The sequence below is a fragment of the Schistocerca americana genome, chromosome 3 (assembly GCF_021461395.2).
Source record: "Schistocerca americana isolate TAMUIC-IGC-003095 chromosome 3, iqSchAmer2.1, whole genome shotgun sequence".
NCBI classification, from domain to species: Eukaryota; Metazoa; Arthropoda; class Insecta; order Orthoptera; family Acrididae; genus Schistocerca; species Schistocerca americana.
In genome coordinates, this window is record NC_060121.1 from 385,531,467 (window position 1) to 385,675,645 (window position 144,179).

Below are 144,179 nucleotides of genomic sequence, written 5' to 3' on the forward strand. Positions count from 1 at the left end.
AGACGGACGGGGTTCGACAGCAGATCAGTTCCAGTCATTCCATCAGGAAGAAAGCACACGGCTCGTGTTGTCTGTAGTTCAACCATGCCTAGACGGTCAATACCGCTCTTCGATCGCGTCCGCATTGTAACTTTGTGCCAGGAAGGATTCTCAACAAGGAAAGTGTCCAGGCGTCCTGGAGTGGACCAAAGCGATGTTGTTCGGACATGGAGGAGATACAGAGAGACAGGAACTGTGGATGACATACCTCGCTCAGGCCGCCCAAGTGCTAACACTGCAGTGGATGACCGCTACCTACGGATTACGGCTCGGAGGAACACTGACAGCAAGGTCATCATGTTGAATAATGCTTTTCTTGCAGCCACAGGACGTCGTGTTACGACTCCAACTGTGCTCAATAGGCTGCATGATGCGCAACTTCACTCCCGACGTCCATGGCGAGATCCATCACTGCAACCACGACAATATGCAGCGCGGCACAGATGGGCCCAACAACATGCCGAATGGACCGAGGGTTGGCATCACGTTCTCTTTACCGATGAGTGTCGCGCATGCCTTCAACCGGACAACCCGGTCAGGCTGAACGACTTAAACACAGTGTCCAGCGAGTGCAGCAAGGTGGAGGTTCCCTGATGTTTTGGGTGGCATTATGTGGGGCCAACGTACGCCGCTGATGGTCATGGAAGGAATCATAACGGCTGTACGATACGTGAATCCCATCCTCCGACCGATACTGCAACCATATCGGCAGCATAATGGTGAGGCATTCGTCTTCTTCATGGACAAAAATTCGCGCCCCAATCGTACACATCTTGTGAATGACTTCCTTCAAGATAATGACATCGCTCGACTAGAGTGGCCAGCGTGTTCTCCAGACACGAACCCTATCGCACATGCCTGTGATAGCTTGAAAAGGGCTATTTATGGACGATGTGGCCCACCAACCACTCTGAGAGATCTACACCGAATCGCCGTTGAGGAGTGGGAGAATCTGCACCAACAGTGCCTTGATGAACTTGTGGATAGTACTCCACGACGAATACAGGCATGCAATGAAAGAGGACATGCTTCTGGGTATCAGAGGTACCGGAGTGTACAGCAGTCTCGACCACCATCTCTGAAGGTCTCACTGTATGGTGGTACAACGTACAATGTCTGGTTTTCATGAGCAATATAAAGGGCTGAAATGATGTTTATGTTGATCACTTTTCCAATTTTCTGTACAGGTTCCGGAACTCTCTGAACTGAGGTGATGCAAAACTATTTTTGATATGTGTAGTATCACCATTACACAGGTGGCTTGCACTATAGATGGAGCTATGTTCGGAGAGGGCGCGAAACTCGACAGAGCTCGCTCATGCAGTGGCTGCCTTTGCGCATGCGCCTTCGCGCCAATTTTTGGTATACAGTTACCGGCGAGAACTAGCAATCTCCAGTGCGAAACGCTCAACTGAAGATGGTTGAAATATCGTGGCAAGAAGCCGACGTCATCCTGCTGCAATCCCGAAAGTTGAAGGAACATCTGTTGATTTTGCAGGCACCGCTCTCACATGGCACCGGTGAGCAGAAAGTCGGTTAAATAATTAACATAACCGAGGATAAATCAGATGAGATCCTCAAAATATCTCTGAAATTTTGGGGGAGCACTTGCGATCACCTATGGCAAACGCTTATAATTATACACGCCGAAAAGGATATTACTCACTACAATCTATTTTATTTCATTGTCTACACTAACTGAAAGTAAGGGTCCGCGACAACTGCTCCACAGCCAATTTTGTCTGCAATTCCTACGGATACAGACCCATGTTAGCTTGTCCATTAATTATAGAATTAAAATCGCCACAACTTCTAATTGAGCCAACTAGCTTCTTCATTACTGCTATAGGCGATGCTTCTGGCGAGAAGATACTGGCGACATTACTCCCATATTCTACAAATTACGCAATTCCTCTTCAACTTGATCTCGCACAACGAAAGACACTAGACGTTCTCTACTAATCTTAAGCACTGCTTATTCACTTAACTATGTTACATAACCTAAGAACAATGAGGTGACAAAAGTCACAGGATACCTCCTAATATCGTGTCGATCCTCCTTTTGCCCAGCGTAGTGCAGAAACCCGACGTGGATTGGATTCACCTGCATCGGGCATGGATGTGTGTGATGTCCTTAGATTAGTTAGGTTTAAGTAGTTCTAAATCTAGGGAACTGATGACCTCAGCTGTCAAGTCCCGTAGTGCTTAGAGCCATTTGAACAATTCTTGGTTGGATTCAAGAAGTCGTAAGTCCCTCACAGAAATATTGAGCCATAGGAACATGAAGTCCATGAATGGCTGCTAATGGTCTCCAAGTGTCCGAACATAACCGTTCCCAGTCAACGATCGGTTCAGCTGGACCAACATCATTATGGAGCCACCACCACCTTGCATAGTGTCTTGTTAACAACTTGGGTCCATGGCGTCGTGGAATCTGCGCCATAGCCGGCCGCGGTGGTCATGCGGTTCTATTCGCTCCAGTCCGGAGCCGCGCTGCTGCTACGGTCGCAGGTTCGAATCCTGCCTCGGGCATGGATGTGTGTGATGTCCTTAGGTTAGTTAGGTTTAATTAGTTCTAAGTTCTAGGAGACTGATGACCACGGCAGTTGAGTCCCATAGTGTTCAGAGCCAAGCCAATTTGGGCCACACTCAGCCCATACCATCAGCTCATACCAACTGACAGCTGAACACATCTGGCCAGAACACGGGTTTCCTGTCGTCTAGGGTCCAACTGATGTGATAAAGAGCCAGGAGAAGAGCTGCAGCCGATGTCGTGCTTTTAGCAAAGGTACTATCGTCTACATCTACATCCATACTCCGCAACCCACCTGACGGTGTGTGGAGGTGGGTGCCTTGAGCACCTCTATCGGTGCTCCCTTCTATTCCAGTCTCGTATTGTTCGTGGAAAGAAGGATTGTCTGTATGCCTCTGTGTGGGCTCTAATCTCTCTGATTTTATCCTCATGGTCTCTTCGCGAGATATACGTAGGATGGAGCAAAATACTGCTTGACCCCTCGGTGAAGGTATGTTCTCGAAACTTTAACAAAAGCCCGTACCGAGCTACTGAGCGTCTCTCCTGCAGAGTCTTCCACTGGAGTTTATCAATCATCTCCGTAACGCTTTCGCGATTACTAAATGATCCAGTAACGAGGCGCGCTGCTCTCCGTTGGATCTTCTCTATCTCCTTTATCAACCCTATCTGGTATGGATCCCACACTGCTGAGCAGTATTCAAGCAGTGGGCGAACAAGCGTACTGTAACCTACTTCCTTTGTTTTCGGATTGCATTTCCTTAGGATTCTTCCAATGAATCTCAGTCTGGCATCTGCTTTACCGACGATCAACTTTATATGATCATTCCATTTTAAATCACTCCTAATGCGTACTCCCAGATAATTTATGGAATAACTGCTTCCAGTTGCTGACCTGCTATATTGTAGCTAAATGATATGGGATCTTTCTTTCTATGTATTCGCAGCACATTACACTTGTCTACATTGAGATTCAATTGCCATTCCCTGCACTATGCGTCAATTCGCTGCAGATCCTCCTGCATTTCAGTACAATTTTCCATTGTTACAACCTCTCGATATACCACAGCACCATCCGCAAAAAGCCTCAGTGAACTTCCTATATTATCCACAAGGTCATTTATGTATATTGTGAGTAGCAACGGTCCTACGACACTCCCCTGCGGCACACCTGAAATCACTCTTACTTCGGAAGACTTCTCTCCATTGAGAATGACATGCTGCGTTCTGTTATCTAGGAACTCTTCAATCCAATGACACAATTGGTCTGATAGTCCATGTGCTCTTACTTTGTTCATTAAACGACTGTGGGGAACTGTATCAAACGCCTTGCGGAAGTCAAGAAACACGGCATCTACCTGGGAACCCGTGTCTATGGCGCTCTGAGTCTCGTGGACGAATAGCGCGAGCTGGGTTTCACACGATCGTCTTTTTCGAAACCCATGCTGATTCCTACAGAATAGATTTCTAGTTTCCAGAAATGTCATTATACTCGAACATAATACGTGTTCCAAAATTCTACAACTGATCGACGTTAGAGATATAGGTCTATAGTTCTGCACATCTGTTCGACGTCCCTTCTTGAAAACGGGGATGACCTGTGCCCTTTTCCAATCCTTTGGAACGCAACGCTCTTCTAGAGACCTACGGTACACCGCTGCAAGAAGGGGGGCAAGTTCCTTCGCGTACTCTGTGTAAAATCGAACTGGTATCCCATCAGGTCCAGCGGCCTTTCCTCTTTTGAGCGATTTTAATTGTTTCTTTATCCCTCTGTCGTCTATTTCGATATCTACCACTTTGTCATCTGTGCGACAATCTAGAGAAGGAACTACAGTGCAGTCTTCCTCTGTGAAACAGCTTTGGAAAAAGACATTTAGTATTTCGGCCTTTAGTCTGTCATCCTCTGTTTCAGTACCATTTTGGTCGCAGAGTGTCTGGACATTTTGTTTTGATCCACCTACCGCTTTGACATAAGACCAAATTTTCTTAGGATTTTCTGCCAAGTCAGTACATAGAACTTTACTTTCGAATTCATTGAACGCCTCTCGCATGGCCCTCCTCACATTACATTTCGCTTCGCGTAATTTTTGTTGGTCTGCAAGGCGTTGGCAATGTTTATGTTTGGTGCCATAGCCCATTAACGCCAAATTTCGCCAACTGTCGTAACGCATATGTCCGTCGTACGTCTCACATTGATTTCTGTGGTTATTCCACTCAGCGTTGCGTGCTCTGTTAACAATCACAACTCTACGCAAACGCCGTTGCTCTCGGTGGTTAAGTGAAAGCCGTCGATCACTGCGTTGTTCGTGGTCAAAGGTAAAGCCTGAAATTTATTATTCTCGGCTCACTCTTGATACAGTGAATCTCCGAAATCTGAATTTCCTAATGGTTTCCGGAATGGAATGTCACCTGCACCTAGCTCCAATTCAAATTCCGCGTTCAACGTCTATTAACTCCTGTCGTGCGACTAAAATCACATCGGAAATCTTTCCACATGAACCATTTTCGTGAAACTGACAGCTCCGTCCTCTTTTATACCTTTTATACGCGACACTACTGCCTTCTGTATATATTCATATCGCTATCCCATGAATTCTGTCACCTTAGTGTGTTCATAACGTTTTAAGTTCTATAACGTTTTAAGTTCTTTGTATGCAGTCGCAATGGAAGCTAGACACATTTGATGAAAGTTCTGGAAACTATAAAACACAGAAGTGTACAAGCAGAAAACGTTAGTCGTCGTCAATAGAGTTTGCCACCAGCACGGTTAGCTACTGAGGTAATTGTTTATACTTAGCGTGGACTACGACCTGATCCGCAACGGCCGGCCAATGGTGACCGAGGGGTTCTAGGAGCTTCAGTCTGGAACCGTACGACCGCTACGGTCGCAGGTTCGAATCCTGCCTCGGGCATGGATGTGTGTGTTGTCCTTAGGTTAGGTAGGTTTAAGTAATTCTAAGTTCTACGGGACTGATGATCTCAGATGTTAAGTCCGATAGTGCTCAGAGCGATTTGAACCATTTTTTTTTATCCGCAACGAAATCGATTGTCCATTGTACTTCACCATTCTGGACTAAGAATACCATAGCTGTGGGGAGCCATTGCGGTGGCACGTGACCACCTTAATCAGAGACATGGCCTCTCCTGTGTTCACCTGAAATTCTGCCGTTGCTCCACTAATTTTTAGCCGCAGTATGAGCTTCTGCATTCTGTCCGCTACTGCTATCGGCACCAGCAAGGCAGCTTGCAACACGCTAGCGGCTTTTGTTGTCTCTTACCGGCCAAGGCAGACACTTGCTAGATGCTCCTGCCTGCGTCATACAGAACGAGGCCGACGAGACGTTCAGGCCTTGTGGCATGCGTCACAGCTCGTGACACTACAGTTCTTACGATTTCCAGCGTCCGTCTTCGGCGGGAAGTGAGTTACTGTTTGAGACGAATCTAATAATTCCTCACTGCACGTTTTAGTCACGCAAGCTCCCGATATCAAATGACAAAATTAATACTTTTAGTGGGTATGCTATACTGATTTCTTGCGGGCTCCAGCCGTAGTTGAGCGTTCGCGATATATGTCGGCCACGTCGTCTAGCGTGACGTCACAAGTTTGTTACGAAGCCCGTATTTACCGTAGGCCCGCATTCAAAAAAGGTGACCTATGGAAAGGGGCAGTGACGCAGTGATTCACTGGACCGAAATCTGGGCAAGGTTTCCTAACTTTCCCGTGACTCTTCGACAACCATGTGGAGGAATGTTTTGTATGAGTTTCCGCTCGTTTTGGAACACGCCGACAGCGAACTAAGACCTTCTGTTTTTCTGCATCCACCATCGATGAGCCAACTATAGATATAAGTGATGAATCCTGCTTCATTAGCCTACCGGACCATCAGGTCTTCGGTAAAACTGATGAAGACGTTGACTGATCGTACGACACAACGACGGCTACTGCTAAAAAGACGTCTCGTTAAATATAGCTTGCGCTGCCACTGTTACTTTGCGAGCTTTGGCAACTTGTAGCAAATCATCAGGGTTGGATCACATGACTTTAAAGCCTTTGCATTAAATGTGAACATGTATAATAACATTATGGATTAATGTATCTGCACACGATGTGCTACAGTGGTTGCAAGAAAAATCACAGTTGTGTGCTGAGCCTTGTAAGTCAGCAGCCCATATTGCGAATGTTTTCTTACGTTCCTCAACCACATTGATTAAATTTGAGCCCAGTTGCAACTATCCGGGTTTGATGACTGTAAGAGTCAGCAGAGCGCAAACATCAGAAAATCTCAAACAGCTGGCGTTCGAGAGTGGATGTGGGTTTCGTATCACTTTGTACAATTTTCACTAGGAGGCAGAAAGAGTGCTCTCTGCTGCTACAGGGTCAGTTCTGTGACTTGCTTTGGAGTGAAGGGCAAAACGACGTAAATAGACCACCAATTGTCATTTGCCTTCACGAAGCAAGTAAACGACTGAAGGGGAGCTGTTGTTCGTTTTGTGGTCATTGTAATCAGAGTCTATGTGGCTATTACAGATTCCACTGCTTGTCTTGCTGCTGCTACTGCTTTTACTGTTGGAATTCCTACTGCTTTTCTTGTTGTTGTTACTGCTGCTGCTGTTTTTGCTGTTGCAGCTGCAACTTCTACTTCCACAGCTCTATAAACTCTGGATTCATGTTTCACACTCAATGACAGCAAAGTGAGAAAATTCCTCATCGTCACGTACTCTGCCTACGTACATCACTCGTACTGCAAGTGAGGCGGAGACTACTGGAACAAACAGGCCGTTCCTGTGACCGATATTGGCAAAGTTAATGAAGTGAAAGTTTATCCAGAAGCAAGGTCCAGAGCGTAGCGAGAATCTTCGTAAACATGTGCAAAACTATCTAGAAGGTATTGAGTAAAGAAACATATACACAGCCACATTAGGTGTGGCAGCGAAGTAATGTGTGTGCGAGATATAAGACGTTCAGGGTAACATTGTTCCGAGAATTGCATTGAATTTCTTCCATTGAATACCAAAACACACATACAGGTTGGTTCAAAATGGCTCTGAGCACTATGGGACTTAACATCTGTGGTCATCAGTCCCCTAGAACTTAGAAATACTGAAACCTAACTAACCTAAGGACGCCACACACATCCATGCCCAAGGCAGGATTCGAACCTGCGACCGTAGCGGTCACGCGGTTCCAGACTGAAGCGCTTAGAACCGCACGGCCACCCCGGCCGGCAGGTTGGTTCTTGTAATATACTACTGAGATTATAGATACCTGATTGCTGAGATAGTGTTAGCATAACGGAATTTAAACGTGAGGAAAGTCCATATTTAAGACAGTTGGCTTACACCTGTAACGTAAAAAGTGTCTCATTGCTGGGAGTACCACGGATAATTAAAAGACTACATACAGGCCTTCTTTGACTATGCATGTGCGGTCCTACCACATTAGATTTAATGTAGAGCACTACCTAACGCCCAAGTGACGCGTTTTGATGACAGATTACACATTACTGTGCGGATAATATATAGTTTATGCTACAAATTTTATGTTCTCCCACAGATAGCTATTCGTTCTCTTGAACACACCCTCTGTTGTAAACAGCGCGAAAACACATGAAGAAGAAGAAAAAGATGAGAAATTGTGGTATTCTGTATATTGCAGTAGGTATAAATCTGCGAACGACACTTAACATGGGAAGTACACTAGCTGTTGTTTGATACGAGAGTTAAGGTTTTCCGTAGGCTACTATGCGTCGATGTGAAAATACTGTGATGTGGGTGCTGTCACTGTAGGGGCAGCTACACAACTTGCTTTTGGCAACCTCTCCTACTGCTGTGTATCACGCTTGAAGGGCGAAGAGTAAATACATTGACTTCATTTCCCCCATTTTGTAATTCGGGAATGCGCTTTGGTGCACGATACTCCAACGGCTGTCATTCGAAGCAATTCTTTTAAATGCCGCCGGCCGGTCTGGCAGAGCGGTTCTAGGCGCTTCAGTCTGGAACCGCGCTGCTGCTACGGTCGCAGGTTCGAATCCTGCCTCGGGCATGGATGTGTGTGATGTCCTTAGGTTAGTTAGGTTTAAGTAGTTCTAAGTCTAGGGGACTGATGACCTCAGGTGTTAAGTCCCATAGTACTCAGAGGCATTTGAACCAGTATTTTGCACACGAAGAGCCATTGCACTCGCCATATGTGGCTATGTGGAGTAGATTCACAGTCACCTTTATTCTCGGTCAGCTCCACTTTGCAGATATAATACGTTCCAGAGAACCTGTGAGGTGTACCGTGACGTGTGCACGTTATGTTGATCTCCTTGTACAGCATGTGATACCTCCTTTGAAAAAGAGTAACTGTGTAGAAACCACTGTTTTCATGCTACTGTCTCTCACCCAGTGAAAGATCTGTCTAATACAACGTTTCACAAACGTGATATCTGCAGTGGTTTTCCAGGTGCATAGCCTCACCTGATCTGAATCCATGCGACTTTTGGCTTTGAGGATATCTAAAAGAAGGCATTTACCAGGGACACGTTCGGTCTCTACCTGTTCTGATGGCCAGTATACAGGAACACGTAACTCAGATTCCACCGGAACAGCTGCGGCCAACTGCTGATCGTGTCGTTTTACGGATGCAACACCTCGTCGACGTCTTAAGTGCTCATATTGAACAAGTAGTGTAAGCGGCCGTTAACAATAAAATCAACGTTATGCCTTCTTTGACCTTTTCTGCCCCCGTCCCTTTCCAATCCATTACATATGGAAACATTTCTATACGTCTTTCTTACATTCACAGGGCCATATTTGTACCTGGTGGCAAAAATTGTGATTAATTATTTTCCAGCGTAGATCGGTTCCACATTAATTAATTAGGATGTCCATCAAGTTTCGCTAAAATAAGAAAAATACAACCCACACTGAACATCTGTGAGTAGCTACATTTTAATTATAACGGCCTGGTATTAAATGATTCGTTTAATCAGCGAGTAGCAGGAGACTTCTTAGAAATAACCACCACCTTTTTATAATAATGACCGCCAGCGGAATTTTCTCCTATGTACAGCCTGAAGTAGAATAAGAGCTGTGTGGCGACCTTAACACTCCATCGCGTGGGTAGAAGGCATCTTCGGACCAGGCAGTGGGAAATCGCATCAGCTAACAAGTCTCTGAGTTGTCTCTGCGGAAACTGTTCTAGCAAATCCATATGTATGTCAGCTGTTACCAACTTTTTTGGACAAAAAAAGAAAAGGCCATTGACTCTGTTGTGCATTAAACCCTACAACACATTCATTTTATGGGAATCCCAAACGTGATCAAAGTCAACATGCAGATTTACCGTATCCTTCATTCTCACACTGTGCTTGTTTGGTTTACCTTGTATGTGAAATGGAGCCTCGTCCGAAAAACAAATTCGTTAATAATAATGATTGCTAGTGGCGATTCGTGTCACTATCAGAGCCACAAAAGTTTTTCGACAATTTCCATCATCTGGTTGTAACGACTATCTCATCCGGATTTTATATGTAGACTTCTTCGCACTGTGGTCCTAAGAAATCTCTACTTCATGAGATGCACATCGACTACCTTTAGAAGGACGTCTATTACACAGCTGCGAAACTCTGTTCACTCATCGTACTCCGCCCTGATCGCGAAGAATCCAACACACCTCCGCTTTGTTTAAACTTCATGTGCCACGCAACCATATTCCTTCAGTCAAGCGCTTTATTCGGTACTGTCCCGTGATACACTACTGGCCATTAAAAATGCTACACCTTGAAGATGACGTGCTACAGACGCGAAATTTAACCGACAAGAAGAAGATGCTGTGATATGTAAATGATTAGCTTTTCAGAGCATTCATACAAGGTTGGCGCCAGTGTCGACACCTACAACGTGCTGACATGAGGAAATTATGCAACCGATTTCTCATACACAAACAGCAGTTGACCGGCGTTGCCTGGTGAAACGTTGTTTGATGCCTCGTGTAAGGAGGAGAAATGTGTACCATCACGTTTCCGACTTTGATAAAGGTCAGATTGTAGCCTATCGCGAATGCGGTTTATCGTATCGCGACATTGCTGCTCGCGTTGGTCGAGATCCAATGACTGTTAGCAGAACATGGAATCGGTGGATTCAGGAGGGCAATACGGAACGCCGTACTGGATCCCAACGGCCTCGTATCACTAGCAATCGAGATGACAGGAATCTTATCCGCATGGTGTAACAGATCGTGAAGCCACGTCTCGATCCCTGAGTCAACAGATGGGGACGTTTGGAACACAACAACTATCTGCATGAAGAGTTCGACGACGTTTGCAGCAGCATGGACTATCAGCTCGGAGACGATGGATGCGGTTACCTTTGACGCTGCATCACAGACAGGAGCGCCTGCGATGGTGTACTCAACGAGGAACCTGGGTGCACGAATGGCAAAACGTTATTTTTTCTGATGAATCCAGGTTCTGTTTACAGCATCATGATGGTCGCATCAGTGTTTGGCGACATCGCAGTGAACGCGCATTGGAAGCGTGTATTCGTCATCGCCCTACTGGTGTATCACCCGGCGTGATGGTATGGGGTGCCATTGGTTACACGTCTCGGTCACCTATTGTTTGCATTGACGGCACTTTGAATAGTGGACGTTACATTTCAGATGTGTTACGACCCGTGGCTCTACCTTTCATTCAATCCCTGCGAAACCCTACATTTCAGCAGGATAATGCACGACCGCATGTTGAGGTCCTGTACGGACCTTTCTGGATACAGAAAATGTTCGACTGCTGCCGTGGCCAGCACATTCTCCAGATCTCTCACCAATTGAAAACGTCTGGTCAATGGTGGCCGAGCAACTGGCTCGTCACAATACGCCAGTCACTACTCTTGATGTACTGTGGTATCGTGTTGAAGCTGCATGGGTAGCTGTACCTGTAAACGCCATCCAAGCTCTTTTTGAGTCAATGCCCAGGCGTATCAAGGCCGTTATTACGACCAGAGGTGGTTGTTCTGGGTACTGATTTCTCAGGATCTGTGGACCCAAATTACGTGAAAATGTAATCACATGTCAGTTCTAGTATAATATATCTGTCCAATTAATACCCGTTTATCATTTGAATTTCTTCTTGGTGTAGCAATTTTAATGGCCAGTAGTGTGCCACAGCTCACACTGCGACTTCTCCTCGAGTGGCACTTTTTCTGCAACAACAGTGATTGAAGTACTCTCGCTCCGCAAATAAAATTGGTGATTTACTGTTTTATTTCTCACAAATCAGAGATTATTGAAATAAAATAGACTCACCTTGTACGTTTATGATTATGAATATACCACAATGTCGATGTGTTCCACCACAGGTGTACGAAACTCTTCGAGATGATATACCATATACAGGCACAATACCGATCAAAATTCTTTGCAAAAACGTTCTCAGAGCCGTTCTGTAAGTGCATACCATACATTTCGTAAAAATCCATACACTTACTCACAGCACTCTGAATGGGAAGGCTATCACACTTTAAGTTTGATTCCACAGTATTCCACTTGATATGTGCTTTAACTGTTTTAGGGTAGTCTAGTAGCACAGGAGCTGTTTGATTGGTGAATAATGCGCCTCATTCGTTGTGTGAAATTATTAGTCTCAGTCTACGTTGAACCCTCGATCTATGCTTTTACATTGTAAGTCATAGAAAATAACAGTACCTTAATACGACAGGTATGCCATGGTATTGATAGCGCCAACAGTTGATGTATATCGCTGCGATGTGGTATAGGATAGTCTCAAATCCCTGCTGAAAGTGTTTCATAGTGTTTCTGCATTTTAGGCGGTCTGTTTATATTTCTTCTCTGTGCGAAGTTTTTGAATATACGCATTGAGGATATCAGAACTAGATGGAACAAGGCGAGGCTCTTAACATTAATTTTTGATCCTATATAGTTTTTATGGATGAAGGTTATCGCTAAAGTTCCTCTGCGTGCAGTGTGAAGTGGAATAAGCATGGCCGTCAGACGCCACATTCAGTAAGCCCTCATATAACATGGCATGTACCGGCGGCACCTCTCTCAAGTTCAAAGAGCCGTCGCGCGACGCATGCTAAAACACTACCGCTACATATGAGGCAAATGCACGTCAATGACGCGTTTTTTTAGGCTCCGGTGTTTGAATAAAGTAGCAAAATTTGTAAAAGTCAAATTGTGAAATGAATTTAGTTCTTTTGTCATTGAGAAATAGAGTAACGGTCATTGTTGGTGGTGACGAGCATTCTTCCTACTGCATCTCATACGCATCTAAAAAGAATACAATGATTTCAGAATAAAATTCGCTCCTGAAGCTTTTACCATTTACGAGCCGTAGCACTTTAACACGAACATCACTTTCGTGAGGTCTGTATCTGACAGAAGCGAGAGCAGCAAATTCGGAGTTCGGAGACAGTGGCCGGATCATACGTAATTTGCGCTTGTACAAAATAATAGCAAGTCGCTGTTAAATGATCCGCAAATAATCTCAATAGCTCGTTTTGCTTATAGCAAAATGAAATCAATGACTGAATGCAAATTGTATTTGGCACATTGCGTCTCTCTGCAATGACCTGCTGAGCTTTCGGTTGGAACTAGTTTTTCTGGAACAAATATGTCAAAATCATTATTCATGTACAACTTAATAATTGCGAGGAGTACTTTTAGCTGTAAAAGGCAACAAATATGTAAACGTAATTAATTATAAATCAAAGATATATCTACTACAGAGACACTTCTGCTTATTTAGATGAAGACAAGAGAAGTGGGGAGATTCAATTTGCCTTTTTATAAAACACATGAAAATAGAATTTCTCCCATTCGTTTCAGCCACGAGCTGATTTTTTTTAATATTGTTGATCTAATTGTACAGTCTATACGCGTTTTTTTGTGTTTCTCACAGGCAGCTTGAAAAATTTTTTTAATAAAAGAGCTCACATTCGCGTAAGAAAAATACTTTGCAATAATTCATCCACAAAAAGAGACATTCTTCGCTTAATGCTTCAATGTTAAAGCCAGGACGGTGACGCAATCGTGATCACGCACACAACAGCTGATATGAGTCAAGTCCTGACACTTGCTTAACTCTGCTTCTCATAGAGCACAGGCCTCGAATGGAGAGCAAATGATGACATTGATGTCAGTGCGATGCTGGCATAACACGTGTGTAACGCCAGTATAATGCTGGTGCGATCCCGTCTGATCGTTCAGATCATTTTGATAATTGGAATAATTTATTATAAGTGCAGAATTCAATACAAAATGGATCAAAGGGGTCCGTCCAGAGCAGAGCACAGAACGTGAATGATTCCTATTGGACCGAGATGGAGCTTGATTCCCATTGTACAACCTCCATCTCTCCTCCCTCAGTGACCTCGGCACATGTCTTCAGTGGCTTTCAATATGACACTGGCCAAAAGGTGCTAATGGATGCTGAGTCAGAGTTCTTTTTGCCAGAACGTATACTGCACCTCTTGTACTGGGGTCATCATAAACTGAGTGGTACTAAGTGAAACAAGAAAATCTTGGTAGTGGTACGGTTAAAGTCAGTTAATTGTTCATTCAGAGGTCATAAGACATTTCTATTCTTCTCCCTTAAAATTTATAAAGTGACACTTTCTTATGGGATCTATGGAACATTCTGAATGAATTAATGTTATTTGTAAATAGCTGCATTACAAATTATGTCTTCCTTCTTTCTTCTTTGTTGCAGTTAGTTCAGAATCAGAATTCCAGAGTAATTTCTTTTTCCACATTTCTTATACCTCGCACATTGTTTCTCCTGATAACGACGTCCTCCTGAGTAGTCCCCGCCCGGAGATCCCAATGGGGGACTATTTTACCCAAGAGGACGCCATCATCATTTAACCATACAGTAAAGCTGCATGCCCTCTGGAAAAATACCAGTCACCATCTCCAAGGAGGATCTACGACACTCATAAAGCCTACGAGTCTATGTGAATCTACAGCGTTTCACCTCCAAACTGTGCCGCTGTTAGCTGCTGCTCTACGGTTTGCGCTGAACCCAATATTATGGAGGTGGTGCTCTCCAATCCTACCTCAGCTGCTGCCAGACTCCTATATCGGAAGTTTGTCGTTCGATTGCGGGGCAGAGCGGCTGTTCAGCTGCTATCTGCCGCCCCTGTGAACAAACAGCTTACTGTTTGCCTCGTCTCATGTGGGCAGAAACTGCTGCTGCCATGAGCTACCTCGTCCACGATGGGTATACAGCGTGATTCTCCGCGTCTCTGCACACAATCTGTATTCGTGAAAGTGTGTGAAGTGATGTAGCAACTGGCCATCAAAATGGAAGCAGCCAGATGGACACTATCGAAAAAAGAAGCCCATACTGTCGCAGTAAGTAAAAAACTAAATTTTCATCCATATCGACACATAAACAATAGTCATAAACAATAGTCATGGCGATACATTAAAACGTGTTCCATCTTCTTGTCACAGGGTCAGCACCCAGCATAATGCTAGAGATTGTGACATAACTTCCAAAAAACCATCTGAAGATGAACCTGGAAACGTTCGAGAACCGGTTCATGGAATAATAAATAACTATTCAAAAAAGTGACTGGTTGCAGTTTTATGTATTTACATGAAAACAAACATGGTGTAGTGATTGGCGACTCCATGGAGTACTGTGTGCACAACGACCATATACGTGAAATTAGAAGGAAGGTCAGCGTTGGCAGTAATATTGATGGTTTATTGATAGCGAAATCGATTTTCAATCACATAGTGATCATCTTCAGTGCTATGGTGTACAAATTAAACTCATAGGCACTGGCATCAAGTTATGATCAGTAACCAAAGCTAGCAAACAATCACAATAACTCTATTGTGATCGTTTCTTAGCTTTGGTTACTGATCATAACTTGATACCAGTGCCTATGAGTTTAATTTGTGCACCATAGCACTGAAGATGATCACTATGTGATTGAAAATCGATTTTGCGATCAATAAACCATCAATATTACGGCCAACGCTGACCTTCCTTCAAATTTCTAAACATGCTGTAGGTAAAAAGTAATTATAGGTGGACCATTTTCAGTCTATATTTCTTTAATAAAGTCCCAAAGCTCTTTCTCTGGACATTGCAGGACTTTATGTTAATGGAGGTTAGCCTGAAACTTACGATTTCTTTTAAATTCATCGTGTACTCACCTCTGGACTACTGTGTGCACATGTCTACTTTTATTGCAACAGTATGACTAGTAGTTAGTCGTAATATATGAAATGTAGATATAGCTCGTCAAAAAGAAAACGATGTCCTGTAGGAAACTGGGTACAGGAGAGTAACAAGAAGAAAACGACATAGTTCATGAGAGGAAACCTCTGTTAACCTTGCAAGCATTATCAACATACCTAACAAATCTGCCGTGTCAGAACAATATTGATTCTAAAAGCATTACAAAATGTATACGAATGAAAATAAATTATCGTTTCATACGTATATTAAGTTAATGATGTTTGTTCTGTACAGTAAAAACATAAAAGTACGTGTATCTGCACATTTCATGTGACGAATTACTAAGCCGATACCTGAGGACACTCGGGCTACACATAAATTCACGAAGAATGTCGCCACAACACTGGTACAACATGACTGCCAAACGTCAGACGAGCTGCATTTTACAGATGATGGAGAGTCAAGTGCGCAGTTAAAATCGATCTCTGCGCTAATTTAAACGCTGAGCTTATGGACATTCACGTCCTTCTAAGTGCCCATTGTCACATCTACCTCCTGGTTTAAAGTTCGTCTAAATTAACACGTTACTAGCGAGACATATGTAGATCATGCGTCTTCCGGTGATACATGCAGGGCAATACTAACAGTTAGCACAATCTACGGCCTAGTCCTGATATCTGCAAGGTGATACGGCGTACGGCGGAGACTTCTGCCGATGATCAGAGTAGGGTCGAGGAGATGCTTGGCTTCCTTTCACACGTGCGCCTTCTTCTTTCGTATTCTTATTTCAGTCACACAAAGCTCCAGGGTCCACGGTATTACACACAGCAGGCCAAGGACGGTAAGAACCCAGATACTTGAACTAAAGCTGCCAGTCAAATCCTTTAGTTTACCTGAAAAAGAGAAACGGAATTGTATTAATGTGCTGATACCTGTGAATTGTAGTACGGAATTTAACATTTAAATTACAAGTTTTACACATTCAGAAGGCTTAAATTTGCTGTTACAAAATATGTTATAAACTATTTTGATTTAATGATTGATTGAACTATAAAAACTGAAAGAAAATTATTGAAACAACATTACATTATTTCCTGTAATAAAACTAGTGCGTAATTGTAACGCTCAATCTAAAATGGGTTTTTCTCTTTTTTTCATTTGCTTTGCTCTGCACAGTTTAATACTATTTTTGCAATTCATTTCACGTAATGTGGCAAATGCAAAAAATTATGGTGAAATCAAAGATATACAGAGTGGACACTGCGCATGACGTCATTTTACTGAAATCAACATCTAAATCACGTGACTCGGGGCTCGAAGCCGATTATGTCATTACGCATTTCTAGTGCAGAATTTACGACATTTTTTTACAGATCAAATGTTGTGTTGTTGTGCTTTTTCCTAGATGCAAAAGTAAAGACCTTCACATATGCTCAGATAAGTCTTTCTTTGTATCCTGCAGGTTAGGTATAGTGACGAAAATTTCAGTTGTTGAAATGAATTACTTTAAAAAACTTGATATTTCCATAAGTTGAAAGTTAGGACGTATGTTCGTCTGGGGATGTAAAACTTGATGAATAACTAAGCTTTTGAGATGACATATCATTAATATGTAGCTCACTACGCCAGTGTAATCCATAACCCATTACCCTATCCATTCTATATGCACTTCAGTTTTCCTCAACAATTTCACTTTTGTCTATTTCGACGCTTAGCCAAGTTTCTGTTCCACTGTTCTTAAGTCTATTTCAAACTGCGTCATTCTATTTGATGTGTTTCATCAAATTTCACAAGGAACTGAAACCTCATCTGTAAGATGTATTTCTTTGTGTCGTGAACCAAAACGTCAGGATCTTCTTGTAACGTAATTGACTCAATAGCTGAATAATATAGTAGCGAATACAGAGGCTCATTAAAGTATACAACACATGCGTTTTCTATAATCTAAAGGCTAGACGTAGACAGTCTGGCATTCCAAGATGCTGATAAGTTGATATTTAACATGTTGGTAAGTGAATGAGGTATTATTTATGTTATTGAAAAATCTAAAACGCACTTTTGCGTTCAATAATTAAGTCGTTGTTAGATATAACATAATATCATAGAATTTATGCAAAAGTATTCTTGTTCAGAATATGATTGTACACAAGAACGCCATATTAAACAACCACTGCATACATTTGAGGAATTGTTAATCCCCAAAACAAGTACCAAATGCAGAGTGAATTAATGTAAAATAATGTGCATCTATGGAAAAAACTGTATATTCCCTGAGAGTCTGTAATATTATTAATAATTGGAGGAAGTGTTAAGTAAATTACGACGCATAATAATTTATAAATTCATTTGTAAAGTGACAAATCGATTGTCACTGATTAATTATCTGATAATGAAAAATATTACATTAATTATTAAAAAGATGCCATTACTATCAAGATAGTAACTGCGAGGTCTGTCTTAGTGTCTTCGTGTCTGTCTCAAAGTCTTTGTGAAGTATTTGAGTTTTCTTAGACATAGCAATAAACCACATTTATTTTCTATAAAAAGTGTGTGATTTTACAAAATTTCCGTACCGTGGATCAACAAATGTTTTTTCCATGATAATCAAAAATTCTATCGATTTAATGTGATAACGCTGTATCTAATTTAAGAATGAGAAAATATGCAATACTTAAATAACATGATGTACACCAAAAATAGACGTGGTGCTAGTTTCTTTTCGCAGTTTCAACAGAAAATACACAATATGTAGTGTTTACTTAATTTCGATCTTCTGAATGTAGAATCAATTAATTTCAGCAGCTAGCCATTCGACAGTATAACATGGTGCAAACATAAAAATAGAAGACCCAGAACAAAGTTCTCGGATTAGAAAGGATGTAAGACAGGGCTACAGTCTTTCGCCCCTACTATTGAATCAACACGTCTAAGAAGCAAAGCCAGAAATGAAAGAAAGTTTCAGAAATGGGATTAAAATTCAGGGAGAAAGATTGTCAATGATAAGATGTGTTGATATTATTCCTATGCTCAATGAAACTGAAGAAGAAGACTTACAGAACCTACTGAATGGAATAAACAGTCAAACGAGAACAGAATGTGGATTGAGACTAAACCGAAGCAATACGAAAGCATCAGCAATAAGAGTAGCGACAAATGAAATATCTACGTTGGCGACCATGAAGCAAACGAAGTTAAGGAATTTTGCTACCTTGAAATCAAAATAATATGTGGAGGACGAAGCAAGGAGGATGTAGAGTAACACGGAGTGCGTCATTAATCAAAAGACATCTACTAGTATCAAACTTAGGGCTTAACTTCAGGAAGAAATTTCTGAGAATCTGCGTTTTGAGCACAGCATTCTGTGGGAAGTGAATGATGAACTCTGGGAAAAGCGAAAAAGAGGAGAATCGAAGCATGTGATATGTGGTATTATAGAAGAATGTTGAAAATTAAGTGGTCTGACAAGATATGGAACGTGGAGGTTCTTCACAGAATCGACGAAGAAAGGAATACATGGGAAACACTGACAAGAGGAGACAAGGATGATAGTCTATGTGTTAAGCCTCAAGGAAAACGTCCGTCGTATTTGAATCAGTTATAGAGGGAAAGACTGTAGGAGAAGACAGGGATTGGAACACATCCAACAAAGGGAGCACATGTAACTCTGAAATGAAGACTTTGGCACAAGACTGGTGATTAAAAAAAAGTAGATGATGGAGTATATCCTAAAATCTCTGGACTGGATGGAGAGTCGCCTAATCGGAAAAAAGCCTTATATGCAACCCAAACACATAAATCTACGTGTAGTTATCGTCTGAGCCTTTTAGAGAGGCCCTTCAGATATTTACCTAGGAGAGGCCCGAAGGCGACGTTGAGGAGCCCAGTGAAGACACTCTGCAGTCCGAAGGCAGCGGGGAAGCGATCCGGGCTGCACACCTCTCCCAGGACCAGTGTGAATACGCACAGGATGAAGCACTTGGAGTAGCCCAGAAGTGCCGACAGCACCATAACGGACGTGTAATCCGCGAAGAAGATGTACACTGCAAACATAGGAATACTTACTTGTTTGACTTTATTTATTTATACGTCACGTTCCATAGGACCAAATTGAGGAGCAAATCTCCAAGGTCATGGAACGTGTCAGTTCAAGAAATTACAATGTAAAAGTAGTAACAGATAAAAATAAAATGTTAATGAACCCGAAAAAGTCAAGCCATTAGTTTAACGCAATCAACAGCACAACAAGAATCAGCTTAATTTTTCAAGGAACTCCTCGACAGAACAGGAGTGACCCGGACACTCTTCAGCTTCGAAAGCGCGTGGATTACTGCTAAGATTTTTGAATTTTTGTGGTAGCTTATTGAAAATGGATACAGCAGTATACTGCACACTTTTCTGCACAAGAGTTAAGGAAGTCCGATCCAAATGCAGGTTTGATATCTGCCGAGTATTAACTGAGTGAAAGCTGCTTATTCTTTGGAAATAAGCTGATGTTGTTTACAAGAAAAGACATTGAATAATACATATATTGTCAAATATAATGTCTAAATAAGCAGACTAGTGAACAGAGGTCGACAAGATGTTCGCCAGCTTACACCACTTATTGCCCGAACCGCCCGCTTCTGAGCTAAAAATATCCTTTTAGGATGGGAAGCACTACCCCAAAATATAATAGCATATGACATAAGCGAATGAAAATAAGCAAAGTAGACTAATTATCGTGTCCAACGATCACTTACTTCAGATACCGTTCGAATAGTAAAAATGGCGGCGTTAAGTCTTTGAAGAAGATCCTAAACGCGGACTTTCCACGACAGTTTTCTTCTATCTGAACACTAAGAAATCTGAACTGTTCAGTTTCACTAATCATATGACCATTCTGAGAAATTAAGATGTTAGGTTTTGTTGAATTACATGTTAGATAGTGTAAAATCTGAGTCTTCCTGTGATTTAGCTTATGTCATGATCTGAATTGTTTGAAACTGAGCCAATGTTGCACACAACATCCATTACTACCAAGCTAATGTCATCAGCAAACAGATATATGTTCAAGTTACCCGCAATACTAGAGGACATCTCATTTATATAAATAAGGGACAGGAGTGGCCCCAACACCGATCCCTGGGGCACCCCCCATTTGACAATACCCCACTCACACCCCACATCACAGCCATTCTCAACACTGTGGATAATGACTTTTTGCTGCCTGTTGCTAAAGTAAGAGGCGAACTATCTGTGAGCTACTCCCTGTATTCTGTAATGGTCCAACTTCTGGAGCAATATTTTGTGATCAACACAATAAATATCTTAGTTAAATCAAAAAATATTTCTTGCGTTCGAAACCTTTTGTTTAGCCCATCTAGTGCCCCACAGAGAAAAGAGAATATAGCATTTTCAGTTGTTAAAGACTTCTAAAGCCTAACTGTTCATTTGATAGCAAATTGCGTGATATAAAATGATCAATTATCAGATAAATTAAGGTATAATCATTTTCAATAACTTTAGCAAACACTGATGGCATAGAAATAGGTCTAAACTTGTCTAAATTATCCTTTTCTACCTTTTTATAAAGTAGCTTTAATACTGAGCACTTTAATTGTTCAGGAAGCTGACCATTCCAAAGGAAAAATTACAAATATGGCTAAATACAGAGCTATCATGTGCAGCACAGTACTTTAATATTCTGCTAGGCACTGCATCTTATCCATGAGAGTCCTTAGTCTTAAGTGATTTAGTTATTGACTCTGTCTCCCCCTTGTCTGTATCACAGAGGAGTATTTCAGATATCAATCTCGGGAAGGCATTTGCCAAGAGAGTTATATGATTCCCTGTAGAAACTAATTTTTTATTTAATTCACCAGGAATGCTCCGAAAATGATTGTAAAATACTGTTCATATGTCTGATTTATCAGTAACAGAAACATTTTTACTACATTTTTAAGCACCTTACAGTACTGTTTGCAATGGGCTACTGCTGCTTGATTGTGACTACTTCTACTTTGGTTACAGATAAGGTATTTTAACAAATGAATGCAATGAAATAAACATTATGTCTGTATGTAGTGTACATCCAAATAACTTTTATTTAAGAGCTTTGAGTCATCAGCCTTCTGACTGGACTGATGTACCCAGGCAGGAAATGGTCTCCTGTGCCAACCTCTTCATCTCAGAGTAGGACTTGCACCCAACAGCCTCAATTATTTGCTGGATATATTACAATATGTGCCTTCTTCTACAGTTCTTACTCCCTACAGCTCTGTCAAGCACCATGGAATTTATTCCCTGATGAGTTAACTCAAGTCCTATCATTTTGTTCCTTGCTCTTTTCAGTGTTTTCCATATGTTCCTTTCTTCACGGGTTCTGCAGATAATCTCTCCATACCTTATAAGTCCACCTAATTTTCAACTTACTTCTATCCATCACATCTCAAATGCTTTTATCCCCTTCTTTTCCGACTTTCACACTGTCCATGATTCAGTACCATACAGTGCTTGAAACGTGCGTTCTTTGCAATTTATTCCTAAAATTAATGTCTGTGATTTATACTAGCAGACTTCATTTATTCAGGAATGCCCTCATTGTATATGTTGGTCTACATTGTGTGTCCACCTTCCTTTGTCTGTTATGTGTCCTTTTTTTCAGTTTACCAGAATTCCTTCACTTTGTCTACTTTGTGGTTCCCAATGTTATTGCTAAGTTAATGCCAATTTCATATCTGCTACTCCTCATTATTGTCATCTTTCTTCAGGTTACTGTCTATCAGTCTCCAGTGATCATTAGCTGTTTGTTCTATTAAGCAGTTCTTCTGCTGTGAGAATAGAAACGTCATCAATGAATCTTAGCATTGATATCATCTCACACGGAATCAGAATCTCACTCCTAAACCTTCGTTTATTTCCGTCATTGCTTCTTCAGTCTACAGGTCGAACAGTTAAGACGAAACACTACATGGATTTCTTAAACCCTTTCTAATCCGAGCACTTTGTTTTCCACAATTAGTGTCGTGTCGTAATTCTTGTGCATGTTATACATTATCCCTCTTTCCGTACAGTTCATACGTATCATTCCACCTTCTTACAGCGCTGAACGCTCTTCCCAAGTTGACAAATCCGATGAAAGTGTCTTGATGTTCTTAAATCTTGCTTCCATTATCAAGCACAGCGTCAGAAGCCTACCTCCCATACTTTTACCTTCCTACATCGAAAATCATCGTCGTTTAACTGATTGTCAGTTTTCTTCTCCATTATTCTGTATATTATTCTTGTCACACTGTCGACGCATTAGCTGTTAGTTGTGCGACAATCCTCGCTCTTATATGTCATTACTCTCTTTGCGACTGTGTATGATACTTTTCCGAAAGTCTGATGACATGTCTCCAGACTGGTAGATTCTACAAACCAACATGAGTAGTCGTTTTGTTTCCACTTCTCCCACTTACTTTTATCTTACAGCAAGTCTTCCAAACCTCAGTTAATCCCTGGCTGTAAAACTGGATACTTTATGTTTTCGATATCAACTCCCAATTCTTCTACTGTTATGTCATCAGGCAATTCCTCCCCATCGCAGAGGCTTTCAAGGTACTTTTCCCGCCTATCTGTTCTCTTCTCTGGGTTTAATGATGGAATCCCTCGTGCATTCTTAATTTTGACGTTTTCGTTTCAATTCACGGAAGTTTGTTTTGACTTTTCTCTGTGCTTAACGATGATTGACTATTTCGTTTCCTATTTCTTCCCATTTTTCCTGCAGCCATTGCGCCTTGGGCTCCTTGCACTTCGTACAAATTTCACTACTAAGTGGCTTTTGAATTATATATCGTTCTATTCCTCTCTTTTCATGCAAATTTTTTAATTTCCTTCTTCCGCTGGTCCAGTTGATTTGTTAGATTACCCAAAGTTTCCAGCAGTTATCTTCCTTGTACTCATACCTGTACGCCTTACTATCCAATACTTCGTTTCTAAGCCACAGTGAGGCTATCCATCTGGAATCTTCGCGTATCTCAAGGTATTTTTCAAGTCTGCCTCCTCCTCGAAAGACTTTTGAACACTATATTCGATAATGCCCATTCCCCTCCCCCCACCCCATGAACCACGGATCTTGCCGTTGATGGGGAGGCTTGGGTGCCTCAGCAATACAGATAGCCGTACCGTAGATGCAACCACAACGGAGGGGTATCTGTTAAGAGGCCAGACAAACGTGTGGTTCCTGAAGAGGGGCAGCAGCCTTTTCAGTAGTTGCAGGGGCAACAGTCTGGATGATTGACTGATCTGGCCTTGTAACACTAACCAAAACGGCCTTGCTGTGCTGGTACTGCCAACGGCTGAAAGCAAGGGGAAACTACAGCCGTAATTTTTCTCGAGGGCATGCAGCTTTACTGTATGGTTAAATGATGATGGCGTCCTCTTGGGTAAAATATTCCGGACGTAAAATAGTCCCCCATTCGGATCTCCGGGCGGGGACTACTCAAGAGGACGTCGTTATCAGGAGAAAGAAAACTGGCGTTCTACGGATCGGAGCGTGGAATGTCAGATCCCTTAATCGGGCAGGTAGGTTAGAAAATTTAAAAAGGGAAATGGATAGGTTAAAGTTAGATATAGTGGGAATTAGTGAAGTTCGGTGGCAGGAGAAACAAGACTTCTGGTCAGGTGACTACAGGGTTATAAACACAAAATCAAATAGGGGTAATGCAGGAGTAGGTTTAATAATGAATAAAAAAGTAGGAGTGCGGGTAAGCTACCACAAACAGCATAGTGAACGCATTATTGTGGCCAAGATAGACACGAAGCCCACGCCTACTACAGCAGTACAAGTTTGTATGCCAACTAGCTCTGCAGATGACGAAGAAATTGAAGAAATTTATGACGGAATAAAAGAAATTATTCAGATAGTGAAGGGAGACGAAAATTTAATAGTCATGGGTGACTGGAATTCGGTAGTAAGAAAAGGGAGAGAAGGAAACGTAGTAGGTGAATACGGATTGGGGGAGAGAAATGAAAGAGGAAGCCGCCTTGTAGAATTTTGCACAGAGCATAACTTAGTCATAGCTAACACTTGGTTCAAGAATCATAGAAGAAGGTTGTATACATGTAAGAATCCTGGAGATACTAGAAGGTATGAGATAGATTATATAATGGTAAGACAGAGATTTAGGAACCAGGTTTTAAATTGTAAGACATTTCCAGGGGCAGATGTGGACTCTGACCACAATCTATTGGTTATGAACTGTAGATTAAAACTGAAGAAACTACAAAAAGATGGGAATTTAAGGAGATGGAACGTGGATAAACTGACTAAACCAAAAGTTGTACAGAGTTTCAGGGAGAGCATGAGGGAACAACTGACACGAATGGTGAAAAGAAACACAGCAGAAGAAGAATGGGTAGCTTTTAGGGATGAAATAGTGAAGGCAGCAGAGGATCAAGTAGGTAAAAAGACGAGGGCTAGTAGAAATCCTTAGGTAACGGAAGATATATTGAACCTAATTGATGAAAGGAGAAAATATAAAAATGCAATTAATGAAACAGGCAAAAAGGAATACAAACGTCTCAAAAATGAGATCGACAGGAAGTGCAAAATGGCTAAGCAGGGATGGCTAGAGGACAAATGTAAGGATGTAGAGGCTTATCTCACTAGGGGTAAGATAGATACTGCCTACAGGAAAATTAGAGGCCTTTGGAGAAAAGACAACCACTTGTTTGAATATGAAGAGCTCAGATGGAAACCTAGTTCTAAGCAAAGAAGGGAAAGCAGAAAGGTTTAGGAGTATATAGAGGGTCTATACAAGGGCTATGTACTTGCGGAGAATATTATGGAAATGGAAGAGGATGTAGATGAAGATGAAAGGGGAGATATGATACTGCGTGAAGAGTTTGACAGAGCACTGAAAGACCTAAGTCGAAACAAGGGCCCGGGAGTAGACAACATTCCATTAGAACTACTGACATCTGTGACATCTGCTGAGCAAAATGTATGAGACATACGAAACGGGGGGCAGGGGGGGGGGGTTGTTTTGGGGAAGAGACCAAACAGCGAGGTCATCGGTCTCATTGGACTAGGGAACGACGGGGAGAAAATTCGGCCGTGCCCTTTCAAAGGAACCATCCCGGCATTTGCCTGGAGCGATTTAGGGAAATCACGGAAAACCTAAATCAGGATGGCCGGACGCGGGATTGAACCGTCGTCCTCCCGAATGCGAGTCCAGTGTGCTAACCACTGCGCCACCTCGTTCGGCCGACAGGCGAAATGCCCTCGGACTTCAAGAAGAATATAATAATTCCAATTCGAAAGAAAGCAGGTGTTGACAGATGTGAAAATTACCGAACTATCAGTTTAATAAGTCACGGCTGCAAAATACTAACCCGAATTCTTTACAGACGAATGGAAAAACTGGTAGAAGCCGACCTCGGAGATGATCAGTTTGGATTCCGTAGAAATATGGGAACACGTGAGACAATACTGACCCTACGACTTTTCTTATAAGCTAGATTAAGAGAAGGCAAACCTACGTTTCTAGCATTTGTAGGCTTAGAGGAGAGAAATTTGTTAACATCGAGTATAGATTTAAGTGTCAGGAAGTCGTTTCTGAAAGTATTTGTATGGAGTGTAGCCATGTATGGAAGTGAAACGTGGACGATAAATAGTTTGGACAAAAATAGAATAGAAGCTTTCGAAGTGTGGTGCTACAGAAGAATGCTGAAGATTAGATGGGTAGATCACATAACTAATGAGGAGGTATTGAATAGGATTGAGGATAAGAGGAATTTGTGGCACAACTTGACTAGAAGAAGGGATCGGTTGGTAGGACATGTTCTGAGGCATCAAGGGATCACCAATTTAGTATTGGAGGGCAGCGTGGAGGGTAAAAATCGTAGAGGGAGACCAAGAGATGAATACACTAAGGAGATTTAGAAGGATGTAGGCTGCAGTACGTACTGGGAGATGAAGAAGCTTGCACAGGATAGAGTAGCATGGAGAGCTGCATCAAACCAGTCTCAGGGCTGAATACCACAACAACAACAACATATATTTCGTGTTTTCGAAGATTTTCCTAACATGTCAAATTACCTTGCCGTGTGTTTTTTACCCATTAAAAGTTAGACTGGACAACATACGAAAAAATACGTATTGCATTATTTTGACCCTTCTACATAACCTTTATCTTGTATTCTTTTCTTTTATTTCTCTTTTTTTCCTTTAATGCCCTGTCAGGAGGAGAACTATAATGGGAAGACACGTGCGAAGAGCTACGCAAAATACAATCTATGTTAACTGAATCTTCCGTCGGTTCTTGCTAGAACAACATTATAATAAATCAAAAGCGCTAGTTTGCTTTTGTTCTACAGTATTACTTTTATTGTGTTAACCGGTTCCGGCTTACAAGGCCATCTCCAGACACTTACCAAAGAAGTTACGGTGTTTCTAAACAATAATGGAAAGAAGTTACACATCTAGGTTGTAGCAAAAACGTACAGCGAATAACATCTTTGACAGTGTGGTGGTAATGTAATGTAAAATGTAAAGGTTGAATAGTAAATAAATAAAAACCGAGTTAAAAGGGGAAAACAGGAACAGGAACAGGAAGCCCACATAAGGTTACGTTAACAAACAAAGCCAATAAAATAAAATAAAACTAATACTTCACAAAGTTACTTGAGGAGGTATAATACATGGACAGTAATACACAAACCAACTACAAGAAGAAAGAATTATCAATTTAATTACAGAATGTATCAGGAACTTAAGCAATATCAAAAAGATAAATAGAAAGGAGTAGATGCAGGAAACTGGGGGAGTGGAGGGAACATACAGTAAATGCTATCTTTGAGAGTGTGGTGGTACTGTATTTTAAAATGTACAAAAGCTGAACAATACACTAATTTGATTTTATTGGTTTTCTTTATTAATTTAAACTGTTATGTAGGTTTGTTGTTCCAGTTTTTTGTTAAAGTTTTTTCCTGTATACTTCGTTTTTATTTATTTACTGCTCAAATTTTTACTTTTTAGATTGCATTTCCAGCAACTGTCAAAGATGTTATTTGCTGCACGTTTCTGCTTCAATCTAGATGTGTAACTTCTCTTCCAGTGTAGTTTACAAACATTGTAACTTCATTAGTGACAATACTCAGTAAATGACTGAAGATGGCCTTGTAAGCCGAAAACCGGTTAACACAATAAAAGTAATACCATACAACAAACACAATGGATGTTTGATTTTAATGATATCTTCTAGCGCTACGAAGTCTATCTGAGTAGGTGCTTCGGCCATCAGGACATTATCGAATGCCTTTTATTCATCGTAGACGTTAAATTTCCTTCTATGATGCGACGAACAGATGGTATTCGAATGAAAACGACACTCTTTACGTAGACAAATTTCGTTCATTCCTTCTGACAGATAATAAATCCAAACAATTTTTTCGTACGCAGCACAGGCCATCGCAGAATGCTTATATGCACTAGAAAAATAATATTATCAAGTATCAAAGAAATTATCTCGTTACTGCTCTAATTTTAGTTGTTAGTGTCTTCTGTGTGTTTGGTATAAGACATAATAATTCTGTCAGCTGTTATAGGTCAACTCGTTCTTAAGCAGCGGTGTACCATGTCACAAAATGGCAACAATGCCTGTGAGTTGTGCATCATGAAATCGTAAGCTTTTGGTTCGCTGATATACTCACTTGTTCTGAGGAGAACAGACACAGCAGCACTGATGAGGAATAAGATTCTGTTGTTGGGGACGCAACAGGCCCCTATTACTACAAGGGTGAATCGCCCTAGCAGGTCCGCCACGCCCGCAACTGACATGCAGAATGCGGATTCCTCGCGGCTGAGGTTGTTGTGAAACAGGTACAGCGGCAGCAACGTCATGAACATCATGTCTACGAAGAAGACCAGCGACGTGCCGATCAGGACGTTAGTGAATCGGAGGTCTTGCATTAGCCGCAGATCCAACAGGTCTATAATTACTGACCACCACCTACAAAGAAAAATACACAATTTAAAAGATTTTCATAGTAAAATGTGTTTGCTGCAACAGGAGAAATATGATACTATTTCAAGAAACTTCATCCAAGTTACGGCTTATGCTTTTTGTTCACTTTTTCTTGCTAGCATTTTTTGCATACTTGGCGTAAGTTGTACAAGGTGAGAGCTAACTAGTAAAATATGTATTATTAGTAACTCGATATGCGGGAAAAAGTTGTAACGTAACAGCGCTATACGCACTTATATTCTGACGTTGTTTATCCATGTTAACAATGCCGATCTATTCTTTTTGGGAGATTGATTACTGAGCATTGCCAGTATTACTTACGTTTGAATTTATTGTTTCTACACTGTAAAGGAAACATCGTGAATATTTAATGAAACTGAATCATAACTAGGTATGTATGAACTGAAACTCTGTACGAATTAATCTTACCAGGAGAGAAAAATGCCACTATTTTCGAACTTGGTCTTCTACCACGATAAAGACTGCCACTCTTTGCACCTCCTGGCACGTAGCTTCCAGGAAGAGCATCATCAGTCACCGTGTAGCCACTGCTGAATTCAGTGAACTTCAAACAGCTGCAGTGGTCCCAAGTAGTGAAAAATCCAACAGCTGATGTTAAACTGCTTCGGGTCGAAGAATAAGGATGCGCACAAGCCATGTTAAGGCTCTGACCATAATCTGATAATACAAGGCTGCATTCAATGCAGTGGGAGTCTCATGAATTTGGTACCGTCGTACTTGTCGTGTTGAGCTTGGGTATGACTTGCTGCAGACGATCTAAAGCTGCTGCAGTCTGCTGATTGGAAGCTGCATAGAAATTTTCAGCTGTTCTAGGACAACATTACACATACTTATTTTAGTTTCGTGAAGAAGAAAAGCTGCCTTTATCTGCCTATCACATTTTAACAAGAAAATACATCTGACTTTTGTAATGTTAACATTGCAGTTATTGAGATATGTATTTTACACATATTACTTCCCATTTCTATGCTGTTTTGCAGAAAGTTTAGTTGTGACTTATAAATGTAACATCTTGCCCAGTTCGTTAAAGGAGCTGTGAAGACTTAACCCATTCAGCTTTAGTGTGGTATCTAAATCTCTGTTCGTACAAGTGTAATTAAGATTAGACTAGAAAACAACAATCAGTAACACACAAATATCAGTCAAATTTTCTTGGATGTTGTTATAAAGGAAATACTTTTACCTGTTACTACGTCATATACGATTCGAATAGAAATTACGAACTAAATTTGTCATTCTAACAGCACATCAAAGTTTTACTTATTTTTCTTATGATGGAACATATCTGGTACTGACATATGGATAGGAAGTTACTGCCTGCTTCACCATCTTGATCATTATTATAATCTAAAAGCTGTGCAACAGAGAATAGCGATAGTTAGTTGTCACTATAGTCGACATAATCATCTCCAAAGATTAAGCAACCGTTTTATATATTTAAAATAATTATTTATTGTTCGGTCTCAGTTGCAATTTTTATTAGATTTCGTGTTTTGATCATTCTGAATCATTTTCAGATATAAATATCTGAAGTGTGATTCTGAATAGACAAGACACAAGTACTTAGATCTATGGACGATCTAGAGTGATCGAACCATGTAATCTAATAAAATATATGTAAATGAGACGGAACAATAAATGAAAATTATCACAGTTGGTCACGTGGTTACATCATAAAATAAATAATTGCCCTATAACGACCGGTCAGCGATGGTATAAAAGATTTACAGGTGGAATTTCTGAAGGTGAGTTGTGCTATTTCCAGTCTATTATACGTATGGGCACTGAATTGGTTATTGTACCCAGTGTAATCTCTTGCCTGGTTAGTTATTATTTCCAATGAAGCACTCCACAAAACTAACTTGGATGAATTGCCAATTACGAACTCTCTCAGCACATGAATAATATATGTCGTTTCTAATTAGAGTGACATATGTAATTAAGAAATGGTGTGGTGAACTTAATGATAACATAACAAATGAATATATAATTATAATATATTAAATATCAATGTAATTGGGGAAATAGCACTGCAGTAGTAAAGACTAAACAAAAACAGTAAAAATGTCTTCATGAGTAAAATTTCAAGCTGCAGCATTACAGAGATACCAGTGAAAATATAAGTGGGAACATGATTCGGAAACGATGATGTGAGAAATGTAGATAGCGAACCATTAAAGGAAATTAGCAATTATAAGGAATGATTGAGGAATGCTTGCGGATTACTTGTATTAATAATTCATATTAATTGATAGGATAATTTTACTGCAGTTCAAATGATTAAAGTTCATCTATCCATACCAGTATGTTCCTGAGGAACTACAGAACTGTCTTACCGGTTGCTGCACAGTTATCATCTCACATTCTATAATTTAAGACGTTAAGTAAGTTTGGCGGACGGTTCATTTCAAAAGCGTTATCTTTCTTCACATTACAGAAATGACCACTGTGCGGGGGGATCTCTTGGAAGACTGCCGTTAAAAAGAAGTGGCGTTAGGTACCATAACAAATACGCCTCTGCAGCCGCTCGGTCACTTTTTCGCGTCTACTATCCTTAGAAAGCAGACTCACATCAGTTGGACCTATAGAGGGGAATGGGTACTGTTTTGTGCTAAATGGCACTGCTGTTGGTATTGCTATACTGCGGAGGCAAAGACTGATTACTTCTCTTTCATTTTGCTCATTTCATTCGGTTAATGGTAGTTCAGTCCCGGATCATTTACTTCATACGGACGTGATTCCATATTAGAACAGTATTGGACACCAGCCCCTGGTGTTCCGAGACGGTAGGAGTTAGTAAAAGTGATCACAAGAGTTAAATCTGAATGGTTCCCATTAATCACATTCATGCTCTCCTGGTTGCTGCACAGGTACTGATCACCACATTCAAAACCCTGGCTGTGGAATAATCATGAGGTGATATAGCTAAGATTTCCCTCGTTATTCCGATTGCACAATCTTTTGGCAACGGCAACTATCTTCCGAGCGCTTACAACACGCCGTCACTCATAGGCCAGCTGCCAGTGACTGATGCTTTCTGTAGGCGGGAACAAAGGCATAGCTGCGTTCGTTGGTCCCAGCCACAACTCCAGCGAAGGAAGTCTCCCGCCCTCCTTTGATTTACGCAGGAAAGATGATGGTCCGATAATTTTTGAAGAGACATCGTATATCTAAAGTTGTGCTTCATTTCATGTAGACAGTTGCCAACCCATTAAAAGTGTTTCTGTCAATGAGTTGCAAGCAGGAGTTGCTTTTCAGGGAAAATACCTGAAAGAGACTGCTGGTAGGGAGACAGAGTGAGTGCTTTTTCCAATCATTTTCAGTTGACGATACAATTCATCTAAGCTGCCCCTGTACAGAGCGATGGAGAGATCGCATTGTCGTCGCTAAGACTAAGGACTACGAAACCTCACGTATCCTTCCAGTGTATGAAAATGGGTTATACCTCAGGAGATCAACCAAATCTCAGGTGACGTGACTCGCACATACGAGATTTATATGGGAAGTCCGAAATACGCGAAAATACATGTCAATTTGTGCTTCAAGTTCACAGAATGTCTTAAGTAAACATCTTTATGAATATTCGCTCATCAGTTACAGTCTTTGTAGAACCTCAGTAAACATTACAAAACCTGCATTACATATAGCTCTTAGAAATTATTTTTCAGTCGTAACTTTCCTTTGCCTTTCCTTTTCACCCTTTTCTTGTTAATAGTAACAAATAAAATATATTGAGAATTGTTTCGGGTTATTTGAAATGTAAGTAACGTAAGACGTCAAAGTAAAAGAAATTTCCGCACTGGAACTCGACCCCGTGGCCTTCGTATCACCGTTCTGTGCTGTTTTCGCTGCAACAATCAGCGACTGGCAAATACGCTGCCATAAATGGCTCATACCTCGCCCGACCCGAGCCAAAAATTCTATTTTTTCTGAAAGTTTGGGAATTTGGGGCTTCTATTTCTGTCACTTTCATTTCAAGCCAAGGCCCTCAAATATCACAAATCTGGACGAAATCGGTCGGACGAGTGAACGCGGTCCCCTTGTAAGAATCCATGCCAATGGTTAATCAATATCCGCCAAAAACTACTGGTACGCAAACATCCTCATTGCCAGCACCAAGTCTCTTCAAGGCCGCAATAACATCTCTTTCTCGATACTGTTGTTAACGTAGAGTTTTTATTTCGTTTTTACTTTCCTCACAGCTATCTGCGGTCTACACTCTTTAAACGTATACATATTTCGTTTGGTGATACACCGCGTTTGTTCCTGTTGTGATAGTCTTTACTTCTAACGTCAGTGAGGCACGGCTTCAGTTATTCAGTTAAACACTCACATGTTCTTTACAACAAGCAGTCGTATTCAACCTTCTTTCTAATCGGAATCACTTTGTCAGCACTCCATGGGAGCTATGGGGAGGACAGCTGCAGAAGTCTTCACTGCTTTAAAGCATACTTCTGAGCGAAAGCTTCGGCTTCTACTGACAGCGTTGTGTAACATCGGATGAGCTTTCAACATACCGATATAAACTTACGTTCGATTCCATGCAGCAACTGGGCGGGGACAGCGAATCTAGCCAGTCTACACTACTTCGCAGACCCTTGTTGTGTGTAAAAGGAACGCGTAACTAGCCACTGTAGCTAACGTAAAACTTTGAGAAGCCACCGAAAGCGTTAAACCTACGACAGTTTACAGACTCTGATGGGAGCTCTGTCCGTTTATATAGTGAATTTGCCAGTGATGTAGCTCCACTGTTAAGCGCAATTTTCTACTGAACCATTATACTAAGAACCGTTTCCAACGCCTGGGGAAGATTCTATGATGGAAAAAGTTGGCACATACAATTATTATTTTCAGTTGACACCAAATCTATTGGACTTCGTTATATGTACACTATGTGGTCAAAAGTATCCGGACACCCACGAAAACATACGATTTTCATATTAGGTGCATTGTGATGCCACCTACTGCCAGGTACTCCAAACCAGCGACCTCAATAATCATTAGACAGAGAGCAGAATGGAGCTCTCCGCGGAAGTCACCAACTTCGAACGTTGTCAGGTGATTGGGTGTCACTTGTGTCATACGTCTGTACGTGAGATTTCCACACTCCTAAACATCCCTAGGCCCACTGTTTCCGATGTGACAGTAAAGTGGAAACATGAAGGGACATATACAGCACAAAATGGTACTGGCCGACCTCATTTGTTGACTGATAGAAACCGCCGACAGTTGAAGAGGTTCGTAATGTATAATAGGCAGACATCTATCCAAACTGCATCAGGATCCACTGCAAGTACTATGACAGGTAGGCGGGAGGTGAGGAAACTTGGATTTCAAGGTCGAACGGCCTCGCTTGGTGTAAAGAGCGTAAACATTGGACGATTGAACACTGAAAAAGCATTGTTTGAAGTGACGAATACGGTACACTAGGTGGCGATCCGATGGCAGGGTGTGGATATGGCGAATGCCCAGTGAACATCATCTGCCAGCGTGTGCAGTGCCCACAGTAAAATTCGGAGGCGGTGGTGTTATGGTGCGGTCGTGTTTTTCACAGAGGGGCTTGCACCCCTTGTTGTTTTGCGTGGCACTATCACAGCACAGGCCTACACTGATGTTTTAAGCGCTTTCTTGCTTCCAACTGTTGAAGAACAATTTGGGGATGGCGACTGCATCTTTCTACACGATCGAACAACTGTTCATAATGCACGGCCTGTGGCGGAGAGGTTACACGACAATAACATCCCTGTAATGGACTGGCCTGCACAGAGTGCTGACCTGAATCCTACAGAACACCTATGGGATGTTTTGGAACGGCGACTTCGTGCCAGGCTTCACCGACCGACATCGATACCTTTCTTCAGTGCAGCATTCCGTGAAGAATGGACTGTCATTCCCCAAGAAACCTTCCAGCACCTGATTGAACGTATGCCTGCGAGAGTGAAGTTGTCATCGAGGCTAAGGTTGGGCCAACACCATATTGAATTCCAGCATTACTGATGGAGGGCGCCACGAACTTATAAGTCATTTTCAGCCAGGTGCCTGGATACGTTTGATCACATAGTGTTTATGTACAGTAGTTCCATCCTACAAATATAATGTGTGTTAAATACCTTGTACGGCTTATTGTGTATTTTGGTGGTGGGGGTCAAGAACGTTAGTTGTACTAAGAGAAGATCTTAATTTTCGTGAAGGCTCGAAATGTCATCTTATGATGGAACATCACACTCGAAACCAAATTTGGATAACTCAGTTGTTTTATAGTTTTTGCTTTGTTTACTAAGTAATTTGATGAAGGATTGCGGATGAAGTGATTGAATTTTTTGGTGTCTATGTATGATTCTATTCTACCAATTATATATAAATATGTCTTGAAGTTGATAAAAGCAGCACAATTGAAAAAACCTTGACCACAGCATTATATTTTCTAGTTTTTCTCGTCATATTAATAGTGCTTTAGAAAAGTCTCCTGGGTTTAGTTTACGAACACCATCACTGAGAACTTGATGATATCCTTAGAAAGATTGAAATGTGTCGCAGGAGAAGTCGTTGATCCTTTTTGTTATTTTGTGAACAAAATAGTATAGGTCACGTTTTATTAAACTGTTATGATTGGTGCGCCATGATACACACCAACTGACACCACCTGTAGCAAATGTAGGCTACTGTGTTTTGGTTAACATCTTAAGAAGGCCAAACCCGGCCTAAAGCGGTAGTAAAAGCTACATAAAACCTTATCCGAACTGTTCATCATATTACAAGAAATATCCGATTTGGATAAGATATTTTAAGTTTTCGTTAGAAACTGAGTCGTTTTGGTCTCGCCCCGTGGGCTATCAGCTGCTCTACTGAAGATGAAGACTGTCCAGTGCGAATGATTGTCTCTGATCGGTTCACGTTCGCGAGAATTGAGTTAGAGCTCACGCAAAATAACGAGGCACCGGCGCTTAAACACCTTCTCGTCAACGCTGGGCGAGTCCATCCCGCTGTTCCCAAGGAAAGGCCGCGTTAGTTGACTGCCTCTAGTCGACCTACTCACTTCGAGTGTTCTAGTCGCTGTCTCTTTATGACATGGCATGGCACCAGTCTTAACGCATCACTAAAATAGGGAAAGTCCTTCATTATCGGACACGTGTGATCATACGCTATACTGTTAAATTTTTATCCGAAGAGGCAAATGCGGAAGCGAAGATTTCTTTAAAAATTGTTCTTGCAGGAACCACTGACTATTGCAGCCGCTCTATAACGCGAATAAAGCGTCGCAGCGAGTACATGTGTTGGAAAAAAATACGGAAAAACCGCGAGCGATGCATGCTTGAACATAAATGCAGACGCTACCCATCACTGCGGGTGGTGCTGTTGTATTTGACAACGAACCTGTGCAGTACCCACAATACCTTGTGCGTGTCAGTTACGGCCAGAACAGTGTTCTGTCATGTTGTGAGTGCATTACTCCGGAGCTAAGTGAATTCGAACGTGGGCAAGTTGTTGGTGCTCGTATGGTGGGGGCTTTTGTAACCAAGACAGCCGAAGTGTTTCGTGTTTCGAGAGGCACCATATCGAAGATTTATCCTGCATACAGGGAAAGCGGAAAAACATCACCCTCTTAGTCAAATCACGGATGAAAGCGTGTGTCGAGTGACGAAAAATAAGAGGACGACAGTTGCAAAATCAGTCCAGAATTGAATATCGCACTCGCGAATACTGTCAGCATCAAATCAACGCATAGGAATCTCCATAAGCGGGACACTGCAAGGTGAACTGCATTTCCAAAACCTCGCACACTGTTCCAAATGCTCGTAACACGGAAACCAAACGCAAACCAAAAAACCTGAACTAAGAAGCTACGGAATTTAGTCGGTTGACGCTTGTTGCTCATAGCTTCCAACGTCTGTTTTGTTCATCAAATAAAAAGTGTAAATGACTTCTCCTGAAACACAATGCAGCCTTTCTATAATGTGGTTTTATTTCTAATGAGAGAACCACGTTCTCGAATTTACATGTGTAATACACCGTTCCAAGCCTACGACGCAGACTGCTCGCTGACAACAGTGAAACGTGGCGGGTGTTTGGTGACGATTCAGGCAACCATATACTTCATGGCTCTGTCGTTACTCTGTAACGTCACATTACTGCCTAAGATATGCTGCTGAACAGGTATATCCTATGTTACAATATTTGTTCCCCAATGGTTAGGCTGTGTTCTAAAGAGACAGGGCCCCCTTTCCACAGTTCGCATCGCGCAGGACTGGTTATGTGATCTGAAGAATGAACTGTCACGTTTTCTCTACCCCCTAAAATCACCAGATCTCAAAATTGTTCAGCCTTTGTGGTTTATTTGGAGAGACAGATAATAGTTACCTGAAGTTGCCGTTAGTTTGCAGGAAGGACGGTGTAAGATATACTTGAAAATCATACAGGACCTGTATTTATCCATTACGAGACGACTGAAAGCTGTTTTGAATACCAACGGTTTTCCTACACCGTTTTAGGCATAGTAATATGTTGCGCGTTTGGTGTTTCCCTATTTTTGTTCATCGCCTGCACTTTTCAACGCTTCATTACACCGAAGAAGGCCACGAAAATTTTGCTTTTAGGTAGTTGAACAAACAAGATGTCAGAAGACTTACATATTATTTCTGCATGGCACATGTTTATTTTACTTTGTTGATATATTAGAAAGCCATACACACCACTATACTACATCTTTCACACCTTTTTTGTTTCACGACACTCCTTTCTGGCAGCGCACGATCGATGGGTTTTTGCTTCGTTAATAATTTGTTTATTTGATTCTTTGTCGCTGTCATACTTAGGAATTATTTGCACACTAAGGTAGTGGTTCTCAAAATGTGCGGCAGGGTGCACTGGTGCGCACTAGAACATTTCAGGGTGCTCCCTGTAATATTTTAGGAAAACATATGCCCAAATATAAAAGAACATATAGCTACTCAATTTTATTCATTTCACGTCAGGTTTAACACGGAACGAGTCCTTACGTTTCGTCGGATTATTCAGTTTGGTTAAGGAAATAAGGTGGCTTATTCTCCCTATTCGGAATGTTTGTTTAATAGTTTCTCTTGCCTTTCGTCTTGGCAGGGTAAGAGGCATTTGGGTGACACTCGTGCTTCAAGATTCTCTTACAGTTTTATACAGAGTTATTTGTTCGTATTGTGATAATGTATGTTTTTTATTGATGCAAGTTGTATTTTCTGTAGTCTGGACGCGAAATTCAAAATAAAGTGTTATTTTATCACAGTATTTGTTTCCTGTGCTGATTGCTGTCAAATATTCCTCAGAAATGTGTATGCAGTGTGCCCATAATTATTTGAGGTCATTTACATGCGTCCGAAGGTCAAAAGGTTTGAGAACCCCTGCTCTAAGGCAAGTGAAACGAGGCACAACGATGGAGTTACCCGAATGGAACGACAATCGGCAGATGTGCTGTACATTTGCAGACGAACAAATAACTGCAATTTCAGAAAAATTGTACGAGTTGTTCAAGGGAAAGAGCTTCACAAATAGAGGAAGTCAGTAACACGTTGGTCCACTTCTGACCCTTGTGCAAGGAGTTATTCGGCTTGGTATTGACTGACAGGATTGTTGGATGTCCAGCCAAATTCTGTGCAATTTGCTCGTTAGATCGTCAAAATCCCAAGCTGGTTGGAGGGCCCTGCCCACAACGCTCATATTATCAATTGGGGTGCGATTCGGCGACCTTTCTGGCCGATGTATTATTTGGCAAGAGCTTAGGTAAGCGTGTGCGGGCGGGCATTATCTTGTTCAAATATAAGACCAATATGGCTTGCCATAAAGAGCAACAAAACGGGGCGTAGAATATCGTCGACGTACCGTTGTGCTGTAAGCGTGCCGGCCGTTCGTTGTGGCCGAGCGGTTCTAGGCGCTTCAGTCCGGAACCGCTTGACTGCTACGGTCGCAGGTTCGAATCCTTCCTCGGGCATGGATGTGTGTGATGCCCTTAGGTTAGTTAGCCGGCCGAAGTGGCCGCGCGGTTCTGACGCTGCAGTCTGGAACCGCGAGACCGCTACGGTCGCAGGTTCGAATCCTGCCTCGGGCATGGATGTGTGTGATGTCCTTAGGTTAGTTAGGTTTAACTAGTTCTAAGTTCTAGGGGACTAATGACCTCAGCAGTTGAGTCCCATAGTGCTCAGAGCCATTTGAACCATTTTTTGAACCTTAGGTTAGTTAGGTTTAAGTAGTTCTAAGACTAGGGGGCTGATGACCTCAGATGTTAAGTCCCATGGTGCTTAGAGCCATTTGAAACATTTGTAAGTGTGCCACGGATGACAACCAACGAGTTCTGCTATGAAATGAAATACCATCCCTGACCATCGCTCCTGCTTGTCGGAATGTATGGCAATCCACCAGTCAGCTTGATATTCCACCTATGTCCAGTCGTCCCTGGACACGTCTTCACTGGTCATCAGGGATCGATTCGGAACGGGAACCGTCATTTAGTTCTACTGCAGTCACTGAGATTCCAGGGCGAATGTGCGGCCTTGTTGGTGTACAGGGTCAATGATAGTTGGAGCAAATGGAGCCTTGCGCTCAGCCTCCTTTCTGTGAGCCGTCCATTATCGGTCCTTGCGGTCACTGAAGCACCAGTTGCGCGTTTGATCGATGATAACGATGAATTCGGGGCTCCGACTGCCTCTCTGACCATTGCTCGGTGCTCAGGTTCTGTCGTCTGTCTAGGTCGACTACTTCCTTCTAGACTTCTCGTTCGGCCATGGTTCAAGCTTTGCTGCCAATATCGTCGAATAGTCTTAGATTGCACATTGAATTTCAAAATTTATCGAATTATTGAGTGTACTGTCATAGCTTTCTAATACAATAGTGTGCATTCTCGCGAGCTGTAGCTTACAAGTTATATGAGATAAAATTTTCTGCATAGCTTCAGCTGTTGAGCAGCACGTCCCGTACCGCACTGTCTTCGTTCATAACGGAGACCCCACTACTATTGCTGTCTCCACCACTAACACCCTGTCTGCGCAGGTGCGGGCCAAGTTAGTACGTGTACGTTCTACTATAGAGCTGGCGCTCTCAGTTGTGCAAGCAGTAGAATTTGAGGTTGGATGCTTTGTAGTAGGAAAGCACACACACACACACACACACACACACACACACACACACACACACACATACACATCTCGCTACAAAGGACAACATTGTTCAAAAAATTGATTAAAGTAAGTCTGATCCCCTGGCTTCGACCTAAGTTTTCAGTATTATTCCCTAGTTCACTATCAGGTGGATCGTGAAACTGGAAATCCTTTGCTACATATTCCTAAGTGGGAGTCCATTTGCCCTGCTCTCAGTCTACTGGGCTACTTGACTGACGAGAACACATTTCTATAATTTCTCTCACAAGTAATGTATTTAACAAAAATCAGGCGCTGTATTTGGATCGATGATATTTCAGTGAAGTAGTGATCTTTAATTTTCTTTTTCGTCCACATTTTGTTGTGTACCGGCTTCTGATAGTATGAAATTCAATGTGTTGACAGAGACATCAAAAGCCTGATTACACTTTATGGAGAACAAACTATCAGTTGCAGTAGTTGTGATTCTATGAGGGCTATTTTTTTCCAAGGACTGATCGGTTGCGAAATGGAAATCACAGTGAAAATCAAAAATATTGTATTTGAAACATTCGCCTACACCTTCTAGATAGTTTTCTACAGTTTCACCGCTCCTTCGGAGACATATACATAAGTGTGGTACCAACATTCCAAAACCCACGTCAGAGAAGGCAGCCTATGCTTTATGCCACTGATCTAGTCTCCAGCTCGCCGTCTGTGGGAAAATACTGCGATCAAAGCCAGGCATTCATGTGATCAACGAGATGAGAATCAAAGGGAGCCAAGTGCGGGCTGTGTGGTGGGTGACCAAACACTCCGTATCGAGAAATCTGCAGGAGCATCTTTGTTATTGCTGTAGTGTGCCACCCAGCATTCATGAAGAAGGACGATGCCTGATGACAACATTCCTCTTCACTTCTGAATTGCCCTTAGTAGGCGATTCTATCGAATCGCCTATTCTACTAGCTGTACGACGTCATCGGCTGACTCTCGCTTACTTCCCTGACCGCCTGCGTCATAAACATACGATATGTACTTCCTGGTTAAAAGTTCCTGCACCATTGCCGCACTTTGCTGTCATGCATGAAAGTTGCATAATGTGGGCTGCCTGAACCACTCAGCATGAAGAAATCGAATAACAGTACGCGCTTCGCATTTGGCGGGACTCTTTACTGTTTGGCACCTTTACGTGCTCTATGTACGCTCAGAAAGGGTCATCGGATTTTAACTGTGGTTTTAATTTCGCAAGCGATCGGATATTGCAAAAATAGTAGCACTCATGTAACCTATTTATCGGATGGGAATGGGAACTAGCTGGAGAGTGTTGTGGAGTTGGCTAGAAACGGTAATGAAAAGTGCAAGTTTAGAGTGTAATGGGATTTTGCGTTTTTTTTTATTCTGTGACCGTCTGAATAAACCAATATTTCTGAAATTTCACCAGCCATGTCCAGTAATATTGATCAGCCAAGTTACATTGCTCCAATGGTGTCAACTCACCTAGATTTCACAGTTTATTTAAAATTTTCTGTGTTCATTGAGCTCAAGGTACCTGCAGAGTAACTGCTGCTTAGAGATTAGTTGTTTCAGAGCATTACACTGCAATAGAGAGCAAAGTAAACTGCTTGGGAAAAAAAGTGAAGCATCCAGAACACCTGGTAAGATTTCAGTCTAACTTCATACATATGCACACCATCAGTGTGCACGTAAATGAGTGGAATTGCAATTCCCAGTCAGAGGCAGAATGACCAGCGAATTAGATTGGTGTTGTTCGTGTTTAACCTAGGTACCAGGCCTAGTAGGCTATTAAGAGGCATAAAGTGCATTAGATATTGCGTGATTACTGTGAAGTACATTGTTGTTCCAGGTACTTGCGTAGGATATCGTTATCAATACCAGGGAGGATTTAAAAGGGCCTTATTGTGGGTCTCCATTTGGTCGGATAGTTGAACCGTGCAGTGTTCAGATTTGGAAGGGGGACAGTGACCTGATACTAGTCTGCTTGGAAACGTTAGGGTGGGCATACTCGTCATCAAACTTCCGATCGACCATGTCGGAGGATCACCGTATCGTCCATCACGAACATCCTAACCCTTTCACGTCTGCGCCTGCTACCCAAGAAAAGTTCTACATTCTGTATCACCCCATACGATTAGTCAAAGGCAAGCAGTAACGGTTTAAGGAATTTCTGTTCCCTGCCTAGGTTACCGCCAACACCAAAATACAAATGACTGCGTTTGAAACGCTGCTGGTAAATGCTATCGCACTGTGTTCAGCGATGACCCGCGTTTCTGCCCTACCGTTTCCGACCTGGGGAAAGGTTGCATTGACATCATTTAGGAGAGGCACAGAGGTAATACTATTGGTGTGGGGAGCCATCAGGAATGTCTGGCACTATCGCGTTCTGGCCACATGCACACTCTGATAGGGGTCGAGAGGGTTCCCTATACTGCCGACCCTTAGATGTCGGTGAATGGCCTGTCTGCGTAAAGTAACATTTTTCAGGTGCCCAGGGAAGGTGTACAAGTGGAACAGAGAGTGTCGCCAAAACTGGGAGGTCTTAAAGGGACCCATTGTCGGTCTATTCACGCCAGTTTCAATTTCGCAGCCCCCCGTGCACATGTCACAAGTAGGTGGGAACAGAAAGGCTGAAAAAGCATAAACATTCTTTGCTGCTTTGGACCCCACTCAAACTTCTTCGAATGGTCTGAACGGTCCCCACCGCTTCCACTCTGTATACAAGAGCAAAATTGCGGTCGCTTTACACTTCAGAGGGGGAAGATCACGTGCAGTGGTGTTGCTGGTCCACGATGTCCTTAGAGAATGGCTGAATCGTTCGTGGGGTGTCAACAGTGTCAAAGGTTGTCAAAAAAAATGGCTCTGAGCACTATGGGACTCAACTGCTGAGGTCATTAGTCCCCTAGAACTTAGAACTAGTTAAACCTAACTAACCTAAGGACATCACACACATCCATGCCCGAGGCAGGATTCGAACCTGCGACCGTAGCGGTCTCGCGGTTCCAGACTGCAGCTCCAGAACCGCGCGGCCACTTCGGCCGGCGGTTGTCAAAAAAGCCGTCCTGTTGCTCATCAGAATGCGAACTGTCCTTTTCGACCGCAAAATGTGTGAAAATGACGTTCTTTATGCCACCTGTTGAGGACTTTTCGTTTAGTTCTGAACGGCAGCGTGTCTCAGATATTTTCTTGGGCCACCCACAAATAGCCCCGCGTGATTGCCACACTAGGCATCACATTCGGAGTGCGACTAACTTCCAGTCGTCTGACACGTCCACGGTGGCGTTGGAAAGAACTGTGAGAAACAGGCTGCCAATGTGATATCGTTTGCTCACCTTACAATTCACATGAACTTCGACCTCTGTCCTTGCTTTCACATCTTACTGCTTGAAGCGTCGCCGAGCCTGAAGGTGACGTTGCAGGGCACCATGTTTTTGCACCGTTACAGAGAAAGTCAAATTTTAAATATCGCATGCAATGGGAGAAAGCTAGAAGCTTTCAAATAAGTGGCCCTTTAATTATATACACAGAGTGTATGTCTCTCCTAAGAGATGTCAGGCGCATTTTGTTTCAGCAGATAGTTCGAATCAGTCCAAACAAATACAGCTCATCACGTCTTCCATGTTGCTCCCAGCGTAGGTGGAAAGTATCGGTTTGTTTCACGTTTCAAACAAATTCATTTCTTAAGTGGAAATTTACGTGCTCTTTCGACAGGGCGATATTCGTCTTATCGATGTGTGTTAACAGAGACAGTAAATCACGAGGAATAACCAGTACTCCTGCAGTGACTCCACCGCCCTGGCCCACACTGACTGCCGCCATGCAGAAGCGCTGCAGAGTCGCTGATGGAGTACTGATTATTCTTCGTGTTTTAGAGTTTCTGTTAATACATACGGATAAAACGAATAATGTACTGGACTAATTTCGCACCACTCTATCGAATGTGCACGTAAAATTGCGATTCAAAAATCGTTTTATTTGTGATGGCAAACATACAGACGTTTTACTTCGACGCAGGACATTGTATGAAAGACGAGGGGAGCACGATTTGTTTGGGCTGACTCCCACTACATCTGAAACATCAGAGAAAATGCACCTGATGACCCACAGAAGTGACACACACACACACACACACACACACACACACACACACACACACACGCACACACACACACACTATTTGAACAAAAGTATCCGGACACCTGGCTCAAAATGACTTACAAGTTCGTGGCGCCCTCCATCGGTAATGCTGGAATTCAATATGGAGTTGGCCCACCCTTATCCCTGATAACAGCTTTCACTCTCGCAGGCATGCGTTCAAACAGGTGCTGGAAGGTTTCTTAGGGGATGGCAGCCCATTCTTCACGGAGTGCTGCACTGAGCAGAGGTAACGATTTCGGTAGGTGAGGCCTGGGACGAGGTCGGCGTTCCAAAACATCTAAAAGGTGTTCTATAGGATTCTCGTCAGGACTCTGTGCCGCGCGGGATTAGCCGAGCTGTCTGGGGCGCTGCAGTCATGGACTGTGCGGCTGGTCCCGGCGGAGGTTCGAGGCCTTCCTCGGGCATAGGTGTGTGTGTTTGTCCTTAGGATAATTTAGGTTAAGTAGTGTGTAAGCTTAGGGACTGATGACCTTAGCAGTTAAGTCACATAAGATTACACACACATTTGAACATTTTTTTTTCAGGACTCCATTACAGGGATGTTACTGTCGTGTAACCACTCCGCCACATGCCGTGCATTATGAACATGCTCGATCGTGTTGGAAGATGCAATCGCCATTGCCGAATTGCTCTTCAACAGCGGGAAGCAAGAAGGTGCTTAAAAAATCAATTTAGGCCTGTGCTGTTATAGTACCACGAAGAACAAGAAGGGGTGCAAGCCTCTCCATGAAAAACATGACCACACCATAACACCACCGCATCCGAATTTTACTGTTGGCACTACACACGCTGGCAGATGACTTTCACCGGGAAGTCGCTATACCCACACCCTGCCGTCGGATCGCCACCTTGTGTACCGTGATTAATCACTCTATACAACGTTTTTCCACTGATCAATCGCCCATTGTTTACGCTCCTGGATACATGTCTGCCAATTACACATTACGACCCTCTTCAACCGTCGGCGGTCTCTGTCAGTCAACAGACGAAGTCCGACTGTACGCTTTTGTGCTGTACGTCTCCCTTCACGTTTCGACTTCACTATCACATCGGAAACAGTGGACCTAGGGATGTTTAGGAGTGTGGAAATCTTGCATACAGACGTGTGACACAAGTGACACGCAATCACCTGACAACGTTCGAAGTCGGTGAGTTCCGCGGAGAGCCCCATTCTGCTCTCTCACGATGTCTAATGATTATCGAGGTCGCTGGTTTGGAGTACCTGGCACTAGGTGGCAGCACAATGTACTTACTATGAAAAACGTATGTTTTTGGGCGTGTCCTGATACTTCTGATCAGATAGTAGAAAGGTATATCAAATATCTGTATCTGGCCCATCGAGGGATATACATACTTGTTACACGTTAAAGTGGTCTACACAGATTCTCCCAGGTACTTGACATCAATCGATTTCTAGTGTTTGTTCACCGATTCTTTAGTCAAACGTAATCTAATATTTTCTTGTGGATATACTTCTGTTGAGACTTCCGTTGATGTTAGTCTCTTATGATGGTGTCGTCAATTGATTATTGCTTCCTGACGACGTACCAATGAGAACAGAGAGCACTCTAACCTTTTGGACTGGTTCTCCGTCGTCTGCATGGCCTGTTCCGGGAAAGGGATGCTGTTGAAGCTGGCGATAGAGATGCGTGGACGCAGGACGGCGTCGCTGATCCTTGCCACGCTGCTGCTGCGCCGCCGCTCCTGCAAAAATACATCACACACACACAAGGCGCTTCAGTAGTAGCTGATTAAACTGGGGAGGTTGCGCTGCATCCAGGGTAAGGTGTCAGATTCACCTTCCCTCACGCAGGAGAGCCATGTGGTCAGATGTCTTTCCCTTTGTAGTACAATTATGAGATGTAGGGAAGCGTCCATTTCACGGCTGAGTCAAGGTTTGCCCCGAGGGGTGAATCATCTGACACACCAGAGACTCGTTACAAGCTTGCCATTATTTTGGAAATGGATGGAGACGGACGTGGAGCCGCAAGAGTAGTGCTTTCTGGTAGCACGATTGACAGTCCATGTGCCTACAAAGGATGCTATTGGTACTGCGGTTTATATGACTGAGAGTGACAGCCTTCAACAGCATATGTGTCTTGTTCTTGATATATTATGCCCTAGGTTCAGTTCTGATAGACAATAATGTCCAGTTAAGCAAGGATGAATACAGGATGATCATTGGAACATGATTCCCCCAGAATGACGAACGTACTTCCTCATCTTAAATCTTGTTGAGGATTCTTTCCTCTAAGTGTAACATGGCGTTGATGAAGCTGGTATTAGGGAAGGTCGGAGAAGGAAATACGTCGTGCTCTTTCAAACGCGCCTTCCCGGCTTTGGGCTTAATCTCTGTAAGGAAACCACGATGTAACACGCCGGGGCGTACAAATGGGTGGGGGGTACCTTAAACTGGTGGTGTCGTTCCTACTTTTCTTGACCGTGCGTCCTGTCCACACCACGTACCTGGCAATCCCGCGGCGGTCGTAATGTTCTGCTCCACACTGCTTCTAGCTTGCCTGAAATTATCTATCGAAATATGCAAGCGGGTTTAGGGGAGCCACTCAACGTTAAAACACAACTCTGTCCTATGTCTGGTATGAACATCTATATTCTGAGATGATATGGAAACCACAGGTTGCACTGTTTACAACTTTACACTCTAAATAGTAAATGTTATCCCAATTTACAATATTGATGATTAACAGTCCAAAATATCATTCGGACCAGCGTACGCGTAACCGACACGACGCGGGTGATTGTTGATGATGCGGAAGCCGAATGATCGAACGAAAGTTCTTACGCTCGTCGCACATACAGATATTTGGTAATCGTCCTCCTTGTAATGATCTAACACTGTTCGTAAAGCTAGTTTTTCAGTTCTCAGTTCTCACTTGTACGAGCGTGCGCGTAACCGTCGCGGCGCGGCTGATGGTTGATGATGCGGAACGCGATGATCGAACACACGTTCTCACGCTCGCTACAAATCATTGGCACATGATTGCACTCTTTTGTGGTAAATAGTATTACTGATTCACATTTGTTCATTCTTGGAGACCGAACACGGCACGGATGATCGATGCTATGCGATACGCAACGAGAGGATACATAAATATGTTATTAACGCCACTGCTCATTTTCAATTACTTCTTGACGCACTTTCCTCTGAACCATTTCCATATGTCATCACCTTACTGTAATAGCACTTGTAGCAACACTTAAATCTGAATACTAACAATGCTTCTACATGAAGAGCTACACACTACACAACATAACAGTACCGTTGTAAGAGGTCCGAGCAGATGTAATTTCGATGTATTGCTCACGCGCTGCCTGCGATATGTAAGGTATAAGAGAATCTCAGACCAGAGAGCAGTGTTGACTGCTGGAGGAACTGTGTAGCTGTAGCAGTAAGTTGTTGCTAGCGAGCAGTCTGGTCTGGTCTGGTGTATCGTGTTGGCTGGGCCGGTCGTGGTGCAGCGATGCCGGAGCCTGACTATTATTGTATAAGGTAAAAAAGCAGCCTCGCGCATAAGTAGTATTGTTGTCTAAAGTCCCATGTAAATGTTTTAAAAATGTCCTAATAATAATCTTCCTCATAAAAAAAATAACTTTTAACAACCATTCATTTCAATTTTAAAGAATTTGCTAATTTCTCCAATCCATGATCATCCCGATTATAGCAAAAGAAAAATCAGTTGTTTCCTTTCATAAATGACAAATCTATCGGCCAGCATTGCACAGGGCTGTGCCAGAAAAATTTATTGTAAGAGCAGATATATATGCGTTATCCGGCGACTTCATTGAGGTAAGAATTTTTCTTTTTTTTATTCAGAATGATCTTTTAGGGCCATGACGCAGCACTGCTGACGTCCAAAATTTACCAGGTTAAATTCACAGTCAACTATTGAAAAGTTACAAGTGAGCGAATATTTAATTGAGAGGTTAATTACATTGTATTATCACCAGGTTACTGAATTAATTTTTTGTTGAGACGTTACACTGAATTGAACGACATAATTATAATTTTTACTGTTGAGAAGTTCAGGAATTTTTGTGTTGTGAGGTTATGCCAAATGTGAAGGAATTCTGTGTAGAGGTTTCACCGTGTCCCGCCCTCGACTCAGTACAGACGCGGATGCCCGCAAAGATACTCCACAACTAAGCCAGACATCTGACAATACGCTTACAACGAGTAACCTAAATCTGGACTGAAGGAAGACATCGAAGCAATTCAGGTGCGGGCTGCTAGGTTTGTTACCTGTAAGTTCTAACCCCCCCCCCCCCCCCTCCTTGAACCATGGACCTACGCCGTTGGTGGGGAGGCTTGCGTGCCTCAGCGATACAGATGGCCGTACCGTAGGTGCAACCAAAACGGAGGGATATCTGTTGAGAGGCCAGACAAACGTGTGGTACCTGAAGAGGGGCAGCAGCCTTTTCAGTAGTTGCAGGTTCAACAGTCTGAATGATTGACTGATCTGGCCTTGACCACTAGCCAAAACGGCCTTGCTGTGCTGGTACTGCGAACAGCTGAAAGCAAGGGGAAACTACAGCCGTAATTTTTCTCGAGGGCATGCAGCTTTACTGTATGGTTAAATGATGATGACGTCCTCTTGGGTAAAATATTCCGGAGGTAAAATAGTCCCCCATTCGGGTCTCCGGGCAGGGATTACTCAAGAGGACGTCGTTATCAAAAATCTGGTGTTCTACGGATCAGAGCGTGGAATGTCAGATCCCTTAATCGGGCAGGCAGGTTAGAGAATTTAAAAAGGGAAATGGAGAGGTTAAATTTAGATATAGTGGGAATTAGTGAAGTTCAGCGGCAGGAGGAACAAGGCTTTTGGTCAGGTGAATACAGGGTTATAAATACAAAATCAAATACGGGTAATGCATTAGTAGTTTTAATGGTTAAAATGGCTCTGAGCACTATGGGACTGAACACCTGAGGTCATCAGTCCCTAGAACTAAGAATCTACTTAAACCTAACTAACCTAAGGACATTACACACAACCATGCCCGAGGCAGGATTCGAACCTGCGACCGTAGCGGTCGCGCGGTTCCAGACTGAAGCGCCTAGAACCGCTCGGCCACTCCGGCCGGCGTAGGTTTAGTAATGAATAAAATAATAGGAGTGCGGGTAAGCTACTACAAACAGCATAATGAACGCATTATTGTGGCCACGATAGATACGAATCAAACACCTACTATAGTAATACAAGTTTATATGCCAACTAGCTCTGCAGATGATGAAGAAATTGAAGAAATGTATGATGAGATAAAAGAAATTATTCAGGTAGTGAAGGGAGACGAAAATTTAATAGTCATGGGTGACTGGAATTCGAGAGCAGGAAAAGGGAGAGAAGGAAATATAGTAGGTGAATATGGATTGGGGGAAAGAAATGAAAGAGGAAGCCGTCTGGTAGAATTTTGCGCAGAGCATACCTTAATCATAGTTAACACTTGGTTCAAGAATCATAAAAGAAGGTTGTACACATGGAATAATCCTGGAAATAGTAGAAGGTATCAGATAGATTATATAACGGTAAGACAGAGATTTAGGAACCAGGTATTAAATTGTAAGACATTTCCAGGGGCAGATGTGGACTCTGACCACAATCTATTGGTTATGAACTGTAGATTAAAACTGAAGAAACTGCAAAAAGGTGGGAATTTAAGGAGATGGGACCTGGATAAACTGACTAAACCAGAGGTTGTACAGAGTTTGAGGGAAAGCATAAGGGAACAATTGACAGGAATGGGGGAAAGAAATACAGTAGAAGAAGAATGGGTAGTTCTGAGGGATGAAGTAGTGAAGGCACCAGAAAATCAAGTAGGTAAAAAGACAAGGGCTAGTAGAAATCCTTGGGTAACAGAAGAAATATTGAATTTAATTGATGAAAGGAGAAAATATAAAAACGCAGTAAATGAAGCAGGCAAAAAGGAATACAAACGTATCAAAAATGAGATCGATAGAAAGTGCAAAATGTCTAAGCAGGGATGGCTAGAGGACAAATGTAAGGATGTAGAGGCTTATGTCACTAGGAGTAAGATAGATACTGCCAACAGGAAAATTAAAGAGACCTTTGGAGAAAAGAGAACCACTTGTATGAATATCAAGAGCTCAGATGGAAACCCAGTTCTAAGCAAAGAAGGGAAAGCAGAAAGGTGGAAGGAGTATATAGAGGGTCTATACAAGGGCGATGTACTTGAGGACAATATTATGAAAATGGAAGAGGATGTAGATGAAGATGAAATGGGAGATATGATACTGCATGAAGAGTTTGACAGAGCACTGGAAGATATGAGTCGAAACAAGGCCCCGGGAGTAGACGACATTCCATTAGAACTACTGACGGCCTTGGAAGAGCCAGTCTTGAAAAAACTCTACCATCTGGTGAGAAAGATGTATGAGAAAAGCGAAATACCCTCAGACTTCAAGGAGAATATAATAATTCCAATCCCAAAGAAAGCAGGTGTTGACAGGTGTGAAAATTACCGAACAATCGGTTCAATAAGCCACAGCTTAAAATACTAACGCGAATTCTTTACAGACGATTGGAAAAACTAGTAGAAGCCGCCCTTGGGGAAGATCAGTTTGGATTCCGTAGAAATATTGGAACACGTGAGGCAATACTGACCTTACGACTTACGACTTATCGGCGGGGTCAGGGATTTTCTCTGCCTCGTGATGACTGGGTGTTGTGTGATGTCCTTAGGTTAGTTAGGTTTAAGTAGTTCTAAGTTCTAGGTGACTGATGACCATAGATGTTAAGTCCCATAGTGCTCAGAGACATTTCAACTATTTGACCTTACGACTTATCTTAGAAGAAAGATTAAGGAACGACTAACCTACGTTTCTAGCATTTGTAGTCTTAGAGAAATCTTTTGACAATGTTGACTGGAGTAGTCTCTTTCATATTCTAAAGGCGGCAGGGGTAAAATACAGACAGCGAAATGGTATTTACAATTTGTACAGAAACCAGTTGGCAGTTATAAGAGTCAAGGGACATGAGAGGGAAGCAGCGGTTGGGAAGGGAGTGAGACAGGGTTGTAGCCTCTCCCCGATGTTATTCAATCTGTATAATGAGCAAGCAGTAAAGGAAACAAAACAAAAATCGGAGTAGGTATTAAAATCTATGGAGAAGAAATAAAAACTTTGAGGTTCGCCGATGACGTTGTAATTCTGTCAGAGCAAAACGAGGATAATGGAATGTAGTCGAATTAAGTCGGGTGATGCTGAGGGAATTAGATTAGGAAATAAGACACTTAAAGTAGTAAAGGAGTTTTGCTATTTGGGGAGCAAAATAACTGATGATGGTTGAAGTAGAGATGATATAAAATGTAGACTGGCAATGGCAAGGAAAGCGTTTCTGAATAAGAGAAATTTGTTAACATCGAGTATAGATTTAAGTGTCAGGAAGTCGTTTCTGAAAGTATTTGTATGGAGTGTAGCCATGTACGGAAGTGAAACATGGGCGATAAATAGTTTGGACAAGAAGAGAATAGAAGCTTTCGAAATGTGGTGCTACAGAAGAATGCTGAAGATTAGATGGGTAGATCACATAACTAATCAGGAGGTATTGAATAGAATTGGGGAGAAGAGGAGTTTGTGACACAACTTGACAAGCAGAAGAGACCGGTTGGTAGGACATGTTCTGAGGCATCAAGGGATCACAAATTTAGCATTGGAGGGCAGCGTGGAGGGTAAAAATCGTAGAGGGAGACCAAGAGATGAATACACTAAGCAGATTCAGAAGGATGTAGGTTGCAGTAAGAATTGGGAGATGAAGAAGCTTGCACAGGATAGAGTAGCATGGAGAGCAGCATCAAACCAGTGTCAGGACTGAAGACCACAACAACAACAACAAGTTCGAACAACACGTCAGCGTTACGGAGATGCTTCTTGAACTCAAATGGGAATCACTGGAGGGAAGACGGCGTTCTTTTTGAGAATCATTATTGAGAAAATTTAGAGAACCGGCATTTGAAGCTGAATTCCGAACGATTCTACTACAGCCAACAAACACTGCGCGTCAGGATAACAGAAATTTGGGCTCATATGGAGGCATTTACACAACCGTTTTCCCATAGCTCTTTTTGCGAGTGGGGCAGGAAAGGAAATGACAAGTAGTGGTACACGAATCCCTCCGCCACGCACCACACGTTGGCTTGCGTATTAGGTGTAGCTGTAGACGTAGATGGATGGCCGTCCTGCCAAATACGTATCCTGTACCGAGTAAGATGGGGCAAGGGTTAGTGGACTCGCTTTCGGGAGTACTATTGTTCGAACCCTTTTCAGCCCATCCAAATTTAGGTTTTCGGTTATTACCCTAAATCGATTAAGGTATATACCGAGATAGTTCCTCTGTAAATTACGAGGGCGATATTCATCCCCTTTCTTGTCTAATATGAGATTGTACTCCGCCTCTAATGACTTCACTGGCTATGGGACATTAAACTCTAACTTTTCTTCTTTCGAATCCAGTGTCTTGCCTTTGCGTTACCTCGCTCGATTCTAGCCGGAAGGCGTGCAGCGCTAACAACACCACCATCGATGTCACTCTCCATAAATTATTTGTGCATAAATGGAAGTGCATTCAAGAGAGCAGCCATACTGACACAACCCAGGCGAGATATGTGCCGAATTTATTCCTTGTATTGGCACCACACATCCTACTGACACTTTTTGCGATACTGGAGAAACCTCATTATCACCGTCTCACCTGGGATACAGAATGTTGACAAGGAACTTCCAGAACACTAATTATCACCGTGTCACATGTTGTTTGGTGGCCGTGGAAGATTTTAAGACATTTAAGGTGCATATGACGATTTGATTCCATTGCAAAAGGATAAAAAACCTGCCCAATATGAGTCAATGTTCCGACTCTTATAACAACGTTACCAACATTACGTTAAACTACAGTTTTCTTTTCTTTCGAAGATCTCTTAAGTTATATGTAAGAGTACAAATGGCTACTGCTTGTCATATACGGGTTTGTAGTTTGTTAATTACTTCTATTCAGCCGGCTGGAAGTGGCCGTGCGGTTCTAGGCGCTGCAGTCTGGAACCACGAGACCGCTACGGTCGCAGGTTCGAATCCTGCCTCGGGCATGGATGTGTGTGATGTCCTTAGGTTAGTTAGGTTTAACTAGTTCTAAGTTCTAGGGGACTAATGACCTCAGAAGTTGAGTCCCATAGTGCTCAGAGCCATTTGAAGCATTTTTGAACTTCTATTCAAACCACCTCCATTACCGAGCTCACTAGACTTCGGAGGTAATCAGTTCGATCGTGGTAGTGGAAGAGATATTGACCGCCAGTATTTGGCCAGTAAGTGGAGGAAAGGTTCCACATCACCTGACTTTGCGCCGGTGCTCTGCGTTAAATTCCAAAACCCTGTGAAGTGTCTCAAGTACATTGTTAATGGCGATCGGCGTATCTGATTGACAGGCTAACCTCTGCGTCTCCCTTGGTGGCATTCAAGAGAGCAGACTATGCGATAACACCTGGTTTCATTCCCCCTATTGCCTCAGTCATAACACCGCAAACGCAACCCCACACTACACGAGCACTCATCAGTCATCCACATTTGACACTTCGTAATAAGCAGAGCAAGGCAACGCGAAACCACCTGCACTAGGACTTGGCCCATGACGCCAAAGCTTCATTCCCGTGTCCGTCACTTGTATTCTTTTTTTTCTTTTTTTGTTTACTTTATTTGGTCTTCATCATTATAACACTATTTAGCCACGCTTTTATTCTGAGCGTGCGGCCAACTTTGACATCTGTTCACGAAGTCCTCCGCCTTAGAGAATGGATTGATCAGGAGAAACAAGTTTCATCAGGATTTGGTAACTGTTGTCTTGTCTAATAGACTTTTTGTGGGGAAATTATGAAAGAGGCGTCTGAAAGAGATTTGTGCCCGTCTCGATTTACTGTAGGGTATTGCAGAGGATTTTCGTTACTGATGTTGCCTGTGTGAGTATCTGCATAATCCTCAAAAAGAAATGGATCGGGAAAAAATCGCTCAATAAATATACAATGAGTCTGTGGCTAACATCCCCAACTGCATAACGTCCCCCTATTATGCCTGTAGAATCCGCCGATAGTTCTAAAAACTTTCGTTTCAGTTATCAATATTTTAAAGTGGGTTGCAAAAATATTGCCTCTTAGAAGCCAGTGAACCAAAAGTGTGAAAAAATGTTATTGAAATCCTTAAAGTCGGTACTTAGGCTGTTAGGAAAGTAAGTTGAAATTGTATTTTTCAGCAGATGTATTACATTTTTATTCAGTTTCCTTCATCAGTATGTAGCCGGCCATGATTATTTCTTGTTGATCAAAGAAGGAACGATACTCAAAAAATTAATCGGGCCGTCGACCAAGAGGTCATTAGAATCGGAGCACAACCTGGAATAAGGCCATTGTAGTGAATGAAATAGGACGCTTTCATTTGAAAGGAATCGTTCCAGCACTCCCCCTGATCGATCAGCGAAACCTACAGATAGATGCCCACACAGGGCTTTGAGTCATACTCCTCCCGAACATGAGTCATTTGTGCTGACTACTGACTCATCTCACTCGGTTTCTTGTTGGTCCTGTTGTGGTCCTCAGTCCGAGGACTTGTTTGATGGAACTCACCATGCTAGTTAGCGCTGTACAAGTCGGTTCATCTCAACACACTTACTGGGACCTACATCCATTTGAACCTTCTTGGTACACTCGAACCTTGACCGCCTAGTAAAATCATTCTCTGTCCCCCGACGTCTCTCCATTACCAAATTAACAATTCTTGATGCCTCAGGATCTGTCCTATCCAACAATCATTTCTTTGCGTCAGGCTGTGTCATCAATGCCGTCTTCAGTGATTATTCTACCTATCCATCTAATCTTCAGCAGTATTCTGTAATATTTCGTTTAAAAAGTTTATACATCTTCTTGTCTGCACTGTTTATCGTCCAAATTTCACTTCCATATACGGCTACGCTCTACCCAAGAACTTTCAGAAATGGTTTACCAACATCTAAATGTAATGGTCATTTTATCCATGCTAGATCTTGTGAACTCCGCGGCCGTTAATGAATGTTGTCTACCGACCACAAATGTTTTTATATTAGAGCCATAAACAGCTTCGGGCATTCATACCCATCTTCAGATGGCTAAAGTTTCCAGTTACTTCAGTGTTTTCAAAAGCAGCTTCAGCTCCGGCAGTGTATAAGAATATTTCAGTTAAAACAAAAGCCTTGTAAACTATTTAACCTAGTGAGGCTGGGTGCGTTATTCATCACATTTAAATGTATATTCGATTCGAGATTCGCCCCTCATTCCAAAGTTAATACCAAGTACGTATCTACAAGTATGCTCGAACGACTTGTCTGGAATATCGGTAATAAAGTACATTCTGAAAATCTCATACTGTAATGGCTTAATGCCGAAATTGCAATTGCATGATAAAATACTGAAAAGAAATTGAAATTCTTTAAAAATTGTAGAAGCTGTGGACCCTTACTGCAAGAAAAAAAACTTTATTTCTTATGCCTGAAATATTAACACTTGTTCCAAATTTGTCTTCAGTTCCCTTCACTACCAGTTCAATGTAGGCAATTAATAACATGGGAGACACGCTACAAACCCGTGTCACTGACGTTTCAACTAAGTCTTCCCTTTCATGTCCTTCAACTCTTATAACCGCTTCTGGTTTCCGCACATGTCATAAATAATCGTTCACCCTTTATTTCATCCCTGATAATTTCAGAATTCCAAAGAGTATGTTCCAGTTCAAATAGACAAATGCTTTTTCTTCAATCTATCTTCTCAGACGAATCGTAAGATCAATATTGCCTCTAGTGTTCTTGCGTTTCTCTGGAACTCTAAATCATTCTCCTTCAGGATAGCGTCAACTAGTCGTATTAGTATTTTGCAACAATTAATTATTAAACTGATTGTTATTGTTCATAAACTACAGTAATCAGAGATGCGTTGTACTGATCTATTTTCGATTCACATTACTATAGAACGGATATGTGTAGCGAAATAAACAAAGTCAGTTATCCTCCCAGCAATAACATTAACACAAAATGCCCACACTGTGTTTTGGCTCTGAGCACTATGGGACTTAACCAAAAAAAATGGCTCTGAGCACTAAGGGACTTAACTTCTGAGGTCATCAGTCCCCTAGAACTTAGAACTACTTAAACCTAACTAACCTAAGGACATCACACACATCCATGCCCGAGGCAGGATTCGAACCAGCAACCGTAGCGGTCGCGCGGTTCCAGACTGTAGCGTCTAGAACCGCTCGGCCACTCCGGCCGGCGGGACTTAACACCTGAGGTCATCAATCCCCACTGGGTTTTACTAGGGAGAGTTAACGGCTTAGTCAGTTCTCTTTCCATGTTTCTTCGATTTGAGAAAGATGTACGGCTTCCTTTTTCTAGCGAAAAACCATTAGTTCAGAGTGAAGGAAGATGTTTTGCAGTGGTCTACATGGTAGCACCAACATTCGATACAGGCACGCTTAAAAAATGTGCGATTTCTTAGTGACTATACTGTCTTTGTCTGTGAGACAGCTAACGTGAAAGAAGTGTAATATTGATCGTTGTTAATTGAGGTCTATACTCTACTTTTCTGTTCATTTATGTTAACACAGTTAACAATATAGTGAGTTCTCTAGTGTTAAGCGCCGCTTAATTATAAGAGAAAGGCAAGTGTTCCTTGCGAAAAGCAAATATGGTTCCCAGTAAAAAGCTGTGTACGACGCTGAAAACTGATCAGCCGCTGTGGGCAATACATTGGCACTGTCTTAGTAGACAACGACGCTGCGAGCCAGTAGACAGTCCCAACAGCGTCATATTATAGAAACTGCCAACATTGACGCATCTGGCGATAACTACATGCTGTTCTGAAATAGCTGGTTGTAATGCGTGTGGCACATACGAATTGTTGGTCCTAATGATCAGATTATCTTTGGACATCCAACAGGCATCAGCTGCAGAGAATCTGTAGATTATTTGGTATACGAATCCAAACCATAGAGTTTGATACTACTATATATCTGATTTATTCCAAAGGCAACCGGTTTCCGTATTCCAGTGTGCCATCATCAGACCCTCAACGGTAACATAGTTGGGTTGGTTGTTTGGGGGAAGACACCAAACAGCGAGGTCATCGGTCTCATCGGATTAGCGAAGGAAGTCGGCCGTGCCCTTTCAGAGGAACCATCCCGGCATTTGCCCGAAGTGATTTAGGGAAATCATGGAACAGGTAAATCAGGATGGCCGGACCCGGGATTGAACCGTCGTCCTCCCGAATGCGGCCGGCCGGGGTGGCCGAGCGGTTCTAGGCGCTATAGTCTGGAACCGCGCAACCGCTACGGTCGCAGGTTCGAATCCTGCCTCGGGCTTGGGTGTGTGTGATGTCCTTAGGCTAGTTAGGTTTCAGCAGTTCTAAGTTCTAGGGGACTGATGACCTCAGAAGTTAAGTCCCATAGTGCTCAGAGCCATTTGAACCATTCCCGAATGCGAGTCCAGTGTGCTAACCACTGCGCCAACTCGCTCGGTGGTAACGTAGTAGCTGAGCTTATATTCCCAGAAAAAGTATCATGCAAAAGCGAACTATACGCTGGTACCGATTTTTAGTTCGCTTCTGTTTGATTTTTTGTCTGGCAGTACAAGCTCAGCCACTGTGCCACCACAGAGGGTCTTATGATCACATAATAAAATGCCATAACCGGTTGCCCCTGGAATAAGTTGGAGATGAAAATACAGCTGTTGGTTTATTTATTGATGGTTATATGTTTGCTTGTGGCTTGTTTTATATCTAAAACCGTCGATATGAACAAAAATTGGAGGTGAAATGTGATTTCATTTTCTGACTTACGGTTGTTTAAGGATAGATTCATTATAAAATGAGAGGTTATAAGAGCAATTGACTGACGTTTAATTTCTTCGACTACCAAACGAAGAATTACGAATGAAGTGATTTAAGATGTGAATAAGGTTCTAGTAGAAATGATAAGAAACAACTGTCACTTCCTAAGGAACAACTCCCAATTTTTACGAACACCCAGCTAATTATAACAAAAGGAAATGTAGAGGTCGTGACGTGTTAACTACAGCGAAGCCTGTGCATGAACGCTCCGTATTACCTTCGACAGTTCATGCAGTACGGTGTTTGCCGGAAGTTATTGTGAAACCGATTGGTGCGGTACGGCAACATGTCTACAAGACATCATTTGCTTGCTTACGAACATGGATAAGCAGCTGCGTGGCTCGTAGCCGATCGAAGTGTCTCTAGTGCGGCCAGAGTAACAGCTGCTTTCAAAAGTGTGATCTCGCGATTAAAAACGGCCGCTGAAGGTGGATATGCTATGCGAAAGCATGTCGGTGGCCGTTCACGGAACACCACACCCCAGGAGGATCGATACGTAGCCCTAGCGGAACAGATATCTCACTCCTAAGTAGATAGGTGCAGACTTTGCTACAGTTACTGTAGCCGTGTTACGGCAATTAAATCAGGCTGGTTTGTATGCTCGAAAGCCTGTTAAATGCATCCCACTTCAACGACGCCATCACCGACAAAGAGATCGGTGGTGTAACGAGCATGTTTGTTGGGGTCAGCAACAGTGGTCCAGAGTCATGTTCTCCGACGAATACTGCTTCACTGTGGCAAGTGATTCTGGCCAGCAATTAGTGTGGAAAAAGAGGGGAACACGTTACACACCGCAGAATGCTCATGAACGTTATCGGAATGGTCTTGGCGTTTTGGTGTTGGCATGCGTTATCCACGACGGCCGAACACCGTTGCATGTCTTTGACAGAGGTACCGTTACAACACAGTGGTATTGCAAGGGGAGATTATTCTGGTTTATGCCCGTCTGTTTAGGCGCGCTGTAGGTCCCGACTTCCTGTTTGTGGACGACTGTGCCCCTGAAGTGTCGGACACACAGGAAAGTGAAACTATTGAACATATGGAATGGCCTGCTTACTCCACGGACCTTAAACCTATGGAGCAAGCCTGGGACGTTCTACGCAGGCGAACACCCCCTCTCCTAACCGCACAATAGAGAGAAGTCGATCAATATCCCACAACGAATCCTCAACAACTTGGTAGGCAGCCTGCATAACAGGTGCAAAATGTGCAATTCTGACTTGAGTCAAACATGTACGTTATTTATGCCTGTTATCCTGCTTTCCCATGTGGTGAAATCTGTACCATTTTTCATAACGAGTATACCACTCTACAGCTATCACGCGCGTACAGTGTTTTACGTCGTGCCCCTGATTATTCCTGTCCAATAATGTCTCTGTTCCTTTACAGTTGTCAAGAAGTGATATGTACTATCAGTAGCTGTTTTTATCGTGTTTTATAGTTGTTTGAATTGTCCTTATAAATTATGGTATATACTGCCACAGACTGTTCCATTCTTGTCAGCCTCACAAGCTTGACCCAAACTTTTCTTCCCGTCATGTATGCCTTTTACAGAATTATTTAACACCATAGTTTTACTACTTTCTGCTTGTTTCATTTATATGTAAGTAGCAGGAAGAAAACGATGTTACACTTGCACTAGTTTTCTGTTTACACAGCATTCTATCATATATTTTCTCTAGGAAGATTAATCTGACTACGACTGCAATATGCTTAGATCAAGTATTACCTATCTACAAAAGATGTTGAACAGTGCCTGAAAATGATTGCGATTTTCTTAAATGCAATATATATATATATACATATTTAAGAAAGCTATAAAGATCAGCCACCCAGAAAATTATATATGCATTACTTTATGTTTAAATATTTTGCGGGACATAAAGTAAAATTTTCATTGCATTTCACAATGAACTGTACAATTATGAAATCCTTTACCAGTCCGCTAGGAGCTATTGATTTCTTTACGATTATACTAAGCCTTAGGACTAAGGAATCCGTAAGTAGTTACTACTTACAGCTTTAGTACTATACTGTGATTTTGGTATTTAAATTTCAAGTAAATAAAGAAATAGAAAACGGTGTGTGGCAAGGTCATTGTACTCACATTAGAATTGTTGCTTTTCTGGATAAGATCCCGTTTTTCTTCTTCTCGCTGCGTCACCAGGTCATCCGCAGGCATTCTCTCCTCTTCGTCCAGATTAATAGGGCCCTTGGAAGTCTCTTTCTGCTCCTCACTGACTTGATTGGCTTCCTCATTCACATAATCCACTCCCGCCATTTTACCAATAACTCCCTTCCTTTCTTCCCCGGCAACATGAGGTCCGGATTCCTGGTCTGCCGACTTACGATGGGTATCGGCACCCCCGTCATTCCCCTCATATCTTAAAGGTTTCATAGGGAGAGCTGCGGGTATAATCAACAGTACAAGCGCGCTGATTATAAACTGAGTGGTTCTGAAGCCGAGAGCAGCAACTAGTTTTTGTGTCATTACGGGCACTCCGACTCCTCCCACGCCTATTGCGAACTGTACGAAGCCCATGACAAAAGTCCTTTTGCGGTCGAAATATGAGTTGATTGAGGTGAAAATCGCTGGTGCGATGAGTCCAGAACCAGCACCTGCAAAAGAACGATAAATGATTTTTTCTACTGAACGAATACATTGGACGAAAACAGTAAAACACTGTTATTTAATCTAATATACACACATCGAAAAAGTCTTGCATCGCCCCAGTTCCCAGAACTCCTGAAGACAGACGTTGACAGTCCCTTTGACTGTTCAGAGATGTCACTAAACCCACCCAAAGATATAAATAACCATACACGAGCAGCAAATATTAGACGGAGGGGGTCCGACAGACGATCAGTTCAAGGCACACCACAAGGAAGGAGGTACACGGCTCGTGTTGTCTGCAGTTCAACCATACCTAGACGGTCAGTACCACGGTTCGATTGCGTCCAGATTGTTACTTTGTGCCAGGAAGGGCTCTCAACAAGGGAAGTGTCCAGGCGTTTCGTAGTGAACCAAAGCGATGTTGTTCGTACATAGAGGAGATACAGAGAGACAGGAACTGTCGATGACATGCCTCGCTCAGGCCGCCCAAGTGCTACTACTGCACTGGATGACCGCTATCTGCGGATTATGGCTCGGAGGAACGCTGACAGCAACGCCACTAAGCTGAATAATGCTTTTCGTACAGTCACAGGACGTCGTGTTACGACTCAAACTGTCCGCAAGAGGCTGCATGATGCGCAACTTCACTCCCGACGTTCATAGCGAGGTCCATCTTTGCAATCACGAAACCATGCAGCACGGCCCGACAACATGCCGAATGGATCGCTCAGGATTGGCATCACGTTCTATTCACCGATGAGTGTCGCATATGCCTTCAACCAGACAATCGTCGGAGACGTGTCTGGAGGCAACCCGGTCAGGCCGAATGCCTTAGACACACTTCCCAGAGAGTGCAGCAAGGTTTTTGGGTGGCATTATGTGGGACCGACGGAGGGCGCTGGTGGTCATGGAAGGCGCCGTAACGGCTGTACTATACGTGAATGCCATCGTCCGACCGATAATGGAACCATGTCGGCAGCGTGTTAGCGAGGCATTCGTCTTCAAGGGCGACAATTCGCGCCCCCATCGTTCACATCTTGTGAATGACTTCCTTCAGGATAACGACATCGCTCGACTAGAATGGCCAGCACGTTCTCCAGACATGAACTCTATCGAACATGCCTGGGATAGATTGAAAATGGCTGTATATGGACGATGTGGCCCACCAACCACTATGAGGAATCTACACCGAATCGCCTTTGAGGAGTTGGACAATCTGGACCAACAGTGCCTCGATGAACTTGTGGATAGTATGCCACGACAAATACAAGCATGCATCAATGAAAGAGGGCACGTGCTGCTGGGTATTAGATGTGCCAGTGCATACAGCAATCTGGACGACCACCTGTGAAGGTCTCGCTGTACGGTGCTACAACATGCAATGAGTGTTTTTCATGTGAAATATGATGTTTATGTTGATCTCTATTATAATTTTCTGTACAGGTACCAGAACTCTCGGAAACGAGGTGATGCAAAACTTCTTTTGATGTGTGTAGTATTTCACCTTCCCGAAACTGATACTAAATTTTCACACATACTGTAATAATTACAGTAAGAATCTAACAATGGCGTTACTTAGGAGAGAGAGACCGAATGCTTACTGCTGGGATGGATACTCTTGGAGTACATCTGGAATTGGAGGGGCGTCCGGGGACAGCCAGTCTGCACCAGCGCATTCTAGTGGTGTTGCCTGCAGGCGGCTACGCTATCTCACATGTTCTCCCTTTACAGGTTCACTTCTAAAATTGTCAACAAAGGTGAGCGCGAGTCACCGGGGCTTTTGGTGAACTGGGAGCTCTTATTAGTGGTACTCCTCGCCATTTTATTCACGCTTGTGCCCAAGTCGCACCCTCCTTCATCTCTTCCTGTTATCTCGCCACAGGTATACGCCGAACAGGAGGGCTGAAAAGATATAGGTACCGTTTGCTGTTTCAGCTAATGCTCAAATTTCGACGAATGGTTTTGTACGGTCCCTAGTGGTTCCAACTTGTACATGAGAGCAAAATGTGCACTCACGCTACATTCCAAAGGGTTGAGATAATGTTCAGTGGGTTTACAGCCCCATAATACCTTTAGAGAAGGGTTTAATCATCAAGGAGGTGTAAATTGTATCAAAGGTTGTCAAGAATATCGTCCTGTTGCTCATCGGCTTGTGAACTGTTGTTTTCGACTGCGAAATGCATGGGAATGAACGTCCCAGGGTAAGGAATGATTTTATTGATGCCCTGTACGAGCACTCCCTGGGGCATCCTCTTGTCTATTTTGAGCGGCGGTGAATCTGGAATATTTTCGTCGACCACTCATAAGAAAAGGGCGTTATTTCAACCCTGAGCGTCGTGGTTATGAGATCCATCACGTAGGCATCACAAGGAGGGGTGAAATGTGGGCAAGAAGACTCGGGCGTACTTTCCATAATGAACTGCGAGCACGGTTAACTACTTAGTCACCGTTATTTGCAGTGATTGTTAGTGTGCGACGTGTAATATATTTCAGCCGGGAGATATTGGTATTTCCACTCTTAATTGCTATCAGTTCGTTTGTTGCAGTGGTGATCAATTGCGAGTGCGGTCTAGTATTTAGTCACGTGGTATTTCAGAGGTCCAGAGGTAGATTATTTTTCGCAAATTGGAAGCTGTTTACAGTACCGTGTCGTAGTGATTCAATCTAATGCTTTGCGCACTCAATTTCCGTTATCCTCTCTTGCATCTCAGGCTGTTTACTGTGTTACTGGAAGGCGTATATAGAAAACTCGCATTTCTTTGATTACCAGAAATCCTGTTCACGTTCACATTCACGTACTGTAAAGCCCAAGTGGTGCATATGAACTGTTTGACTATTTGGAGTTTTCTGATTAGTGGTTCTCACGTATGCTCTCTTCAACCATTTTCGTAATTTTCGTGAGTAATCTTGAAGCACGTGTTACGCGACACCATGTTGGATACACGTGTTGCTAATATCCTCTACTGTTAATTTACTGATTATCTACGGTTCATATAATGAAGTAGTTCAGTCATGCACACTTTCTCCCATGAATTACTAATAAATATCCCACCCTCTACGTGTATAATTTTCAGGTCAGATCAAGGAGAGTTTCGTCGATGACGCCGGGACGGAGATTTGCTGTGGCGGATTTTTATAGAATGTATTTTGACGTTTACATGTAATTGCGCAGAACATAATATGAGGCATCTAGCTTTTGCAACAGCACGTTCAGATTTCTCCCTGAGCTACATCAGTACCGTATTCAATTACTTTGGTGAGATATTTATTTTCAGTGCTACATCATTCCGGTTTATTTTCAGATAAGAATATTGTGATTACATTCAAGGGGAATCAGCCCATTTCACCGTGCTTAGCTACAAGCTAACCACATTTACACTCTACATTTCTGAGAGGCATTTATAAGTGATTACACCCTCTTGGATGTTCAGTTCCACAATCTACACATATCAGTTTGACGTTGGGTGGATTTTTGTATGTGTTTGTTATTGTGATTAGTTCTTTTGCTCACTTCGCAGTCAGGTAGCATTTACAAACTGATAATTGGATCATGAACATTCATGTAACAGCACTTAGCTTCATGAACTGGGGCTTAGTCTAAATTCATTCAGTTCTAAACGCAGCGCTCAACTTACAGCATATGGTCCCAGTTCACCTCCTACATGAGAAAACCGTGTGATTATATCGTCTTCTGAATCCCTCCAACAAGTTGAGACCTATCAAAAATGGTTCAAATGGCTCTGAGCACTATGGGACTCAATATCTGAGGTCATCAGTCCCCTAGAACTTAGAACTACTTAAACCTAACTAACCAAAGGACATCACGCACATCCATGCCCGAGGCAGGATTCGAACCTGCGACCGTAGCGGTCACGCGGTTCCAGACTGAAGCACCTAGAACCACACGGCCACACCGGCCGGCTGAGACCTATCCTGTGAAGGTGAATACGGGGGCTTTCACGATGTAAGCGTTCGCTTTTCATGGCCGTTAAGTATAACGAATATCCCAACCCCAAACTGTACCGTCATGTTGGATTAATAATAAATATGTGTGGCCTGGTATATAACATGCGCATACAGCAGTATGGGATAACGTGCCACTGCTGAATTTTTGTACGGTGAGTTTTAATTAGTCCTAACATATTTAAGGATTTGATTTTATACTGTATTTAACTTTTAACCTACTACTAAGGCACTGAGTTCGTATAGCTTCTTTTTATTAGCATCCTTGAAAATAGCCTAAAACCGAAATTTTGCAGTAGTCCAACAAATAAAGAAAACAAGTGAAACTTCAGCCAGTGTCAAGGCATTTAAACAATCAACTATTAAAGTACGCGTGAGTGTGTCACACACGCATCCCGTTTCATGCCATCAGTGTCTCATATATGCCTTAATGCTCACGATGAAGGATAATCACAAAGTTCTACCATTTTTAATTTATTCAAGTGCAATGTAATATAGATAGTTACTGGGGCAATCATTGTACTTACCCATGATAACAGAACAAAGTATGAACTGCACGAGAGACGTCCCAAGTGCAATACACCCGTTTCCTAATCCGTATAGCAGTCCGCCCATCATTGCAATCTGTCTGAAGGAGAATCTCCTGAAGAGTGTGTTGCATAAGAGTCCTGAAACACGCAGAGGCAAAATATTCTTCGATTATAGATTACAAATCTGCCAAAACAAAATGCCTTTCTTGGGTGGAAGTAACCAACCCTAAAGACACAGTATATCATTGTGGTGTGGTTTACCTGAAATGAGGTGACTGCATCGTTTCGATGAAAGGTCGTCTTTTGTGCCTGATAGAAATCAATTGATTATTACAGATATGACGCAGGGTTTAACCTAATGCCCTGGTTAACGCAAGACACTTCTCAATCCGTTAAAATTTTTGTCTCTGGTAGCCGCTTCAATGAAGTAAGCAACGTTTCAGTAAACGGATTTACAGTAAATGCGAGTTAGGTCAGATCAGTGAGCACTCACACTGCTTACGTATTTCTCTCTCTCTCTGTCTCTCCCTCTTCCTCTCTCTCTCTCTCTCTCCCGCTCTTGCTCATGTAACTTATTGTTTGGTACATATTCAGATTTAACTGTAATTTCTGATACCAACAGCTTTTTATCATAATTAATACTCTGTTTTCAGTCTTTATCTGTTGTAGAAAAGACTCACTGAGTACTGAGAGCCATATTTTACTAGAAAAAGTACAAAGTGTTATTTAAGGATATGGGTAACATTGTCAAGATAATATCCCCATGCTTACGTAACAGTATGTTTCGCATGACGTCCCCACGAAATGTTATAATACCTTTGAGTTTGTTAGACAGATTACTTATTACGAACCGATACTGGAATATGCTCTTGTTAGACATAGGGAACAGAAGATCGGGTGGCGCCTGCTTCGAATATGCACTGATGGAAAAAAGGATTGAACCACCATGAAGGAGTTGTACGACATAAACAAAAGTTGGTAGGCGTGTTTCAACATCTGAAAGATTTCGCGAGAGTCGTATAAGAGCGGCACTAGTAGCGCCAATATAAAGATGCAAATCAGGTTTCTTTAAATACACGCTGTAACGGTCGTAAGCGTTATTTATCTTTGAGATTGGACGTGGTGAGTTGCTGTTAGTAAAGAATGCCTTTAAGACGATAAACAGGCCTTTATCAACACCTGACTGAGTTTTAATGAGGTCGTGTAATAATACTAAGAGAAGCTGCGTGTATCTTCTGTGATACCGAAGGAAGTCTTGGTAGGAATGTAGCTACTGTGCATGATTATTGGCAGCGGTGGTCACGGGAATGTCGCAAGCAGACCGTTCTCCAGACGACCACGAGGAACTACCCAGAGGGAAGTCCATCGTGTTCGGCAATAAGAACGCATAAAACCTTCATTTTAAGGCTGATTGTTTTCGAAAATGCCTTTTAATGAAATATAGGTGACTCCTTTTTCTCATGCATTCCTTTCGTCCTTTTTACATTTTCCTAACAAACATCTCGACTTTTTGGTAACATATTTGAAATTCAGTATTGAATTACTGGTCTTTGCATCAACATGAATCTCAACTTTTCGCTCATTTCTTTGAAAAATATAGTTGTTCAAATCAATGTTAATATATCATGTAGAATATCTTCATGATTTATATTCATTTCAGTTTGTCATCTAATGAATTCATCTTTGTATGTTAGTAAATTAAAGCGTCCCGCTGCGTTTTTCTATCTGTATGTAAAGGCCAATTTCAGGTACTACAGTGGGAACTGTGACAGGTTTTCACCAATAGACAGACTGGTTCACGAAGAAGGTTTGTGTCTATAATTTATTACCGCTACCAGCCATAGGTAATTTAGTGCTACTCTTGTAAAACCAGGGAAGGTCACTACTTAGACCCTAAATCGTATAGTAGAATTCTATACAATTAAATAAGACCTTAACTGCTGCGTTAAAGGCTTTTACATAAAAAAGTGCTCTTTAGAGGTTTTTGGATGTTACTTATTACAGTTTCGCCTGGTAGCATCCTGGCTTTGTGCATGCAAGGAGAAAGGTGACGGGGTGATGCTTGGTGCATAGGGCAGTGTAGCATGTGACGCTCCGTTACCAATACCAGAAACGTCATTCTGCTGCGTTTCGCTGAAGCGTGCACTTTCTGGATGACGTGGAACATTTAGCGTTGATTTTCATATTAGTACAGGTATGATCGAGGTACTTTAAGAATGTAGCTTTCGTTAGAGCTGCCATGAAAAAACACAGGTATGAAATCGAGAAGCAATAGCGACAGTTTGCTGAGCAGATATAAGTTTATCTAGTGTGGTGCTTGGCTTCAGATTCTAGTTGTCATGAGGTTCTTCGACTTCGTGCGGTGGCGCCAGCTGTAAGCGACTGGTTGAAGGGCGCCCGGACAGCCAGAGCAGGCAGTCTGGTGTGATCATGTCGGAATACTGTACTTGAAAACTGCAGGCTCCGGTTAGTTGATGCAGCAACGGGAAGTTAGGCGTCGTAGTCGTTGGACTCTCGGCCACGTTTTCTGAGGCACGCTGCTGGATAGCATTTCTACTGGAATCCGAATTAGCGCCCAGCATTCTACGAATTGCTGTCTAATTAGCTACGACACCTTGGAGTATTAGAGTGGGTTAAACTTCGAGGAGTGGAAATCTTTTCGATTAGTTATACGGCATTCCAAGGAGTATTAAACACATGCGGTATGTTTCTTCTGTTACCTAATGTGGCTTGTTTAATCTATACTGTGTCCTCCGGGATTGTGAATTTCTTACTCGCTGTTCTGAGGTTTCGTTTCCGAACTCGTGTGTACGGGGTTAAATAAGGAAAATTGTTCTGAGCTTGCAGACGTAACAGAGCCTCCCGTATGGCAGTGGATGTTGCTGACACAACTAGCTGAGCACTGGAGCTGAAGTTTTGAAGTTGCTACCACTGTGGGTGTTGGGCGTTGATCTTGTACGGTCCAGTTGTAAGAAGTGACATATTTACATACGTTTTACCCAAGTGCTTCCTGTATTAAATTGATTTAATATCCTGGACCACAGTCGTGGCCAGAGAGTGTGATGTTAAAATTTCATGTAATGTATTTTAAGACAGATATTGTAGTGGTTAGTAGTTCTATCTTTGCCACTTTGCCTTGGGGTTCCAGAACGTAAGTGGGGCTGGTCATAATAGTGGTTTAATGGGGCGTAATTTTCTGTTATTTTATGGAAATGCTTGTTACATGTTGAGCCTTGTTCTGAAAGAGTTCTGTTGTAAGGCATATTCTCTTGTGTAGAATAATTACTGTGCAGAGTGTAGTTTGTGGGATTATTAAAGTATTCTGAAAAGCTAACTTCGATTGAACTGGGCTATAGTATCCATATCTGGGGAGGGGCAGGAAGGAAGATAATACTCTTCTAATAGTAAATGAAGCAGAATTTAGTTTTCGAACAAGATTCTGAATAAGGGGCTTCCTCGACGCCCAGGAACTTGAACTGGTCAGTCTCACCAATCACATGCCCCTTCTGTATAATCAAACAAAAGTTTTTGTCGAGTTGTTGAATTCCTTGTTACCAAATGCAAAAACTGAGTTTTACTGTAATTTAGTATCAATTTCTTTTCTACAGGCTTTGAATTTATGTCTTGAACTGCATTATTTAATACTGTGTCAATATTGCACACAACATCCTCCATTACCAAGCTGATGTCATCAACAAACAAAAATATTTTAGAATCACCTGTAATACTGAAGGCATATCATTTATATATAAATAAGTAACAGTAACAGCTCCAGCACCGACCCCTGGTCACCCCACCATCCTCCCCTCCCCCCCCCCCCCCCCCCCCACTTAACTGTGCCCCGTTGGAATTGTACGTGGTAGCCAGTCGCAAACCTCCAGAAGATGACCGTCTACTGTCTATCCCTAAAGTAAGATGTGACCAGTAGTGAACTACTCTCCTTATTCCATAATGGTCCAACTTCTGCAGCCATATTTTGCGATCAACACAAACGAACGCCTTAGTTAAATCATAGAAGACGCCTAGCGTTCGCAACCTTTTATTTAATCCGTCCAGAGCCCCCTAGAGAAAAGAGAATATAACAGTTTCAGTTGTTAAACCATTTCTAAAATCGAACTATACATTTGACAACAAATTATGTCAACTGACGTCTTGTAACCTGTGGACGCACCCTCTGTATAAGTAGCTGCCAGTGATACTCTTTATATGACTGTATTTATGTAATATTTTTGCTCTATTCCGTAGGAATTAAGCTTTTCCCTTAAATTTTTTACTAATAAATAGTAAGCGTTTAATTAATAAATGTTTGAGTTGTAATTCTGTACTTTAATAAGCCAAACATCGCACGACTACACCATTTGGAACACTAGAGAGAGTCAGAAGTACAAACAGTGGCCCAACGTGGCGCTCATCCCAGCGTTGCCAGTTAGCAACGGTTGGGGCGCGAGGCGTGGGACAGACAGACACTGGAGAGACGACACCGCAAAGTATTCTGCATCCTTCCGGGTCTCGCACCACCCGTGTCACATGAAATCTACCGTAACGGCTTGGCGGAATGATACATCGCATCTGACCAATGACAGCAAACGGGCATTAAATGGTGTCGTAGAAGGCATAGAGAAGCGGAGACCAGGCAGTCAAAAATCCCTACACACAAATGAATGAGGAATACCGGTCTGGTGTCGTTAATAACTGATCTACGAATTTTGAAGTTGCCTAGTCGTCCGAGATGCACGCACGGTCCTCACCAGAGGATTGAATCACTGAAGATTGTGGGCCATGTCTGTGATATTCATAATTTTAGGAGACAGTAATATACACTGAGGTGGCAAAAGTCATGGGATGCCTCCTAATATCGTGTCGGACATCAATTTTCCTCGCGTAGTGCAGCAGCTCGACGTGGCATGGACTCAACAAGTGGTTTCAAGTTCTGTGCAGAAATACTGAGCCACACCTGTACAGCCATTCATAACTGTTAAAGTGTTGCCGGTGAAGGACTTTGTGCATGAACTGACCTCCCGATTTTGTCTCATCAGTGTTCAGTGGCATTCATGTCGGGCAATCTGAATGGCCAAATCATTCGCTCGAATTATCCAAAATGATCTTCAAACCAGTCGCGAACTGTTGTAGCCCAGTGACGTGATGCATAGTTGTTTTGAACATGAATTCCTTGAAAGGCTGCAATTGGTCTCCAAGTGGCCAAACATAACCAATGTCCAATCAATGATCCGTTCAGCTGGACCTTAGGACCCAGTCCATTCCTTGTACACACAGCTCACACCATTATGGAGCCACCACCACCTTGCAAAGTGCCTTTTTCACAGCTTCGCTTAATAGAGTCTGCACCACACTCAGCTCTTACCAAATGAAATCAGGAGTCGTCTGACCAGTCCGTCTATGGTCCAACCAATATGGTCACGACACCAGAAGAGGCACTGCAAGCGATGTCGTGCTGTTAGTAAAGGCACTCGCGTCGGTATTCTGCTGTCATAACCCACTAACGCCAAATATCGCCGCCCTGTCCTAACAAATATGTTCGTCGTACGTTCCACATTCATTTCTGCGCAGTGTTGCTTGTCTGTTAACACTGACAATTCTATGCAAACGTCACTGCTCTCGGTAGTTAATTGAGGGCCAGCGGCCACTGTGTTGTCCGCGGTGAGAAGTAACGCCTGAAGTGTGGTATTCTCGGCACACTCTTGACACTGTCGATCTCGGAATACTGGATTCCCTAACGATTTCTCTTGCATTTAGTTTCAACTACTATTCACGTTCAAAGTCGGTCATGCGGCCATTGTACTGTGTATTGAACCGGGGACCTAGAAAGGACGGAGAACCTTCGTCCCGCCGTAGCCTTAATGGTTCACAACCCCACAACAGGTCACAGCAGTCCACCCACCCCGCCGCCGACCCACACCGAACCCAGAGTTATGGTGCGGTTCGGCCGCCAGTGGACACTAATCCACCGGGCGGATTCGTACCGGGGGCCGGCAAGCCTTCCCGCTCGGAAAGCAGCGCGTTATACCGCGCGGCCAGCTGGGAGGGATGCCGTGCGGTCATGCTCACGCCAGAAACCTTTTGACATGCATAACCTGAGTACAAATGACAGACCCGCCAATGCAGTGCCCTTTTCTACCTTGTGTTCGCGATATTACCGCCGTCGGTGTGTGTACATATCGTTATCCCATAACTTTTGTCACCTCAGTGTACTCTGCACCATGGGGTCAATGCTGTAATCTGTTATGGATGGGCGCCTGTAATTGCAGTGAAGTAGGAGCCTCACCTCGTACAGTAATTGGTGACTGCTGAACCTGAAACTGCCTGATATGAAAAAATATATATATATAATGGCCTGCAAAGTGGGCACCCTCGACTGCTTAGCATTTACACAGCAGAGAACAGCATACCTATGAATGAACTGACGCAGGTCCAGACGCTGACAATGGTGGTCATCGCTTCGGCACCCTCGCCGAGCTGCTGCAGGTAGTCCGCGAAGACGAACGGGAATGACAGGATGGGTATAATCATCAACGCCTGCAAATGAAAATCCTCGATACAATTTAGAGAATATCATCTTATCTGGCGTTAAACTCATCAGCCATTGCCTACACTTCTGCTTAACAACTGCAATAATAAATGGGTTTCACATTATCTGAGTGACCAACATGAAACCGGTGAGTACACAAGGGCAAAGTTCAACAGTTCTGTATAATACGCTGTAGACATGTTGATGCTAAGCAAAGTTATCAGTTTTTGGCAGCCGCGTTGGATAGCTTCTACCTGAGTGAAAAGAGCTTCATTGAAAATGTAACTGAAGTCTCATAGACAAACAAAAATTGAATGAAACCAAAAGTAGTTTGAGAATGGTCTCCCGTGAAGCGTTCACCGAATCCGAAAGTAAAACCGTTCTGACAGAAAATCCTAATAAGGTTTGGTCTGATGTTAAATCAGTAAGCGGATTAAAGCATTTATCTAGACGCTCGACGCGGTGAGTGACAGGTAAAATCCGAAAAACTTAAGCTCTTGATTCCAAAACGGTTTCATTGAGAAACATCGTACTGTGCATCCTTCTTTAAATTTTCACACAACAGTCAAAATGACAGGTGCCGAAATGAGTGACTTCATCATCAACAAATTTAACGTATTATGGACAAATAGGTAGAAAGCTCTTTTATTGTTTAATTATATGATTCCAGAAGAATCCGTGCAAACGATCACATCCATTAAATACATGGAATTGTGCGTACAAACTGATTTAAAGTAGAATTATAGCATAAAACTAATCGCTCCACACAACTCGTGTTGTACGAAACACGGCAAGGAAAATTTCAAGTCATATGATATGACGCAAATAAAGGTTTGATGTAGACAAGTGCTACATCCACCTTTGTAGTTACTTCCTCTGTATAACTTCTATTTTTGGTGTAAAAAATGTAAAAACCATTGTTTTGGGTTCACACGTGTTCTCCACTCGCAGGTAAGGCAGATACCAGACATATTCATTGGAAGTATCTTCAGGAAGTGTAATTCACTCACGAAGGAGGTAGCTCAGAAAACACTCTTTCGACCAATACTTTAAAACAACTTGCCAGTCTGAGATTTGCGCTATATGGGATTGATAGAGGAAATGGCGAAGATCCAAAGAAGAAAAGCGCATTTTGTTACAGGTTCATTTAGTAAGCACGATAGCATCACAGAGACGATTAACCAACTCTAATGGGGGAATGCTGAAAGAGAGGCTTTCTGCAACTCGGTGTGGTTTACTATTAAAGTTTCGAAACTACGTTCTTAGAAGAGCAATATATTGCTTCCTCCTATTCTCGCGAAGAGATCTCGAAGGTAAAATTAGAGAAATTCGTGCTCACGAGGAGGCTTACCGCTAATTGTTCATATCGCGGACCATCCGCGACTGGAACAGGAAAGGTGACAGGGACAGTGATATACGGAGCACCCTTCACCACACACCGTAAATTGGTGTACGATGTAGGTTTATAGCACATTCTCAATCTATTATCTAGTTGCCATATCTCCAGTTAACGATCACAAAGAGTTACGGAACTGTACTACAGCATGTTTACTTCTTACTCATGATTTCCCATTACATTCTCTCTTCTGCATTAAGTCAGTGTTATTTATTCTGATATGATACTGTGAAAACAATGAAATAAATTATATTGCCACCATCCATATATCGCATACTGAAGAGATGAAGTACACAGTTCTATATCTCTGTGTATTAAACCAAAGATGTGGTGTAGTAATTACGAGGTAGTCTTAATATTTAAGAGGTAAGTGGTTCAAATCCCCTTCTGGGAATCTTGACACTAAGTCACTCTAGGTGGACAGCGGGATATTTTTTTTAAACTTACCTGTTCTTTCAGTACCCATTCATCCACAACTGAACACGCACTTCGTCTCTAACGGATTTAACTGTGAAATATACTGCTAGGAGACTGGGATGAATACTAGCAAGACATCCAGCCTCCATAGAATCGAAACACTATCCCTAGTAGATGAGAAGCCTGATATTACTAAATTATGATTTATTGTAAAGAAAGACATTAGAAAAATGGATGGTTAAACTTCTTCAGTAAAAACCCATTACAGAAGTAAAGCAGGGTGTAAGTATGTGTGTATGTTTGAGCTGTCCTTTCAAAGTCCGTGGATAGATTTCAACCAAATTTGGCACAGGAACAACAGGTATCACGAGTATGAGCACTGTTGGCTTTATAACTTCCTCTCTCCAATAGAAGTGTTGATACAAACAAAAATTGTTTTTCTTTCAGTCTCTATCATATAGTCTCCCCTGCATGACAGACATCTTATGTTGGGTTTGCTCTGCCAAATCAGTCTGCTTTGTAGGAGAGCCTACATGTCTTGGGCAAGAAACAGTTTTCCAGACCGTAACACGTAGGCTGTCATACAAGACAGGTGTGTTGTGTTAGAGTAGTAACAGGCTGCTTTATCAACGTGCTTTGCATGGTGGCCTGTATGTCAGGGGAAAATAAATGATTTTAAAGCCCCTAATGTCTAACTTATCCTGCATGAAATGTGTGTTGTGGGAGTAGTATCAGCCTTCTTTATTGAAAAGTATTGCTGGGGCTACACATGCTGATGAGCGTGACTGGGACAGGTTGAGGTGGATAGAGAAGGTGATGAACAAAGCAGGAGGAAGAGGAAAGAGAGGGGGGAGGAGGGGAGAAGCATGAGGCAGGCAGTAAGTTAGAGCAATAATGTGCAGACGGAAAAGGAAAAGGGGGAGGCAGAGATGGGAAAAGAGGGGGGAAGGAGGATGTCGTCAGAGGGAGGAGGGAGAAAGATATGGTCAGAGAGAGGGGGTGTAGGAAGTGAGGAGGATGGGGTGGATAGACAGGGAGTGGAATAGGTGGATGTAGAGAAGAGAGGAGGAGGTGTGTTCGATATATGCGTCAAATAAATACACAGGTGAGGCTGTGGAGAAGAGGTTTGTGTATAGTAAATAGAAAATACTCAAATATGACTTATGTCTGAAGGACACACTGTCTAATAGCCTGGAAATGAGGAAATGCGGTGCCAGTACGATTATTTGCTTTTTTTTTTTTTTTTTTTTAGATATGAAAGAACAGATTAAGATGACGGATGCTGTAGCAGTGCAAGTACGTCTTCTACTAAGGTAGAAGCATCCAGAATCAAAGAAGGAAGTTAAACTATAATGTCATTTCTAAGGCAAAATTTCAGGCATTTTCTCTATACACCAATGAAAGTAGTTTCTAAACGATAAAGGGGATAATGGGAATTATTTGTAAATCGTAACTATAAGACGTTTGCTGCACCTAAATCAAAGTCCAAGCAGTGAACATTAAAAATCAGCGTAAAGACATATTTAAAAAGCAAGCAAAGTGAAAACCGAGATACAATGATTTTTCTTTGTAGCAGAGTATACTTTGTAATAAGCTGAAAACTTTGTGCAGTAGAGACTTTAATTTGGAACCCTGATTTTCACAAGTACCATTCATGCAATTTAGCCTTTCTAACAATCGGTGATGCGGTGTTAAACACTGAGAAGAGAGCGGATAGGGAAAAAGAGTACACTTAAGGCCTCTACGAAAGGGAGGAACTATCTGATGGCCTGATACAAGAAGAAATGGCAGTAAATAGGGAAGACATTGGGATCCAGTATTACAGTCAGAGTTCAACGTAACTTTGACAGACTTGTGATTAAATAAGGTAGAACAGGCATCGCTTCGAAATTTCTTAAATATTTAGGGGCTGTGGCAACCAAACGGCTACCCATGTTATGTGGAATACACAATACGGGAGAGATACCATCAGACTTTCCCAAAAAATATCATCCAAACTACCCTGATGACGGCAACGGCAGGCAAGTGTGAGACTACCAGACAAGAATAATATACAGCTTAATGGAGAAGCAAATTGAGGACTAGTTATACGACAATCAATTTGGCTTTAGGAAAGGTAAAGGCACCAGAGAGGACATTCTGAGTTGACAATGGAAACTAGGCTTTAAAAAAATCAAGACACGTTCATACAATTTGTTGGCTTGGATAAAGCCTTAAACCATGCAAAACGCTGCAAAATGTTGGAAATTCTAATAAAAATATAAATAAGTCATAGGGAAAGACTGGTAACATACGATATGTACAATAATCAAGGGGGTAATAAGTTTTCAGACTAACATTGTCGTGCTCGAAATGTCCAAAAAGCAATGACGGTGATAAAAGAAAGTTTCAGGAATAGGATTAAAATCCAGAGTGGAAGGATATCAATGAAAATATTTGCTGATGGCCACTGGTATCCTCTGAGAACGTGAAGACGAATTAAGGGCGTGTTGAATGGAATGGACAATCTAAGTACAGAAGATGGACTCACAGTAAACCAAAGAAAGACGAAAATAATACGTAATGTCATAAATGAGATTAAAAATTAACTTAACATCAAATTTGGTAACAACGAAGTAGATGAAGTTAAGAAATTCTGCTAGCTTGTAAACAAAATATCACATGTCCCACAAGCCTAGGAAAACATAAAGAGTATACTAGAACAGGCAAATAAGGCATTCATGGCCTAAAGAATTCTACTAGTATCAAACATAAGAAATAATTTGAGTAGAAACAGAAGTACAACTCCAAGCCGCCAAGAACGCTGTTGTATAGCATTTATTGTGATGACAATTTCAGCAAACTGCGTTTGCATCGTCAGATTTGTAAATCATAGATCAACATATTCAAGAATATCGTAATCAGATGTAAGGGGTCGTAATACAGTTCTATATAAACGTGAACTATACCATGGAATATAACATGCCTTCTGCAGCACATTTCACTGAATTTCCATCATATGCATATTACACCTGTCATATGATAACGATACTTCATGAACTGGAGAACAATAACTATTACATAAAATAACGTATATATAGCACTGATTACACGAACTCATGTTAGCAGAATGAAGACTGAGATTCTCAAGTAAACAATGTACGGCAAAGGATATATTATATTCCATGGTATAGTCCATGTTTATGTAACACTGTACTATGACCCTTCACATCTGATCTCAGTGTGCTTGAATATGTTCATCTATGCTTTACAGATCTGATGATGACAACGTATTTTGCTAAACCGGTAATCGCAATAAATACTGCACACAAGTGATCTTAGCTGTTTGAAGTTGCAGTTCTGTTTCGACATTAATCTCGATCGCTCCCTAAATTGATAATGTCAAGCAGAAAAGAAATAATTTGAGGAGTCAATTTCTGAGACTATACATATGGACCATATCATTGTACGGTAGTAAAGCATGGACTTTGTGGAAATTGGAAAAGAAGAAAATTGAAGCATATAAGATGTGGAGCTAGAGAAGGATGTTGAAAATTAGGTAGACATATGAAATGAAGTTCTCCACAGAACCTGCAAAGAAAGGGGCGTGTGCGAAACGTAGATAAGAAGAAGGCATAGGGTGATATGACATGTGCTAAGGCATCAGCGAATAACCTCCGTGGTACTAGAGGGGGCTGTTGTAGGCAAAGGCAGAGATTGGAATACTTACAAGTAACTGAGGACGTAGGACGTAAGTGCTACTCTGAGATGAAGAGAATGTAACAAGAGAGGAATTCTTGGCGAGCCGCATCAAAGCAGTCAAAAGACTGGTGACGAAAAGAAAAAAAGAAAGTCTTCAATGAGTGTGTCAACAAGATACGGCTTAGCTGAAAAAGAGAAAAAGTACGTGGACTCGCTTCGTCACCGAAGTGAGATACTTACCAACGCTAGGGGCGATGTTACACGGTAATAGCGTGATATCTCATGGGGATGACTAATGTATTGTCCAATGTGTTTATGTGACAACTAGCTTACCGCCCACAGCTTAGCTCGCTTAGACTGATTGGTCTGCACACATATTTTTTCTTTAATCGAATTTTTATGTTCACAAATTGCAACGCCTTGTAAACGTTTCACGCTAATTAAGACCAAAGAAGCATGGTCATTTCTGAATGTATTTCTGATGAAAAGAGATTATGGTAGTTGGAGTCCAAGGTTTTTGTTAATCATCCCTTTTGAGTTCTTGTAATGTTTCGACAGAAACTTTCATCCTGTATCACACATTTCTTTGTATCTAACCGAGAAGTCAAATACCAGTTTCCACAGACTCAGCTTTAAAAATGTTGTCATACAACGAAATATTTTCTTAAAAATTTTCAACCTGCATTTCACCCCCTCAGGAGCTGGATTTCCGAAAAATAGTAAAACACATATTTTTTTGTTTCTAACACAGAAGCCAAATACAAATTTTCATGTTAGCTTTGACAATGTTTTCGTAATTAAATTCACTAGTCCTTTAATAATGACTTATTTTCCAAAAAATGCTTTATACCCACAGACATTAAATTTACAAAACTGCTGAAACACATTTTTTTCATTACTGACTGGAAAACAAATACCAATTTTCCAAGGCCTGGCTTCAAAATTGCCTTAATAGCGACATGTACTCAAAAAACTTTCTACCCATATTTGACCCTCATAGGGGTGGAATTTCGAAAAGTCCCTTCTTACGCGACGTCTACAGTATGAGGTGAGCACCGTGCGCAAATTTCAAATTTTGACATTAGTGGTTTGGGCTGGGCGATGATGAGTCAGTGTGTGAGTCAGTGAGTAGGGACATTGCCTTTTACGTACGCAGATAGCTGAACAGTAGTACTGCCTTTAGGAAAAGTGGTTGGGCTGGCTGCGCTACAGAGCTAGGCTGGTGTGGTTGCGAGTGGAGCAGGTGAGGGTTCGGTGCGCTGTGCTACTCACGGCGCTGAGGGCGACGGCGGCGGCCACGACCCACCCCCAGCCACCGTCGGGAGCCGGAGGGTGTCCGCCGCCCGCGGCCGGCCCCTCCTTCTGCTTGTGGCCAGTGGATGCCTTGGCCTTCCCCGGGAGTTCGTCGCTCTCCGGGACCTCCGGTCCCTGCTGCAGACCTCCGTTCTCATGGTTTTGATCCTCAGTTTCCTTCTTCTGCTGTTTCTGTGTGTCGATCAGCATCTTTGTCTGTCGCTATGGCTGTAACAGAAACAAAACGCCAGACGTACAACACCAAACAACTGCACTGCTGGTCATTAAAATTGCAACAATGTGTATACCGTATGCAACAAATGTCGAAATGGCATGGCGTATGCTGTGTACTAGTATGCGCGAATGATAAAGTTTCATTGAGTCAGAGTGAACTTTTTAGAAGTATTAGCAACTGCATTTAAGTATGGGTTTCTCATTCAGAAGTTGAATGAATATGTTGATTTGGTTGCGAAAAGACAGTGTTATGCCTCGTGCAGAAAGAAGGAACTTCTACAAACACACGTCGGAGTCCGACAGCACCAGTGCCCTGACGAGGCTGCAGTTTAACCTTTGAGTCACAATTATTAAAAAAAAAAAAAGTCGCATTTTAAAATTTTGTAAGCGAGTGAACCTTTCCGTCACAGTAAACAACGAATACAAGAAGAAATTGGCAGAAAGTAAACAATCAATGCCTTTAAAGTTGTGGTTTCCCTTTGTAGGCATTGGACATAAAGTTTTCAACCTTCCATCAATTGATGAGATACACTCCTGGAAATTGAAATAAGAACATCGTGAATTCATTGTCCCAGGAAGGGGAAACTTTATTGACACATTCCTGGGGTCAGATACATCACATGATCACACTGACAGAACCACAGGCACATAGACACAGGCAACAGAGCATGCACAATGTCGGCACTAGTACAGTGTATATCCACTGCTATTCTCCCATGGAGACGATCGTAGAGATGCTGGATGTAGTCCTGTGGATCGGCTTGCCATGCCATTTCCACCTGGCGCCTCAGTTGGACCAGCGTTCGTGCTGGACGTGCAGACCGCGTGAGACGACGCTTCATCCAGTCCCAAACATGCTCAATGGGGGACAGATCCGGAGATCTTGCTGGCCAGGGTAGTTGACTTACACCTTCTAGAGCACGTTGGGTGGCACGGGATACATGCGGACGTGCATTGTCCTGTTGGAACAGCAAGTTCCCTTGCCGGTCTAGGAATGGTAGAACGATGGGTTCGATGACGGTTTGGATGTACCGTGCACTATTCAGTGTCCCCTCGGCGATCACCAGTGGTGTACGGCCAGTGTAGGAGATCGCTCCCCACAGCATGATGCCGGGTGTTGGCCCTGTGTGACTCGGTCGTATGCAGTCCTGATTGTGGCGCTCACCTGCACGGCGCCAAACACGCATACGACCATCATTGGCACCAAGGCAGAAGCGACTCTCATCGCTGAAGACGACATGTCTCCATTCGTCCCTCCATTCACGCCTGTCGCGACACCACTGGAGGCGGGCTGCACGATGTTGGGGCGTGAGCGGAAGACGGCCTAACGGTGTGCGGGACCGTAGCCCAGCTTCATGGAGACGGTTGCGAATGGTCCTCGCCGATACCCCAGGAGCAACAGTGTCCCTAATTTGCTGGGAAGTGGCGGTGCGGTCCCCTACGGCACTGCGTAGGATCCTACGGTCTTGGCGTGCATCCGTGCGTCGCTGCGGTCCGGTCCCAGGTCGACGGGCACGTGCACCTTCCGCCGACCACTGGCGACAACATCGATGTACTGTGGAGACCTCACGCCCCACGTGTTGAGCAATTCGGCGGTACGTCCACTCGGCCTCCCGCATGCCCACTATACGCCCTCGCTCAAAGTCCGTCAACTGCACATACGGTTCACGTCCACGCTGTCGCGACATGCTACCAGTGTTAAAGACTGCGATGGAGCTCCGTATGCCACGGCAAACTGGCTGACACTGACGGCGGCGGTGCACAAATGCTGCGCAGCTAGCGCCATTCGACGGCCAACACCGCGGTTCCTGGTGTGTCCGCTGTGCCGTGCGTGTGATCATTGCTTGTACAGCCCTCTCGCAGTGTCCGGAGCAAGTATGGTGGGTCTGACACACCGGTGTCAATGTGTTCTTTTTTCCATTTCCAGGAGTGTATATTTGAAGACAATGTCGCTTTATTCCTAGTCACAAACACACATCTCGAAACTTTTAAGTATTCATAGTGCCTGAAAGAAATTATAGTCCTACAGAATAAGCAAAACTGGGCCCAAAATTTATAAATTTGTATCAAAATTACATACTGCTCCAGTGGTTTTATTTCTAAACCACTCATAACAGCAATAAGACGAACTTAAGCTTACGCTACAGTAACTGTAAATACACTTACTTTCACTGTCAATGATTTCCTCAATGCGATCACTGAAAGAAAAAGAATGATTACACAGAGGAAACTCAGTGTATCACTAAATGTCTCTGTCTTGCAGTAGCATCGGTGGTTTAATGCAAAAGGCAATGCCACTTTAAAGAGAAAAAAATAATAAAAAGTAGTTGTTTCAGACGGAGACTACAGACTGTAAAATAGTTTTATTTAAAGTCACGACCAGTTTTCCACGAACTGAAGGCACATCTTAGGGTGATATGTACAAAAATGAATAGTTTACTTTATCAATTTCTCTACAAATCGCGTAAGGATTAGTCTTCAATTGATTGAAACCCGTCGTCATATTGAACAAAAGTATTTTACAGACACCGCAGTTCATTTCACTTAAAATGTGGAAATGTGTTGCATTTGCACGTAGTTTAAAACAACGACCTCAAGAAATCACTGGTACTCATAGGGATAACGTTCAGTGATGTTACTGTTCTCATTGGTCGCCATTCCACGACTAGCGCCGGAGAGGACAGGCATAACTTATTGTTTGTGCAGCCGTGCAGGGTGGGACAGCCAGTAAAGCACCTTGAATAGTGATATTGTTTGCAACTAGACAAATGTCCGAACTTCGCCGTGTTGGGACCTGGAGCACCGTGGACTGTCAGCTGCGGCTCCTCTTGAAGCGGGAGCAAAGAAAGGTGAGCCGACAGCGCAGCACCAGCGACAACACGGAATACAGGAGTACCACGACACCATCGTTTCATACGAATTTCGGTTCAACTGGTCAAAGCAAAACCACATGTTGCCTCTGTAATCCTCCCTCACCTACCTCGATACACTGGACATGCGATTTTTTCCCTGGTCAGCACGTTCACGGTATCTCTCACTAACTGAAAATATCTAGAGATGGGTTGCCAAGAAGCAGGCACGCCACTACTTTTCAGCCACTATGATTGATGACCTCTAGCTTATAACTGAATTAGCTTGGATGCCTAGCCTTGTCAGAGCCATTATTACTGCCGAAAGTGGCAGCTCTGTATACTACAGTTTGCTTTCTGTACATGCCACGAACAGGTATAAATTTAATAATGTTTTCTTCTCCGTATTGTATTCTCGCAAATAAGATATTTTCTTCCCTTCCTTATGTTGCAATTTTGCACCTTTCCTGTGTTCACAAGGGGATGGAGAGGGAGATAGGGGGACGGACGTGACACATGCACCCTCTTACAATCTGGGGTGCTTTCAACTCAGTCTAAAATAATGTGGCTGTAGCATTAACTATACTCGTATTCAAAACTTAACAGGGAACGATAGGGTGACGGTCAAAAAAAAAATAAAAAATTTTTATTACGTAATTCGAATGTATACAGGGTGTCCCAGCTATCTTGCCCACTCAAAATATCTCTGGAACAATAACAGCTATTGGAAAACGACTTTCCCCGATATCAATGTGGAGCTGAGGCCCATGAATGTACATATTTGGAAACATTCTAAAACGAAAGCATATGTGTTTTTTAACACAAACTTATGTTTTTTTAAATGGACCTCCTATATTTTTTCTTCAACAATCAATAGCATGACAAAGCACATACACAATGGCGTTGATTGCATCGCAATATTCCCATTACATCCCGAGATATTAAGACGCGAAGTTGACGCTTGAAACACCCGACATGCACTGCTAGAGCACGTCCTGAGGCTCAGGCGTGAACCCCATGCTGCCCGTAATCACGATGTGATTGGCATGCGTAATCACACTTCCATACATATCAAGAGGTCCGAAACGAATAATACGGTCTGCTGCCATCCTGCATTAACGTCGTACACTCCAGCAGGTATTTATCCCATAGGCTAGGGGTGATGCGGTTCTGTAACATATCTGTGTATCGCAACGTTAGTCACAAAGTTAACTTCGCTTATCGTTAATTCGTTACTAAAAAGGTAATGCCGTTCAACGTTAAAACTTTACTTTACTGTAGATCTAGCGCAAGTGACAGTTAATCATTCACTCGTAATAGTAAAATTCATGTTGATGGTTTTAGTGAAACAAGCATGTGGACTAAAAGTTTTACCGTTGTTTAGGTAAAAATGTTTTGATTTGGGAAGTTTAGGTAGGACATAGAAGATGAATGTAAACATGTTTAACCAATTAGTTTTATTATCACATAATTATCAATGTTATGTTTATCTAATGCGTTAAATGACAAATTGTTGCAAACAAATGTTTCTTAACATCACTGGGTAAAATGGCCCTTTGTAGAAACTTCCACTGTGATACCAGCACTACATACTAATCATAGCGTTCACATCTCATGCTCAAAGTGATGCCCATTGGCTTGCATACATAGGGTCACTCTGCGGATGAAGGATGCCCTACTTCGTGCTCCTGTTTCCTCTTTGATGGCTGTACAAGCATCAATAATGCGTTGCTTCATGTCCTCTGGTGTTGTTGGTTCATGTTGGTAAACAGCATCCTTCACTGCTCCCCAAAGAAAATAATCCAGCGGTGTAAGTTCCGGAGATCGGGCAGGCCACCTAACTGGGCCACCTCGTCCAATCCACCTATCAGGGAACTTACTGTACAGAAGTCGTCGTGCTCGTAAGGCGTTACGTGCAGGGCATCCGTCATGCTGATACCACATGACCATTCTCCGGTTCAGAGGTACGGTGTCCAAGATAACAGGAAGATTGTGTCGTATAAATCTGGAGTATTGTCTGCCATTATGGATGCCATTTATAAAGAAAGGTCCGATAATGGTATCTCTAATAATCCCACACCAAACATTAACTTTCCACGGACGTTGATGCTCTACCTAACGGAGCCATTTTGGATTGTCTGGGGACCAATAATGCATATTCCTCATCTTTGTTGGAGAATGATGCCTCGTCGGTAAAGAGCACATCTGCAAAAAAATTTGGATTAGTCAGAAGTTTTTGCTGAGTGCACCGACAAAATGTTACCCTATTGCGGAAGTCATTTCCATGAAGATCCTGGTGTAAATGAACATGGTAAGGATGAAATTTATAACGTTTAAGAATACGCTGTGCACTTGATTTCGACACACCAACTTCACGTTCAATTTGACGTGTGCTGATTTGAGGATTCACAGCTATGGTAGCGAGCACAGCAACTTCAGCACGTTCATCTGTGCGTGTTCTAGGACGATGTCGAGGTCTTGGATTTAAGCTTCCCGTTTCACGTAGACGAGATGTGAGACGACCAAACATCCGGTGCGAAGGCGATGACTTGTCAGGGAGTCGTCTTCTGTACAGTCGTTCTGCCTGAACAGCATTTAGTCCACCTACAACAGGGTACAGTACAGGTATGTAGAGTAGGGTAGAAAACAGACATATTAACTTAATAATCATAATGTTCGCTAACAGTACTATCAACAAACAAGCAATCTCATAACGTATTTCCCGTCAACGTACGTTCTCCATAGATCAGCAGCATTTCTACCATATGTTCATGTGTGTACATTATACTCTACAGTATAAGTTGCACAACACAACGTTTATTCACAATGTGTACTACCTCCGTGCCGTCACTAGATTACTCTGATGCACGACTACACTGGCAAGCGGTGTACTGCACGCCAAAGCAACAACAAATGGGATGCTCGGAGGGTGGTGGAGTACAGGAGTTTGCATGGGTCGCAAATCATAAACAAGGCGAAGTGGGAACTACGTTGGACACTTGACTAGGTAGAGCCAGGCCCTGCGCAACGGGCACAATGGGTCATATAACGCATTAGATAAACCTTAATTTGGGTGTGCAGGATAAATAAGACAACCTGACGGGTGCATATTGTGTACGTACATACGCAAAACGTGCAAGAGGGAAACCATTATGTGCTTATGAGACTTGATGGCAGCAGACCGTATTATTCGTTTCGGACCTCTTGATAAGTATGGAGGTGCGATTAGCATGTCAATCACATCGCGATTACGGGCAGCATGGGGATCACGCCTGAGCCTCAGGTCGTGCGCTAGCAGCGCATGTCGGGTGTTTCAAGCGTCAACTTCGCGTCTCAATATCTCGGGATGTAATGGGAATATTGCGATGCAATCAACGCCATTGTGTATGTGCTTTGTCAAGCGATGGATTGCTGAAGAAAAATATAGGAGGTCCATTTAAAAAAACATAAGTTTGTGTTAAAAAACACATATGCTTTCGTTTTAGAGTGTTTCCAAATATGTACATTCATGGGCCGCAGCACTACATTGATACCGGTGAAAGTCGTTTTCCAATAGCTGTTATTGTTCCAGAGATATTTTGGGTGGACAAGATAGCTGGGACACCCTGTATACATTGAAGAATTATTTCCCAAAATATTACGCGCGAACTCCAAAAAATGATTCTGTGAGCTTTTTAAGCTAAAGCAAAAGGTGAATTGGAAAGTTATAAAACAAAACGAGACTGCCACAAGTCGTTAACGTTGCCATCACCCCTGTTTGTACCGATTTGAGTAAACCAGATTTGCTGGAGTGTTATTTGCGCGGTTTTACTCAAAATGTGAACGAAAGTTTCAATAGTCTCATTTGGAGGTACGCTCCAGAAATAACATCCAACCGAAGCGAAATTGTCAACATTGCTTCTAATTTGTCAGTCGGTCTATTCAGTATAGGCCATACTGCATTAATGTACGTGACAGATGCCCTTCAAATCAAAAATTGGTGATGAAGTGCGCCGATTCTGTGAAGACAGAGACACCAGCAGCGATGCGCTCAGCGACAAAAATGGCTTATCAGTTCAAAGTAGCAGAAAGCGACAATCCACTAGCCGGGGCGATAGTTATTATGGACTAGACATTCATGATATCCTGTAAGTTTCAAGTTTTGCCCCTTTTTCTTATATGATTTTTGGTCTACATGGATGCAAACTGAATTCTCTTCAGTTCATCGTAGCCGATTTTTTTATGTGGATATTTGATATTTCTTGGTCCAAAAAATAGAACTCCAAAAATTGCCATTTTTCCAAGTATCTATAATTTCGCCAATTTTTTTTTCCTTCAAAATCCCTAGAATGAAAAAAAATTACATCTGTACGGATCACGGTGAAGTACTAATTTCATGTTTCACATAATCACAACTGGAGTTACAGCGACAAACGTCGATCTACCTCCTTTCAGAGCTGCCTCGGGAAAATTCTAATTACAGAGTGAAGACATTAATATTTCTCAATAAAAAATACAAAAAACTTTCAATGCATGCTTCTTTCATTGCAGTAAACCCCACTTGTTTACTAAATTCCAGTATGGAGAAAAAAAATCCTGAATCAGAAAAATATTTTCGTGTCACCTTGTCATTCCCCCTTAAGCATGACATGTCATTGATAATTAACATAGCTCGATGAAAGTTTGACCATAAATGGAAAGAACTGCCGCAGCATAGTCCAAAGACAATAATTACGTTGAAGTCACCGTGACTCATCCTTGTATGGCGATATGTGGGAGTATGTGATGCACCCAGGGACATTAGCGAACATATATGAAGATAGTAACTGTTCTCGGAAGAACAGATACCATTGATGACCGTGCAGCTTCTCTAGAATAAATGATAATTAATTGAAACCCTCAGCTGCCGACAGGTGTTGTTGATATACGTCGATGGGAACAGTTGAAAATGTGTGTCCCGCCGGGACTCGAAACCAGGATCTCCCGCTTACATGGCAGACGCTCTATCCATCTGAGCCACCGAAGACGCAGATGAATAGCGCCACTGCAGGCACTTATCCCTTGCACGCTTCCCGCGAGACCCACATTCCTAACTGTCCACAATCTACATACGTAATGTTCCTCATAGATATTTGCCCATCCCCTCATTACTCGCACCCACTAAGGTGCCGATTCCCGTAAGACTTCGGGCAACCTGTGCGCATTCGCAAAGACGAAGGTCAATGGCCGGGTAGCCTTTAACTACATATGAAGATAGTAACTGTTCTCGAAAGAACAGATACCACTAATGGCCGTGCAGCTTTTCTAGAATAAATAATAATTAATTGTCCTCGGTAGCTCAGATGGATAGAGCGTCTGCCATGAAAACAGGATATCACGGGTTCGAGTCCCGGTCGGGGCACACATTTACAAATGTCCCCATTAAGGTATAACAACAACACCTGTCGGCAGCTGAGGGTTTCAATTAAATATCATTAATTCTCGAGCGTGACGTTTTCGATGATCCAGGTGTTACGGTGTGAAGAGTAATTATGTTGCATAGGCGTACTGACCTTGAAGTCTTTGAACACAGTACACTCACTGGCCAACTTTATTGTGGCACTGTACTCTTCCCCATGCGTGTCTTTTCGGGGTGGTTATTCGGCCCTTACTTTATTTCGCGGACGTCAATGCGCGACCACACCAGACTGCGCAGGTGGAGGAGCTCTTAGAACGAGAAGATTTGGACGAATGGATCGGCTTGCCCATTCTTGCGTCTGAAATCCCACCGAACATTGGGGAGATGTACTGTAGGACGTTCACATGCATCAGCTGCCATTCGGCACTTGTCAACCACTCTAGTGTAGGAATGGAGCGTCCTACCATAAGAACATCTTATCAACTTTGTGGGCAACGTAGAAGAACGTTGCAGAGCGTGCATTACCAACAGCATTAAGAACAATGGCTTCAAATGGTTCAAATGGCTCTGAGCACCATGGGACTTAACTTCTGAGGTCATCAGTCCCATAGAACTTAGAACTACTTAAACCTAACTAACCTAAGGACATCGCACACATCCATGCCCGAGGCAGGATTCGAACCTGCGATCGTAGCTGTCGCGCGGTTCCAGACTGTAGTGCCTAGAACCGCTCGGCCACCCAGGCCGGCTATTAAGAACAATATCTGGCCTTTTGTGAAGTCCAGGGGCAATCATGAAACGTGGTAACTTCAGTGCAATTGTTGCCTTTGAGCGAAAATGTCATTTCTGTTCATCTCCTTGAGTAGTTATATTAGTTACCTTTTGTACTGCACTATACTCTTGTATTGTATGTATTGCATGTTACCGGGGGCCTAGAAACGACGGAGAGGCTCCGTCCCCGTCGCAGCCGTAGTGGTCCACAACCCCACGACGACTACCGCAGTGCACCTCACCCTTCCACCGCCCCACACCGAACCCAGGGTTATTGTGCGGTTCGGCCCCCGATGGATCCCCAGGGAACGTCTCACACTAGACGAGTGTAACCCCTATGTTTGCGTGGTAGAGTAATGGTAGTGTACGCGTACGTGGAGAACTTGTTTGAGCAGCAATCGCCGAGTAGTGTAGCTGAGGTGGAATAAGGGGAACCAGCCCGCATTCGCCGAGGCAGATGGAAAACCGCCTAAAAACCATCCACAGACTGGCCGGCAGACCACACAAGTCCGCAGGGCGGATTCGTGTCGGGGACCAGGCGCTCCTTCCCAATCCGGAAAGCCGTGCGTTAGACTGCACGGCTAACCGGGCGGGCGCACTATGCTATAGTAGTTCCTTCTATGTACTGACCAAGTTCCATAGAGCTATGTCACTTGACAGTCAGGCATCACACGAAAGTTATTCTGTCCTTAGTTTTGGACACCAGGGTATACGGGGTGCACCAGGACTCCACCAAGCCAGCCGCCGTGGCCGAGTGGTTCTAGGCGCTTCAATCTGGAACCGAGCGACCGCTACGGTCGCAGGTTCGAATCCTGCCTCGGGCGTGGATGTGTGTGATGTCCTTAGGTTAGTTAGGTTTAAGTAGTTCTAAGTTCTAGGGGACTGACGACCTCAGATGTTAAGTCCCATAGTGCTCAGAGCCAAATGAACCATTTTTGGCTGCACCAACTGACTTTCAAATGTGGTAGTATCGATTAGAACAAGAAAGTAACGTCTAGTATACATGCACTATGAAGTAGTTTTTCATCTTCGCTAATGTGAGAAACATATTTTTTACTAAAGGCTCATTGTTTTTCATATTTTGAGAGGTGGTAGTATGGACCAAAATAAGGAAAAATGTCCAGTAAACGTGAGCTCTAAAGTGCTGTGAGCTATGAGGACTTGTTCGTCTCCTGTGTGAAACAGCTCTTCTGCTGTACACGTGCTTATAGCTCTTAAGATATGCATTTAACTAGACATTTTTTTCTTGGTTTGGTTTATCTACCACAGCTGAAAGTAGCCTGATTCTAGAATTTTAGTAAGAACAGTACCGGTACATGTTTTCCATTGTCAGAGGTATCTGGACGATTTTCGTTTATAACTTTCGCCCCTGTCGTTTTTGGACCAGGGTACCTTACCTCAAATTGACATATTTCCCCTTCTCCATCACCCCTGAAAGTTTTAGGCGACATCACATAATCATCTCTTATAAGGCCTGGTAACAATCTTAACCACTGCCAACAATAATACTCTCTGATGGCCATTCTACCTGTCACAGTATTGTAATCACCAGAGTATTGCAATTCCCGTGGATGGCGTGTATTTGTACGAAGTTACGTTTCCATCCGACCATATCTTCTAAACGCTTTACTTTTTTTCTCAGGCAGTGTATGCCTGCATTTCGATGCCAACAGCTCGACCGTTTTCACAGCGTGACAACAGAGTTCAAGATACAGAAACAGTCTGCCTCTGATAGGCCACATTAAATAGTTGCTTCGGAACACGAGGAGTCTATATTCTTTCCGATCGGACATCGTATCCAAAACACGCAAATAGCCCTCTCGATAAACAGACTGAATTTTGGTGGTAATATCTGTAAGCGGTCATCATGGGTTAGAGAATAATGTCTCCGTGTCGAAACTGAAACATCACCGCGAAGACGATCATAGTAGTCATTGCGATAACCCATTAACCTTTTGTATGAGTGAATCACGAAACATCTTGTAATGTAATATTGTCTTCACGACACTATTCTTGCTTGTTACCGTAAACATTTGACTTGTTTGATTTTGATCTTATTTTCGTATGGTTTTCCAGGTTTACACATTCTTCATAACACTAGTGTGCTCCAATAAGTGTACAACGATCTGATTGTGACTGGATATCACATTAACTGAAATTTCTTTAAATAGTTCAAATGGCTCTGAGCACTATGGGACTTAACATCTGAGGTCATCAGTCCCCTAGAACTTAGAACTACCTAAACCTTACTAACCTAAGGACATCACACACACCCATGCCCGAGGCAGGATTCGAACCTGCGACTGTAGCGGTCGCGCGATTCGAGATTGAAGCGCCTAGAACCGCTCGGCCACACTGGCCGCCAACATTAACTGAAGCATTCTCTGTATGACAGGCATGAGGAGAGGCAGTTTACAACCTGATTAGGAAGCCGAATGCAGCACATACATGTACGATCTCTACTGTTCCAACCAAAAGTGATTTTGAACTAACGCGATTACTTTTGCAATAGGAATTTAGCATCCCGAATACAGTCAAAACTTTAGAGAACACCGATTTAGTTGCTATAAACAGCTAATCTCTCTATACTTCATCGCAGCAGAAGGAGTGTACTTTCATACTGTAGAGAGTAAGAATCCTATATATCAACCACCTTGTAGCTAATTTTGCTACCAAAAGTAACTTCCGCTATCTGTTCCGTACGGTGGAAAACAAGATAACGGTGTTTATTACCTTGAACTGCTGTGTGTTGACGTTTATTTGCACAACACATTATTGTGAATGTAGGTTGTTACACTGGGTACGCATTGTTCCATAATATGGACACACAATGAGTCAGTTTGCTAGAAGAGAAACTTTTTAGTTTAGGAACTTTTCAATACTGACTCTCTGTAGTACTTCTGAAGCAGTAATGAAGCAGACGAAAATGTTAACACTAGAAAAATAGCCTTGTTGGAAGTACTTCGAATGTTTGATAAATTAAAGTATCGAGTGGGTTTTCTCATAACACGCAATGAAATAAAAGCACAAGGTGTTTCAAAGAGGAGGAGGAGAAAATTAGTATTTAACGTCCCGTCGACATTGAGGTCATCAGAAACGGAGCACAAACTCGGATTAGGGAAGGATGGGGAAGAAAATCCGCACCTTTTCAGAGAAGCCACCCCGGCATTTGCCTGAAGCCATTTAGGGAAATCGCAGAAAACTTAAATTATATTGTCAACATTTCGCGGCCCTGTCAGCAACTGTATAAATATTAATTTTAATTTTAATAATCAACAGACTCAGATGCGCCGTTTACCTAGAATGTACCTAGGTTTCAGTCGGGATAACCCAACCTTCTTCAGAATAACAGTAACTACCGTTTGTCCATAGCGAACATCGTCAAGCTAAAACTACAAATCCATAAATTATCGTCAGACTTATATAGAACTGCCGCATCGCGGTCGCGAAGTGGGGCCGAGGCAGTTCCAGATAAGTCTGACGATAATTTATGGATTTGTAGTTTTAGCTTGACGAAGTCCACTATGGACAAACGGTAATTACTGTTATTCAGAAGAAGGTTGGGTTATCCCGACTGAAACCTAGGTAAATTCTAGGTAAACGGTGCAACTGAGGCTGTTGATTATTAAAATTAAAATTAAATTATATTGGCCGAACGCTGCTTTGAAGCGTCGCCATCCCGAATGCGAGTCCAGTGTGCTTACCACCTCGCCACTTCGCTCGGTTTGCTTCAGAAAGCATGTCCATAAAGTCGTGGTATCATTTTAAAAAAATTATAATTTCGAAACTACTACGGGTAGAGCATCGTGACTTCTTGTAAAACGTTCAGCAGCTCCAAAAGTGTGTTAATCCTTTTGTGCTTTATTGCAGATTGACTTGGAGTGCATCAAAATGGCGACAGACCAGGTGAAGGCGCAATTTATCATCTGGAATGCAGAACCAAAATCTGTGGCAACAGTGCTGCGGAATTATCGACGCCAGTATGAGGGTACACCACTGGTAAAAATAAGCATAATGAGGTGGTTCCTCGCAGAGAAAACCAGAATGTTTACCTGGACATGCTCGAGCAGTTCCTGCTGTCATATATTGAAAGGCTGCAGCCTTCCACCATGTTCCAAAGTAATGGTGCACCTCCACAGTGGATTTTTAAAGTGAGGTGTGTGCTGAATGACAAATTTCCTGAGAGATAGATGGTTTGTATTGGTCCCATGGCATTGAGTCCGCTCTCTCCCGATGTCATCCCATTACACTTCCTTATGTGGAGTTAAGCGTGTACACAACAGCAGTCAGTGACATTGTTACCCTTATTGCAAGAATCAGTGCAGCAATTATAATTGTTAATGGTGCAATGCTGAACCGTACAAGGGCAGAGCTCGAACATTGCCTTGTTGTTCTACGGCCGACGAGTGGGAATCACATTGAATGTATGGCACAACTGAAAGGAACTTTGAGAGATGCTAATGTTTTACAACCAAACGCGATACTCTTTCTATAATAGTTATAAAATTATGGCTTTTTGAAATGATAGCGGAACTTAATGTATACCCTAAGCAGAGCGAAAACTATTTAAACCGACAGACTCTGGAAAGTTGAACGAGCCATCAAAACAAATATCTTTCTCTAATGTCATATTTTGGTGTGAGAATTTTTTAAACCTGTAAAAGCGCCGGCCGGTTTGGCCTAGCTGTTCTAGATGCTTCAGTCTGGAACCGCGCGACCGCTAAGTCACAGGTTTGAATCCTGCCTCGGGCATGAATGTGTGTGATGTCCATAGGTTAGTTAGATTTAAGTAGTTCTAAGTTCTAGGGGACAGATGACCTCAGGTGTTAAGCCCCATAGCGCTCAGAGCAATTTTAACAATTTGAACCCATAAAAGCGGTTTTATCTCGATGAAAATTAATTAAACCAACAAACACTTAGAGATTAAAAGGGACACCGAAAACACTTATTGTAATTTTTCCTGTGAACCGTCATTATATCAGGACATCAAACCCTACAGCAGAGAAAAACTAACACAAACAATTTTTAATCTTTATTACCAAGAGACAACAACATTAACAAGACATGACTATTTCAAGTACACTAGAGGTTCAAAATGCCCCCCCCCCCCCCCCGACTTGCAAACAAAGGTTACACCGCCTGGAAATGTTCTGTGTAACACGGTCAAAGATTGCAGGAGTGTCTTTAATTTTTCCTGCTGCTACTACTATCTGGGAAACCAGATCTTCCAATGATTCAACAGCGGTTTTTTAACAAGGATTCGCATCTCTTGCCATACCAAAAAAAGCCAGAGCAGGCCATGGCACAGAACCATCTCTGCCAATCCACTTTTCTGGAAACTGTCTGTTCAAGAATCGACTAACTGGGCTGAAATGTGGCGGCGCCTCGTGCTGAAACCACATAAGCTCTCTTGTAGCGAGTGGCACGACATCCAGCGGTTCTGGCAATGCTCTGACGAGGAAATTGTAATAAGGACAACCGTTTAATGGACTTGGTAGGAGATATGGCCCAATCAAAAAGTCGCCGACAACACCAGTCCATACATTCATGTAGAACCGCACTTGACGAGTGCTGGTAAATGTGGCAGGTGGATTAAACTCACTCCAAACATGTGAACTGTGGATGTAGAAGACCCCATCGCTATGTAGTAAGTTCCAACCACATCGGTGTACTGACTCCAGGTGTATCGCTCCGTTAGTAAACAAACACTACTGTGGGTCAAGACATGCAAATAAATGTGAACGTGGAACAGCTACTATAACGGAAGAGTGAAGTACGCCCTCTATTTGTTCAACAGGAGCCGTTAGTACAACAAATCAGTCATTACGACTGAAAAGGAAATACGTTCTCTACAGGATTAAATACCGCTCATAGGCAGGTATGACATTAGAGAAAATTATTTTTTATAGTAAAGACAGCCCACTGGTTGCAATGGATTTTATAGTCGAATTGACCATGGTTTCGACTCTTAAACTGAGGGAGTCCTCATCAGAATTTATATTACATACGTAAAAAGTTGAGCATAACAGCTCTCGTCATACAATTGTATGACGAAAGCTGTTATGCTCAACTTCTTACGTAAGTAATATAAATTCTGGTGAAGACTCCCTTAGTTTAGAAGTCGAAACCATGGTTAATTCGACTATAAAATCCATTGCAACCAGTGGGCTGTCTTTACTACAAAAATATTTTCACGGTTGCTGCACACAGATATGTTTAAAGTTGTAAGAAAAATATTTGTTTCTGTCTCCAATGTAACCTCACAGAGTCTGTCGGCTTAAACTATTTTCACCATATATGTCTTCTACATGAGTGTAGTTAGAAGCTTGGGGTGAATTTAAAATTTTAAGTTACGGTTGCAACTACAAAGTTTTTATTTAAAAAAAAACATCCGATTTTGCATAGGTATATACATGAACATAAAATCTTGGGGCACTATTTGTATTTAGTTTAGGTTCAAGGTTTTCGTTTACCTTTCGCAATTGTTTGGTGTGCCCTCCTCGGGGCGCACTTAAAAAGAAAAGGTCATATGGTTGTCAAACCCGTCCCACACGCGTACGGTCATGTCTTATATCATTCTCTGCTGTTGCTATGTGATGTTGCAGATCACCCAATGGTGTTGGAAGGTGAGGCACGTAGACGGAGGCTCTTACAACGGTGACAATCACAGAAAAGATTAGAAAACGCAGACTACAATGCTATGGACACCTATACAGAATGTCATCACACAGACTGACCAAACAAATCTTTGACTGGGTAACCACTAGAAACAACAAATGGGTGCAGAGGTAAAAAACGACATGAACCAACTCAACATCAAACACAATAAACGACCGAACAACATTCAGAAACATCATTAGGAAAAGTAGATACACTGTGACAAACGAACAGGCGTAAAATGGACCGAAGAAATGGACCGAAGAACGCAAACAATATCACAGCCGGAAGATGAAAGAAATATGGGCAACCAAAAAGGCAACCAAGATGAAGCCGAAGACATGAAGCCGACAAGACGCATTGACAGAGGACCGGAAACCGAAACACTGCAAGCGAACGAGAAAAGTTTGGGCAGCAAAGAAAGAAAGCAGCAAAAGGGATTGGCCATGTAGTTATGTCTAACTGCGCTCTTTAAAGGCAAAACACCAATTTATATTCACATCCCGTGAGGAGAGACGATCCTAGGGTCCAATAGTGCGAAGTGAGATTTTTACTGTTGTTATGTTTAAGATGCTCATTATAAAGAAATGCTCTTACACGAAGGTGCCAGTGCGATGGTATTCAGTTGTGTTGAAAATTGAAATTTTCAGCATATTCTCGCAGCTTTTCAATGAACTAGTGATCAAGCTCCGTCAGGGAGATCCCTACCGGCAACTAAAGGAATGGGCGACTCACAACTAGCATAGTGATAGGAACAACCAAATGAAAACATTCGATTCAGTTGGTTATTGGAAAAAAACCGACTCCTTCGGTTATAGGTTTACTCTGTTGAGTAAAAGCAGTCTGTGGGAGCAACCAAGTCGACACAGTCCGGCGCATTGAGTCCTGAGCAGACTGGCGGTGATGAATCATTACTGTTGACCGAACTTCGTAATCGCCTGTCGTCACTATTATTACAGTTCAGTTATTTGCTTCTGATTCTGCTAATAAGACGCTTTTAATCCAGTTTTTCGTCCATATTTATTAGTCAGTACGGGTTTTCTTAATAGTGAAGTTTGTGTCTGGAGCAGACTGCCAAAATGTCAGTGGCGTGGGAATGGAAGAAAGCATATGACTGTATGAAAAGTCATCGTCATAACAAATTCAGTGCGGCACACACTATACGCAAGGATGAACTATATTCTGGAACTATATTAATTAAAGAAAAATAACAAATGACAAGAATATCTTGCGAATTATACTTCTCACAAGTAACATATACACTTAAAAGGAAATGATGAAGTCGTCATATAATTTTAAAAAAAAGTGCTATCTGTTTGCGACACCTCATTTTTACCAAAAGACAATTATTGGTGGTGGATGCAAATCAGCAGGAAGAAACAGACAGAGCTCCAATATTTTAAAATAAAAATTGTTGGCATTTATTGAAACATAAACTGATAATGTAACAATAGTTATTAAATTTTTAAAACCAACCAAAAATCGATATTTAGTGCCAGAAATAAGAAACACTCGAATGGAACTTAATAAACACATAAATTTTTTAAATAGTTCAATTTTAGAAATATAATCGAAGTTTTTATTCATATATCCTTCAAATAAAATACGTTATTTGTCTCTAAAAAACTGGTAACCCTAGTCATGGTTCACCTATAACCGAGAAAGCTGAAAAAGTATGTAAGTGAAACAACTCTAACCAAGGATAGGGAAAGCATTCGTGTAACTGATATAACTGACAGAGACTTGTGTTAGTTGATCGTCTCTCATTGAGCGGAAGTACTCAAACCTTGAGAATGAGTAAAAAACATTAACAAAGCTGCCATTCCTGAAGAGAGTATTTGCATTTGGTTGTTTTTTCGACTTAAAAAACCGACCAAGTGGAAATAAAGGCAATCTAATGGCCAGTTGGTTGTTAAAACCAGACTTTTGTCCCATCACTAAACTAACGTCAAGGTAAGCTTTTAGTTTCTATATGCAAGTTAAATTTCAGCTCAAGTTGCTATCATCATTCAGCATATGGTATAGTCTTGTGAAATCTGATTCATGTATAAGGCTGTGCACAGAAAGAAAATAGCATGAAGTAGTCTGAACCACCGCTAAAATATCCCCTTGCTATCTAATGAGGCAGCTTGTAGTGGTAGCCAACTAACAGCGCCGACAGATGTGGACCCACATCTTCCAGACTCTCTCTGCTCGCTTTTGCTGTACCAGATGGCGATCGGCTGTGCTGGTGATGCACACATCCTGCAATATTTACGTTGAGATTTAACAGCAACCAGACTTTTGAAATTTTTACTTTTCGCATTACTTACAGCGTTATATGTCATGTTAATGATGAGGGACCCATTATTTAGACAATGGCCATAGTTACTACGATATGTCACATATAAGTAACGTACTGCACGAAATTCGAAAATGCAGTGAAAAGTGGGGATCACTATGAATTCACATTTGGTGCATATTAGACCATAAATTGCCTTATATAAAACCTAGATAACTTTTTGAATTTTTTTAAACTTGGGAGGAGATTAATATGTGCCTGGAGTCGCGAGAAAATGGATTTTATTCAGCGCACTCACTTTCGATGGCATGCGGACAAGGAAAAAATATTCATAACATCATTTCAGTCCCGCAATCTGTAGCTGGTTAGTTGAAATTTTCATCTAATACCAAAAATTCCGCCACTACTGCTCCTGAGACAGGGGATCTATGCTCTTAAAGTCACTGTTTGATGCATTTTCGGTACATATCTTCACCCAAATTATTTTGAGTTCGCTACCTGTACTATCCTCACTACATATTATCGTAATTTTTACAGTTAGAAATAGACTCCACCAACGGTGTTCAACCAACGTTTGCGATACACATTTAGAATTTCGCTGATATTGCCATCTGGCTTCAGCTGCCTTTCTGTCCCTTACATCATTGTTAACGTTTATAAGAGACACCAGTTCTGGGAGTCTTACATAGGCGCTCCTGCCAGTTTCTTTCTCCGATCTACTGTGACGTACGCTACTCTTTTTAATTAATGGGTGGTATTCTTCCTTGCCTGAAATCAGAACGCATCTTTTCGGGCTCGTGGGGCTAAAACACCCACATTTGTACGCCACAAACATTCTTCTACACTAGCAACCGCTTCCTGCGTGTAGTGCACGCCTGACCTACTAAGAGGGGCATAAAATTCCCATCAGATACCGCTGGTCGAGAAAACTGCTTCTAAGATCCTCACAGAATCGTCTGAGTTTCTGATTTAACCAGAGCATCGCGATTGCTTCTTCGAACGATGTTGCAAAACGGAGGTCTGCTGCCACTCCGTGCACGAGATCATCAACAAAGCAGACAGTCGCGTGTAGGAACCTAGGATGGCCTCTGAACCCAGGAGTCAGGCTTCATATGTGCCTATATGAGCGACGATTTGCAGCTGCGCTTATTCACTACCGGCAGAGGCTCCTCCAGACACTGACATGACATCCTAGCAAGCAAACAGAATGAATCCTGGTCTTCCTTCGTGAACTGTCCCCTAATTCCTTTAGTTGTACCGTCACTCGTCTCACGTTGGAGCTGCCAGTGACAAGCAATCCAACCCTCTGCTCTTGTCCAGACCTTTCAAGAATATCGACGCCACTCCCGACGTATAACCCGCCTAGGCTCAAACGTGCTTTTTAGCCACTCACTGTCAGGAAGAGCGTCGACGGAATCAGAAAGTGCTGACGTCAGCGATCATAGGTAAAGCTGCCGGTACTTGAGGTGCTAAAACATTCATTTCTAGAGCCCCCACACCACCGCTTTCCAGGGCAGCAGCGAGAAGTCTGTCTACCGTGACCAACACAGCTTCCAGCTGTTTATAGACAGTGATCAGTTTCCCTGCACCTTTACACAACGGGCATAGGCTCACCCAGATTTAATCAATGTTCGTCTATAACACAAGGAATATAACACTAACCCTAGCAGCCGCTGACTACAATGTATTCGTAGATACTGCTACCATACTACTTTTGATTTTTACTGCACTCTACAGTCAGCTCACGCAATGCACATGCAGTAACATTTACGCTGAAACTTGCAAAAAGTTAGTATACACTTGTCTACACAGTAAAATAGATATATACAAGTTACTTATTTGCAAGCCGGCCGAGTGGCCGAGCGGTTCTAGGCGCTACAGTCTGGTGGTGGTGGTGGTGGTTAGCGTTTAACGTCCCGTCGACAACGAGGTCATTAGAGACGGAGCGCAAGCTCGGGAAGGATTGGGAAGGAAATCGGCCGTGCCCTTTCAAAGGAACCATCCCGGCATTTGCCTGAAACGATTTAGGGAAATCACGGAAAACCTAAATCAGGATGGCTGGAGACGGGATTGAACCGTCGTCCTCCCGAATGCGAGTTCAGTGTCGCTACAGTCTGGAACCGCGCGACCGCTACGGTCACAGGTTCGAATCCTGCCTTGGTCATGGATGTGTGTGATGTCCTTAGGTTAGTTATGTTTAAGTAGTTCTAAGTTCTAGGGGACTGATGACCTCAGAAGTTAAGTCCCATAGTGCTCAGAGCCATTTGAACCATTTTTGAGCTTATTTGCAGAAACTCGTGAGAAGAAGAACTAAACTAAACTATCTGTATAAACAGAAACTGCCGCTGCTTGTGGCGCATGCAGTTGACTCTGCTGATGTGGCTACTGGGCCCGATTGAATCTATCACAGTTTGTATCCAATTTGAAGCTGATTAAACCCCTCTTTTAACCAGAGTATACCGTACATCCGTTGAACAAAACCCCATGTCCTGTAATTGGAAAAAATCGTGGGTCACACCCATTTACAAGAAGGGTGAAAGAAGGGAATTACAAAATTAGCGATCAGTAGTGTTGTAGAAACTTAGAACAAATTCTGAGTTCAAACGTAGTGAGGTAGCGTATCTCGGACAAAATGATCTCCTTCATGCCGACCAGGATGGATTCTGTGGTATCACAGATCGATACCAGCCCCGCTGGCGTTTCACAATTGGCAACGGAAACACATGTTTCCGGCAGACGTCGACAGCGGCACACTGGACTCGCATTCGGGAGGACGACGGTTCAATCCCGCCTCCGGCCATCCTGATTTAGGTTTTCCGTGATTTCCCTAAATCACTCCAGGCAAATGCCGGGATGGTTCCTCTGAAAGGGCACGGCCGACGTCCTTCCCATCCTTCCCTAATCCGATGAGACCGATGACCACGCTGTCTGGTCTCCTTCCCCAAAACAACCAACCAACCAACGTCGACAGCGGTCTCGCGGGGACCTGGTGGATCCAATGATGCATGCCCGCTGGGCCACTCCTTCAGTGGCTCCTGTGCTTCCAGGTATAGGGTTGCCAACAGCAGCTACACGGGACACTCTCAGTGACACTCTCAGTGACAGTCTTCAGCAGTCTTGGTCTTAGCGTTTGACAGTTCGCTCATTCATTAGTGGCAGAAGCTCTGCACTGCCTGAATCTTGCTGCTTATAATACCTGGACTTTATTGCTGTTCGACGTTTGGTTTTCTTCGCAACACTTGGAGAAAGCTGCAAGTAAAGTAAAACTTCTATTTACCATATTTACGTGTTCGCTAATCATTTATGCATCTGTACAGCTTCTCTACGACGAAAGCTGCTGCTCCACCTCTGCTTACCGTTGTGTAAGAAGTAATGTACAACATATTCCGAATATATCGATTATGTGAGACCCAACATGCATTTTTCTTACATGAACAGGGCAGTCAGGATAGATGCAGTATTATTTGACATTCGTAAATCATTTGACCTAGTTCCACACATACATTTATTATCGAATGGGTGATCATACGGGATATCAAGTGAAATTTGTGACTGGAGTGAGGAATTCTCGCTAGAGCTGACACAGCATGATATCGTGGATGGAGAGTCATTTACAGATGAAGAAGTAACGCCAAGTGTGAACTGGGGGCTGTTCATATATCACATTGTATATCAATGGCCTTCAAGTGTGCCCAGGGTGTGTTCATGCACTATACTGTACATTAATGGCCTTGCAGACAATATAAATAGTAACCCAGATTCGTGCAGAGGATGCAGTTACTTTTAATGAAGTATTGTCTAAAAACTAATGTATAAATATTCTATCAGATCTTGATAAGATTTCAAAGTGGTGCGAAGATTGCCAATTTGCTTTAATGTTCATGTGTGTAAAAATACTTAACAAAACAGGAAAGCAAAGTATCTTGCAGCTACAATACAAACGGGTCGCAACTGAGTGCGGGCTACTCATAGAAATACCTAGGTGTAACACTTCGTATTGTAATGTTACACATGTGGGGGGGGGGGGGGGAATCATTCTGCCACCTACAACTGGGACGAGAAGAATTTCCTTGCGCAGCTGAATAGTAGCCAGCGGGCTCAGGGCAGTGGGCACGCCGCGGCCGGTCCAGCCGAAGCGACTGCCACAGCTCTGCCCAGCTAAAAAGGCTGTCGGCATAGCCGGAAATGGGACACTGCAGAGCATGTGGACGTCGGTTGCTCACTTAGCCGGATACACCAGAAATGATGGAGTGTGAGTCTGTCTGAAATATGGCTACTTACAGCCCTTAGAAGTTCTACAATAAATCACAGTTAAACAATTAAGCTAATCTGAATACTTCTGCGATCTCAGAGAAATGAGGTGCATCCGTGAAGCAATATGTCTTCAATATCTCAAAATGGCTCAAATGGCTCTGAGCACTATGCGACTTAACTTCTGAGGTCATCAGTCGCCTAGAACTTAGAACTAATTAAACCTAACTAAACTAAGGACATCACACACATCCATGCCCGAGGTAGGATTCGAACCTGCGACCGTAGCGGTCGCTCGGCTCCAGACTGCAGCGCCTAGAACCGCACGGCCACTCCGGCAGGCTTTCAATATCTCAAATACTAAAGAAGTTAATATATTATAGTGACTAAATATTTTCACAATGAACATTAAAATTGACACCTTTTCAATGCTTGAGCGATTTCAACAAACGATTTCTCAAACAAATGGTTCAAATGGCTCTGAGCACTATGGGACTTAACTGCTGTGGTCATCGGTCCCCTAGAACTAAGAACTACTTAAACCTAACCAACCTAAGGACATCACACACATCCATGCCCGAGGCAGGATTCGAACCTGCGACCGTAGCAGTCGCGCGGTTCCGGACTGAGCGCCTAGAACCGTTTGACCACCGCGGACGGCGGTCATAAGTCCTCTAGAACTTAGAACTACTTAAACCTAACTAGCCTAAGGACATCACACACATCCATGCCCGAGACAGGATTCGAACCTGCGACCTTAGCAGTCGCGCGGTTCCAGACTGTAGCGCCCAGAACCGCTCGGCCACTCCGGCCGGCAAACGATACCTCAGATGACAGCATTGCAACAGAGCTATCAACCCTGAAAGCTAAGTATCTCTAACTATTTTATTTATTGATTTATTATGTTTTATATGTTTTCTTTATGCAAATATTTGCCAGAACAATATATCCTCCACAACAGCACACCAACTGTAAACGACATGATTACCTCATATCTTGTCATACTTCTGTAATTATTTAATGAACATGTTACTATTTCTTCCAATAACATTATATATGATTACAATCGGTTTTAAAAAGCCATGGTAACTTAAGAAATGGTCAGTCGCATGTGTTAGACACTACTATTGAAAAGAGTGCCAAGAGACGCTTCTATCAAGCAGGCGTAAATAATTGTTTAAAAAACAATTTGTTGTAATTTAACATGATTGCTCTTGATCAAGGATGCTGTCTTATTTACTTCTGAACCAACATTTATTTATATATACTGCGAATGGTCTCAATGTGACCGAATGTTCAATAATTTTTTTATTTAAATGTTGTTGCAAAACATTAGTGTAGTATGGGAAGTGGGCAAGTGTGAATTCATGTCTCTATAACATAAGAACTATGTATTTTTGGTGGGAATGGCCATCAGAAAATGAGAGTTAAACAGTACCAGAACACTGCCAGAGTCACACACTTGCTGAGTGGTGGGCTCAAGGGAGTGATTTGGGACACCTTACATTGAGGTCTAGCGGAAGGCAGACCTGTCGGTGGTAACATGGATTATTCGGTCATGTGGGTTATTCTGGGCAGTGAACGATCGCTAAATACTTTAACTTTTGAATGGGCTTTCATGAGGGTTAAATATCCTCCAATGGAGAATTTTTAACTTTTCCACTTGCAGTACAGAATAGGGATACACTGAGCATGAGTTCGGACTTGTGTTCATGTGTTAATGTATAGATTGTCATGCCGAACGCTTGATTATTGTGAGCTGCCGGCCGGAGTGGCCCAGCGTTTCTAGGCGCTACAGTCTGGAACCGCGCGACCGTTACGGTCGCAGGTTAGAATCCTGCCTCGGGCATGGATGTGTGTAATGTCTTTAGGTTAGTTAGGTTTAAATAGTTCTAAGTTCTAGAGGACTGATGACCTCAGTTGTTAAGTCCCATAGTGCTCAGAGCCATTTGAACCATTTATTGTGAGCTAGCGAATATTTTCGTTTATTGTGATCACTAAATGGACTTAGTTTCCTGCGTATCTTGGATGACTACATCTACATCTACATGGTTACTCTGCAATTCACACTTAAGTGCCTGGCAGAGGGATCATCGAATCATTTTCATACTACTTCTCTACCAATCCACCCTCGAATGGCGCATGGGAAAAAGGAACATCTAAATCTTTCCGTTCGAGCTCTGATTTCTCTTATTTCATTATGATGATCATTTCTCCCTACGTAGGTGGGTGTGAACAAAATATTTACGCATTCGGAAGAGAAAGTTGGTGGTTGAAATTTCGTAAATAGATCTTGCCACAAAGAAAACCGCCTTTGTTTCAGTGACTGCCACCCCAACTCGCGTATCATATCAGTGACATTGTCACCCCTATTGCGCTATAACACGGAACGAGCTGCCCTGCTTTGCACTTTTTCTATGTCCTCCGTCAATCCTACCTGGCAAGCAGAGGACGGACAAGTGTAATGTAGGCTGTCTCTTTAGTGGGTTTGTCGCATCTTCTCAGTGTTCTGCCAACAAAGCGCAGTCTTTGTTTCGCCTTCCCCACAATATTATCTATGTGGTCTTTCCAGTTTAAGTTGCTCCTAATTGTAATTCCTAGGTACTTAGTCGTATTGACAGCCCTTAGATTTGCGCGATTTATCGTATACCCAAAATTTATCGCATTTGTTTTAGTACCCATGTGGATGACCTCGCACTTTTCTTTGTTTAGTGCTAATTGCCACTTTTCGCACAATACAGAAATTCTCTCTAGATCATTTTCTAATTAGAATTGATCGTCTGATGATTTTACTAGACGGTAAATTACAGAATCATCTGCAAACAATCTAAGGAGGCTGCTCAGATTATCACCTAGATCATTTATATAAACCAGGAACAGCAGAGGGCCTATGACACTACCTTGCGGAACGCCAGAAATCACTTCTGCTCTACTCGATGATTTACCGTCTATCACTACGAACTGTGACCTCTCTGAGAGGAAATCACGAATCCAGTCACACAACTGAGACGATACTCCATATGCACTCAATTTGATTAATAGTCGCTTGTGAGGAACGGAATCAAAAGCCTTCTGGAAATCTAGGAATATGGAATCGATCTGAGATCCATTGTCGACAGCACTCATTACTTCATGGGAATATTTTCTGAATCCGTGTTGGTCAAGTATCAATAAGTCATTTTATTCAAGGTGATTCATAATGTTCGAGTACAGTATATGCTCCAAAATCCTAGTGCAAATTGAGGTCAGTGATATGGGTCTGTAATTCAATGGGTTACTCCTGTTTCCAGTCTTGAATATTGGTGTGACCTGTGCTACTTTTCAGTCTTTAGGAACAGACTTTTCGTCAAGTGAGCAGTTGTATATGATTGCTAAGAAAGGCGCTATTGTGTGTGGATACTCTGAGAGGAACCTGATTGCTATACCATCTAGACCGGAAGACTTGCCTTTCTTAAGTGATTATTTAGCTATCGGATGCTGCTATCATTCTCATAATGCTCTTAATGTTACTTCATTGAATTTGGTAAGGTTATTCCCTGTAGGTATTAAATTGCTTATCGTAGGACCACTTTCTATATATTTTAGATTTACATTATTAAATAAACATTATTCAACATAATTCTCTGGTGTCACCTACATCATTTACAGACGTTGGAATGGAACCCTTTTTATTAATTATACATTTATCTTTAATATTTCTGTTTATTTTATTAAGTCCCAGTTTGTGGCTCGACCGTACGTCATTATCAAGCTATTTTTGTAAACAAGACCGTGCATAACCCACTTATCTAAACTGCGAGCAACATCAGGTAATGTCGTACTTGGTTTGCTCATGTGTTATGCTGGATAGAGAGAATCAGCTACTCAGTAGAACATCCATTACGTAATGTCACAGTAGGGATATGAAATAGAACCATCATCAAGTCTCGGTCATAGTTGAAGGTGGCAGACTTCGTGTGGTTGGTAGACTGATACGGAAATGCAATCAGTCTACAAAGGAGATTGAAGCTTCCTGTCAGATTACAACTGTGTACCGAAGCAAGTGCTGCACCAACTGAGGTATCCATTCATGGCGGATCGTGAGCCATGCTTCGATAGCTACCTCGGCAGAGCACTTGTTCACGAAAAGTAAAAGTCCAACGTTCGAGTCCCGGTCCAGCAACAGGTTTTAATTTTCTAGGAAGCTTCAGATCAGAGCAGACTCCGTTCCAGAGGGAAAATTCATTCTTGATATAAAGGGTGTTGATTGCAAAACGCTTGCACGACCCATCGTATAACTTTGATCAAGGGTATGGGTGCGATATCAGGTAGTATTAACAGGAAATACTGGAGTACCCAAACAAGGGGTGAACGAGTGGTCACAGGTTTGGCTCATGAGAGAGTACCACGGAGATACTGAAAAATATTGAACTAATCGACCCATCAGCAGAGAAGTAAACCAACCAGAGAAAGTCTCTTCACGAAGTTTCAAGAACCATCTTTATTTGGGGAATTTATGAATATACCACATCCCTCTACCTATCGCTCCCTTAGGAATCTCGAATGCAAGATTGGACTAACTAAAGTTCCCACCGAGGCGTTTCAGCAGTTAGTCTCCTGCACTCCTTACGCTCAATAAGAGGGACGACTTGAGTTTAATCTACACTAGACGATAAGGTCATTAGAAACGGAACTATAGATTGAATTGTACTAGAAATCGGCCCCTGTATTTTCTGTGTGAACAATCTTGAATTTCCCCTAAGTAATCTAGGAAAAAGAAGGAAAGAATCTACCAAAGGACAGCCCTATGTAGATTTGGACTCTAGTTGTAACAAGGCGAGTCCAGTGCCTCCATCTAACGGCAGACCGGCGCTACGCCAGACTACAGAAAGTTGCAGTAAACGACAGTGTGACAGATCACGACGTAATCCACAGTGCTGGTTGAAGTGGAGAACTTTGAAATTCACGCGCCGGTCGAAATTCACCTATGCCTGAAGCATTGTGAATTGGGTGAAAGCGCACCGTGTCAGCTTCCACTAAATGGTCGAGATCTGAACTGGGTAGTTGAAATCTGTTGCGGTCGATTTTCAGTAACAGTTCTCAGACTTATTTAGGATTGTAATAGGAAAGCCTGTGCGTGATAGCAGACTTACTGCATTTGAAATTAATCCCCATCAAACAACAAAAGCCCTGCTGAATGCAGGTCCATAAGAAAAAGGAGGATGATTGTCTTTTGTAACTTTTAAGAGGTACAGAAGGGGGTCGGGAGATCAATTTTTTCAGTCTTTACGAAAAAAGACTCAAATTTACGCATTTTTCAGTAATTCGCATTTAGACTATAGTGGACTAAATACGTAGAGTCGAATGTACGCTGCACGTCTTAGCTCTCGTGAAATATTCGTAACGGATATCAGCTTTTTTAATGAAATTTTGCACATACTGCTAGAGTTGTGTTGAACACTAACGTAATGCTACAGATGGAGGTGCTATAAGGTTAAACATAATTTGTAGTTCGATATGTAATCGCTGATATGGACAAGTGCATGACAGCTTTTCTCTCGTGTGACAAATTATTTTAAACTCACATACTTGTTAAGATCTTAAGAAAATAAACCCATTTTTATGGTTAAGATCACTGTCTGTTCTGGTCACAACCTCTAGAGGCAATAGATAACCGACAGATAAATGAGTTTCAAAAAAGGTAAATTCTAATTTCTGAGTTGCACCTCCCAGTAGAGACCCACCAGAGGAAAACAATTTCTTAAATTTTGAGTGTTCCTCTGCTTCACATATGCTACGCCAGTAACAGTAGTGTGCAGAGGCTAAGCAAGTGAGCGAAGTGACGCGCTACAAATAACCGCACCGATTCCAGTAACCAGCGGTACGTTACAAATGCGTATCCCTACACAGCGCACTCAAACCAAAGGGTATATAAGGGAGTCTGAACTTTATTTGGGCGCTAAGAGATAACAGATGCTTTCACAACAGACTTGAGGCACAGTGCCAAAAGAAGCCGCGTTCGTTTGTTTACGAGTATTTTGTGCTCGCTACCTGTGGCCAGCGGCTGCTGCAGCCTGCAGTTTCTCCAAGAAACAAGCGTTGTCCAAAAGCGTTCATCCATAAAGGAGACGGCGTATAGAACGATACTTGAGCAATGTTCGAGTGTTTGCTATGCACAGCTCTTTATCCTACAGTTTAATATCAACCATAAATAATGATAGCAACGTTTTTTGTGTAATTCGGTACAGAAAAAATTCACCGAAATGCAGTTTGTTTAAAATTGTTTATTTACTTTTACTGATAACCTTTAAGATATAAATGCACGAAATAAACGTTATCTTAGTGTATGTAATACAGTTAGCGAATAATAGAGCAGTCGAGGTTTTATCGGATCATTTCATGGTTAATGCCAAGCTTTTTTGGGAAGACAAGTGTTCCGAAGAATTACGGCACAGTAAGTTGGAGGTCACTAAACTTACGAGACTTTCTGCCAGACAGTTACTAAGATAGTCGAGACAAGCGATAGGTTGACAGTAAATTCTGCAACACTTCCATCAGCATTTTCCTATCACTTTTATTCGAGATTATATTGTGTTACGCAGTGATGAAACACATAAAAAATTATAGCGACCTCTGAAATTACAAGAAATCTGATTTCGCAGAGGCCAGTTCTTGTTATTCGCCAAGTCTTTATTTTCCCCCATTACTACACTACGTTTCGTACTGCAACTAGCCCTGCTTCCACGATATTACAATTGAATAATATTATCGTGTTAACCGATTACAGAAACCATTGCTCGTCAAACCTTTAACGATGTGGGCGGTAAGAAACAGGCAAAACTCATATTTGTCGTGTCAAATAATTACTACTTACATCACTGTCTTTTCACCAACTATGTTGCAAAATCACATCAGATAGAAACAAGACATATAATATAACAGAGAGAATAATAATCTCAATGTCTTCATTTATTTATTCTTTCTGTTCCTTTTAATCTCAATGAAACACTTTCCTCATATTATTCCAGACTTTCACAACTGGAACATGCTGGGATAAAAATTTCGTCAGTCTAGTACACACGAGTGTTTATCTGAACCCTTACGAAAGCAATCTGCAATAATAACATAGACACTGGTGTGTGTAACACTATGCAGTAGCCATACTAAGGGAGAACTTTGTTAAATAAGAACTTTCCCCTACGGCGTTCTTCCCCTCCTTTCGTTCCCACTAGCCACCATAACCCCAAACATTAATCCTCTCTCACTGTCGTACGAAATACCGCCTACTCTTTACAGTGTGGTTAGAAAATACTATAGTAGCCTATCACTTAAGAGCAACCTATCTCGCAACTCATTTTTGTATTACTTCAGTCTCCGATCTCACGCGCAACATCACATATCGAAAATGGAATGGAACAGACATCTTACAAAAGTAACTGATTTTTTCTATAGGCTCACCGCATAGTTCCACCATACTCTTCGAATTCCCGAATGTCTAAATACCTTCTGTCTGCTGTTTTGATTTACTTTGTTTTATTTATTTATTTATTTTGGAGATTAGAAATTTGTTGTAAGATCTTATGAGACCAAACTGCTGAGGTCATCTGTCCCTAAGCTTACACACCACTTAATCGAACTTGAACTAACTTACGCTAAGGACAACACAAACACCCATGGCTGAGGGAGGACTCGAACCTCCAACGGGAAGAGCCGCTATTTATTTTGATTAGACTCATTGGGGCATTCGTTTATCTGGCAATGGAGTCAAAGGGTTCGAAATGCTTCATCTGCTTACGTATATTGGTGGCATTTGCTAACTGTTGACACAGCGAAAGTAATATATTTACAAATTTGTTAGTGTATCGGTTATAGTAACCTATGCCTGTACTGATCCTGAGAGTATCATTCCTAATTTGGCATATATCGAATATGGCTGTAGGAGAATCTAGCAGCACTTCCATTTTTCTGAGATGATCAGGATATTCAGCTACTTTCAAAACTTCTTTTTCTCTGAAAGCCAATATGCATAATTACTCCATAATGAATTGTGGTTCTTGATAGCTTACCGGTCGTTATTGGTGGTCGTAGTCAGGGGTGATGGCTACGTTTGCTGTTGCGGGATACTTGTGGTATCTGGATCTCACAGGCCGTTGTGGTCTTTAAAACCTCTGAGTAGACACTGAGGACCAATCCCACCTACTTCGTTGTTTGTTGACACGCCAAATAGTGGTAGCTTTATGTAATTGCCCCGGTGGCGTTTGGAGGCTGAGATAACGGCAGCTACTGTCTCCGTGTAGCGACACGTATTAGTGTGTGGATCAAACCCCACTACAGGGCACAAGCGGCGCGCGCCTCCACCTTCCAGACCACAACAAGCGTTAACACAAATGAACTGTAGACATCGATAGCATTGTTCATTGGAGAGAAGGAAATTCGTCTGAGATTCAGCGAGCGTTAGATCAGATACTATCTAATGGCCAGCATGCCTTTCAATGCCTCTTTCAATTGTGCTGTAATTCATTGGAAGTAGGAAAATATAAAAGAGGCATTCATTTATATATGAAGAAAGTATATAAAACAATGATTCCCTCATCATTGCGTTATATGTATGTTTCTTTAACTGCTTTGGCATAGACAATATTTTTGGTCTTTAGGCCCTGTGAAAAGACAAATTTTTCGTCTGTCCCACTCTTGAGCACGTAACATATAACTGACCATGTCGAAAGCGTGGGTTTTCCGTATGTAATCCGTACACCTGAGGCGACTGGCCGTATGCTTTGTTGATAGTCACTGAAAATGCTAGGTGAACAGGAAACTGTAGTCGTTGAAATGAAATCTCCGTTTGACTTGTCATTCAGAGTTGTCGCTTCGATGATGTTTGATATAAGTTTTTTGACAGTGAGCCTGGTTCCATTGCCCAACTGAACTGGGTTAATGTTGGGCAGAAGAATTATTGGTGCCCTGATTTTGAGTGATAATGTATGCAGTGGGACACCAGGAAGATCCACAAAATTCGAAAACTCAACTGGATGTTTTGAAATGCCGTCGATGTTCACGACGCTGTAAATCGACTTGCAGGAGACAGAGTCGCACACAATTTGTTCATGGATGACGTAGCTGATTGCATTGACGTCGGCGTTTTCTTCTGCCAAAATAAGATGTTTCCAAAGTCATTGATGATTTTTGTAAATTGTGGCAATATCTGGAACATCTTTCTCATTTAACTGTTCGACAGACGAAACACTAAATTAGAAATTCAGTGCAAATGAAATATATTTTATCAGTTGGAACTTTTCCATTACCAGTGTCCTATGGATGTTTTGAAAACATAGCCAGCTCATTTCGGCGTGGATGTATGCACATATTGTTCTTTCATATGAGCGCATGCACATGTCGTCGCTTTTGGTATAATGGTTAGTGTCTGTCGGGTGTCGTCTGCTAACAAAACGAGAGCTCCACCGATCGGTTGTGCACTTCCTCGTAAATCTCTAAGGGTTCGATAAAGCGCTTATCTGTTATAGCGCTCTCATCCAGACAATCAGTCTGCAATTTGCAGTACTTTTCCCATAGTACATTAAAAAAAAGGAAGATTTATTCAAAAGAAAGAGATTCAGAAATTAAGCAAGTCAATAACGTGTTTATCCACGTCTCGCCATTATGCAAGCAATTATACGACAAGGAGTTGATTGTTAGATTTGTTGGATGTTCTCCTAAGGGACATCGTGCCAAGTTCTGTCCAATCGATGAGTTAGATCGTCAAAATACCGAGCTCGCTGGAGGGCCTGTCCATAATGCTCCAAACGTTCTCAGCGAGAGAGAGATCCAGTGAGCATTTGGGCAAAGGTAAGGTTTGGAAAGCACGGAGACAAGCAGTAAAAATTCTGGCCGTTTGCGAACGGGCATCATCTTGATGAAATGTAGGCCCATGATGATTTGCCATGAAGCGCAACAAAACCGGGAGCAGAATATCACTGTCATATCGCTATGCTGTAAGGGTGAAATGGATGTCAACCAAAGGGGTCCTGCTATGAAAATAAATTGGCGCCCCAGACCATCACTCCTGGCCATAGGGCAGTATGGCCGGCCGACAGTCGGGCTGGAATCACATAACTGTCTGGAACGTCTCCAGACAGGTCTTCGTTGGTCTTCGGAGCTCAGTTCTAAGCGGGACTCCATTAAATGAGATTCGAGGCAAAAGATGCTTCAAGAGACACACCGGATTGCTGTGGGATTCCAACCTCTGACCAAGTGGGGTGGCGCAGTGGTTAACACACTGGACTCGCATTCGGGAGAACGACGATTCAAACCCGCATCCAGCCTTCCTGATCTAATTTTTCCGTGATTTCCCTAAATCGCTTGAGGCAAATGCCGGGATGGTTCCTTTGAAAGGGCGCGGCCAACTTCCTTCCCCATCCTCCGCTAATCCGATGGGACCGATGACCTCGGTGTTTGGTCCCCTCCCCCAGATCAACCAACCATTCGAGGCCATCAATCACTTTCAAATTTACAGATGAAGCTGGATCTTTCACATTAATTAGCAGCATTCTCAGGTAGTAGCATTATGTATTATTTGAATACAGCCCATTGCCTCAGAAAATATTAGATTCTGATTGTTTTATAACCTTGAACTAGCGTGTTTTGTCTAAGTCGTCGAAATATTTTCGACGCAACATTGCACGTGTAGTACTTTGGCACCTCTGCGTACTTCAATGTTTTTCCAACTACATCGTCTTGGCACTGCACCACAAATGCTGTCAGAGTTGTCGGCAGTAATAATTCATGCGTTCTCTTGCTTGAAATATATCATTTGTCCATTTACAGAGTGAACACTAAGATAAACAACATTGGGGTGCCGACTGTGATTTGGGGAACTGAAAATGTGTCAAAGTGCCTCTTTGCTGCTGATGTATCGACCGGCTTGAAATTGTACATCATCTGTGCGCGCGTCGATAGCACCGTCCCTGAATACTGCCATACCAGTGCTGTTGTTAAAGTATTTCCATATATACTTTATTCATTTAACTGAATTGCAATGGTCGACATTTAGATGCGCTTTAAATGTTTTTGATAACAAAGGCCAATACAATACAATCTATTTTTTAGTAAGTGGGCTGGTCAGGGACGTCATCGACGAGCCATGGACTTTCCTCCTCTCCCCCATCTTCAACCCTCTGACAAAGGCAATTGCCCTATGTATAAAAAGGCAAGACTTTAAATTTTGGCGGTACATTATGCAGTTTTCAACATTTTTCGGGGCCAGCTGGGCTAGTGTGGAATTTGAGTTGTCGTCGTATAAAGTATAACTTGGCGGGAAGTTCAAAATGGTACATTGGAATGCTGGTTGACTTGGAATACTGGGACAGGGAATCTGGAACTTGGAATACTGGGACAGGCTCTGTGACGTCAGAATACAAGATGGAGATGCAAGATGGCCGACCTGGAATACTGAGGGGGTAAATCCAAGACTCTGAATTCTGGGACAGTCTCTATGGCATCAGAATCCAAGTTCCGGAATACTGGCAATATGACGTCTGAGACGAAGGATGTTTGTGCAGGTCGAGCCCTGCGACGTGTTTTTCTCCGCTACTATTCATTCAGTGGTGGGTGGTCATTGCTCCTCCTACCTCTAAGTTTGGTTCGTTCCGCTTTATATATTTAACACCACACTGGGAGTGAAAGCTCTCCCTCAGAGGGATGTGGAGAATTTGTGCATACTGCTTTTACTAACTCTCCCAGGAGACTCACCGGTGAAAGTTCCATGCACAGAAACGTCACATGCATACTGCTGACTCATCTACCTCACGCAAAGTGGAGCCTATCGCCGCAACCACACTCCTTGGCTTAAGTTCAACTCCGAATGTGCTATGTTTTTACCGCATAGTTCGAGAAATCTGCCATTGCCGTGTCACCGCGCCCCACTGCGGCGTCGAAAGACACGGCCGCAGGCCTCGCCGCGTCGTCTGCAGGAGTCTCTGTACCGCCCAAAACATAACAGATCGCCAGCTGGTAGTCAGCTCACCGTCCGTCACTGCCAGCTCCGAGCAGAGAGGAACACTGCGCGCATGCTACTGATTGGATAACCTACCACTACAGCGGAAGCTTTTGCGGTGGATCTGAAGTCGAACAAAACTATGTTAAGGTGCTACACTTATAAAATTCACACAAAAATAAATTGTATCTGCAATGGACTGTGAATATTTACCAATAACAACACAACCAACATCACAAAGGCCGGCCGTGGTGGCTGAGCGGTTCTAGGCGCTACAGTCTGGTACCACGCGACCGCTACGGTCGCAGGTTCGAATCCTGCCTCGGGCATGGATGTGTGTGTTGTCCTTAGGTTAGTTAAGTTTAAGTAGTTCTAAGTTCTAGGGGACTGATGACCTTAGAAGTTAAGTCCCATAGTGCTCAGAGCCATTTGAACCAACATCACAAACCCATTTCTTTCTTTATTCTTATTTCATCCCCCATGCCCCATACGGGCGGGAGATGGGCTGTCAGCAATACGAAACTCCACTCTTCAGCCAAGAGTGCTCATAAAAAGATAATAAAAGTAACAGAAAAATTAAGATATATGAACTGATTCCATTTTAACCTAATCATGGACAACTAAAAGGATGAGGAATATACAGGGTGTCCCATTTGTCTTGGCCACCGTAAATAACTATTTGTCCAGATGCAAATTACAAAATGTTTCAAGCAAATGTTCTTTAGCCGTCAGGGGGACATCAATCAGCATTATTGCCTTCGTTGTAGTTTTGTCTTTTTACAAAGATATGAAGAGCGGTATGACTTTTTCAAATGGCACCCCGTATTTTTTTTTTTTTCGTTAATTCATTTCCTCCCCTAAAGACCTATTCACAAACGTATCACAGTGTGCCATTCACTGAAACAGAACGTTGTTAATTACATAACACAACATTGACGTTGACGCTCCCAGCGCTTACTACAGGTAATGGAACACATCGACGTGCTGACGTTGACAGAGGACAAACGCAAACATAAGTAGAATGCACACCGGTCATTCCGTCAGCCATCGTCAGTTGAAGAGTTGTGTGAGTAGAACGTACACCAACGAAGAAAAGGTAGAAATACTACTGATCTATGGGGAATGTAAGTTAGCAGAAGATTAATTGCAATACTGTTTTCTTATGTACGGGTACATTAGGTACAGTAGTTTAGTCCTTTTAAATACTGTTTTGTAGAGCAGGCATACAGTAAGGGCTGTCCTTCCTACAAACTACATCGACATAACATTTCTTTTATTGTTGTTGTTGTTGTTGTTCTTTAAGGTAGGTGAAATGATACGCAGGCAGCGGAACTGTACAGAGAGCGATATCCTGACAAGAACCCACCTTCCCGACGGATGTTTTCTCGTCTTGTTGCGACGCTTCGGGAAACGGGGAGTTTCAGCCCGTGAAAACGCAATTGTCGTAGCACTCGCACAGACGAAGCTGCCGAAGTTACTGTTCTCGCTTCCGTTGCTATGAATCCACATGTGAGCGCACGACAGCTTGAATACGAGATTGGCATTCCTAAAATCAGTGTACATCGTATTCTTACATGTCACAGGTTCCATCCTTGCCATGTACACCTACATCAAGAATTGCATGGGAATGATTTCCAGAATCGTGTACAGTTCTGTCAGTGGACACAGCAGCAAATCCACGCCAACCCGAACTTCTTTCTCAATGTTCTATTTGCCGATGAATGTTACTTCTCAATGAAAGGACAGGTAAATATAAGGAACATGCATTATTGGTCCAACGACAACCCACGATGGCTTAGACAAGTGGAACATCAGCGTCAATGGAGAGTTAACATCTGGTGTGGGATGCTTGGTACTACAATTATTCTTCTGTTAAGTTTGGAAAGTAGGAGACGAGTACTGGCGGAAGTAAAGCTGTGAGGATGGGGCATGAGTCGTGCTTGGGTAACTCAGATGGTAGAGCACTTGCCCGTGATAGGCAAAGGTCCCGAGTTCGAGTCTCGGTCCGGCACACAGTTTTAATCAGCCAGTTAAGTTTCATAGTTTATGCTACTCTCATTACTGGTTGGTGACAGTATAGTCAGCGCCTGATCAAGTATTTCTTTTTTACATAAACAGATACATAAAAAGTAATTTTGGTCTCTCGGCTGATTGTCCCCTGAATCACAGTAACGTCTTCTCACTATCCATTACCAAAGACCACCTTAAGCCGATTCCAGCCCCTTAATATTCTAAGAATTACTGTGCAGTCCTCTTCCTGCTACAGTCTTCTGCAGAAGGAAAGCGATGTTTACTTATTTATTTTCTTTTTGTAATTTTAAGCTTGACGTACGTTCAGTGAGCAGTGACCACATGCAGTACAAGCTTTTATGTGAGTCATGATTGTAATTCACTGAAGGCCTGTGGTGATAGTAACAAATATATGAGTCATTCAGGTTTTCTTTGGGCTTATAGATAAGCCAATGGAGGTGTCGTCGTAGTCACATCCGTGTATGATTTTTCAGTTATTCACTTATGAAGCTGTCTGGACTTGATACAAATAACACAAACATTTGGTTTACACAGGTTGTTTCTACAAGGCATATCCCGTTCACACCAAGTTTAGTCATGCAGTAGATGCTGCCAGGGCTTAACCTTTTAAATTATGTATTTGATTTAACTTCTCCCTACCTACCAAAAAGCAAGACCAATTATTAACTCAGATACTAAACTGGCGAGATATTTTAGTTCGCAATACAAATATGTAATTAACAACGTTAATGCCTCACAGTATAACGTAAGACAAAAAGACTGCACTATCTTTATGACAGTAACTCTACGCTACCTGTGCTACCAAACATTGTGAATTGCATACTGGAACGATTAGCTACCGACCGAGCCGATATGTGAAACATACATCAAACTTGCAGCTCCACAAGCTAACATAAGGTGCATGGGGGACGATATTTTGTACAATTAGTAACCATCTCCTTTCCTGTTTCACTTGCAAATGTACCGTGAGAAAAAAGGCTATCTATATCCCTTCGTAGGTAATTCATGTGCAGTCTTTTCAATAAACTAGGCAATACCAGAATTCATATTCAATACTGAAAAATGACCGAATTATTTCCTTTAAAACACGAGAAACTGACAGGCAAAACCTTCAGTTCTCTGGCCATAACGCTACTTAGATTTATTTCCTAAAAAGCATATGAAGCACAGATCCGAGAGATGGTGTGAGTACCACGAAACCGGTTCACACGATGGCTTTTGGTTTCCGGATAATTACACACCATTAGGTTTTTATATCATCCTTTAATAATGCTCAGCTTATGAGTTAGTCCGACTGGATACCTTTTAGAGGTAAAAAAGTAATGTCGATGCATGATTGGCTAGGATAACCCGAAGGATACGTTCAAGCACCTAATTGGCACCTTTGTTTCGTGAAGTGTGAAACTGATTTGTTTCAATATTGCTGATGAGAAACTTTACGCCACTATCCCTCCTCCCGTTTGCCGTACAGCACATGGCGCACCCAGACCGTTATCCATCCAAATACTGGTCACACCCATCATTGCTTAACAACAACACTACACCCATAATATCGGTGTTATTTCCTACAAGTACAAAGGATTTATGCAGGAACGTATTAAAATCGTCCACGACAGTCATCGAAATGTTTTTCAGCGGTTGTAGGCACGGATTCTAAACAGAGGCTACACTCAGTGTCCTCGTAACAAACACGTCGGAAGACTTGTAAGAGATGACAGAAGTGCAGATATTCTTGCTGAAATTAATATCGACCTACGTCTTACAATACGAACAATACTATGGACTCTGATGCAAGCAAAAGTCCCGTCTTGAGAGTTCGCCTTGATACTTGTTTACGTCAGACTTACCGTAAAGGCACGTTTTCTCGGAACCTGTGCGTCACATCGTTTCCAGCAAAACGTGTTTCGGGCAAACCAAAACGTGAGATTAGAATGGTTAAGTTCACATTAATTGCACGCTGCTATAAACTGAAGACTTCAAACTTACTTGCAGTTCCACAATTTTATCAAATTATTAGAAGTTAATAAAAATTTATGTTTCGGCCCATGGCAGCAGGTGTTCAAAATTTTTTACGACTTCTTCTAAATACTGACGTGCCACTATGAGAACCCCGACGTATAAGGCTTGCACAGAAATATGGAAACACTGCGAGAAATGCCTGGTTGCAAAATATGCGAGGTGGTCAGAACAGAAACAGTCTGAAAAATTGTAAGGGTGTAACAGAGTAGGTTATGCTGACAAATAACAATTAAGAAAAAATTCGATACGCGCCGATTCTGAGTTAGTTAGCATTGGAGTTGGTCAATCAGGTTGTTGCGGGCATAAACTCAAGCTGTTCGCCGAGACGGTGCCGTCAAAAGTGCCTTCATTTGGTTTCCTAAGACCTCGCGCGCTTTCATCTTCGCTGTAAGAACTGACATTAACTGTATCTGGCGGACCGCTTGAACTCGCGCGCGCAGCGAGTTGATGGGCTAACTTCAATGCTAATTAACTCGGAAATGGGCGCAACGTATCGAATTTTTTATGAGCAATACTTCTCAGCACAACCTAGCCTTACAACCTTTGCAGACTGTTTTGACCACCCTGTATACAGATGCTAGCCAAGCCTGCAGGTCGCGCTGTTATATTTGACCACGAACGGCAACTATAAAATGTCCTCGATTCGTTGCAAGTGTCAGTCGCGGTAAGAACAGTGTTCTGTGTAACTGCGAGTGCATTATGCAGGCCGGCCGGTGTGGCCGAGCGGTTCTAGGTGCTTCAGTCTGAAACCGCGCGACCGATAAGGTCGCAGGTTCGAATCCTGCCTCGGGTATGGATGTGTGTGATGTCCTTAGGTTAGTTAGGTTTAAGTAGTTCTAAGTTCTAGGGGACTTATGACCACAGCAGTTGAGTCCCATAGTGCTCAGAGCCATTTTTGAACTACACGTTTTCTGTCCTCTGAAGAAGTTTCTGGCGGAACAACGATTCACATGCAACGATGAAATCAAGAAAGCAAACCGATTGAAGTTCCACAGTCAAGCGGACGACTTCTCCCACAAGGGCATCTCAGATTTAGCATCGCAACGGCAAAAATGTCTGAACTGTATGGGGGCCATGTGGAAAAGTAGTATAAGGTATGAGCTGGTGCGTTTCTGGCACCAGTTTCCATCGATCGTCATTTTGATATATGAGTCGACTTCGATGCTTATTTGTCTTCTGCTCATCTTTGGCGGCGCGAATTTAATGGCAGCGCGTGCGCTCTGCTGGTGAGGTGTGTCGGGATCGGCGGCGAGCGAGAGTCACGTGGGACTGTGTACGTACGGCAAGAGGACGAGTCGGACAACGAAGGAGAGTGGCCAGCGGCTACGGCGTGTTGAGTCGTGAGTGGAGATCCACCGCCCATGGTGATTTGGTTTTCCTAGAGGTCGGAAGGACAAGATCCTTCGAGTCTGTTTAAGCTACACCGGCCGATTGAATTGGAGTCGCCGAGTTGCTTCGGTGGGTTGCGTGCGGCTTAACTGAATACGCTAGTGTACTAAAAATCCTTTGGAATTGTTTTAGTTGTTTATCACATACCTCGGTGTCGTGACTAACTATCTTAACGGCAGTTGAGGAAGTGTGGCTACGACCAACCAACCGACATGAAGCGTGGTTAAAGACGTAGCTAGAAGTGCAAGACATGCCGATATACGTCCTCTATTCTAACTTTTAGTTCATTTGGTAGTTTGGCGCGTAAATGTGCGCCGAGATAATTCTTGTCATCATCGCTTTATGTCATGATTTTTAGTGAACTTATTAATCAAAGTTTAATTTGTATCTGTTCAGTTGTATTGATCACCTGTTTTCTAGATAAGCTTGTGTAGTTTATGTCTCAGAATATTGTCTGCCGTTGATGTGTGTTGTGTTAAGGATAATTGGCAGCGGTCGATGCGAGCATGCTGGGAGCAGAGCACCACGGGGGCAGAGAAATATTTAAGGCGCTGTCCTCTCCTTTACATCTTGGTTTATATTGTCACTGTTGCGTGATTCCATCTTCCCGGTGGATAATTAGAGGATCTGAAGTTCAATTGCAGTGCAAAGTTGAGTACATTTCTATGTCATTTCCTGTCTCGTGGATCTCTCGTATTGATTTGAATCCTTGGTCTGCTCGCGTCTATCGCCAATTCACACGAAATATTGAAGCGACCTCATTTTTGGGGTATTGTCATGTGGTCATCTACATCTACATCTACACCCATACTCCGCAAGCCACCTGACGGTGTGTGGTGGAGGGTACCCTGAGTACCTCTATCGGTTCTCCCTTCTATTCCAGTCTCGTATTGTTCGTAGAAAGAAGGATTGTCGGTATGCTTCTGTGTGGGCTCTAATCTCTCTGATTTTATCCTCATGGTCTCTTCGCGAGATATACGTAGGAGGGAGCAATATACTGCTTGACTCTTCGGTGAAGGTATGTTCTCGAAACTTTAACAAAAGTCCGTACCGAGCTACTGAGCGTCTCTCCTGCAGAGTCTTCCACTGGAGTTCATCTATCATCTCCGTAACGCTTTCGCGATTACTAAATGATCCTGTAACGAAGCGCGCTGCTCTCCGTTGGATCTTCTCTATCTCTTCTATCAACCCTATCTGGTATGGATCCCACACTGCTCAGCAGTATTCAAGCAGTGGGCGAAAAAGCGTACTGTAACCTACTTCCTTTGTTTTCGGATTGCATTTCCTTAGAATTCTTCCAGTGATTCTCAGTCTGGCATCTGCTTTACCGACGATCAACTTTATATGATCATTCCATTTTAAATCACTCCTAATGCGTACTCCCAGATAACTTATGGAATTAACTGCTTCCAGTTGCTGACCTGCTATTTTGTAGCTAAATGATAAGGGATATATCTTTCTATGTATTCGCAGCACATTACACTTCTCTACATTGAGATTCAATTGCCTTTCCCTGCGCCATGCGTCAATTCGCTGCAGATCCTCCTGCATTTCAGTACAATTTTCCATTGTTACAACCTCTCGATACACCACAGCATCATCTGCAAAAAGCCTCAGTGAACTTCCGATGTCATCCACAAGGTCATTTATGTATATTGTGAATAGCAACGGTCCTATGACACTCCCCTGCGGCACACCTGAAATCACTCTTACTTCAGAAGACTTCTCTCCATTGAGGATGACATGCTGCGTTCTGTTATCTAGGAACTCTTCAATCCAATCACACAATTGGTCTGATAGTCCATATGCTCTTACTTTGTTCATTAAACGACTGTGGGGAACTGTATCGAAGGTCTTGCGGAAGTCAAGAAACACGGCATCTACCTGGGAACCCGTGTCTATGGCCCTCTGAGTCTCGTGGACGAATAGCGCGAGCTGGGTTTCACACGACCGTCTTTTTCGAAACCCATGCTGATTCCTACAGAGTAGATTTCTAGTCTCCAGAAAAGTCATTATACTCGAACATAATACGTGTTCCAAAATTCTACAACTGATCAACGTTAGAGATATAGGTCTATAGTTCTGCACATCTGTTCGACGTCCCTACTTGAAAACGGGGATGACCTGTGCCCTTTTCCAATCGTTTGGAACGCTACGCTCTTCTAGAGACCTACGGTACACCGCTGCAAGAAAGGGGGGGAGGGGCAAGTTCCTTCGCGTACTCTGTGTAAAATCGAACTGGTATCCCATCAGGTCCAGCGGCCTTTCCTCTTTTGAGCGATTTTAATTGTTTCTCTATCCCTCTGTCGTCTATTTCGATATCTACCATTTTGTCATCTGTGCGACAATCTAGAGAAGGAACTACAGTGCAGTCTTCCTCTGTGAAACAGCTTTGGAAAAAGACATTTAGTATTTCGGCCTTTAGTCTGTCATCCTCTGTTTCAGTACCATTTTGGTCACAGAGTGTCTGGACATTTTGTTTTGATCCACCTACCGCTTTGACATAAGACCAAAATTTCTTAGGATTTTCTGCCAAGTCAGTACATAGAACTTTACTTTCGAATTCATTGAACGCCTCTCGCATAGCCCTCTTCAAACAAAAATTACGCGAAGCGAAATGTAGTATGTCTGCAAGGCTTTGGCTATGTTTATGTTTGTTGCGAAGTTCCCTTTGCTTCCGCAGCAGTTTTCTAACTCGATTGTTGTACCACGGTGGCTCTTTTCCATCGCTTACGATCTTTCTTGGCACATACTCATCTAACGCATATTGTACGATGGTTTTGAACTTTGTCCACTGATCCTCAACACTATCTATACTTGAGACAAAACTTTTGTGTTGAGCCGTCAGGTACTTTGTAAGCTGCTTTTTGTCACTTTTGCTAAACAGAAAAATCTTCCTGCCTTTTTTAATATTTCTGTTTACGGCTGAAAGCATCGATGCAATAACCGCTTTATGATCGCTTAATCCCTGTTCTGCGTTAACTGTTTCAAATAGCTCACGTTCTAGTTGTAGTCATTCTAAGAATATTGTTGATTAATCGATTTGAAGATTCGTGTGGTCAAAATTAAAGTAGCTCCTTAATTGTTTTAGTCATTTGTATATAGTTTTGTTTAGGAAAGTTGGCTAGCTAAACCTTGAAAGATCTGAGTTCTTACCCTTAATCTGTTCCTCAGCTGATTGGAAGTAATGAGAGTTCTGATGGGAATTGTATGGACATTTGTACTATTTAAGTAAAGCTTTACCTGAGTATATTTACCTAGTCATATTCAAATTTCAAGTTTTATGGGTCTTGTTCCGGTTAAAGAAATTTATTTGTTATTTGTCCATGTGATCTTGCCTTATAAGGCAGTCTCCTGTATTACTGTGATTGTGGTTTTATAACGCTTTTGATTGTAATAAAATATGTAGTAACTACAACGGATTACTTTTGTGATTTTGGTGTGTCACTACCATTACACATTTCAGGTACACAGAACAGAACTCGTATTTCTTATTCCGTTATGTACCTTATTTCGGCTGACAAAAAATATGAGAAAAGACTTTCTGATCCACTGTCGTACAATATGCCTCCTCAGAATAAATATTCAAGGTAACTTCTACGTAGTAACATCGGTGGCCGAGTCACTGGCCCTTCGCAACCAGCCCACAGACCAGTAAAAAATGTCAATTAAGATCCGTGTGGTCACCAAGGAAAAGTGTACTGCACACCCATCTCAACCAAATTAAGACCTGTATTGCTTCTACAAACTCCGCCAGCACACTTAGAAATCGATGAACCATTAAGCGTAGGAGGATGCGTAGACGTCTGCTGGGAACAAATGTATTAAAAACTTCCACCTGAGATCACTATTCTAGCACCAAATGTGACATCATTACTAAATGGTCTCGAATATGCTTACGAACAGGTGGAATAATCGATTACCGTGGCTTCGGCTACCAGATCAGCACTTTCTTTTCTCAATCACTTAATATGGTGGAAGAATAAGTCAGCCCGTCAGCAGATGAGCCTCTGCTGGATAAAAGTAAATCGCAGAGATGAAACGGCAGATCTTGGCTGAAGACGCCAATCACGAGGGAGAAACCAGTCATCATATGCTACAAGCTATCGACTTTCAATGAAGAGCGAAATATATGTGAGACTAAGGATGACAGAGCTTAGTTCAATAGCAGTGTGTCACTGTTCTGACAAGCGCAAAGATTCACACACGACTGTTCCAAGAAACATTCATTCCGCATCTACCTAACATCATCTCTGCCACGAACGAGTGATGAAGAGCACACCAACCATATCTTATTCGGTTCCATGATTAATCGGCTTGACTCCACAAAGCCTCTGTTGCGAGATCTGATAAAACCACAACGCCTCAAGCAAACTTTAGCGACGTTATTATGAGAAAATAACTAGAAGTTAAACATATTTCTAGAGAAATTATTATGAGAAAAGAACTAGAAGTTTTACATCTTTCTAGAGCAATTTTAAATCTATCTTTAATATGAAGCAAGTAGCAAAACGTATACAAAATTGTGCGAAATTAGTAATAAGCTATAACCTGATCTTAATCTATCCATCATTGTTAACGAAGGCTTCTCAGAGGCGTGCAATGTATTTCATTGTCTAAAAGGTTGCCAGCTTCCTCGGGATGAGTTTTTTGATGTTGGTTATTCATGTAGCATACATGACAGATTTTGGAAACCACCTTTCATCATTAGATCTGTCTGGGAAACCTTCCTGGCAGATTAAAACTGTGTGGTGGATTAGAACTCGAACTCGGGACCTTTGCCTGTCGCGAGCAAGTTCTCTACCAGCTGAGTCACCCAAACTCAACAAACAACCACCTTCACAGCTAGTTCTCAAAGTTTCTCAGGAGAGCTTCTGGGAAGTTTGGAGGGCAGGAGCTGGGGTACAGTAAAGCTGCGCGGTTTGGTCGCCGGACGTGCTTGCGTACCTGAGTCGTCAGAGTACTTGCCTGCGAAAGGCAAAGGTCCCTAGTTTGAGTCTCCGCCCGGCACACAGTTTTAATCTGCCAGGATGTTTCATATCTGCGCGAACTCCACTGCAGAGTGAAAAATTCATTGTCAGTGATACTTATATCGATTCAGTGAGTTGTTTTGCTTGCTAAGCTCCACGCTCAGTGTAGCTTCCGTATGTGGTGTAAAACAAAACGAAAAAGTTCTCATATAATTTCAAGCGATTTTCCAACGTGCTGCAGTAGTACGGCAGTATACTAGTGGTCACCGGCTACCTATGCACGGAAGTATTTCAATAAATTGCAGCCTTAGCAAGTCTGTAACCCTTCACATAATAAAAGTAATAAACTAGATTATACAGATAATTGTAAGAAGTCTGTAGACAGAGATTTTATAATGATTTCTGACCGGTTGCTCGAATTAAATTACATAAGGCTTATCGAGGGACTAGAAGTTACAACGTGTCAGTCTGTCAATTTGCTGGTCTTTCACACCGTGCTTTTGTCGCGTCACACATGAAGATTAACAGCAATGCCTAGAAGCCGCAAATCATGCGGAAAGATGGTTGCAATGTGGTTGTTCACACCGCACAAGGAACAAAGTTTCGAAGATAACACTTTCTGGTAAAGCTACAGCTCTGGGAAGCCTATACAAATACTTTCTTTTACCTTTCATTACTTTGTTTTTTTCGTTACATTTAATAACAAATGTAGTACATTAAAATATTATGTCTACCTGAACATAAATGTTTCAGTGCATTTTTACACATGTTTGCTGTAAGGGAGACTGCTTTTCACTGTCGAAATTGAACAATCGAGTGTTAAGGTCGGTCGGTGAAAAGGAGACGCGGTTTCTTGGCGTGACGGCGTGTTCGTGGGTTGGTTTTTCCTGCTTGAAGATAAAACATAAATTAATTTGTGAAACTCATGAATGAGAACTGCAGAAAGACAATGATTAATATTGAACGAACTGTGAACTGTGCCCCTCGCTTTCATTTATATATGATCCAAGACAGTTTTTGCGTGTCCAGTGGGCGAAAATCGGTGAGTTACTGGTGGAACAAATCGTGCATACAATATCCGATTTGAACATTTCTAGGACTGTGACTGCAGGAGAATAAACCTGGAAGTGTGACGTATCAGTCATTGAAATGAAACTATTTAGCGGGTCCCACAGGCTAGCAAGTTTTGTAGATGAATATACTCCGTAAATACGTCAGTACTGCGTATTTCATACCACGCACACTCTGAAACTGCAATCCCACGACATACAGCTCACGATAACAGATGCGACAGTATCGGATTTATAATGGAGTCTTATCATTAACGACAACAGATACATACTGAAGCGCAAACAAACTGGTGTAGGATTTGCGTATTCAAATACAGAGATATGTAAACAGGCAGAATACGGCACTGCGGTCGGCAACGCCTATGTAAGACAAGTGTCTGCACAGTTGTTCGGCTACTGCTGCTACATTGGCAGGTTATCAAGATTGAAGTGAGTTAGAACGTGGTGTTATAGTCGGCGCACGACCGATGGGACACAGCATCTCGGAGATAGTGATGAAGTGGGAATTTTCCCGTACGACCATTCACGAGTGTACAGTGAATATCAGGAATCCGGTAAAACATCAAATCTCCGATATCACTGCAGGCAGTAAAAGATTCTGCAAGAACGGGTCCAACGACGGCTGAAGAGGATCAGTCAACGTGATAGAAGTCTAACCCTTCCGCAAATTTCTGCCGTTATCTATGCTGGACCATCAACAAAATGTCAGCGTGCCAACCATTCAATGAAACACCACTAGTGTACCCTTGATGACTGTACGGAACAAAGCTTTACGCCTTGCCTGGGCCCGTCAACACCGACACTGGACTTTTGATGACTGGAAACATGTTGCCTGATCGGACGAGTCTCGTTTCAAATTGTATCGAGCGGATGGACGTGTACGGGTATGGAGAAAACCTCATGAATCCAAGGACCCTGTATATCAGCAGAGGACTGTTCAAGCTGGTGGAGGCTATGTGATGGTGTGGGGCGTGTGCAGTTCGAGTGATATGGGACCCCTGATATGTCTAGATACGACTCTGACAGAAGACAAGTACGCAAGCGTCCTGTCTGATTACCTGCATCCATTCATGTCCATTGTATATTCCGACGGACATGGGTAATTCCAGCAGGACAATGTGACACCTCTCACGTCCATAATTGCTACAGAGTGGCTCCAGGAACACACTTCTGAGTTACTTCCGCTGGCCGCCAAACTCCCCAGACATGAACATTATTGAGCAAAACTGGGATGCCTTGCAGCGAGATGTTCAGAACAGATCTCAATCACCTGATACTCTTACGGATTTATGGACAGCTCTGCAGGATTCATGGCGTCAATTCTCTTCAGCACTACTTCAGACATTGGTCGAGTACATGCCACGTCGTGTTGCGGTACTTCTGCGTGCTCGCGGGAGCGCTACACGATATTAGGCAGGTGTACCAGTTTCAATGGCTCTTAAGTGCAGTACGTATACTATCTTCCTTAAAGTGTCAAGATGTACGAGCTCGTATGTTGCAGTGGTGATTATGGTACTCACATTTTGTAACTCTGTAACGAAGTTTGTGTGGCTAAATAGCCGCGCGGGATTAGCCGAGCGGTCTAGGGCGCTGCAGTCATGGACTGTGCGGCTGGTTCCAGCGGAGATTCGAGTCCTCCCTCGGGCATGGGTGTATGTGTTTGTCCTTAGGATAATTTAGGTTAAGTAGTGTGTAAGTTTAGGGACTGATGACCATAGCAGTTAAGACCCATAAGATTTCACACACATTTGAACATTTTTGTGGCTAATCATTGTGACTGTATCATCAGTGCATGTAACGACACGATACGTTTAATATACTGCATTACTCAAGTATTGGAATGTTTTCTGGTGGCTGAATTTATGACTTACCCCTATTCGTTTAATTTAGATATACATCAACCTACCTCTGCATGTGTATTTTTAGATCTAAAGATGGCCATCGTTGACTGAATTTAACAACCTAATTGATGAATACCTGTAGTCTGTAACTGGACTCGTAATAAGATAGGTATCTGGAGACATTTTCAATACAGAATCGTCGATTTCCATCATCGTCGCTACACTATCTCGGAATTCTGCAACGAGGTGAGGTGCAGCCACAGCGGAGATTTTTAAAACACACTGCTGAATACGTTCGAGCTCTCAGCTGTAAAATATACGTGTTACATGTTGTCTCGTTAAAAATGAAATGCTGTTCCGCTGTAATACCATCTTAGGTCGGTTCCATTGCCACCCCAACAGTACTAAAAATGGTTCAAATGGCTCTGAGCACTATGGGACTTAACATCTATGGTCATCAGTCCCCTAGAACTTAGAACTACTTAAACCTAACTAACCTAAAGACATCACACACATCCATGCCCGAGGCAGGATTCGAACCTGCGACCGTAGCGGTTGCGCAGTTCCAGACTGAGGCGCCTAGAACCGCTCGACCTAACAGTACTAAAATATAAACATAGTGTTTGCTCAACATCCTTACCTACTAGTTCTCTGTCACTTTGCACAAAACAGTGGTCACATATGTAACCATCCATTCATTGCATTTGTCATTTTTCGCAGATTGTAATACCTCACGTAACAAATAAATAATTTTCCGATGTGGGCACATTTGCTGACCGCTATTATACGGCGTGCGTACGAACGTATCTTAAATGTGCTTTGCTCTGGTTGGTCGCGAACCGCAACCCATACTGGTTTTGAAACTAACGGCTGTTACACGTGTTACGACAGGGTTTTTTACAATATTAGTCTGGTCGAATGGATTGGACGCTTCATTTTATTTCGAGTGATTGACTGTATTTCTGAATGCATGCACACTTGTTAGTCAACAACATTGGTACTATATACTTGTGTCAACTTTAAAGCCAGAGAACGATGTGTATTTAAGTTCTTTGATCCTGGTTTTTGCACGTTTGAGTAAAGATATATTGAGAGTAAATGAGTACAGCTTTCTTGATTCTGCGTTGCACAGCAAATTTGAATTCATTCTTCCATTTCACACGTACAATTAATCACTCGTAAGTAACACATTTCCGTTCATTCAGTGTAACACAACAACGTTATGTTGTCTACTTGGTAATATGGCCATTTTAAATTAAGATTGACCATTGTGTTGCGCTATATCCTCTACGTATTGTCCTCGGTAGATATTTTCACCTTAGATAACCTCGATGTGGATGGGTAAACTTCGTTCCTAATGGTAGGAAAGTAACACAAATATTATTTTCCTTTTGAGAATTAGAATTACGTGAGCTGCAGATCCTCTACTCCTTTCTTGCTGAAAGGTACCGCAGCTTACAACCATTTCGGCATACAACTTCACTGTCGGTGTTCTTTGGTTGTTACGTAACAAAAGCATCCCGGAATGAGTCGAATATACTTTAGAAAACGTGGACTCCACCAACCATAAAATGAACACGGGAAACCACTTTAAACAGCTTCTCGTTGCCTGTTACCACTTAAGAGGACGCAAACACTTACGAGACATCAGCCTCGAATTACGAGTGGGAATTTCCATCCTTGCTTGTACAAAGTGCACAACGTACATCACAAACTTGGCGATTCAGAGCAATACGCTATATTATATGTCGGAGATACTAGCTTAACTGAAACGGGAGCTGCGACCGAAAACTACTCTCTGCAGATCGCAAGTCATCGATGAGGTTATTAACAGCAGCCAGAACTCCACCATACCTGCATCTGACAGGCACTTATTTCGCGAATAGTCTTTGCTCCGCTCATCCGTCACCGTAGCTCGTACTCTTTATTTCCATTCCACTGCAACTTAATATTCCGCACAACCCTCCAAGTACAATACAAAACAATATTTGATATTACTCAATTTGTGAATATACGAGTTGCATCTTTAATGAGTTTTAGATATGTTGTTGTTGTGATCTTCAGTCCAGCGACTGGTTTGATGCAGCTCTCCATGCTACTCTATCCTGTGCAAGCTTCTTCATCTCCCAGTACCTACTGCAACCTACATCCTTCTGCATCTGCTTAGTGTATTCATCTCTTGGTCTCCCTCTATGATTTTTACCCTCCACGCTGCCCTCCAATGCTAAATTTGTGATCCCTTGATGCCTCAGAACATGTCCTACCAACCGATCCCTTCTTCTTGTCAAGTTGTGCCATATACTCCTCTTCTCCCCAGTTCTATTCAATACCTCCTCATTATTTATGTGATCTACTCATCTAATCTTCAGCATTCTTTTGTAGCACCAGGTTTCGAAAGCTTCTATTCTCTTCTTGTCCAAACTATTTATCGTACATGTTTCACTTCCATACATGGCTGCACTCAATACAAATACTTTCAGAAACGACTTCCTGACACTTAAATCTGTACTCGATGTTAAAAAATTTCTCTTCTTCAGAAATGCTTTCCTTGCCATTGCCAGTCTACGTTTTATATCCTCCCTACTTCAACCATCATCAGTTAATTTGCTCCCCATATAGCGAAACTCCTTTACTACTTTAAGTGTCGCATTTCCTAATCTAATTCCCTCAGCATCACCCGACGTAATTCGACTACATTCCATTACCCTCGTTTTGTTTCTGTTGATGTTCATCTTATATCTTCCTTTCAAAACACTGTCCATTACGTTCAACTGCTCTTCCAAGTCATTTGCTATCTCTGACAGAATTACAATGTCATCGGCAAACCTCCAAGTTTTTATTTCTTCTCCATGGATTTTAATACCTACTCTGAATTTTTCTTTTGTTTCCTTTACTGTTTGCTCAATATACAGATTGAATAACATCGGGGAGAGGTTACAATCCTGTCTCACTCCCTTCCCAACTACTGCTTCCCTTTCATGTCCCTCTACTCTTATAACTGCCATCCGGTTTCTGTACAAATTGTTAATAGCCTTTCACTCCCTGTATTTTACCCCTACCACCTTCGGAATTTGAAAGAGAGTATTCCAGTCAACATTGTCAAAAGCTTTCTCTAAGTCTACGAATGCTAGAAACGTAGGTTTGCCTTTCCTTAATCTATTTTCTAAGATAAGTCGTAGGGTCAGTACTGCCTCACGTGTTCCCATAGTTCCTCGGAAACCAAACTGATCTTCCCCGAGGTCGGCTTCTACCAGTTTTTCCATTCGTCTGTAATGAAGTCGCGTTAGTATTTGGCATCCGTGACTTACTAAACTGATAGTTCGGTAATTTTCACATTTGTCAACATATGAACTTCTAAAAGGTTGAGTAAACATTGCAAATTAATTGAAATATAAGATTAATAGCGATCATAGGTGATAGAGAATAGACCTGGAGATTACTGAATGAATAAGCACAAATGAATCCGGCATTCATGGTAAAGAAGCTTGTTTCAGATTGACATCGCCCCGCTTACAGAGCTGAGAACACTACAATGTCAGCCGTGGGTGGAGATACTGACTAACGTAATCACCATACACATTATGTACAGCAAGAATGGTGTGCATGACATCACGCGAGCGGGGACCTTAACGTGCCGCTTGAAACAGCTTTGGGTAAGTCTTGATAACGCAGCCTTGTGTGTTTGTTCCTCAGTTTTAATTTATAGAGCCGCAGCAGCGTGACCTCTGCTGATAGTTGACCTTAGAAATGTCTGTACTGAGTGTTACAAGGTTGAGAGCACTGCCATTATTAGTTTTCAGACTCTGAAACTCCTGATCCATAGTTTTCCTCCTGGACATCAATCATTTCCACTTCGCAGCGACCAAGGGCAAATGGCTACTATCTACTAGAGGAGAAATTCTTTTCTGAGTGAGATATGCATCAGGGAGAGAAACGAAGCGTGCACAAACGTTATTACCATTCGCTGAACGTGCATGCAGCTTGTGTGTTTCTCAATATGGTCACTTAACAGTTATCCTTTGTGGATACAAATACAAAAAAGCTAACAGCAACATTCTTCAGAGGGACTTGCTAAAGAGGCCTCTTCAGGAAGCTTGCTATTTTTGCAAACACTTCAGCATCTGTTCATTCATGGGTATACACGTATTCGTTAACTTGCTACGTAACGTCACTTTGCTGTTGTCACGTAGACAATGTTAAGGAGTATAAGGCTCAATTACAGAATTTCCAGTCGGGTGACTCCCTATACTGCGTTGAAGGGTATCTACAAAAATTTGAAGGGCGTTGAACGAGTAATGCAGCACTTTCTCCGCCGGCTAATTTAGGTTGAAAAAAATGCAGAATTTGTTGTAGAATATCATGGAATATTCCCGCTTCAGCCCCTGCAGTACATGAAGTTCAGATAGGTGCGTTATACGTAGCTTTCAAAATGGCCTCTGTAACGGAGGTGCGTTCCAAGCAGAGAGCTGTCATTGATTTTCTTTTGGCGGAAAACCAGAGAATCTCTGATGTTCATAGGAGCTTGCATAATGTCTACCGAGACCTGGTGAACAAAAGTACGGTGAGTCGGTGGGCGTGACTTTGACTCCTGCAATGTTGAAATGTGCGACCATTCTCATTGGAGGTGATCGACGGATCACAATCAGACACCTCGCTGCAACTGGACGTTTCTGTTGGTACTGCTGACACTCTAGTCCACCAGTTGGGGTACTCAAAAGTGTGTGCCTGTTGGGTTCCAAGCCGTCTATCAGAAGACCTCGAAGAGGAACGAAGGACCATCTGCGCGCAGTTGCTTGGGGTTATGAGGCTCATCGTGACAATTTTGTGTCGAACATTGTAAAAGGTGCTGATACACAAGTTATTCATTTCGAACCGGAAGCAAAATGGCAATCCACGGAACGGAGCCACTCCACCTCTCCTCCGAAGAAAAAGTTCAAAGCCGCAAGATTAGCGGTAAAGCGATGGCGACGTTCTTCTGGGACTGAAGGGGTTATTCTGTTTGATGTCTTCCCTTATGGTGCACTATCAACTCTGAAGTGTATTTTCCTATCCTCAGAACATTGAAGAAACTACTTCAGTGTGCTCGTCGCACAAAAATGCAAACGAACTTCTCCTTCTCCATGACAACGCAAGGTCTCCAACAAGTCTGCCCACCCAAGAGGAGCTCACAAAACTTCATCGTCCTTTTTTATCTGAGGTTCTAGTATTCTTCTTGAGATGACATCTTTAACGTTGTGTATTTGAAGGTTATGGGAAGCATTGTTTATGAGTTGGAAAACCGGAAGAAGGATTAACATTCATGTCATTCTGTTATTTTTCTATTTAATAGAGGGGTGAAGGAAGTTGAGAAAGGTCGAACATTAGTGTCTTATATGGCGTGAGTGTTATCGTAGAAATAGTTTTCTCGCTTGATGTAGGATCGTTTTGACATGAATATTTCGCCACACTCAGGAAGCCCAATGACTGTAGCTCCGTCACGTAAGAGACAAAAAGCTGCTTCTCTCATGAGATTGGAACCTAGAACCAACGCAGTCTTGACTTAACAGCGTGATGACATTCCCATAGGCCTAGCGAGCGACTGCGACGTTCAGTGCTCCCTCATTGTGCTAGTGATAACCAGTTCAAACTTTAGAAATGAAAAGACGAAATTAGTTATAGTTTCTGCTCTGAATGGCATTCCGAGACTAAAAACATACATTTGTTAGTTACATGACGCACACCGTAAGTGACAATCGTTGAGAGTACGTAATTGAAATACCGAGAAAATATCGAACAAAGTTACCAGGATAATTCTGTGTCACTCCAGGAAGTAACTCGATTACGTATTCTACAGTTTTGCTAAGTCCCAATTACTCTCGCAGTAGGACGGAATATGTTTCCACAGCTGAAGTAATTCCTGAGTGGGTTAGCAATCCACGAGTAAAGCTTGTGCTTCAAAGATGCAGTGGCGCAAATTGACAGATGCCTGAAACACGTCAGGTGTGAGAAAATGATTATAAGCCAACTGAAGGACCATAAATTAAGAGCAGTGGGAATTAACTGCATAGCCCCCTCGTTTTATTTTTGTTTAGGTTTTCAGAATATTCATATAATAATTATAGTGAAGTAAGTGTTACAATAAACTGCTACGCTAAACCTAAATAAGAAAATAATTTTGCTTAGTGGCAGCAAATTCTTAAATAAAAAGTAATTTTAAAAATGTAGCCTGCAGTGGCGTCTACACACGGTGACCCACAGCAACATCTGCGGATCCGAATGTGACTGTATTGGTGGGAGAACAGTACTCGAATGTGTGGAGACTACACAGATACTGCTGTTTCATGAAGTCGAACTACCAAGATTCTCTCACAGCTCTCATTATCAGCCAGATCATAACTTAAACTTAATTTCTGCTGTTAAAAGAGTTGTTCGACAGTGTGTGAGCATGTCCAGCATTTTTGTCTCCCACTACAGCTAACCACAGCAGTATGCCCTTTGCTTACATCCTTTTGTAGGCGATTTAAATTCTTCGTAGCATACTATCATCTCATTTTGGAGGCGATAAACAAGAGCAATAGGATATCAGACCATCATACACCACATACACCACCAATATTCCGTCCACCCCAAACTCCAAAGTGTACTTCTCACAAATTATGATCCCGCACACAGGAACACAAAGTCATGCTATCTTTCCGTACTAGAAGTTAGCTTGGCTATTCGATATGTATCTCAGAAGTCTGTTTTACGAAACTAATAATTAGCATGTCCTGCGTCACTCTTCGAGCTAGGTCCTCTCTTCTACTCTCGACGAGCTATAACTGCTGACTCCGTGATTCTGTGTGTCCAAAACGGCCCTCCAACTTCTTTATGAGCTGCGCAATTTCGCCCTTCTGAGTTGTAGGTACAGTTTTATTGCCATCTTGTATCACCTACGGACCTTCGCTCCTAAAAGCATTACTCTACAAAGTTCTAAGAACTCCAATACCGTGAATATTAGAATAGTTCACATGAAATCAGGGGCAACTCTCACACCAACTAGAGAACATGCGACGAAAGTAGCATCTTATCATGAACGGCTCTACAGAAACTGATGCATCCAACTTGCGTACCCTCAGCTCCTGGCTAATTCACCGAAGCCCTCGCAACTCATTTCGGTTTTAAAAGAAATCGCTTTTCAGCTAGGAATAACAAACTCATCGTGAGGAATTCCTGCTCTACCAACCCTTTCCTATAGGCTTTTAGACGAAAGTTTACAAAGTAACATGGTATTCCAAAGGCTATGTCTACGCACACAGTAATCTGAATCATAGTCGCCAGGGGACTTGCGAGCTGTTGTCAGTATCATGCGCCAAAAGAGCAATTATTAGCAAACAACTCTGGGAGTTTGATTCAAAAGCGAGAGGTACTCAATATTTCAACTGTTTTATACTTCATTACAAATGCACCAGAATCCCACTGTCATGAAATATTTTCTGTCACGTTCAGTTAATTCAACGGAGCCAACAGATGAATCAACAGAAACCATACTAGACTAATCTGGACCACGCATTCGTCGCTTTCTGTAGTAGTAGTAGTAGTAGTAGTAGTAGTAGTAGTGCCTTTACTCATTCTGTAGCTGGGTAACACGCTCCGACATGAAATTCTTTGTCGTCACTGTAATAAAACATCATAAATGGTTGCAAATTTATACCTATAGCATCGGCTCCCTGTTAGAAGCTTTTCTGACTGTATGTTCTCCTTTTACTCTGAAAACTAGATGCACAGCAAAGGTAAAGGAGGATTCTGCATGTGGCGAACATCCAATGCTTCCATATTTCCAACTCATTATTCATAAACCTAGTAAAAATAAGCGACAGGGAAGTATCTAAAAACGAATAACTAACTATGGAAATAATAATATTATAGTAATAAGTCCATCATACAGCTGATTATTATCAAAAGTGGTCTGTTTGTATTCATAATAACTTCAGTGCGAACTTAGAGATTTTTCTAAGAGTACGCTGCTGAATTACATTCTGGTCCTTTTCAGCTGCATCATAGAAGGGAGGCAAATCGTGGAGGTATAAATATGGGGAGCTGGTGCTGTAGTCTTAGGTTTTGCGTAACTTTGAAGCGGCGCCGCCATATCATATGCCCTGAAACATCAGCTACTCCTGTTTACGGCTGCTTCTTGTGCTTGATCTCTGTCGTGTGCACATAACAGTTGTTTTAAATGCGCACATCAGAGAAAGTTTTGCATCACCAAAGTTTCCAGAACTCCTGAAGATAGACATTGACTATAGATACGGTATCACAGACACAGTCCCTTTGACTGTTCACAGATGTCACTAAACCTTCCCAAAGATGTAAACAACCATGCATGAGCAGCGCCTATTACACGGAGGAGGTCCGACAGTCGATCAGTTCTAGTCATTCCACCAGGAAGGAGGTAGACGGCTCGAGTTGTCTGTAGGTCAACCATGCCTAGACGGTCAATACCGCGGGTACAATAGCGTCTGCATTGTTACTCTGTGCCAGGAAAGGCTCTCAACAAGAGAAGCGTCCAGGTGTCTCGGAGTGACCCAAATCGATGTTGTTCGGACACAGAGGAGATACAGAGAGACAGGAACTGTCGGTCACGTACCTCGCTCAGGCCGCCCAAGGGCTACTAATGCAGTGGATGACCGCTACCTGCGGATTATTGCTCAGAGGAACGCAGACAGCAACGCCACCACGTTGAATAATGTTCTTCGTGCAGCCACAGGACGTCGTGCCGGCCGGTGTGGCCTTGCGGTTCTAGGCGCTTCAGTCTGGAGCCGCGTGACCGCTACGGTCGCAGGTTCGAATCCTGCCTCGGAAATGGTTGTGTGTGATGTCCTTAGGTTAGTTAGGTTTAAGTAGTTCTAAGTTCTAGGGGACTGATGACCACAGATGTTAAGTCCCATAGTGCTCAGAGCCATTTGAACCATTTGAGCAGGACGTCGTGTTAGGATTCAAACTGTGCCCAGTAGGTTGCATGATGCGCAACTTCACTGCCGAAGTCCATGCAGAGGTCCATCTTTGCAACCACAACTCCATGCAGCGCGGTACAGATGAGCCCAACAAAATGCCGAATGGACCGCTTAGGATAGACATCACGTTCTCTTCACCGATGAGTGTCGCATATGCCTTTAACCAGACAGTCGTTGGAGACGTGTTTGGAGGCAACCCGGTCAGGCTGAACGCCTTAGACACACTTTCCAAAGAGTGCAGCAAGGTGCAGATTCCCTGGGGTGGCGTTATGTGGGGCCTACGTACGCCGCTGGTGGTCATGGAAGGCGTCGTAACGGTTCTACGATACGTGAATGCCATCCTCCGCCGATAGTGCAACCATATTGGCAGCATATTGGCGAGGCATTCGTCTTCATGGATGACAATTCACGCCCCCATCTTGCACATCTTGTGAATGATTTCCATCAGGATAACGACATCGCTCGACTAGAGTGACCAGCATGTTCTCCAGACATGAACCCTTACGAACATGCCTGGGATGGATTGAAAATGGCTGTTTACAGGCGTCGTGACCCACGAACCACTCTGAGGGATCTACGCCCAATCGACGCTGAGGAATGAGACAATGTGGACCAACAGTGCGTTGTTGAACTAGTGGATAGTATGCCACGATGAATACAGGGATGCATCAATGCAAGAGGACGTGCTACTGGGTATTAGAGGTACCGGTGTGTACAGCCGTCTGGACCACCACCTCTGCAGTTCTCGCTGTATGATGGTACAGCAAGCAATGTGTGGTTTTCATGACCAATAAAAAAGGCGGAAGTGATGCATATGTTGACCTCTATTCCAATTTTCTGTACAGGTTCCGGAACTTTCGGAACCGAGGTGAAGCAAAACTTTTTTTGATTATTTTAGAAAATATTACTGTGCTTTCGTGAATAGCGTAGCGTCCGGAAGGTATTTTCAAACTTTTTTATGGTCTCAAATGAGGTTTTAGGGGAGACCGGGGCACGTTGGCCACAGGGGCAGGATGGCCCAGTAGAGTCATTTCATACAACACTCGCTAGATCGTGGTGGGAATCAATCAGCAGGTTGGTAGCACTGTCCCTATCTCTCTCTAGAGGACTAATATGGCCGGCGGAGCAGTTTTGGACAAATTGTAATGATTAATCGTTTTAGTATTTCAGTAAAACTATACTCGTCGGTTAAATGTGTATTATTTAACTTTTGATTATTTTAGGCGCAAGAGGTGAGTAGTGTAATTAAAGATCTTAGTTTAAGTATTATTTCTCTATGGCATACAATCTAAATTGCTTCAGTCGGCTTTGTAATGAATAGAATTTATTGTAAACATTGCGAGGGGCTCGATGGCCATCCGGGCCAACCTACCTCGTGCTATATACTTTTTTAAACTCGGTGAAATGTTTTTTATTTTTAATCATATGTAATTATGTAATTGGTCGAGTTTATTAACTTATTAATATAATCTTCGAAGTTAAGCATATTTTGATACGTTTCAGAGGTGAAAAGATCGTCATATTCTTGAGACAAAAATGATTTTAAAATAAAACACCAACCTGTAAATTATGTTATAATCCTACATAGCGATGTGCGTAGTCAGACCCTGGTTCATTTCCTTGTTTTTAGAACATCTGAGCTACAGCCTTGGTTTAAACCTTACTTTTGTTTGTAGGAGCATAAAACTGGTCCGAAATTATAAAAGAAAAAGGGAAAGAGAAATGATTTCTGAAAATACGATGCTAAAAGCGGAGTTAGAAGTAAAAGAAAAGGAAAGATCTGTGAGCGCTGTTAGCGAGGAATTTGGGATTACAAGAAAAACTTTATGTAGGTGCTGTGCTAAGTACAAACAGACCGTATGGCGGCCTACTCAGGATACTGAAACTGACTCTCAACCCATGCCACTAGACCAAAACCCTCAGCCTGGAGGAGTTCTACAGATACTTAATGCCGAAAAGAAGTCTTGGGATAAATTTGGCTAAAAGATTTCAGGTATGAAATATTGTTAACTAAAATTATTTGCAAATGCAAAGCTATTTTTCAATTTCTGATGTTTCTTCTCTATGCCTGCCATTGTCATCGTGTCTATATCTATGCCGTATTGTGCACTGCACTGATTCGTGTCTCTCTCTTTCATGCTCTCTCTCTCTCTCTCTCTCTCTCTCTCTCTCTCTCTCTCTCTCTCTCTCTCTCTGTCTCTCTCTCTCTCATACACACACACACACACACACACACACACACACACACACACACACACACACACAATCACACACAGACACGTAAATTGAAAGAAAAACTGTGCATCTATGCGTAACTTAACTAGAGTCTTATTTTCAGCTATTTAATTTCAAATAAGAAGATATGCTTGAACAATACATCATGAAGGCAAGTAACATTATGGTCTTTCCCCGAAAGAAGTCAGGCGGTTTGCGTATAGATATCCTACTGTCTGTAACAGCAAAAAACCCTAAACAAGACCGAGACCGAAATGGCGAGAAGCGATTGGTTCGCAGGATTCTTGAAGAGGCATCCTCAACTCTTCTTTCGGATTCCTCAAGCAACTAGTTTGGCCCAGTGCACCAGCATCAACAAGCATAGCGTGGAACTGTTTTTTTAATAATCTCGATATCGTCTTAAAAAGATTAAAAGTGACCCCTGCGAACATCTGGAACATTGACGAAATTGGAGTGACTACCGTCCGGCATCCTGAACGTGTAGTCGCTCGAAGAGGTTTTCTTCGCCAAATAGGGCAAGTGACATCTGCTGAGAGAGAGTAACTTGTTACGATCGCTTTTTCAACTACATCTACATGGTTACTCTGCATTTCACACTTAAGTGCCTGTCAGAGGGTCCATCGAACCATTTTCATACTACTTCTCCACCATTCCACTCTCGAAAGACGCGTGGGAAAAAGGAACACCTAAATCTTTCCGTTCCAGCTCTGATTTCTCTTATGATGATCGTTTCTCACTACGTAGGTGGGTCTCAACAAAATATTTTCGCATTCGGAAGAGAAAGTTGGTGGTTGAAATTTCGTAAATAGATCTCACCGCAAAGAAAACCGTCTTTGTTTCAGTGACTGCCACCCCAACTCGCATATCATATCAGTGACACTCTCACCCCTATTACACGATAACACGAAACGATCTGCCCTTCTTTGCACATTTTCGATGTCCTCCGTCAATCCTACTTGGTAAGGATCCCATACCACGCAGTAATATTCCAGCAGAGGACGGACAAGTGTAATGTAGGCTGTCTCTTTTGTGGGTTTGTCGTAACTTCTAAGTGTTCTGCCAACAAAGCGCAGTCTTTGTTTCGCCTTCCCCGCAATATTATCTATGTTGTCTTTCCAATTTAAGTTGCTTGTTATTGTAATTCCTAGGTATTTAGTCGAATTGAAAGCCCTTAGATTTGTGCGATTTGTGGTATACCCAAATTTTATCGTATTTCTTTTAGTACCCATGAGGATGACATCGCACTTTTCTTTGTTTAGTGCTAATTGCCACTTTTCGCACCATACAGGAATTCTCTCTAGATCATTTTGTAATTGGAATTGATCGTCTGATGATATTACTAGACGGTAAATTACAGTGTCATCTGCAAACAATCTAAGGGGGCTGCTCAGATTATCACCTAGATCATTTATATAAATCAAGAACAGCAGAGGGCCTATGAGACTACCTTGCGGAACGCCAGATATCACTTCTGTTCCACTCGATGATTTACCGTTTATCACTACGAACTGTGACCTCTTTGAGAGGAAATCACGAATCCAGTCACACAACTGAGATGATACTCCATATGCACGCAATTTGATTAATAGTCGCTCGTGAGGAACGGTATCAAAAGCCTTCTGGAAATGTAGGAATATGGAATCGATCTGAGATCTCTTGTCGACAGCACTCATTACTTCATGGGAATAAAGAGATAGCTGTGAGCATAAGAACTATATATTCTGATTCTGTGTTGGTTATGTATCAATAAGTCATTTTATTCAAGTTGATTCATAATGTTCGAGTACAGTATATGCTCCAAAATCCTACTGCAAATTGAGGTCAGTGATATCGGTCTGTAATTCAATGGCTTATCGTATACCCAAAATTTATCGGATTTCTTTTAGTACCCATGTGGATGACCTCGTACTTTTCTTTGTTTAGTGATAATTGCCACTTTTCGCACCATTTTCCCGAGGTTATGGAGCAGCTCACCTTTCGGGATGGATGACGGAGACAAATTTTGCGAAATATGTGAAACATTTTATCCTACACCCTCGCTGCTCAAAAGAACGCCCTTGCTTGGTTTTGATTGATAATCACAGTTCATATCTGGACGCTGAACTTCTTGATTGTTGTAAAGATAATGGCATCACCTTTCTAACTTTTCTGGCGTATTGTAGCCATAAGCAATAGCCTGCAGGCACAAGTGCTAATGAACCTTGTAAAAAATTCGTGAATTCAGCATGTGACGCGTGGATTACCAATAACAAACGGCCTATGACTATTTACGACATTCCGTCTATAGTGCGAATAGCATTTCGAAATGCTGCAACTCCCAATAATATAACCAGTGGATTCAAGGTCACCGGGATCAATCCTTTTAACAAAAATATTTTTACTGACACTTCGGATAGGCCAGACTCAAATAATGGAAGCGGTCCATCAGCTCGAGCTGTGATAAACGCTACGCCCACCATCCCTCAGCATGTTCTAACTATTCCTTCAACGTCCAAAGAAGGGTTACCATCAGAGGAAATTTCACAGGTACCGGAAAACGTAAGACAGTTTCCAACTATAGAAGAGGTCAGACCTTTTGAAAAAGCAGAGTCCACCGAAAGGTACCGCTACAGGGAAAAGGAAAGAGTGTCTGCCATAGTGACAGACACTCCAGTAAAAAAAGCCCTCGAGGAAGAATAAAAAGGTGCAAAAGACAAGAAGGCGAAATCATTCGAAAGAGAAATTAAATCACAGGCTAAAAAAAAACTTTTTCAAAAAGAAGGTACGAGCAATGGTAAAATGAAAGTAAATAAACCAACCGCAGTAGGCCTAAAACGCAAGGAGACCCCAAGGCAAGATGACGATTATAATGACGATGACGAAGAGGAAGATGAAGATTCACTGTGCCTAAGGTGTCTCAAGCCTATTTTAAACAGTCAACCTCAAGCACAATGGATACAGTGCGCAAACAGCAAGTGTTGGGCTCATCAAACATGCGTGAAAAATGAAATCCCTGGACTATTTTATAAATGTTATAACTGTGTGGTCCTTTGGATCTGGATAGTGATTAAAGTCGACTGGTTTGTATTAACACACTACAAATCCTAATAAGTTTAAGCTTCCCCATTGTCATAATAAAATGTTAAGCATTTAACTCAATATTCAGCTTGATTTTATGTACATTGAAGTATGTTACTTGATAACTATTAGTTTTATTTTCATTTCCTAAAGTTATACTACACTACTAGCCATTAAAATTGCTACACCACGAAGATGACTTGCTACAGACGCGAAATTTAACCGACAGGAAGAGGATGCTGTGATTTCAGAGCAATCACACAAGGTTGGCGCCGGTGGCGACACCTACAACGTGCTGACATGAGGAAAGTTTCCAACCAATTTCACATACACAAACAGCAGTTGACCGGCGTTGCCTGGTGAAATGTTATTGTGATGCCTCGTGTAAGGAGGAGAAATGCGTACCATCACGTTTCCGTCTTTGATAAAGGTCGGATTGTAGCCTATCGCGATTGCGGTTTGACGTATCACGACATTGCTGCTCGCGTTGGTTGAGATCCAGTCACTGTTAGCAGAATATGGAATCATTGGGTTCAGGAGGGTAATACGGAACGCCGTGCCGGATCCCAACGGCCTCGTATCACTAGCAATCGAGATGACAGGCATCTTATCCGCATGGCTGTAACGGATCGTGCAGCCACGTCTCCATCCCTGAGTCAACAGATGGGGACGTTTGCAAGACAACAACTGTGGTGTCACCGCCAGACACCACACTTGCTAGGTGGTAGCTTTAAATCGGCCGCGGTCCATTAGTACATGTCGGACCCGCGTGTCGCCACTGTCAGTGATCGCAGACCGAGCGCCACCACAAGGCAGGTCTCGAGATACGGACTAGCACTCGCCCCAGTTGTACGGAGGACTTTGCTAGCGACTACACGGACGAAGACTCGCTCATTTGCAGAGCAGCTAGTTAGAATAGCCTTCAGCTAAGTCCATGGCTACGACCTAGCAAGGCGCCATTAGCATTACATTGCATTTATCTAGAGAGAGTCTCACTTGTATCATCAAGAACGCTGTATACAAATGATGGATTAAAGTTAAGTATTCCAGCAGCTACGTACTTTTCTTTATAGCATTCATTACGTATCCTGTTTCAGACCACACGCCACCCTGCGTGAGTTAGCGCGTGCATCTTGGCCGCCTCTTTCTATTAGTGTACGTAGTGTTGGCAAGTCTGCCGACACTACAACAACCATCTGCACGAACAGTTCGAAGACGTTTGCAGCAGCATGGACTATCAGCTCGGAGGCCATGGCTGCGGTTACCCTTGACGCTGCATCACAGACAGGAGCGCCTGCGATGGTGTACTCAACGACGAACCTGGGTGCACCAATGGCAAAACGTCGATTTTTTTCGGATGAATCCAGGTTCTGTTTACAGAATAATGATGGTCGCATCCGTGTTTGGTGACATCGCGGTGAACGCACATTGGAAGCGTGTATTCGTCATCGCCATACTGGCGTATTACCCGGCGTGATGGTATGGAGTGCCATTGGTTACATGTCTCGGTCACCTCTTGTTGGCATTGACGGCACTTTGAACAGTGGACGTTACATTTCATATGTGTTACGACCCGTGGCTCTACCCTTCATTCGATCCCTGCGAAACCCTACATTTCAGAAGGATAATGCACGACCGCATGTTGTAGGCACTGTATGGGCCTTTCTGGATACAGAAAATGTTCAACTGCTGCCTTGGCGGCACATTCTCCAGATCTCTCACCAATTGAAAACGTCTGGACAATGGTGGCCGATCAATTGGCTCGTCACAATACGCCAGTCACTACTCTTGATGAACTGTGGTATCGTGTTGAAGCTGCATGGGGAGCTATACCTATACGCGCCTTCCAAGCTCTGTTTGACTCAATGCCCAGGCATATCAAGGCCGTTATTACGGCCAGATGTGGCTATTCTGGGTACTGATTTCTCAGGATCTATGCACCCAAATTGCGTGAAAATGTAATCACATGTCAGTTCCAGTATAATATATTTGCCCAAAGAATACCCGTTTATCATCTGCACTTCTTCTTGGTGTAGCAGTTTTAATGGTCAGTGGTGTAGTTTAACTTATCGAAAGATTACATGGGTCAACGTGCCCCAGTCCCTGAGCCAACCTACCCCAAGGTAGGGGCAGATTTATCCACTTGACATATGTCCATTAATTAGTTATACTTTTAATTTTTAACTCATATTTTCAAGATTAATAATTGCCATCCAGATTCAATAAGACAGCTCTAAAATTTAACAATAATTTCATAAATTTAAATATATAAAAAAATCAAAATAAAAAATAAAAAATATGGCCAACGTGCACCAGTATCCCCTATCCAGTGATACGACGCATGTCGCCTCCTTTAAGTACCTTTCTTTTTGTTATGCGTTTCGAATAAACAAGAAGGGTAGTATGTGATGTGAAAAAGACAGCTTTTGTATCCAGCTCTTTCCTTAATACGGGCTAACGAGACTGTTGATCTGCCTATGTCCTCACGCCGAAAATGCTGGGAACATATGAGAGACGTTTAATAAGTAATGCAGCACTTTTTTTCTGAAAACAGGTTGGTTTTATTCACCATTTATTCATCCGCCTTTTGGCTACAAAGACCTATTTTTCAACATAATCTCCGTTCAATACAACCGCCTTACGCATCTTACGGGGAGGGTCGGTATGCCCTTATGATACCACTCAACTGGTCGACATCAGAACCAACGTCTTGCCTCTCCATCATCCATGTACTGCTTCATGTGGAGTGCATCCTTCATTTGGCCACTCCGATAGAAGTCTCGGACGGTGCGAAATCCAATGAATTTGATCGAACAAGGAAATGAATGTATTTACAATATTGTTATCCTCTGCAGGTAGTAAGAGAGTCAGAATTTTCCTCAGTTGCGATCCGACTAAATCGTGACCTAGCCACGTTTGGAGTTAGCTGGTCTGGTAGACTAACGCTATGTTGGTACATCTAAGATCGCAGTTCGATTACCACTTCAGGTAATCGTTTTTAATAGGCGCAAACAAATCCTATTTACTTCCGATTGCGCCATGTGGAGAACGTGATTTCAAATTTACATTAAAAATGGTGCTCCTTCGCTACCGACTTGAGGCTGGATGGAGCTACGAAAGATGCGGAAGAGGCGGCATCTAAACCGTGTGTTACAAGTAATCTTCCTTAAACTAGTAATTTTCTTTTACTTAGTGAACCAAAAGCTATGTACGCTCGCATGGCGCTTACTTCATATTTTATTTGAGCTTGAGATTTTTAATATATTGGTTACAGAATAGGTTTCGAACTCGGATCTTCCTATTCGTGTGACTCGATCCCTCCGCGATGTTACAGGTCGATGTTTGTCAAGATTTCAAGCTCATTAAAGGTCTGCATCTTAGTTGCAAGACTGGATTCTAATCCAGATTCGGCGCAAAATGTGTTCATCATGTCTTTTCAAGATCTAGCATGAGCATATCAAAATGCTGGTGGAAAGTAATATGAGTTTTTAATGGTTCAAATGGCTCTGAGCACTATGGGACTTAAGATCTAAGGTCATCAATCCCATAGAACTTAGAACTACTTAAACCTAACTAACCTAAGGACATCACACACATCCATGCCCGACGCAGGATTCGAACCTGCGACCGTAGCGGTCGCGTGGTTCCAGACCGCTCGGCCACACTGGCCGGCAATTTGTAATGTCTTTCCATTGTTTGTCAGCAATAACGATACGTAACGCTTTCGACTGCCAGTGAGACACAGAACTTTTTTCAAATTACTTCAAGTTCAGACATGCCATTCGTAGCTAATGGCGAGAAAACAAATGCGACA

At 42.5% G+C, this 144,179-nt stretch overlaps 1 protein-coding gene across 1 annotated transcript; it reads right to left on the reverse strand.

Annotated features, from left to right (window-relative positions):
* Window positions 1-15,979: 15,979 nt before the first annotated feature.
* On the reverse strand, window positions 15,980-108,958 carry LOC124607294 (monocarboxylate transporter 2-like). The gene is made up of 9 exons (XM_047139586.1): window positions 108,859-108,958; window positions 78,373-78,621; window positions 71,488-71,614; window positions 65,078-65,218; window positions 60,081-60,592; window positions 45,621-45,751; window positions 28,441-28,739; window positions 19,614-19,805; window positions 15,980-16,658 (listed from the first exon to the last, which is right to left on the reverse strand). The coding sequence occupies exons 2-9, from the start codon at window positions 78,601-78,603 to the stop codon at window positions 16,519-16,521; spliced, it is 1,773 nt and encodes a 590-aa protein (XP_046995542.1). The 5' UTR covers window positions 78,604-78,621; window positions 108,859-108,958; the 3' UTR covers window positions 15,980-16,518.
* Between the last annotated feature and the right edge of the window lie 35,221 nt (window positions 108,959-144,179).

What these genes read in the sequence shown, in the direction of transcription:
- LOC124607294 (XM_047139586.1), bottom strand. Translation starts at nt 78,603, where the DNA reads ATGCTGATCGACACACAGAAACAGCAGAAGAAGGAAACTGAGGATCAA. An exon ending in AGAAAAGCAACAATTCTAAT is followed by an intron (nt 45,752 to 60,080) that starts GTGAGTACAATG and finishes GTATTTTTGCAG; the next exon opens with GAGCGGCGGCGCAGCAGCAG. An exon ending in GTCTGTTCTCCTCAGAACAA is followed by an intron (nt 19,806 to 28,440) that starts GTGAGTATATCA and finishes CTATGTTTGCAG; the next exon opens with TGTACATCTTCTTCGCGGAT.